The sequence below is a fragment of the Lagenorhynchus albirostris genome, chromosome 20 (assembly GCF_949774975.1).
Source record: "Lagenorhynchus albirostris chromosome 20, mLagAlb1.1, whole genome shotgun sequence".
In the NCBI taxonomy this organism is placed as follows: domain Eukaryota; kingdom Metazoa; phylum Chordata; class Mammalia; order Artiodactyla; family Delphinidae; genus Lagenorhynchus; species Lagenorhynchus albirostris.
This window is the reverse complement of record NC_083114.1, coordinates 52,058,403-52,196,683: the sequence shown is the minus strand read 5'-3', so window position 1 is coordinate 52,196,683 and position 138,281 is coordinate 52,058,403. Positions and strand designations below refer to the sequence as shown.

Here is a 138,281-nt window from a genome sequence, read left to right as displayed (position 1 = left end):
AGGACATCTTTTGTGAGGAGTTCTGACTCGCTTAGGTTCAGCTTTTTTAAACGCCATCGAGAATCAATACCTTAAGTTGGTTTCTGTTAGAATGAAGTGTGTTATCCGTATTTCTCTTTTAGATTAAAGATGTTGGCTGTGGACTTGGAAAAAAGTCACATGAAAACCATCGTTCAAAGATACTGAGTGTAAGGATCTTTGTGATGAAATTTCTATGAATGGTAAGATTTTTAGCTCTTTCACAGAATTGCATAGGTTATGATCCCTTTAAGTGTTGGTCAGTTAGATTCTGAGATGTGTGGGTCTTCCAGGATTATTAGTGGCTGGATAAGACAAGTGGTGTGGAACTCTTTGCTAGACCCCTGCCAAGCAGCCTCACAGTGTTTGTTACAACCCGACATGAGGTAGATATTTTCCCTGAGTTGCTACTGAGTAAGTAAACCGAGACAATGAGTTCACTCACCCATAGTACGCGGCTAGGTGTTTTTTTGTTTTGTTTTTGAAGAACCATAAAGATATAGCTAATTGATTTTGGGAGGTGGGGGGGTGTTATTATTACTATTAAGCTTTTTTTTTAATTTAGAAAATGTCACTGATGTAATATTGTCAGTTGTAAAGAGGTGTGTCTCGACCAGATTGTAACAAAATTACCACAGCTTATTCCAAAAGAAACTATTAAGCTTTATTGAGGTGTTAGTTGAACAACTAGTTACTGAGTTAGGCCAGTGGTTCTCAGCTTGGGGTCGGGGTGCGCTGGGACGCAGTAAGTACCCCGAAGTACCCTGCAGTGCGCAAGACAGCCCCCACGACAAAGAGCTACCCACCCAAAGGTTGAAATCCCGTGTTAGGTTGAAATCCCGTGTTAGACTAACTTGAGAGATCTAGACTCCAGTCTCAGCCTGTTACCAGGTTGACCGCACCAGAGCCTTATTTCTTCATTTTGTAAAAACAGGAATGGTGCTTCTCAAACCTGGCTGTGCACCTACAGAGGTTTGAAGTAGTATACATGTTCCTGGACCCCACCTCTGGCCATGATGAGACGGCTCTGGTTTAAGAGCGGGTACGGAGGAACAGTTAGATGATCTGATCTACTTTTAGCTCAGGGATTTTTATGACAGCAAGATTATAGTACTGGCTGTTTTTAAGTAGCTCTCAGGGCAGATCTATAATCCCTGTCTTAAAGCACTGAAAGCCACATGGTTGCTCTGCAGTATTGTTTTGCACACAGGTGAGTGAAGGAGAAGTGACCTTGTTTGATGTCGATTCCTCTTGGCATCAGGTACCCTTTGTGCAGCTGGCCTTCAGTGGTCTGGCTGAAAGGAGTAATCCGCACTGTCTCAGGCATTTTACTGACACCAGAAAGATGCTGGAATGTATATACCATACTCGGCTGCTAGACACTTTGTGCTAAGGGAGACCCTGGCTTTAAAAGGACAGGAACTGTCAGCGTGTCGGGTCTGGGATGCTGGGTACAGCTAGGCACAGTGCTGCGGGCTGGCTGAGGGGTGGGAGCTGAGTCCATGATGATGTGAAGTTATCCCTGTCTGAAGGCAAAGAAGGGCCTTTCTGTGTGGAATTTGTATATCTGAGACTCAGTTTCCCAAGTTTTTTTAATGCCTGATTTAAAAGTGAGCTACCTGAGAGAGATTGTGTATATCTTCTTGAATAGGTTTTTCTTTGCAATTTCTCCTCGCCAGGTACAGTCTCAGCCTCAGTTTGAGGCCGAAAAGGATGCTCCAGAACAAGACACTAACTAGCAGCAGTGCCGTTTCCGCTGCCCTGGACCCGAGGCGGAATTTCTCTCGTGTGTGTAATAGAGAAGATCTTTGGAACAGGCTTGGGGGGAGTGTTCTTTTTGCTTCCCGTGTCCTGGCCTTTGAGTTGTGCTGAGTGGCAGGGAGACTTTGACTTAGGTTTGTCGTCTTCGCCGGGTGTCTGCAGTGAGTGAGACAGAATTGAACTGCTTTGCCTGAAGCAGGTGAAACGATGATGATTCTCATGTTTGTAAGCTTTCTCTTTCTTCTTACGTGTCCCAAAGAAGCCCCACAAGCCTATGATGGTTAGTTATCCCCGTCTGAAAATCTCAACTGAGGGAAAACCATCTGTTCTGAGGCTTAAGGGGCTGGCCCTGTGCTCTTAAAAGAAGTTCAGGCTCTAAGGGATCGAACTGAATGGACTCCACAGGGAATTGTGCATACCTTGCCAAGACCCCAGTCCTAATGCATTCACCCCTTGAAAAGCAGTGGTGTGGCTGCCCTGTCACACTTTAGGCCCCTTGATTAATGGCTCTGAGGGCACAGGCTGTCAGAGGTCGCAGAAATGGGCAAGTGGCCCAGATTTGGTTTATACTCTTATTGTGGAATGAAAGAGTGCTTGTCATATATTTCAAGAAAATGAATGTGCTGTTTGAAACAGACGGGAATGGCAGTTGTATGGCAGCTGTGGCAGTGAGAACACTTCAGGACTATCTGACCTCTTCCCCTTGCACCGTATCCTGACATTCAGGAAAGACGGTACAGTGGCACTAGCAGAGCGATTTGGTTTCCAGGTGCTTTGTTAACACCAGGGAGCTCTCCTGGTGTTCGCTCAGCTCTGTCTGAATGGCATGGCTGGCATGTGAGCAAGAGAGTAGCAGAGTGGAGCTGGGCTTTGTTCCCATTTAAATGCCAGGCTTGAACTGGACACAGATTGCCTTTTTTTTCTGTTGAAGTTGGGAGGTGTGTGCAGCTCTTTATACGTAAGGTCACATATTTGTTCGGTCACCAAGGAAGCTATATTTGGAGTGAGATTTAAAGAGCCTGAAAACCGGTCCAAGCAGCTTATAGCTGGGAGTAAAACAAAGCAAAAGGACGTGTTAGCAAGTGAGAAAGTCTACCTCCTGGGTTATAGCCTGCTTCTGCGTGGACTTGACTGCTCTGTGGGACCCAAGTGAACCTGTAGGTTTGTTTCTGTTTCTGTTTTTTTTTTAAGCTGCGCCGCACAGCTTGTGGGATCTTAGTTCCTCAGCCAGGGGTTGACCCCTGGCCCTTGGCAGTGAGAGTGATGAGTCCTAACCGCTGGACTGCCAGGGAATTCCCGAACCTGTAGGTTTGACTCCAGAGGGGGTTGAATATAAATGTGGCCAGCACTTCATGGCCGCTCTTTACTGGTACTGGCCACTTGCCAGATTCTGCTTCCTCAGATCACAGTCTCCCAAAAAGGGGAGTCATCGGGAACCACCAGGCTGCACTGAATTGATCTGGTGGTGCCTTACACGCACACACACATGCACGCACGTGCGTAATGACTGATTGCTCAGAGTTCCTCTAGGATCACTTTTTTCCTCTAGTTTTTTCTTTAAATTTAACCTCAGTTTTGAGTCTCTTAGTTGGCTGCTGCATCAAATGATTCTTTGGTTTTTTTGTTTTTTGTTTTTTTGCGGTATGCAGGCCTCTCACTGTTGTGGCCTCTCCCGTTGCAGAGCACAGGCTCCGGATGCGTAGGCTCTGTGGCATGTGGGATCTTCCCATACCGGGGCACGAACCCGCGTCCCCTGCATCGGCAGGTGGACTCTCAACCACTGCGCCACCAGGGAAGCCCGATTCTCTGGTTTTATAGGTTGCCTCCCAGTGATGCCAGATGGGATGAGCACAGCCCCAGGTGCTAGTTGCTAACGCCTATAAAATACCACCACCCCCTTCAAAGGAGAATCATTTAAGAGTTCTTTGGACTTCATCTTCAAAAGTAGCCAAAGAATTCAAGTGACAGCGTATCCCAGAAGTGAAATCCCAGTTAGTGAAATTAGGGTATAACTAAGAACATTCAGAATACTGCACACAGTTTAGGTGATCTTGGTATAGTGGCGGGACAGCAGTGATTACAAAATGAAAGTAATTAACATGTGCATGCTCTGTTGGGGAGACTAAAAGGAAAGAGGTGTTCAGCCCAGAAAGACATTTCTCAGTGGATTTCCTATGAAGTCAATGTGTCTTGGGTATAACTTTGAAACAAATTTAAAAATTTTAAAACTGACTTACTAGCATTTGTGGATTTCAGATTGAGACCCGTGTAAAAGCAGTGTTTTATTCTGTGACTCAGCATATTCTTTTATAAGTGAAAGTTTCAGAATAGTTGCGGGTAACAGGATGCAATCAGATGTTTTGGTGTTTATAAGTTTCCCACTAAATTGTTCTTATACCCCTCTAACCGGTTGACAGGTTTTGGTAACTACAGATGTGATGGGAATAGGGGAAAATAAAGTATGGATAAAAATGGGTCCAGGCATCGGGAAGCTATGGTTTTTCAAGTAGCTGCTTTAGTCATTAAAGTCTAAATGTCCTTTCACTTAATCACATGTCTCAATTTCTGAAGTAGCATTTTGATTCATCCCTCTTGTTATGTGTGCTGATAGGATCGTCTCTTCAAAACCACAGACCCAAGGGCCAGGTTTTGGGCAGGGAGGCTCTTGCCTACCAGACCTGTGGAGACATCCCCCTGTCCCCTCCACTGCCTTGCGGCGTAGGGTGTAGCAACATCAGACTAGACATCAGGACAGTAAATCCCAGGGTTTGCTTAAGGGGTAGTATGGTGATAACTCAGTTGGTTTACACTTCTATAGAAGCCTATGTAATCTAAAATAAAACTGCCTATATCAAGTCAAATTATTGAAGCCATGATGTTTAGTGTCCGATAATGAGGGTTCATTACCCAGTAATGTCCTTTTGGTGACAAGGTGGTAATACATCTCCAACGGGACTTTAATCAGGGGCCAGTGACCTTCTGCATGGTTGACTCCCATCAAATTCCCGTGGTTCTTGGATTCTGAATTCTTTGTGCTAAACACCCTGCATGATATACTACTTTCCCCAACACACACAGACACAATGGTTATCCACCATTTATGCAATTATCTAGTTCCAAATCACATTTATCGGGGCAGAAGTGAGTCGGTCCTGTTCTCAGAAAGGCTGTTCCGACATGGCCTTGAGTTGAACTGCTTTGGAGTTTGCGTGAAGCTGGACATGCTAGTGGGAGGATTTGGGCTGAGAAGCGTGCGTTTGCTTCTACTGCTGCTTGATCTTTGTTAACTGAGAGACCCTGAGCCGCTCCACTGACCTCCTAGTCACCTTGTGCCACTACTGTCTTGGGAACGCTCAGCTATGAAGGATGCCTGCCTCACGCTGGTGAGGGGCAGTCTCACCTTGAGAGTGTTATCTTCGGTTTTAAAGACAAATCCAGCACAGAGCAGTCCGTTTTTTCTTGGCCAGGGTTGGGATGTCTGCCTCAGACCAGATGAGCTGAGGACAAGGTGGGGTGTCTCACAAAGAATAGGCTTCAGTGACAGTCACACATCCACTCGGTGTCCTCTGTAGGGAAGAAGCGGGGGGAGGGTCAAGGACAGTTGGAGCCCCTCTCAGGCTGAAAAGACCAGAAGGCAGCTTTGGCCACTTGAGGGGCCAAGGGCCTCAGCTCTGCAAAAACACAAAGGTCTTGGGTGCTTCAGGGTCAGCGCTGGTACAGCCAAAGGATGCCAGCCTTGTGCAGGTCCTTCCACAGGGTGGCTTCCAGGGACAGATCATGGTTCACGTAGAATATCAGTGGCTTCTTTATTCGTTCGAAATAGTGGTCAGAAAATTTCTGGTAGTTGCTTGTGATGAATCCATAGGCACTAACCTGGACGAGGACAGTCACTGAGTTAGCATTTACTGCGCTTCCACTATGTGTAAAGTGACGCGAATGTAGAAGCCACGTCCCCCCATAGCTGCCTTGTGTTGTGTGAAGGTGAGGATAAACGGTTCTCGCCCACACTTTAATACCCTGAACTGTGCTCTTTCTACACATTTTCTCACTCAGCCTTACAACCATCTTGGGTAGATATTGTCCCCATTTTACAAATGGGGAAACAGGCTTAGAAAGGTAACCAGACATGTGTCCCCCGTCACAAACTAGTAAGTAGCTGGGCTGGATTTTGAACTCGGGTCTGTGACACCAAAGCTGTGATCATCACTGCTCAAGATAGAGGCAAAAAGCCCCTTACCTCCTATTCTAGTGGTGACTGCAGACAAGAAGACTCCTGTTTAAAACGGGGAAAAGGTGACCAGAGTCCAGTGGTGCCTGGCCTCAGTTCTTGCGCTGGCTTCAGTGTGGGTCACTGCCTTTTCTTGAAAACCACTTCTCAACCTCTGTCTCTGCGCACATCATGTGGGCACCACCCCATTGAGAATGTCTCATACAGTGATTTCAGAGATTCCTTGTGTGGTTGGCTGCCCACCTTAGTTCTAGAATGTCTTCACAAAAAGATGTCTCTGCCCACTTTTGTTAAGAAGATTTTGCTTTCACAAGAGCAGTTGGATAAAATGTGCCTTAAATACCATATGGAGCAGCTGCCCTGGGGCAGAGGGGGTGAAAGAAGCCAGCCCAGGGGCAGGTGGCTGTGATTGGGAACTCAAGGCTGGCACAGGGGACTGTCCTATAAGGGACCCTGAAGACCACTTCTGCCATCCCGTTCCCGAGACCAAGATCACTCCTGCAGCTGGGGCATCCTTCCGCCACAGGATAGAGGCCCAGAGTCCCAGATCTGGGCTAGCAGGCCTCTCATGTAGGGGATATCATGGATCAAATTAGGTTCCATTCAAACCTACTTTGCTGCTGTGGGCTCCTGAGAGGGAAGACCTCTTACCTGGTCACAGGTATGCAGTGCTGTCAGCAACATGAGGGCTCCAGTACTAGGCATGTATAGGTCTCTGAATTTTGTGTTAATCCACTTGGATTTCAGAAACCTGGAATCAAAAAGAGCCATCAAAACTCAGGACTTCGGGTCCTGCAGGTCCTGCACACCAGCTAGCTTGATGGTTGCGCCATTACACCAATTTGGTTGGAAAACTGCAAAAATTTCCTGCCCCTCTACCCCAACCCACCCCCAAATGAACTATACACAAAAATCTTTGGTTGAGATAACAAAGAGGAACAGGTCCTCCCAAAGGACCGCAGGTGAGAGCCTTCCCCTTCCTCCCACTCTCTAGAAGCCTGAATCCAGTCTAACTCACCTTTCCTCTCTACAACACCCTCCTGCACCATAGTGTCTAGGGCAAAGGTGGCCTAGTTAGTTAGCCGGATATCTAAGCTTCTACCTCCAGACTTTGGCCAAGCAGGAGCCACGTATGAGGACAGAGCACACAGGTCCTGTGACTGGAGGCACCGGTGAGGTGATGAGGGCGGTGGGGTTTGAGATCTGCAGGCAGGTGTTCCCCAGGCTCCTCCCATGGTCTCCTGTGTTTGAGCTGTGATCAGGCCCGCAAGTGATGACAACTCGGCCTCTAGCAGTCCCAATACACCCCCACATCTATGGTCCCCCCATGCCTGACCTAAGGCTTTCTGAGCTTTCCTAGTAAGAAAACCTGATGAGTTCCCTCTCCATTTCCCATCTACCTTGACTGATAGAACACCACCTCCATCAAGGTATAATACTCAAAGTAGTAAGTGAGGCAGTATAAGTGCTTGCGGCGTCCTCGTACATGGCCCCCCTGTGGGTTTAGTCCTTGGGGGGATAAAGCCGGTGCTGCCGGTGGGTGTGGAGCCAGGGGCGGGGGTGAAGCAGTTCTTCCCAGCACCACCCCTGCCCCCACCTACCTCTCTGTCAGGTAGCTGATGAAGTCTGGATGGAGTAGCTTGAATTTGCTGGCAGAGGCTTCTGGTCCAAAATAGGTCTGAGGCCTAGGACCCACGATAGAAGTGGACAGAGGGGCCAGTGCCGTCTTACGGCCCGTTGGGGAATGAGGAGAGGGGAAGGGCGCTGGGACGGTGGCGGCGTGTGGACCGGTAGGGGCGGGGCTGGACGTAGTAGCGGGAAAAGGGGGTGTAGAAGGTGGCGGGCAGCACCGTCGGGACCACGTGCGGCTTCCCGCCCACCAGGACCTCCAAGGGCGGGGTGTACGTGAGAGAGGAGGGGGGTGTGAACAGAGCGGGAGGGGTCGGGTAGCAGCAGTGGACCGGGTGGTGGGGAGGGGGTGGGAGGAGAGGGAAGTAGAGAGACTCAGAGGGGGCGCTCTCTTGGTTCTCGGAAGGGCAGGGGAAGCACTGGTTTTGGGGGAGTGGTGAGGTGGGAGGCTGGAAGAAGGGGGGCTCCTTCAGGAAGTGGGGCACGTAGGGGGCGATGTAGGGCGGGATGCGCCGAATGGGCCCGATGTAGGAGGCCGAGGGTGCAGGGCTGTAGGATGGAGACAGAGCGCTGGGCACAGGGGGAGTTTGGGAAGAGTTTCGAGAGAGAGATTTTAAGCCAGATTGGGAGGGAGATTTGGAGGCGGGTGGAGTGATGTTTTGGGCAGACCCTCGAGGCTGGACATGAGGGCTAGGGTTCAGGGAGGAAGACCGGGAAGAGGGCTGTGAGGCATTTGGGGTGGCAGGGTGAGAGGGGAGACGGGAGGAAGACCCCCGGGTGGAGGACGGGGAAGGGGCTGAGCCACCGGCGCTGGTGTAGGGCTGCTGGTTGATGTGGTTGGATCGGGATTGAGAGGGGGACTGGGAGGGGGAAGGATTAGGGGTGTGGGAGGGGGAGCTCATTGGTGTTGGGGAGGCTTATGTCTGCTCGATGTCTTTGAGCCAGCCCCCCCAGAGCCAGTCCTGCCCCGCGTCACATAGCCCACCCTCATGACCAGCTGCAGCATTGTGAGCTCTTGCAACGGATTGTTAGGTAATCCCGAGGGGGGTGGGGCACAGGGCAGGGCTGGTGGAGCCCCCCAAGGAGGCCTCAGCAGCTGCTCTTTCATGGTGGGTGAGATGTCCTGGAGCCACCGAGATGGGAGGCTGGTCATTGTCACGGGGGTGGCACAGATTTCTGAGGACCTGACTCGGACAAGAAATTGTCTCAGCACAACAGGGAGGAGGTTTAGATGAGGACAGGACATGGTTCAAAAGAGCTGGACACAGGCCTGCTGCCCAGGAAGGTGGGGGAGAAAAGACAGAGGGCCCTTTGTTCCCACTTCGCCGGACACTGGACTCACGTCGCCTGCTCTCCCATTTCATGGGCAGTCTTGGGAGGGTGCCCGCCAAGAGGAATGGAATGGATACTGGCCCCCACTCTTGGTTTCCAGACACAATGTGCTGGACAGGTCCTGCGGCTGCCACTGGCTGGGTGGCTGGGTTGTTTGTGGGGACAGCAGCCCGAAGCTGAGGGGCCAGGCCTGCCTGCTCAGGAAGGAGCCCCTCGAACCTACAGCCCACCTTGTCAGGAGGGTCCCTGGGGACCAGCAGCGTTACCTAGGCTTTCCTGGGGGTAGGAAAAGAGCTTAATCTTCTAATGCTCTGTTGAACTCGGGGGTTTTCTTGCCGCCTTCACCCACCTTTCCCATCTGACAGTGGACCCTGGGAGCATTACCATGCCCTGCCCCCTGCCTGGCTGCTCACCTGTCCCCTTTATCGGGGCCCTCAGGGACAGGCACACCTAGAATGGCCGATCTTAGCATCATGTAGTCGCGGATGTCTGAGGGGATGAAGATATAGCGCAGGTCCTGTCGGAGGGACAGAGAAACAGCCGCAGTGGGAACGAGACCACGTCAAGATCCTGCTCAGAGTGGACCGCTCTCCGCCCAGTCTGTCTGCCCTGATGGGAGCATTTCCCTCTTATGCCTGTAATTCCCACTTTCAGGTACCCTGCTGGTTTCAGTACTCAAATCCTTCGATACTCTTCCCTTCAAGAAGTGATGCTTAATTGCCATCCCCTTGAGTGTGGGCTGGACTTAGTGACTAATGAACAAAATTTTTCTAACGCGTAGGAAAAAGTGGAAGTAAGGAAGGGTATGTGACCTTGGAAAGTGGGTCATAAAAGGCACTGGAGCTTCCTTGCTCTCTGGGATCGCTCACTCTGGGGGAGCAAGGGCTGTGAGGGAGCCATCTGAGCTCCGGCCAGAGGCAGGCCTGAGGACTGCAGCCCCTGCCCGTCCTGACCGCGACCGCTGGGGGACCCTGAGGAGACCCCGCTGAGCTGCTCCTGAGTTCCTGACCCGTGAAAACTGTGAGATAATCGGTGTGTGTTGCTTAAAGCTACTAGGTTTGGGGGTAGTTTGTCATGCAGTTATAGATAATGCCTACAGGTTCTGTGGCTACACCAGAAGTGGAGCTGTCCCGTGTTGTTCTGTCACGAGCTGAAAGAGGCCTCGGTGCACAGACACTGTGGCTAGGACACCCCTGAATTCCCTGGTCAGAGGAGGAAGCATCTAGAAACTCAAACCAGTCCTACTGAGCATCCCAGAACCCTTATCCTGGGACCTCCCCGCTGCATGTGGTAACCAGCCTGCTGTAGAAGCGAAGCACTGTGTTACAACAACCAGCTATGGTTGAAAGAAACTGGAAGCGGCAGACAGATTCAGATTCCAGTTCTCCTGCTCCGAAGCTGCGGCTCTGGGCGTGTTTTCCTCGATTGCTCAGCTGAGCCTCAGCTTCCTGCATGGTCTGCTGTGAGCCCTCAGGAGGGCACACATCATTCTTCTAGTGGGCAGCGTGAGAGATGGAAACAACCCTGCACTGCGGTCAGAGGGGCCTGGATTTTGATGATTCTGGCTGGGTGGTGGCCTTGGACACACCGCCCTCTGGAAAGGGGCTGCTGTGATGCCTGTATCCGGTGCTGGGAAGGAGGGAGGCACTCAGTAAATACTGTGTGTAGCCTGAGCTCTGGGTGCGGGGGAGTCTGGATTTGAATCCAGCCCCACCGCTGCTTTACTGACTGAAGGGGCCCTGAGCCTTAGTCTCCTCACCAGTAAGAGAGGGCTGGCGTGGCCTCTGTAAGTGCCTGGCATTCCATAAGCTTTCAGTCAATACTCATTCGTGTTCCACCCCAGAGTTGTCCTGAGCCACCTGAAACCACAGGGCGCCCCTGCCCAGATCCGCCCCTTCAGTGGCTCCATTGCGTGGGCCCAAGACCCTGGCACAGCCTCTCTATGCACTGGGCTGGGGCTTGGGAACCCTGTGGCCCACCCCTCAGACGCGGGTTGGGAAACAATGGCACCGACTGTCAGTGGCAGCCTCACCTGTCCCTGCGGCACAGAGGTGAAGCCCAGGTTTGAGTAGGAGATGAGGGAGTTCTTCATTGTGTTTACAGTGAAACCGTAGAAGGAGGTCTTGGTGCCCACGTCCTTCTCAAAGCCTTTGATCACAGCACCATTGAGTCTGGTCCAAACAGAGGCCCATCAGCCTGCTTGTGGCTACACGATGCTGCGTGTTTACTTCCATCCCCAGGGGGCCTCACCTGTCCCTGTTCCATCCCCAGGGTTCTGTCACTCCCTCTGCCCACAGCAGCCCCAGTGCCCGGTCACTAGCCCCATCCCCACAACTCGGGACCTGAAGGGATGCCTTGTGAAGTGGACAAAGCTGACCCTGGCAGCTCCTTCCTCCTGGGTCCCCTTAGCCGACCACACCCTCGCTTATCTTCAGGGCCTGTTTCCGTAATGCCTTTGTCCGCGCGCCTGTCTGCGCATTACAACTGCTGAGCTGCCTGAGGCCACTGCTGCCTTGGCCCATGCCCTCACCTATGATGCTCCCCCCCCCCCCCCGGGGGCTGGCTGGGGACCAGCTCTCCACCCAGCTCCTCTCCTGCTTCCTCCCTGGCCCCTGCCCCACATACCTGAACACGTAGTCATGGACATCGATGTTCTGACCCTGGCGGGAACCATTCAGAATGCCTCCGTTACCCACCACGGCACACCGGATGCAGCCCGGAAGCAGCTCCCTGGAGACGGCAAACAGCCTGGTGCTCTCAGAGCCATTCAGGAGGCTCAGGGTGGAGGCGATGGCTGTGGGTGTGGGACAGGGTGGGGCACCACGAGGGGTCACATGGGTCATTGGGGCCTTCCCAAGACTTCCTGGCTCCCCACCTGCCCGAGGCCTGACACCAGCCCCTCTCCAGAGGCACAGAGGGTGGAGGACAGTGAAATGCCAGTGGGAGGAGGGTGGTGGGGCAGGGGGTTTGGCTGTGCCCTCAATCATCTCAAGAACTCATACCAGTCCTCCCAGGACCGTGTGTATTCCCAAAGAAAATAATCGGAGGCATGGTGGGGCGGGGGGCAGATTTAACGCGGAGGGGGCTCTGGGTGGTTTCCCACAGAAGCAACCACCCGCAGGCTGTTTGAGGCCCCACAGCCGCTGTCCTCGGCCACCTTTGGGCACTGGCATCTTTCACACCAGGGAAGCCCCAGGATGGTGAGAGCCACTTGCAGGGGCAGCCAGGCCCCTCTTCTGGACACTGTGCTGCTTATAGAGATGAGGGGGGAGGGAGTCGCACAGCAGGGGTGTCGAGCCCTGAGGCCCGCCTGGGAGGAAGAGGCAGGGGGTCCACATCTTGGTGCTGTGAGGGAGGAGAGGCCCATTCTGCACCAAGGCCAAAAGCAGGAACAATGGACTAGTTGAAGCCAGAGGGCTGCAGGCTACCTTGGCCGGAGAGCCCCTGCCAGCCGTAGGGGGCTTTGTGCCGGCTCAGGCTGTCCCAGAGCTCCTGGGTGAAGAGGTTCCCTGACAGCAGCACTGGAATGGAGAGATCAAACAGATCCCGGAAGTGAGGGTGCCGTTGAATGGCGAGATAAAGTGGGTGTCGACAGGGCAGGTTCTGTGGGTGAGAAGAGAAGAGGGCTGTTTCTGGGGGTTGGGGTGGGTAGGAGCCACCAGGGGGCTGGAAGGGAAGTGCCGCCCGTCTCCCTCTAGACTTGGGCAACCCCCCGATCTGCAGGCCCAGGTGGCCTGTAGTGCAGCAGCCCAGTGGGGCTGGGAGCTTTCTGGATTTACCCTGCCCAGCCCTTCTCCTGGATGCCACATCTGGGGCCTGATGGCCTCCTACAACTTCACCTCACACTAGGGGGGAACTTTGAGGCATTTTCCCACAAATGGATAAGACCTGCCTGCCCTGTAGTGGAGGAGGAGGTCCAGCCTGGGCTTAGGAGTCCGTCAGCCTGGATCCAAATCCTAGCTCTGGCGGTCCCTGCCGTAGGATTCACGTGGAGCAGGCTGCTGGGAAGACTTATGACATGTTTCTGCCAGTCGGTGCCTATACTGAATTGAAGTGTCCCCTCCCCCAATTCATGTCTGCCCAGAACCTCAGAATGTGACCTTATTTGGAAATAGGGTCTTTGCAGGTGTAATTAGTAAGATGAGGTCATACTGTATTAAGGTGGGCCCTAAATTCAGTGACCGGTATCCTCATAAGAAGGCATGTGCTGATGGGGGCAGAGATTGAGTGATGCACCTACAAGCCAAGAAACACCTGGCGCCTCCAGACGCCGGAAGAGGCCAGGAGGGGTTCTTCCCTAGAGCCTTCAGAGGGAGGCTGGCGCTGCTGACACCTTGATTTCAGACATCTGCCCTCTAGAACTGTGAGAGAATCCATTTCTCTTGTTTTAAGCCACCCAGTTTGTGGTAATTTGTTCCAGCTGCCATAGAAAGCCCTCGAGGGCCTCTGCACACAGCGACCTTGAAGGAGGGCAGTGTACCAAAAAGGCCTCAGCTCCATCTGCCTGCAGCCCCCATGTCAGAATCCCGAACAGCCTCGGCTTGGGTGGAGCTGTTCTTCCCACTGAAGGGGGCTCTTTGTTAAGCCGTTGGTTTGATCAAAGGACAATGCAGGAAAGAGCTGTACAGTCATTTCTGCTCTTATGTGACATATGAGTGCCTAAAAACCATTATGCAGAATTGTGCAACCAAAACCACAGGGCTTTGGGGAAAAGGGATTAGCAGCGCAACACTCAAAAACTTGATCAGTGATGCATAAAATAACGTGGGTAAGATAGAAGCAGTTTTACATACATTCGCTGGTTAAGGAATATATAAGTACTACTAAGAATATGGCACTTGACCTTGGAAAAGACTTGACATTTGCTTGTGGATGTGGGTGTCGGAAGGGTGGCAGCTTGGGAGTTTCCGTGAAGTGGTGGAAAGCTGGTTATACCGTATGCGATGAAGCGGATGGCTATCTGAAGTGTGCGTGTGTGCCTTTTGTGTATTCCTACATGGCTCCCTTTGGTTGAGTGTGGTTTTCCGCATTTACCAGTGTTCTTGCTGACAGAATCACTGAAAACACACACGGAATTTGGATTATGCTCATATTGTTTACTAATATAGCAAATACTTATGGAACAAATTCATGTTTTCAAAGCAAGCATTAAGCCGAACTGACAGCGCTAATTTCACTACTATTCGGTTTATCATAGGGATGTTTTCCAGGGCCTTCTTTATGAGGCTCCAAGAGAAAAATCTTCAGGTCTCTGTATCTGGAAAGGCTGCACTTTCCTTGGGCAGCTGGCTTGCTTTTTACCTCATGGACAGGGTGGCAAACTTTCCTTCTTTGCCGTGGCCACTAGGAAGCTAAGAGCCGGATATATAGCCCATCTCTTACACCCTGTGGCACATTTTTCATGCATTTATCTGACGTTGTCTAATTTTCCTCCCTTTATTTTTCCTTTACCTGCTTCTTCATTTTATTCTTTTTTTTTTTTTTTTTTTGCCATGTCATATGTATCCGAAAGCCACCTCAAATCCTTTTTTTAAATGAGGTGGGGAAATATGTCAATTAGCACCAAGCAGCTCAAGGTGAAAAGGACTTTAGGAAAAGTAAAGGTGACCTGACCAAGCACTTATAAGACCCTCGACGCCTCTCTTCAGCCCGCTGGCCAAGTGTCCACCCGGCCTCTGTTATCAGGAAGGGGTCCCCATCACCTGCCCAGGGCTGCCTACTCTGTCTCTGACCGCTCAGCAGTCACTAAGTCTTGCATGGGGTGAAATCTTGCTCCCTGAGGCTTCAGTTAACAATTTCCAGTCTCTGGGGCATTAAAAACAACTCTTAAACCCGAATCAAGCCAGAATTACACAGTCATCACCCCTCCCAACCACAGCACGCAGAGGGGGTGAGGCCGTATTGCTCAGTGGTTCAGAGCCAGGCTCTGGGGTCGAATGAGAAGCTCGAACCCCTGTACCACCTCTTCTCCATGAGTGACCTTAGCCTTTCTGCGCCTCATTTTACTCATCTGTAAAACTGCCTCACAGGCTTGCAATGAGGCTTAAGTGAGAGAACTCACGTAAAACGCTTGAGACGGCCTTTCAGGCCACAGTCAGCGTGATCTGTTACAGAGCAGGGCCCGGAAGTGCTCAAAACCGTCTTCCCAGGGCTTGGTGTTTACTTCATGGTGAGCAGTTTAAATGTGACTTTTACAGTAAAAAGACATTTTGAGGAGTAGAATGTAAAGGTCACAGGACTTTTAAAGACAAATCAAGACTTCCCAGAACTTTTCAGCTGGCTACACCCCAAGGAGTAAATATGGAGTCACCCTTCTCTGCTGTTAGGGTTCAGGGAACCTCCGTGGTCAGGTCTGAGGAGCCCTGACTGGCTGGCTGCTCAGTTCTCTGCTTCCTTTGGGGGAATGGCGGGGCGGGGCCGGGGGGGGGTGGTTCCGGAGTGCTCCCGCCAGCAGGCTCCTGAGAATGTTCTCATTTGTGCTTCTCTTTCCCCTTTTCCCCCAATGCTAACTTGAGAATGTGAGAAACCGCCCCAGGGTAGCTGGCCCCAGTACCTTTCTCGTCGTAGAATTCGATGCCTTGGGTCCAAAGAAAGCTTGAGACGATGTGATGTTCCTGGGGGAGAAGGCAGAAGTAAAGCAGGGATCTCACCTGCCCCTGGAACCTGCTGTCTGGCTCTGTTAGCTCTGGGGGCTGACATTCCATCAGGGTCTGATTGTTTTTTCTGTGCTCCGATTCTTGCCCATCCCTCTCTCTTTGGGCACACAAAATACTGTCCTATTATTATGTTCTACCCAGAAACCAAGAAATAAAGAAGCCCCTTGGCAAGCGGCTGAAATGTGGAGTGTATAGGAACAGTGAGGTGGTGGTGAAGAGATGAAAAGATAAAACAGGAAAGATTGCCAGCCCCCTGGGATTGTGACCATCTGAGGGGTCTCCCTGCCAAAAGGCCCCAGAAACAGGTGTTAGATCCCAGGTGCCTTGGGCCCCCTTCACCTGGTGAAGGGCATGGGTCTGAAGCCTGACTCCGTGGATTTGTATCCCAGGATCTCTGGAAGCTACTGAACTTCTCGGAACCTCAGTCTCTGTGTCTGTTCAGCGGGGGTATTCATACAAGTGTGAAGATAATCACATAGAGACAGGCTGGGACCTGGGGGCCTTTGCTGCAGTGCTTGCACGTGGACAAACGACCCCTCGAGCCACAGAATGCAAAGAAACTTATAAGGGACTAAAAATAGCTGGGTGCGTGTGCAACTGGGGCAAATTATGAACAACAAGGTACAAAAAGACCAAAACCTCAGCAAAAGCAGGGTGTCGAGCAAAAGCAGGGTACTGCACAGGTACCCTGCACAGGTAGTACCACCAAGGGGGTGGGCACCTAAGCACCCCCTCTGGCCCAACGCCTGGACCCATTCCTGCTGTCACCCAGTGTAAGGAACCAACTCGCGCCCCCGCCCCGCCCCCCCCAGGGAGCAAGCAAGGGAACCTGTTACTTGTTTTCGCTTCCCCCTACTGCAGCAGGAGCCCCAGTAAAGCCTTGCCTGAACTGTTGGGAGGTGCAAACGCAGAATTTATGTTACCTTACATAAAAAGCCTGCCTTCAGGTTTGTGAAAGACCATGGAGGAGCAGGCCAGGAAAAGCAGGGTGATCCCTTCCCCCAGCTGTCCCTTGTGCCCCAGAGGGGCCACCCACATAATCCTGTAGTTCGTCTGTGAGGAACTGGGACTGTGGTGCTCAGCCTAGGTGGCCTTTGAGAATCCTAGGGAGCTTTTGCTCCCTCCCCAGTGATTCTAACACGCAACCAGGCTTGGAACCTGATGGAGGAACTGCTGAATCGGTGGAATAGAGACAGAAGGGACAGAGTTGTGGGGCGGGGCTGGGGAGCCCCCCAATCCAGTTTTGCTGCTCTGAATTGCCCCAGCCTCAGGGAGGCCTGCTCCTCTCTCCAGAGCACCCCTTACGCTCACAGACTTCCCCCAGCCCCTCCCACTCCGGAATCCATGGGCATTTACACACCAGCCTGGGAGCTGAGAAGGAGTGGGGAAGGGGCCAGCCCAGCTCACCCGCACCCCTATGGAAAATTTAACCAGCCCGAGGAGAAAGGAGGTCGATGTTGTGCAGTTTTTCATAAAACTAAATTTACTCAACTTAGATCATATTCTTAGGAATTCTTCGCCCTAAAATAGCCTTTTCTTTTACAAAATAATGTTCACGGTAGATGGTAACTGGCAGGTAACTGGCGTCCTGTAGTATCCTCACCCCCTCCTCCAGAAAAAAACAAGTCTAGAAATCCAAGCCCAGGAACTACTGATTCAGATTCTTCTGTGAGTAAATTCCTGAACCGATTCCACTCTCTAACCTGCAAGGAGAGCCCCGTCTCGGGTGTGGTAGGCCTGGTCCCAGGGCCTTGCTTCCCTGGACTCTCCACTGTAGCCAGCCAGGTAGGTCCGTTTTTGGTCCCCAGTTGGGGAGGTCGCACAGCCTGCTGTCCCCGCCCAGATTTCCATCCCACCTGCCACCCTGCTTACCCACCTCCTACCGAGACTGAGTCTGGACCTGGCCCCTGGGGTTTAATTACAGCACAGACGTCACCAAAACAACAAGGATATGGACAGGTTCTTGGGTTGTACTAGATTTTTGAAAGATGAAAGATCTTTAAAAAAAGCTTTGTTGAGGTGTAATGGATGTTCAGCAAACCTCATATTTTGAGTGGTATTAGTTACTTTCAACAGATGTTCAAGTGTTTCAAAACATCCTTACATAAAACTGACAAGGATCCCCTTTCTTGATACCCTCAATATTCTCAGTCCTCCTTATGCAATTTCTGACTCCAGGGAGATGAAATAACTTCAGGTATTGCCTGTTAGAGCACCTTTTGTTCTAAAGGGACCGGACTCATCATCAGTGGCAAGGGTGTTTCATATTGTTTGGAAATTTGGGTGGCTTCTGACCTTGTTTCCTGATAGCAGACACTAATTTTGATTTCATTTCCTTATTCCTGGAGCAAGGTTTAGTAAGGACTGTGCCGGTGGGAAAGCGCTGGGAAGGGAAAGACACGCCCCGCAGGCCTCAGAAATCCAGGCTCTGGGCACAGCTTGGCCCACCTTCCAGAAGTAAAGCTAAATCCTTTTGAGGCTTCTTCAGTAACTGGAATCATCACCTAGCAAAGGCAGGCTCTCAGATTTCTCCTCCTGGGGCACAAATGAAAGAAAGGTGCCCAGGGTCGGCGAAAGGGAGCGGAGCGCAGGAGGAGGCTCAGGGACGGGAACTTGGATGGAGCCCAGGATGGGCCCCAGTTCGCCGATCGCGCCCGATTGCGCCCAGACGGTGCTTATCAAAATAAACGGAGCAGAGAGCCGGGAGTTAAGGGAGCCCGGCGCGGGGAGGGCAGGGACCACAGCTAGAGGGAGAGGCGACCCGCCGCAGCCCGGCTGAGGAGCCCGGCCAAGTTGGAACCGGGAGACTTGGATTCCTGCTCCCAAGGAGAGCTTGAAAAAAACGTGACGTTAGCGAGGGACAATGGGTGGCAAAAACGGGGCTGTTTTTAAAAGATTCAGGTGTCCTAGCCAAATCTGGACAATAGAAAGGGTTTCTTCTCAGGGCCGGAGGGAAGTAAGCGTAAGGTTGTCGGGAGCCGATGGCCGGTGCGCAAGGGGCGAAGCTCCTCTCCGACCCCGGCGGAGGCTGTGGGGCCCCGGCAGCACGAGTTTAACGCTGGGGTGGAGGCTCTGGGGACAAAGGGCCGCAGCCCGAGTGCCCGCGGCAAGCCACCCCGGAGGGCGGCCCAGCCCTGAGCTGGGCGCCCCGCGCGTCCCCTGCGCCCTCCAGACAGGTCCCGCGCGGCAGCCCCTACCTGGCTCCGGTCAGGGGCCCCGGGTACGACTCCACCGCCGAGGAGTACAGGGCGACGAGGATCCCCAAGCAGACAATCGCGAACAGCAGCAGCAGCCAGAAGACAGGGACGCGCGGGAGCCCCATGCAGCCCCGGCCCGCGGGCGCCCCGTCGGCCGCAGTCCCGGGCGGAGGGGAGAGGCCTGGGTGGGCCGGGCCGGACTCCTGGACTCGGCCTCCCGGCCCCTGGGGCCCCTCCCCGCCTATCCCCGTTCTGCCCGTGCCGCACCCTCGGGGCCTGCGCTACGGGTCCCGGGGGCGGGGCCGGGGAGAATGTAGCGCCGGCGCCGGGAACTGCCGTCGCCCCGCCGGCGCCCAGCCCGGGGACACCGCGCGAGCCGTGGTTGGGCAGGGCGCTTCCCGGTACCTTCAAGGGCGGGCGTGCGCGGTCCGGGAGCTGCGGGACGCGGGGAGACGCCGCCACCTGCCGCGTGGGCTGCTCACTGCGCCCCGACGACGCCCGAGGCCCATTGGAGGGGCGGCGAGGATGGAGGAGCGAACGCTGACAGCCCAGACCCTGGCTAGAGCTGGAGGGGGTGAGGTAGGGGGCCTGCCCGGTTGGGATGGGTGGGGGAGCTGAGGCTGTTCATCCTCCTCATTTGGTGACTGGCTGGGGCCCTCAATCGCACTGCCTTCCTGTTACAAACCGAGGCCAACCTGGAGATCTCAGCAGTCCATTGACACCTGAAGGGTGTAGCAGGGGATCCGGTGTCAGCAGGAAGGGCTGGGGAAGCTCGGGCACTAGTGCTCTGGAAGCAGAGCCCTTCCAGGGAGTGAACAGTAGGTGACACAGTGTATTCTCCAGTGGGCCACGTCCTGGCCTCAGAAACCTGTGAAATACCCCAGACTCCCCCCCCCCCCCCGCCCAACTATCAGAGCCTGCAATGACAGGGACCTTGTCCGTTTCTACCGGCTTTCTGCTCTCCCCTGTTCTTCACGTATGGGAGCAGGTCTGGGTGCAGCAACAGGTATCGGTCCAACTGCAGAGCTTCCCAGAAAGCTTCCTGGAGCCTCTGCTCGTGGGCAGGAATGGGTCTTTCAGGCTCAGTTCTCACAATTTAAAAAAATGCACCTTGCCACCCTGCTGATGGACACTACTTAGAATTGATGGTTTCGAGTCTTTTCCTTTAATCTTTATGGTTTTCAATCGCCAAAATCCCTGTCCTTGTTACTTATCCCATGATCAGCACCTTCTCCCATTTCTTCAGTGATTGACAAAACATCAAACATCTCTCTAAGCCCCCCAATTGCAAACCTATCCTTCTCTCTCGTGACAGCCTCACCTACTTCATGAAGAAGGGGAATCACTGTTGCATAAATAAGAACGAGTCACCTACATACAAACAAGATCTGTTCGGAGAGTGTGTTCTAAGTCCAGTTTGTTTCGTAAGTCCAACGAAGTTAGCCTAGGTACCCAACGAACACAATCAGCTATATAGTACTGTACTGTAATAGGTTTATAATACTTTTCACACAAATAATACATAAAAAACAAACAAAAAATAAAACATTTTTAATCTTACAGTACAGTACCTTGAAAAGTACAGTAGCACCAGCTACATCACCGCTGCTTTTACACTTGCTCCCGGACATCCTGGGTTTGAAATAAAGATACTGTACTACTGTACTCTATACAGCACTGTACAGTAAGTAGACAAAAGCACAACCACTTGTAGAGGATGCACGCACGTGACAGTGTACGCCAGACACATAAATAACTTACGTGATTGGACATGCAAACGCATGTTCGCATCTTTGAAAGTTTGCAACTTGACGGTTTGTATGTAATGTCTTCAACTTTCCATCTTCAAACCTACAAACTTGGCCCCCACCACAGTCCAGCTTCCACCTGCCTGGACTCCAGCCTCAAGTTGGCGAGGGCTCTTCTCCTGTGTCGGGTTGACCCTCCACCATCTGTGTTAAGGATTTGGATCCACCTCCAGTGCCTAAAAAGCAGTACCCCGCTCAGAACAGAGTCTCCTATCCACCATGGGGGGTTCTCCTTCCTGTCTGCAGCTTGCAGTCTCTCCACCCCTCCTCTGTCTCCCAACAGATCAGCCCTCTCCCCGAAGCTTTCTTTCCTATCCAGCCAGGACCCGGGGAGTCATAATCTAAAAGCTACTCTCTCATGGTAACCCAGATTCTCTTGTCTTCCTGGCTTTCCGCCCAGCAGAACTCCAACCTGGATTCACACTCTGGTCTGCCTGTGCAGTGTCCCCTCCCCCATGCTGCCTACTCCCCGGCCTGGCTGACAGCTGCTAGCCAGTGTCTTATTCCAGAGTAGAACGGTGCACATCGTGCATCAGCTGGGCTCCCCACACCAGCCATTTCCTTGTCCTTGTCCAGCTTCCATCCTGCTCAATGGTGATTCCAGAGCGTCACCTCTTTCCTCAAGCCTCCTCTTCTCCCTGCCATACCTCTGAGAGAGGAGCTTCAACTTCCCATGCCCTCAACTACAAAGTCACCTCTGGCCAGAACTGTGAAGGGTCTGGGGTTTACCCTATGTTCAGGCTAACAGGTCAGCCTGCTACAGTTTTATGGACACTGGCAGAAGAAACGAGACTACAGGGTCAGAGACAAAGGACATGACTACTCATGACACAGCAAGCAACATAGACTTCATGAGAAGTCTTGCCCCTCCTTGCCCCTCAGACCCCACAAGGTGAGGCAGAGGGACCTAGGAGGTGCCACACAACGGGTTTGCTGCACACTCAATGGGTCTGCAGCACAGCTGAGGAACCCTGAACGAGGAAAAACAGAATCTTCTACAGTGGGCTGCAAGCAAACCTGCCCTTGCCCTAGAGGGAGGCATTAAAAATTATGCTGGGGGGCTTCCCTGGTGGCGCAGTGGTTGAGAGTCCGCCTGCCGATGCAGGGGACACGGGTTCATGCCCCGGTCCAGGAAGATCCCACATGCCGCAGAGCGGCTGGGCCCGGGAGCCAGGTCCAGGAAGATCCCACATGCCGCAGAGCGGCTGGGCCCGGGAGCCATGGCCGCTGAGCCTGCGCGTCCGGAGCCTGTGCTCCTCAACGGGAGAGGCCGCAACAGTGAGAGGCCCGGGTACAGCAAAAAAAAAAAAAAAAAAAAAAAAAAATGATGCTGGAAGTAAGAAAATCTGCCCTCTACTCCAGGTGGAGGCATTATCTTTATCTTCCAAGACCGGTTGCTGTCTACTAACGTTCTTGAAAGAGTCTGGGACAATAGGCAGTTAGAGCCTCTGCTATCTTGTGCAAGATATGCCCCACCCATTGAGGCCTCCCAACGTACTCATACCCATGCATCTTCACCTGCATCCCTGCAGGCTCTCCTCCAGGGAAAGCCGGCCTCCCTGCTGTGTGCTCCCGCCTCTTCTGGTCTTGCTTTTGCAGCCATCTCCTCCCTATCTACAGGGTCCTTATCCTGGCCTTTGAACATGCCCCCAAATATCTCATCCTGAAAAGCAAAGCAAAGCAAAACAAAGTCAAACAAAACCTCTGTTGAGCTGACCCTCTTAGCTACCCTTTCCTTTTCATCCTTGTCCTTGGTGGGAAGTCCATGCTGTCACCATTTCTTTCTGAATCTGGTTTCTTTACCTACTTCACCACTGAAACTGTCCCCAGTGAGGCTACCAGGGCCTTCATCATTCCCAGTGGGACAATGGAGCAGACATTTTCCAGTTCTAGTCTTGCTGTGTCTGCCTCTGACTCTGAATTTGAAAAAAAAAAAAAAAGAGTCCGCCTCAGGGCTACTTTTAGGCTTTGTTAAATCCAACATCCAGCCACTCCCACGAGGTGGTTCCTGCTTCCTGCCTTTTTCCAATGTGAGTTATGCTTTCTTGTGTGGACCTGAAACAAGCAGACGGACAGATATTTCTCCAGCAAAAATGGTTTTATCTGACCTACTGTATAGCACAGGGAACTATACTCAATATCTTGCAGTAACCGATAATGGAAAAGAATGTGAAAAAAAATGTATATATAGATATCAATATGTACAATATATAACTGAATCACTTTGCTGTACACCTGAACCTAACACAACATTGTAAATCAACTACACTTCAATTTAAAAAAAAAATTGGAATCAGCAGAGAATTGGAATTCAGGGTCTGCAACTATGGACCATGTGCAAGTCCCCCAGGGCAAGGGAAGGAGATGGCTTTTATAGAGGGGAAAAGGGAGTTGGGAGGGCTACTCCATGGCTTTTTCATTGGCTTAGTCCTTGCCAGGAAGGAAGAGGAGTCTTTCTTCTTCCTGTTGGGTTCTGCAGCCCTCGCAGGGCATGAGAGCTACCCTCTTCCATCTCCCGACTCTATTTAATTGAAGTTTCTGTTTATTAATTTTTTACGCCTGCTTCTTTGCTTGTCTCATATATTTTTGTTGGAAACTGGACATTTTAGATAATATATTGTAGCAACTCGGTGCTGGTTCCCACCCCCACCTCCTGGCCCCAGGCTTATTGTTACTTGCTTGTTTGTTCAGTGACTGGCTGGCTTATTTTAGTGACGCCTCCACCCTCACTCCCCTGAAGTGTTAAAGCTCTGTTGTTGCTCCGCAGGAGTGTGCAGTTCAGGGTCTGTCCACAGTCACCCTGGGACTGCACTGACTGGCTAGACTCTCTTCCCCTCTTTCCCTGACCACACCCAGCTGTCAAGATCCATTAATTGACAGGTGTTGATCTATCGCTTACAAAAATGCCCTGGGACATAAACTGGTCTACAGGCTCAGGCTCCTTTGAAGGAGTAGCTCCTGAGGTTGGTGTCTGCTGTTTCCCTCCCTGGTTCTCTCCTGCAAACTAGCTGGCTTACACTTTAGCCTGTATCTTCATGGACTCTACCAATCTCCTCCCAGTTGCCTTTCACCACAACCTCCTTTTTTGAGAGCATCCTTAGGCTTGAACTTCTTCACTCTCTGTTGCAAATGAAGTCAGTTCCTTTGGGAAGAGATTAGACCTGTCTGTTTTATAGCCTGCTTCTATCCCTAGGCAAAATCTCTGAGCCTGGACTCCAGCTGGGGGTGGGGACAGTGATGTGTTTCTCTCTGCCTGATACCCCTGTTTAGGAGTTGACCATGTGGCAGAAGAGAGGCAGTAGCCTCAGGTCTTCTCTGCTGGCCTCTCCTGGCATGGAACCACCACTTTATAGCCGGGGCAGGGATGACCAAGGGCCCAGTATCCTCAGTGACACAATGCCCGAGGTGGAGCCCCCGTTCCATGACTGGGGGCTGAGCAGAAGGGAGTCCCACCTCTGGGTCACACTTGCCCAGAACTTAGCATCAGCAACAGGTAGCTGGGGCAGGATGAGAAATGCTGATGTATTGCTCCTCCCAGAAAGCAAGCCCTCTGACCAGGAACTGATGGGAGAGGGAGCCCTGTGCGCTTGGCTGTGACAATCTAGAGTGGAGTTTTTGTCTCCACTGGGCTGGGAGTAGGGAAAGAGGGCGCAATTTTGGCTCAAAGACTCTTATCAACTTTTAGTAGATTTCCTTGAATAGATGTTTCTTCATTTGCTGTATATCCTTAAGACCGGTTCCAGATACTTCAAATGATCGTCTTTTTATACTTTTCACCAGTTTCACTGCATAGTGGGTCTGTAGAGTTCCTTCGGCTGTCATGCTGGAAGTTTATCCCCTGCAAAGGCTTTTCTGTTGATATGTTATCTTACAATTCTATTGTTTGAGTCAGGGAAATTTGAATACAAACTGGATATTTGGTGAATCTAAGGAACTGTTAAATTTTTTAGGTGTGATAACATTATTTTAAAGAGTTCTTACCTCTTAGTAATACATACTGAAATATCTACAGATGAAACAATATGATGCATGGGATTTGCTTAAAATAATCAAGTGTGGGCTATAAGTGGGGAGGGGATGGGGACTATAGATGAAACAAGATTGACTATGAGTTTATGTTATGTTGTATTAGTACTTATAGTAATTATTATTAATATGAGCTGCATAGTAGATCATAACACTATTCTTTCTACTTTTGTATATGTTTGAAATTTTCCATAATAAAAAGTTAATTTTTTTCTTTTGTCTACGTGTGAAATATACTTCATTAGATATCTTAGAAATATGTCATCAATTGAATTAAAATCTTGAGCATATATACATACGTTTCACCTAAGATTAAGTCTTACAGAACCGAGAGATCAAACTTCAAGTACTCTAGGTTCTGAAAGAATTTTTATAAGCATCTCTGTAAAAAAAATTTTTTTTACTAAAATCAATTATTTTTCAGTATCTGAAATGGCATGAATTTAAGCAAGTTCCTAATCAAAATTTATCAGATGTTCTAGTTATGCATCAGAAGCTAGTTTTGTCATTTCAATCAAATCCATTTTTAGACGATTAATTATTTTATGAAAAAAAGCCATGATGAAAATTGTTCCAGTTGTATTTCAAGAATTTATAAGAAGACAGATTTATGCACTGAATTGAAGCTGAGTAGAAACTGAGCTTACAAAAAGAAAATACAGCTGATGACAAAATTCTGAATATCAGCTGGGATGTTCTGGATCAGTCAGAACATGGATTCGCGTTTGTGATTCAAACAATTAGTGCCTAATGCTTTTCAGGATGTAAAACGTTTCTTTTTTTTCCATTCTTCTCTATAGACCTCTTAATGGGAAGTTTTTTTTTTTCAATCCCTTGAAAATGTCAGCTTCTTGAAAAAATAAATGTTATTTTGTCAGAAATGAGAAAATAGTTTTGACAATAGATAATTTGCCTATTTGTATGACAGTGCAGTTGATAAAATTTTGCACAATTATAATTGGTCTCGGTAACAATAGGAAACAAAAATGTTAAAATTATGAAACTTAAAGTCATTTCATCATTAATCTCAATTGTGCTTCCATAATATTGTATTTATTATAATGAATTAACTATTCCCAAAATAAATCACAGTGATTTATTATTTTTCTGTTTATGATGCTTAACACTGTTCACCGTGATTTTGTTTTTTATTAGTTTGGAATCCAAATTGAATCCATTTGCTATCTTTTTTTTAAATATATTTATTTATTTTATTTATTTATTTTTGGCTGCGTTGGGTCTTCGTTGCTGCATGCGGACTTTCTCTAGTTATGGCGAGCGAGGGCTACCCTTCGTTGCGGTGCGTGGACTTCTCATTGCGGTGGCTCCTCTTGTTGCAGAGCACGGGCTCTAGGCAAGCGGGCTTCAGTAGTTGTGTCTTGCAGGCTCAGTAGTTGCAGCACACAGGCTTAGTTGCTCCACAGCATGTGGGATCTTCTCGGCCCAGGGATCAAACCTGTGTCCCCTGCATTTGCAAGCGGGTTCTTAACCACTGTGCCACGAGGGAAGCCCTGAAATACATATATTTTAGTATACAGTTCAATGGATTCTGAAATTGCATCTGCTCATGTAACCCACACCCGATCAAAATGTAGACATTTCCATTATCCATCCAATCAATCTGCCATTGCCTCTAGACACAACCACTATGCTGCTTTCGTTCAGTATAAATTATGTTTAGATTGTTCTAAACACATGGTCAGAATCACACAGTCTGTATTCTTTGTGATTATGTGCATTAGCAGTTTGTTCCCTTATCTTGTAAGTATTTATAGTTCCATTGTATGAATATACCACACATTGTTTATCCATTCTCTTACTGATGGACATTGAGGTTGTTTCCAGTTTCTGGCTGATATGTACTATGAGTACATCCGCTATGAACATTGTTGTACCAACCTTTTTGTGTGCCAATTTTATTTCTCTTGGGTCAATATCTAGAGGTGGAATTGCTATGTCATATGGAAGTTATATGTTTAGCCTTAGAAGAAAGGGTCTGACTTATTTCCAAAACAGGTTTGAATTTGTCTATTTCTCTTTTCAGTTTTGTCAGTTCTTTTTTTTTAATATTTATTTATTTATTTGGTTGTGCTGGGTCTTAGTTGTGGTGGGCAGGCTCCTTAGTTGTGGCATGTGAACTCTTAGTTGCGGCATGCATGTGGGATCTAATTTCCTGACTAGGGATTGAACCCAGGCACCCTGCATTGGGAGCGCAGAGTCCTATCCACTGCGCCACCAGGGAAGTCCCCAGTTCTGTCAGTTCTTGTTTCACGTAGTTTGAAACTCTGTTATTTGACGCACTGTTTCTGATTATATTCCTTGTCCTGAGGTCTATTTTGTTTGGTATTAATATAGGCACTCCAGCTTTTTTATTATTAGTGCTTGCATGGTTAACTTTTTCCATTCTTTTAATATATCTTTGTTTTTATATTTAATGTGCATCTCTTATAAACACAAGACCACATATATGGTTGGTCTTGCTTTTTTGTCCAGCCTGTCAATCTCTGTCTTTTAGAGTATTTAGTACATTTATCTGTAATATAATTATTGATATGATTGTGTTTATGCCCACTGTATCATTGTATGTTTTCTATTAGTTTCATGTATTCTTCATTCTTTTTTTTTTCTTTCCTATTCTATTTTATCTCCTCTATTGCCTTATTGGCTGTATTTCTTTGGGCTATTTTGAAAATGGTTGTTCTAAGGTTTACAATATTCATCTTTAGTTTATCATAGTCTACTTTTAAATGACAGCATGCCATTTCACATATAATGTAGAAACCGTATACTTCCATTTCCCCTTCCCATCCTTTGTACCAATATTATTGTACATTTTGCTTCTACATGTGTTAAACACCCTATAGTTCATCACTGTTGTCTTTGCTTTAAATAATCATCTTTCAAAAACATTGAGCAATGAAATATTTACCCATGTGTTTATCATTTCCAGAATTCTTGCTGTCTTCTTGTAGATCCGAGTATCCATCTGGCGTCGCTGGCCATGACTTTTTGAGCTGTGTGAGCTCTGGTTCATTCAGCTCCCCGATTCTTAGTAGTTGTTCTTTCTTTGGTGGTTTTCCTTTGCTTGGCTTTGTGTACTCTTGCACTATACTGGCTCAAATTAGTATTCACCAATAGACTCAGATTTCTGTGAAGATTTCTGACTCCTTCTTGCGCAAATCCTTGTCTCCAGTACCCTGACCTTTTTTGTCATTTTGGCTTCCCAAGGTATACCCTATGAATGAGCAGCTTACAAGTCAGGAGAGTCTGAACTCTTAATCCCTCTGCTATACTGTTTCCATGGAAATTCTTTTTTTTTTTAATATATATTTATGCAACAAGATCTCTTTTTAAAAATTTATAATTTATTTATTTTATTTTATTTTTGGCTGTGTCGGGTCTTAGTTGTGGCACACAGGATCTTCGTTGCGGTGCAAGGGCTTCTCTCTAGTTGCAGCACGTGGGTTCCAGAGCATGTGGGCTCTGTAGTTTGCGGCACGCGGGCTCAGTAGTTGCGGTGCATGGGCTTAGTTGCCCCGTGGCATGTGGGATCTTAGTTTCCTGACCAGGGATCGAACCTGCATCCCCTGCATTGGAAGGTGGATTCTTAACCACTGGACCACCAGGGAAGTCCCATCTGTGGAAATTCTTTTTTTTTTTTTTTTTTCCGGTACACGGGCCTCTCACTGCTGTGGCCTCTCCCGTTGCGGAGCACAGGCTCCGGACGCACAGGCCCAGCGGCCATGGCTCACGGGCCCAGCCGCTCCGCGGCATGTGGGATCCTCCCGGACCGGGGCATGAACCTGTGTCCCCTGCATCGGCAGGCGGACTCTCAACCACTGCGCCACCAGGGAAGCCCTGTGGAAATTCTTAATGCTAGCTAATACCGTGGACTGAGGTATCCTTGAAATGGTGTATGATTATGGTGTGAATGTATGTCTGTTTTAGTGGATACACACCAAGCACATACTTCCTTTCCCTTTCTGTCTTATGATCTGTGTTTATTCTTTCCTATCTATCCAAATTTATATACAACTCAGAACAAAATATGTTCCCATTTATCTATACTCTAAATATCATAAAAGCTATCAAAATACCATAGAGAATTTACAGTAATAATTTATGATCGTAGTGGGGGACACTTCAAAGTCTTCATGTGCAGCCCGAGTTCCTGGAGAAATTTAAATTGTGTCAAAGTTGCTTTACTAGTCTGTAAACTTTGTGGTATTCAAATTTGCTAACCTACTGTGTAATGTTCAGCATAAAGCAATGCACTAGAAAATTCTCACTTGGGTTGTAGATGGACTTCAATTTTGTGTTTATATTTCTCAGTTGAAGAGATAAAGTGCCAGTTCCCACAGGAGCAGGGGTGGGAGCAGCCCCTCTTCTTCCCTTTGGTTTTCTTTTAACACTAGCCACCCCTTAGTATACTTGTATTTAGTTGAGCATTACTATGGCATGTACACAGGTCCAAATGCAGGAACTGGTCCTTTGCGAATTCACAATTGAAATCTGCTCATCTGTAGAAAATACAGTCATTGGTAAAAGTGTCCATTACGTTTTGAATCCGCAAATCTGAAACCAATTTTCTTTTTCTTTTTTTAAAAAATTATTTATTTATTTTTGGCTGTATTGGGTCTTCGTTTCTGCGTGCGGGCTTTCTCTAGTTGCGGCGAGCAGGGGCAACTCTTTGTTGCGGTGCGCAGGCTTCTCATTGCGGTGGCTTCTCTTGTTGCGAGTATGGGCTCTAGGCGTGCGGGCTTCAGTAGTTGTGGCACGTGGGCTCAGTAGTTGTGGCTCGCGGACTCTAGAGCGCAGGCTCCGTAGCTGTGGCGCACGGGCTTAGTTGCTCCGTGGCATGTGGGATCTTCCCGGGCCAGGGATCAAACCCATGTCCCCTGCATTGGCAGGCAGATTCTTAACCGCAGTGCCACCAGGGAAGTCCTGAAACCAATTTTCTTAATGTAAAAACGAATCTGTTTCATCAACAAATGTACTGCTCTTGTGGGGATGCTGGTAATGGTGGAGGCTGTGCATGTGTAGGGGCAGCAGATCTATGGAAAATCACTGTGCCTTCCTCCCAGTGTTGCTGTGAGCCTAAAACTGCTCTAAGAAAATAAAGTCTTGGGAATTCCCTGGCGGTTCAGTGGTTAGAACTCTGTGCTTTCACTGCCGTGGGCCCGGGTTCAATCCCTGGTCAGGGAATTAAGATCCCCCAAGGTGCATGGCATGGCCAAAAAAAAAAAAAGTCTTGAAAACAACCACACAAATCGATTCGACTAATACTGAGTGGAAAACAATAAAATTCATATGTAATGGAAATTTGCCTTATACTCAGCTATCTAGAATCCAAACACCTGATTGTTTTGCAGTTGTCAAGTAAACAGAGGGAAGGGTCTCCTTCCCACCATGGGAGCTGAAGGACAGTCAGTCCTCTCCCTGCCGGCCGGCAGCCAGAGCACAAGCTCAGGTGGAGAAGCTTCTGCCCCCTGGATGCTCCACCTGGGCCAATTGGGAGATGCAGGGATAAACATGGATTTCTTATAAGTGATGCAGAAATTTACAAGGATTTCTTGTACATGATCAAAGCCCATTGGAGTTCTGGCAGATACCTGGTGGGAGTGACACAGTGGTGTTGTCCCCAGTGGACAGTTTCAGTGGCAAGATCGAAGTTGGACACAGGCTCAGCTCATGTGACAAGTCACATGACCACCTATTTGGACTTGACTTTATACCTGAGAGCACTGAGAGCTGGGATCAAAAAAAGAGGACATAATTGAAATTGTATGTGTGTGTACACAGGGGTATATGGTGAGGGAAGTGTTAGCCAGTGGCCTTCAGTTGGTACCCAGAACTGCACAGACCTGCCCCACCCTCCTGTCTGCTCTGGCTGAGTCCTCGTGGGGAACCTCACGTACCTGCACTTTCCCCAGAGCACAAGATCAGGCAAGGTCTCCTCTTTGCTGCTGGTCCCTGTTGACAGTCGCCCACCTCATCAAAACAAATCAAGTCCTCACTGCCTCCTTCCCCAGTGAACCCTGGAGCTCAGATGTTCACGCCACGCCTTGTCTGCTGGCCTCCCTGGCTGCTGCAGTCGGGGAGAGAGAGGGGCAGGGATATGAGCTCCAGCCACCATCCCCCTCCAAATCACTGGACTTGACCCCCTCGGATTAGACAAGGAAGGAGAGAGGAATGCCAAGGCAGAAGATACCTCTAGATACCTCCAAGGCAGACCCTCAAAAGGCAGTAGAGTGGGATGCTCAAGAGGGGGGATTGCAAAGCCCACAATCTCAGCTCCACTGTTTACTGACTGTGAGCTGGGACAAGTTCCTTAAGTCACTATGCCTCAGGTTCCTCATCTGTAACATGGGAATGATCACAGTACCAACTTCATAAGAATTGCTACTCTCATTAAATGTGCCTTCAACAGTTCCGGAAATGTAGGAAGCACTGTATAGATGTTAGCTGTTTTAGTCCTGTGTAGACTGAAAAGTGACATGTCAGGGACAGACACTGGACCACGAGAAAGATGGGGCTCTTTTTGGTGAAATGCTGTATCTGCCCACGCTACCAGGCATCCGATGGTGTGATAGGAGTGCTACACATGAAAGCCTGGTGTCACCAGGTGTGTTGCTGGCGAATATGCTGCAACAAGTCCTCCCACCCTCAACTGCCTTGAGTGTACACACTCCTCCCAACAAGAGGTCAAGGCTGTTTCCCCACCCCTTAACTCTGGGCTGGCCTTGGACTTTCTTCAGCCACTAGAATGTGGCCAAAGTGAGAGTGTGTGCCTTCTGACAGTCGGCCTCAAGTGGCCTTGTAGCTTCTGCTCCTGTGTTCTTGGAACCGTCTGCCGCCACGTCCAGGAGCTCAGGCTAGGCCCCTGGAGAATGAGAGGCCTCACAGAGGAGGATGGAGGCTCCCAGCTGAGAACCAGCATGAACCAGACAGAAGTGTGAGGCCATCTTGGACCATCCAGCTCCAGTGCAGCCTCTGGAGGCTGACCCCAGACCACAGGAGAAGGGAGCTGAGCCCAGCCCCAGTTGTTGATCCATAAAATCATGAACAAATATGTGGTCATTTTTTTAAGCCTTCAGAATTTGGCAGACCTGGAGGACAGCTCCCCAGGGAGCTGGATTGTTCCTAGGCCCTGTCTTTGGGGTGAAGCTGCTGCTGACATCTGGGGGCCCCAGCAACAGTGGCACTTCCTCCCTCGGTTTCCATAGGGGGCTCATGCTGTGCCGTTTGTTCAGCCCTTGTCCACAAATGTGGAAGCAGTTTTCTTATCACATCTCAGATCCTAGACTCCTGGCCTGCTTGCTGAGGAAATGCTAAGTTCTCAGCAGCCCGAAGAGGACGGCCAGTTTAGGACGATTGCACACCAGAGAGCAAGCTGAACACCCGAGGCGTCATCACTGAAGTAGAAGGCGGGACGGGCGGGAGGGGAACTTTAACCAAATGGTTATGAGTCCTTTCATGGAGATTCTATTAGAACATTAAGAAAAATGTTCTGGGACCACCCGCCCCCCCAAAAAAAACACCTTTATATATATATTTGCAATTTATTATTTATTTTTAGCATTAAAAAAATTTAAGTACAGTTGATTTACAACGCTGTGTTAGTTTCAGGTGTACAGGACTTTTATTTTTATATTTCTAAAATTTTTATTTATTTATTTTTGGGTGTGTTGGGTCTTCATTGCTGCAGGCGGGCTTTCTCTAGGTGCGGCGAGTGGGGGCTACTCTTCATTGCGGTGTGCGCGGCCAGGCCGATTCCTCTTTGCTCGCCTTTCCCAGAGGCACATGCCGGAAACCCCGATTGCCCAGTATAAGGAGTGACTGGGCCAGGGAGAAGGCAGTAAAGCCGTAGAAGGACGTCCGAGTACCCACATCCTGTTTGTAGCCCTTAATGACAGCTCCACTCAGTCTAGATGGAAAGACAAAATCAGACAGAACACGTGAGTGCGGAAGGGGGATGCATGGAAAGGAAGGAGAAACCGGGAGACAGCGCTGATTTACAGAAACTCTCTGGAGAGCCCAGGAACCCCGCCTTCCAGATACAGGCACGGAACACCCTCTCAGATCTCTCAGAAGAGCCCAGCTCTGCAGGAGAGGGGGTGGGAGGGGGCCGGGGAGGGGAGCTCACCGGAACAATTAGTCATGGCCGTCTATCTCTGGGCCCACTTGGGAGTTGTTCAGGATGCCCCCGTTGCCCACCACGGCACAGGTGATGCACCGGGAGCTCCCAGCAGGGAGGCTGGCCAGGAGCAGCTGCTGCTGGGGCGCCGGGTGGGGGGAAGCAGGGCACGACCTTCTGCACCACTGCAAGGAGGCGACTCCATTCAGAGCCCTGGAAGGGCCAGGGATCCAGTGGCATTTCTCCCAGGGCCGGTGGCCCCCAGGGAAGAGGCGGACCAGACACAAAAAGCATGGCCCTCTGCTGGGGCCTAGCACACACCCCGGCCCCCGGGGCCGAGGACTCACAGAAATTGAGCTCCATGAAGCCGAAGGGTGGAGCGAAGTGCCCCAGGCGACCCCACTCGCTCTGGTCGAAGTGTCTGGAGTCCAGGAAGAGGGTGACGTTGGGCAGAAAGGGATTCTGGAGCCGGGGTGACTTGGAGGCTTTGATCTTCACTGAGTCAGGGCAGGTCTACATGCAGGAGGACGGGTCAGGCAGGGAGAGGCCCAGGAAGGCCATGGCCAAGGGCTGGCTGGGCGGGGGTGGGGGGGGCAGGGGCAGAAAGCAGGCCTCAAAGCTGGGAAGGCGTCGGTCTCTGCTACCCCTTTCATCCTGTTCCCAGGGCCTTCTGGCGCCCCCCTCGCCATCGATCGTCCCAGCCCACTGTGGTCAGGAGGGCTCCCAGGGAACCAGTGGTCCTCAGCCCTCAAGGCAAATGTACCTTCCTATGTGTGAGAGGAGTGGACCAGTCTGGGAACATGCTGCGGGTCCAAGGGCTGTGCGTGGTTGCAGTGATGTGTGTGAACATCCATGCTCTGAAGGCTCCCTTCCCAGCGCTGTGGGCCCCGGCTGTTTCTCTAAGGGCCGTAGAGTTATCTATGCAGGGAGGACAGGGCTGGCCTGGGTATTCTTGTCCCTTAGTCCCTGCTGGTTCCTGCCCCTCCCCCTGCTGCAGGACGGGATTCCAGTGCAGGTCATGCTCTCTCACTGAGATTGATGACGCTCTGGGCTCCTAGGGGCCCAGGACAGGGCCTTCTCGCTCACAGCCTGGGACCTGCCTTCCCTGCCCTGCTTCTGGCCATTATAACAAGGAAGGATGGGATGAGAGCAGTGTTGGGGGAGAGCATGGGTGGGCCGAGGCAGAGCTTAGGATGGGAGCCTGGGAGGGAAGGGAAGGTGGGGCCTCGGGGAGGTGGGGGGCAGGAAAAACTCCCCGTCTGGAGGCCGCTCACCTCCAGGCTGTATTTTCCTCAAAATCCCAGTGCGGCTCAGACTTGAAGTTGGCGGCCCGCAATCTCTGGCCTCTCTGGGTGGTGGGGCTCTGGAGAGGGGCTGAGGACGCGGGTGGCCTGGGCTCTTTTCTTGGGTGGGACAGCCTCTCTGGTGGTTCCTCTGACTCCTTTCCCATTGGCCCCGCTCCCGCAGGGGTCTGCACCCCAGCCTGATTTTCTGGAAGGGGTGTCCTTGCTGTGGCGGCTGCGTTGCCCTGCAGCTTCGTGGGCACCATCCTTTTGGCCGTCGGCCTCGCGCTCTGGTCCCGACCCTTTAGGTCGTCCTCGGGTCCTGACTGTTCAGCGACGGTGCCTCTGTCCAGCCAGAGGCCACCCCCTCGACTTGAGCTCTCGGGGGCAGTGTGTCCCCCACGGCGTCCTTGCTCGCCTGTGTCTCTGTTGCTGCCATCCTGGCTGTGCTGGGTGCTCTGCCTGGCTTCTTCGGCACTGGCCTTGCCAGCCTCCGCTCCTCTGCCCTCTCCAGCTGTGTTGGCTGTGGCCTCGGGCGGTGTGTCCCGCATGCTGGTCCCCTCACTGACTCCACGTGGGTGGTTGTCCTGCTTCCAGTAGGTGGGTGCCTGGGACGTAGCCTTTTGCAGCAACTCTGGAGACCTTTCCTTAATGTTCTCTCGATGCTGATTCCTAGAGACAGAGATGACTTTGGATGAAGGTTGAAGGCTGTAGGGACTTGAGAAGCATATCTAGTATCTATCTTTGTGTCTCAAGTGGACATCAAACCAGTCTCCAGGAGAGACGAGGGAAGGGCCCTCACCATCCACTACCCAAAACTAAGCTGCATTTGTTGGCCATGGGTCTGGAAACTTACTCTGACCAATAAAGAACCTTTAGTGGTGGCACGGAGTTTGGGGAGGTGGAACTGGTTGCCAGGGGCAGAAATGAACTGCTCACCCCCAGCTCTCCATGTTTGCACCTTTGTGGCTCCTAGCATCTGCTACATTCCCAACTGTGAGTCTAAGAATGAGTTTGTGTGAACTAGTCCTGTCACCTCATATCTGTATGATTCAGTGGACCTTTTTTTTAAAATAAATTTATTTATTTTATTATTTATTTATTATTTTTGGCTGTGTTGGGTCTTTGTTGCTGCGCGCGGGCTTTCTCTAGTTGCGACGAACGGGGGCTACTCTTCGTTGTGGTGCGCGGGCTTCTCATTGCGGTGGATTGTCTCGTTGTGGAGCACGGGCTCTAGGCACGTGGGCTTCAGTAGTTGTGGCTCGCGGGCTCTAGAGCGCAGGCTCAGTAGTTGTGGCTCGCGGGCTCTAGAGCGCAGGCTCAGTAGTCGTGGTGCATGGGCTTAGTTGCTCCGCGGCATGTGGGATCTTCCCGGACAAGGTCTTGAACCCGTGTCTCCTGCATTGGGGGGCGGATTCTCAACCACTGCGCCACCAGGGAAGCCCCAGCCCAGTGGACCTTTTTTTAAAAAAAATAAAGCATAGGTAACAAAGGTAACTTTGTCCACAGGGAAAGACGCATTCCTGTTAAGACCATAGCTGTCAACCTTGATTTTTTTTTTTTTTTCGGTACGCGGGCCTCTCACTGTTGTGGCCTCTCCCGTTGCGGAGCACAGGCTCCGGACGCGCAGGCCCGGACCGGGGCACGAACCCGCGTCCCCTGCATCGGCAGGCGGACCCCTAACCACTGCGCCACCAGGGAAGCCCCAACCTTGATTTTTGAAAGATTGATGCCTACCAGGGCCCTGTGGGGCTCCCAGGCATGGAGGCCTTTTTGTCCCCCATTTCTTGTAGGCAAGACTCCAGCCTCCATGAGCTTCGCTGAAAGGGCAGATTCGAACAGTTGCTAATCAAGGGAGGAGCAGCCAGGAAAGCACCTGAGGTGAGATTAAAGGGACAGAGAAGCTCATCAAGATTAGGAGAAAGACGACCACCTGAGGCCCTGCACACACCCTAATCTTGTCAGCAATCCCACCCTTTTTTTTTTTTTTTTTTCCTTGGGGTATGCAGGCCTCTCACTGTTGTGGCCTCTCCGGTTGCCGAGCACAGGCTCCGGACGCGCAGGCTCAGCGGCCATGGCTCACGGGCCCAGCCACTCCGCGGCATGTGGGATCTTCCCAGACTGGGGCACGACTGTGTCCCCTGCATCGGCAGGCGGACTCTCAACCACTGCGCCACCAGGGAAGCCCTTCCTTTGGTTATTAACGCATACTTATAACTGCTGCTTTGAAGTCTTTCTCAAATGTGTTCAACTTTTGGACCTCTTCAAAAGCAGTTTATATTGCCTCATTTTTTTCCATGTGTGTGAATCACACATTCCTGATTCTTTGCATGTCTTAAAGTTTTTTTGCTGTTGTTGAAAATTGGACATTTTAGATGATATATTGTGGCAACACTATATACTGAATCTCCTCCTGCTCTGAGCCTTATTGTTGTAACTGTTGTTTGTTTGGACACTGGTTTATTTTTATTTTATTTTGTTTTTTTTGCGGTACGCGGGCCTCTCACTGTTGTGGCCTCTCCCATTGCGGAGCACAGGCTCCGGACGCGCAGGCTCAGCGGCCATGGCTCACGGGCCCAGCCGCTCTGCAGCATGTGGGATCTTCCCGGACCGGGGCACGAACCCGTGTCCCCTGCATCGGCAGGCAGACTCTCAACCACTGCGCCACCAGGGAAGCCCCTGGACACTGGTTTACTTGTTTAATTCTTAACTAATTCTGTGAAGTCAGCTTCCCGGTTTGTGTGTAGAGATGCATCTGCTGATGTCTCTGCTCAGATTTTTCTTTTTCTTAAAAAATTAAAAAAAAAATCTTTTAACCTGATTTCCTACAGATCACCCCAGGTCAGCATAGCCACTTATTGGTCAAAGTTGTGCTTAAGCCCCCTTAACCAGTTATATTTTTATTTCTCAACTATTGGATGTAGGTGTGTAGCTAGGAGACAGCTTTCACAGTTTGGGAGTTCACAGTTTTGCCCCATGTCCATCCCCTCTGAGGGGGTGCAGCCTTGGGCATCTGCACAGTCTTCCAGACCACCGAGGACGAGTGTGATTTTATTTGGGTGCGAATCTCAGGAGTCACCCTGGGGCACAGCAGCTCACTGTTCAGCCGGCATTTGGTCAGAATTTGTGCTTCAGTCCCTTGATCCAGTAGGGCTCCTGCTCTTTGCTGATGGATCTGTGTGGTGCAGAGAGTGCTCTCAAATCTGCTCTGTATCCTGCTCTGACTGCTCCTGCATGGGTGCAGCCTAGCACACGCACCCACCTTCTGGACGCCCCAGGGGTGAGTGGGATCCTGGGAAGACTCTTCTTGGCTGTCTCTTTCCCTGGGTTCTCTCTGTTAAACTCCTGGCTGGTCTGCTACTGTGCTGGTTTCTACTACTGTCATGGGGCTACCACCCCTTTTAATTGCTTCCCCCAAATGTGCTTATATCTGAAGAACCCACAGATCTTCACAGCATCCAGCCGCTGTCGCCTTGGATTTTGAAGACATAGGGCAAAGGATGTAGGGAAGCCTCTCTGGGGCCTGACCAGTGTTAGTCATAAAAGTGTATGTTGGGGACTTCCCTGGTGGTCCAGGGGTTAAGAATTCGCCTTCCAACACAGGGGATGCGGGTTCAATCCTTGGTCAGGGAACTAAGATCCCACATGCCGCAGGACAGCTAAGCCCACTCACCACAACTACTGAGCACACAAGCTACAGCTAGAGAGCCCGCATGCCACAACTAGAGAGAGAAGCCCGTGTGCTGCAATGAAAGATCCCACGTGCCGCAACTACAACCCGATGCAGCCAAAAATAAATAAATAAATACATAAAATAAAAAATAAACTCATTGTTTAAAAAAAAAGTGTATGTTGATGGTTATGGGTCGTGGTCGTGCTGTGGCAGCTATGAGCACCAGATCCAAGTGACATCGGTGCTCGTTGGTCTTTAAGTTTGTACTAGTATGTTGGTGATGTGGGACCTCCTGAAGTGCAGGATCCAGGGAAGGGGCTCTTGTCTGTGTCTCAAGGTTATATTATTCTATAATCTCTTTTGGCCAAACTTTCCTTTTTTTCTAGCTAGAATGCCTCTGGTTTTTCTTTGTAACAGGCTCAACTGACATCCATTTTTTAGAGGTTTCTCACAGGAACACAAAGGCAAAAATAATATCGTTTGGTAAAAAATGAAAAACAATAGAACTTTAATTCATGGATCTTTGTTGTTTAATGAAGGAGTGGATGACTAAGGGTGCCCTAGGCAAGGATTCAATATTAAGTTGGCCTCTAGCCTTTCTCCCACACAGAATGTTCTGTTTCCTGGTTGGTCACACTCAGCAGCTGTGCTCGTCTTGGACACTGAATCTGGATCGGATGGCCTGTTGCGAGCCCTCTTGTCTTCTGAAGGGCCAGGCAGACCCTAAAGACACTTCTTCGGTCTCTGGACACAACTACGGAATTTCTTATTCTCTTAAGTCTCCAGTATCAACAATAGAACCCTAGCTCATTTTCTAAGATCACAGCTTACCGTTCCTCAGGGCCTGGGAGGTCATCTACCATCCCACTGCCTCTCCTTTTGGAGGAATTACTGTCTGAGGGAAAGGTAGATGTACACCTTGGCCCACCGTCATGGTGACAAATGCCAGCTAAAAGCAGCACGACACAAGATCAAAGTTTTTGCTGGTGAATTCATTTACTTGACATTTATTGAGAGATTACTATATGCTGGACTCCTGGGGTGGGAACTGTAAACTGGTGTGTGACCGTGTGTCAGAAGACACGGGGGTCCACTGGAGGCACACAGGATAGGGGGGTCTAACCAGCATGAGTGCAGAAAGGTTCCCCATGCCTTGTTCCCGTCATGGCCAGCGAGACCCACAGAATAACATGGGACACAGACCCACAAAAGGCAGCACCAGGAAGGTGGAGGATGAGACTCAGGCAGAAAAACTCTACCCTGGCCACATCTAGCACAGATTTCCACCAGTACCCAGAGAGGAAGGGTTGAAAATTAATGGCCAAATTGCAGGACACCTGCAATGTTAAAAATTGTTGTGTTGAAGGTGCCTTGCGGAGAGGTTTTCAGGGTTGGCAGGAGACTTTTTTTTTTTTTTTTGGCCGTACCGTGTGGCTTGTAGGACCTTAGTTCCCCGACCAGGGATCGAACTCGGGCCCCCTGCATTGGGAGCACGGAGTCTTAACCACTGGACCACCAGGCAATTCCCAGGAGACTTATTTTTAACTGTATTTCCTCTACATCAAGCACCTTCGATGCGGCAGGTACAGTGATGAGCAACACAGACCAAGTCCTGACCTCATGCAGGTTAACCTCCTACAGCAGAGACTAGAGTCAATGAGCAGATAGTGATCAGTGCTGTGAGGAAAAATGAAGGGCGTTGAGAGCTGTAATCAGGGACAGGCTCTCTGAGGAATGACCAGGTAAAAGAAGGAAGCAAGTCACGAGAAATCTGTGGGCAGAAACTGGGCCGAGCCAGAAGAACAAAAATACAGGGTCCTGAGTCAGAAGCACGCTCAGTGCTTTTTAAGATGCATAGCAAGGCCAGGGTGGCCGGAGCTGAGTACAAAGGGAAGGAGGGGGAAGGGCAGCTAAAACCAAAGTCTCCTCCCGACCCAGAAAATCTCTCCACAAAGGCAGAAGAGAAAGAAAACAATTTCATTGTTGAATAAGCATTAAACCAGAATTTGACGTGCATCATAGGCAATCCGCTAAGAGGGGGCAAAGACAGGAAGACATCCCGCCCTTTTCTAGAACCAAACGGATACAACTTATCGCAAACACGTTCGCGAGAGAAACAGTGACTGGTCCTCAAGTAAGAGGGCTACGCAGCCTCCTGTGTCACAGCACTCATCCTAACTTCCCTTGGTGGTTGGGGAGGCCATCAGTGTTCCCTAATTGGCTTTATCCAAAGGGAAATAGGCGTAGACTCCTGAGCTCCCGGAGAAGCTGGGAGGTGGGGTGCTCCCGTCCTTGATGGTGGCATTTCAAAGGGAGGCTTCCCAAGTCCTTGAGAAAGACATTCCCAGATCTGGCGAGAGGATTCTTTAGCTTAAACAGATTCACATACATTTCAAAGAGACAGGGAAAGAACGTTCAGGTTTTCTAAAGTAAATGCTCTAAGAAAAAGAAAGGGGGAAGGACATCTCTTCCCTTACTTTCAACAGGAGAATTAAGCCTCTTATTCTTTCCTTGTATTTGCCCTTACCCTAGAAAACCAGAGTATGCGCTTTATTCTAATTGTGATGAGAAGCCACAGGAGGTCTTGAGCTGGAGAGAGTTCTAAAGGTGCAGTGGGGTTGCTGGGTGGAGACTCAGCCCCCAGGTTTGGCTGGGCGGGGGTGGGGGGGGGATGGTGGGGGCTCCAGGAAGTTGAGGATGATTGAAGGAAGTTGAGGAAGTTGAATTCCTTCAGGTTTGTGCCATATAATCCGAGGGTCTGCTAAACACAGCACTTGTGGCGATAAGCATGTGTGTTTCTTTTCCTTGTTTGGCTGGAGCCCCCAACTGCGGTACGATGAGTGTCACGTGGTCATTAGAGAACACGTCCGTCCTTCTTCCACGGTTCTGATTTTTTCTCCAGGACAACCTCTCTCACACATCTCAAACTTCTCGTAAAAGGTGGAAGTGGGGAGTTCCCTGGTGGTCCAGTGGTTAAGACTCTGTGCCTTCACTGCTGAGGGCCTGGGTTCAATCCCTGGTCAGGGAACTAAGATCCTGCAAGCTGAGTGGCGTGGCCAAAAGAAAAAAAAAAGGTGGAAGTGAAGTAAAGCTTTGGGAAACAAATTCTGAGGAGCTATTTTTTCGATGTCAAAAAAATCACAAGCTCAGGGCCAGCAGAATAAGGAAATGCTAATAGGAATGTTGCGCAGCAACACCTGCTGCTGGCGACCAGGGGGCGGGGCTTTGACTGTGCCCAGCGCCTGACAAAGCAGGCAAACGGGTAGAGAGGACACTACCCAGATCAGAGGTTTTTTTTCCAGTTTCCCACCTGGGTCCTTTGTGCTGCATCGTCCTTTACATAACCGCTTCCCAGTAGAATACTCCATTTAAACAGCTCTCTGCAAAGAAGCAAACTAATTACACACAGTTTCTTTCATGCTTGTGGCATTGACTCACACATAGAATTAAAATTGACAGCACTTCCTTCCAGGCCAGGAGCTCATTCTTACCAGTTGAGATCCACCTGCTCCCGGAATTCAAGCTCCACCTGGATGTGTCATTTGCTCTTGCTTGTTTTTGGCCGTTTGGTAGGAGTGTTGGTGTTTATTTTAGAGCACTGCCCCTCTCTCTGAGCAGTAGGCTGTTCAGAAACAAGAAGTTAATGGAATCTTTTCTCCGCATCTAAAGGAAGATTTATTGTGTTTTGTTTTTAAGTTTTAGCCTGGCTTTGGTTCTCAGAAATGCACATTTAATTACACATTGTATGGGGGTGCTTTACAGTGCAGACCTTTATCACCTAATTGCACAGTTGCCACCAATAAAGGCAACTGTCGGCCAAGTCATACAATAAGAATGACCTTCAGGTGTCTTTGGAAATGAAAGTCCTTTGATTCTTGGGCTGTCCTCCCCCGCTTCTCAGGTTGGGAAAGCTGTTTTTCTGCAGCTCATGGCTCTAACAGGGCATCAGCGGTTTCGACAGGAAGCAGGCTTCTTCTGCGGTGCAGTTCATCCCCCTTCCCTTCTCCCTCATCACACCCTGCCACTATGTAGCTGTATAACTTTGGACAAATCACTCGTTATTGGTTGTGAAACCACACAACTCAGATAGGGACTTGAACCTACTGTCTTTTTTTAAAAAAATAAATTTATTTATTTATTATTTATTTATTTACTTTTGGCTGCATTGGGTCTTCGTTGCTGCATGTGAGCTTTTCTCTAGCTGTGGAGAGCAGGGGCTACCTACTCGCGCGCAGCAATGAAGACCCAACAATGAAGACCCAACGCAGCCAAAATTAAATAAATTTATTTTAAAAAAAATTCCCCAAACATCAGCAGTATACTTTGCAACCTCAGCGCAGATTTCTTTTCTTTTATAATTCAAAACCCTGCTGTTCATTTGTCAAATATATTAACAATATCTAGTTAATTTCTCAAGATTAATTACTGATGTCACCCTTCAGATACAGATTCATTTTCTTATAAATTTTTTTTCCAATGGACTTATTTTCAAGTAAGGATCCAATAAGTATCTTGAGTTTCTGGAATATTGGGCAGATATCTGGATGCCTATGTTAAGACAAGAAGTGATCCGAGTTCAGATTCCATCCGGGCTGAGATATGCATAAGTCACACTTCTTCACTGGCCTCCATTTCAGTGCTCTTGGCAATACCAACTCCGTTTTGATTTTCCTTTCACACAACCCCATGAAGTTGGTAGTTAAAGCCCCCATTTACAGATAAAGAAAATGAATACACAGTAATTTGCCCAAGATCATTCAGCTAGGAAGTAGCACAGCCAGGATTTGAACCCAGGGAGCCTGGGCACCTGCACCACCACACTGGATGGCCCCAGGGCTTAGCCGAACCTTAACGTCATCATCTGGAACATGAACTGGTTGACCAGATGCCTTCTGAGGTCCCAACTAGCTCTGCAAATATCTGTGATGTTCAGTGGCTCACTACTTTTTCGTTTTTCCAATTCACTTTTTATTCCCATTATCTCCCAATCTCTCAATCGTGTGTGCCCTGTCTTTCTCTCTGTCTCTTTTTTTTAATTAACGTATAGTTGATTTACAATGTTGTGTTAGTTTCTGCTGTACGGCAAAGTGATTCAGTTATATATATATATATATATATATATATATATATATATATATATACACATTCTTTTTTATATTCTTTTCCATTATGGTTTATCACAGGATATTGAATGTGGCTCCCTGAGCTATACAGTAGGACCTTGCTGTTTATCCATCCTATATACAGTGTAATACTTTGCATCTGCTAACCCCAAACTCCCAATCCATCCCTCCTCCACCCCCACGACCCCGCTGGCAACCACAAGTCTGTTCCCTATGTCTGTGAGTCTGTTTCTGTTTTGTAGATAGGTTCATTTGTGTCTTTTTTTTAGATTCCACACATAAGTGATCATATGGTATTTGTTTTTCATTTGTTTGTTTGTTTGTTTTTTGTTTTTCATTTCTGACTTACTTCACTTAGTATGATAATCTCTAAGTCCATCCATGTTGCTGCAAATGGCACTATTTCATTCTTTTTTATTGCTGCGTAGTATTCCATTGTGTATATATACACCACATCTTCTTTATCCATTCACCTGTTGATGGACATTGAGGTTGTTTCCATGTCTTGGCAGTTGAGTGGCTCACTACTTTTAAGCGTAGAAGAGGAATGTTCCATGTCAGCTCTGTTCATCTCCCAGAACTTTCACCAGCATACAAGTTCAGAAACCACTAAAGGCAGGAGAAACCAAGTGGGACTCATCTTCATGAATAAGTCATTCATACTGTGTCTGAAACAGTCTTGCCCTGTACCATCATTCATGTACTAGATGAAGCTCTTGTATCAGATAGGGCTCCTAAAGCTTCTGGAATCCACTGGTTCTTGGGTTGTTTATGAAACTAAAGCAGGTTAAGTCCCTCTACACCCCAATTAGAATTGACCTTTCTGTCCTCTGCACTCACACGTACCCTACCAAGATTTGATCAATAACACTTATTACATGTCTTATGTAATCTTTGCATCTATGCAGAGTCCACCCTATCATCAGAGACGAGGAGTAGTAGGTAGAACTAAACCCAGCCAGACCTGGGGCCCTCCCTGTCTTGGACACACAGCAGGTTAAATTAAGGGATCTGTTCCCCCTTAATTCCCCCTTAATTCCCACCCCAGCGGTTTCCATTTCCATTTGTTGCTCTCTACACCAGGGAAGCTAAGAAGTTAGGCCTTGAAAAGAGAGGGAGTGGGAGGTATCACAGAACCAGACCACACCCACCCGCAGTCTCCCGCATTCTCCCAGCAACCAGGGTCAGTGCCCCAGCTTGTTCGGGGAGAGGAGCTGTCGAAGCTGTGAGTCACATGTGCAAGTGAAGTTTGAAACAGAGCTGGCCTGAGTCTTAACAGCCTAAAGTGTCTGAACCTGCCCAAGACATTGCAAGGGACAGGAAAGGCAGTTAGCCTAGAATGGTGGGAGGTGGTGCTTAGAAAATAGAGAACTGAGTTGAGGCTCAATGAAATGGCTGCACTTAGATTCTCGTCTGGACCACAGTTTCTGCCCCCCAGCCTCCCCCCAGCCCACCCCCACCCCCTGCTCCTTTGATGCCCCCAATCTCCCTTCTCTCTGACACTTGCTGTTCTGTCCTGAGACAACCCTGGAGCATTTTCTGCTGCCCTTCATTATGGAAAACATATAAGGCAAACGTGCAGGCTCCTTCGCATCCCAAGGGTAGGCAGGTGACCTCTTCTTGTCCCTTTACTTCAGCCTTCCCGTTTACCTGGGAGCTGTGGCCCCTGGGACAGTGGAATGGTAGGAACCCAGGACCCAGGACTGCGTATCACTGAAGAAGTTTGTTCTTTTAGATAATTCATAAGAACAAGAGACAGGATTGCTGATAGTAGAACAGCCATATTCCCAATGAGTCAGGAGCCCGTCTAAGCACAACGGGAAGGACTCTGCTAAGAACAGTGGCCTCCAGAGATGCACAGGCGGGCTGGCCGGCCTGGGGCAAATCGACTCCTCTGTGCCTTTGTGTGTATTTATGGCTGCAGTTCTGCTTTGCTCAATCACCTAATGTTTATACAGGTGTTCTAACCCTTCCTTGACAGCCTCCTGATGTCCCAGTTCTGCGTTTGTACCTCCAATAAATCAATAATGTTAGCTAAGAAAAGACAAGTAGGGCTTCCCTGGTGGTGCAGTGATTAAGAGTCCGCCTGCCGATGCAGGGGACACGGGTTCGTGCCCCGGTCCGGGAAGATCCCACATGCTTGCGTACCGCAAAAAAAAAAAAAAAAGAAAAAGAAAAAGAAAAGACAAGTAAATCTCACAAGTCATAAAATGAAAAAGGAGTAGGAAAACAACTCAGGGATTATACTGGGTGGACCATACCCAAAGCCACGCCAGTGCAGAAGGGCCATACATTCCCCCTGATTTTCCCAGTCAGAAAAACTGGTCCACAAGGGCCAGCCTGAAAATGCTGTTCCCCGAGACGAGGGGTCTGGGGCACAGTTGGGGGGCCAGCCCTGCTTCAGCGGGCACTGCTCACCTACCCATTACCCTCACTCATGCCTCGTCCCCATTAACAGTGTCATCAGAATTCAGTTCCCATCTCTATGTCCCGTTTCCCACTGAAAGAATCCAGGGATCTTTAGAGAAATGGCCTTTAGGATAGGGAATAGGGAAGGTACAGATGAACTTGGGACATCTTGTTATGCCAGAAAGCAAGGAAGCTATCAAAGACTAATCGCGTTAGAAATTCACAGAATCTACTAAATAACTGGTCTGTACTCTTCAAAAATGTCAAGGTTACGAAAGACCAGGAGACTTAGAAGCCATTCCAGACTGGGGGAGACTAAAGAAAAAAGAGATGAAATGCAATGCTGAATCCTGGCCTTGATCCTGGAATAGAATTTTTTTTTTAAATAAAAGATTTGTTGGGACAACTGGCAAACCATGAATAAGGTCATAGATTAAATAATAGCATTGTATCAATGTTAATTTTCTGACATCAACCATTGTTCATGATTATTTAAGAGTATGTCCTTGTTCTTAGGAAATACACACTATTGTATTTGTAGGTAAAGGAGCATTATGTGTGCACTTCACTCTCCAATAGTTAAAAGTTGTATATATGAAAGAGAAAATGAGTCAGCAAAAGGGGTGAAATGCAAACAATTGGGGAATCTGGATGAAGGGTCTATGAGAGTTCTTTATCCTATTCTTGTAACAATTCTGTAAGTCAAACATTATTTCAAAATTTAAAAAATTACCAAAGGGAAAAAAGGCTCACAGGAGTCGAGGTAAAAAATTTTCTTTCCTATTCAAACTATTTTAGTGAAATCATAGAACTGGTAAAGGAAAGTTCTTTACAGAATTCCAGTAATAAGTGCAGGAGGAATAATAGAATTAGAAAACCACCATCTTAGCAAACCCTAAGGCAATGCTCATCAGTGAATGCTAAAACCATGAGGCGGGATCCTGGAGGGATCAGGCTGACACCACATGACTCCTCTGGCCAATCCTGGCACCACTAAACGTGGCACTGGGACTTCCCTGGTGGCGCAGTGGTTGAGAATCTGCCTACCAATGCAGGGGACACGGGTTCGAGCCCTGATCCGGGAAGATCCCACATGTCGCGGAGCAACTAAGCCCGAGCGCCACAACTACTGAGCCTGTGCGCTAGAGCTCGCGAGCCACAACTACTGAGGCTGCACAGGGAATGCACAAGCGTTCCAATTTCTCCAGTTCTCACCAACACTTGTTCTTTTCTGTTTATCTTTCTTTCTTTCTTTTTAAAATATTTATTTATTTATTTTTGGCTGCATCAGGTCTTAGTGCAGGATCTTAGTTCCGGTGCACAGGCCCTTCGTTGCAGCACTCGGGCTTCTCTCTAGTTGCAGCACACAGGCTCAGTAGCAGCGCACGGGCTTAGTTGCCCTGCGGTATGTGGGATCTTAGTTCCCCGTCCAAGGATCGAACCCACGTCTCCTGCATTGGAAGGTGGATTCTTAACCACTGGACCACCAGGGAAGTCCCTCATTTCTGTTTTTCTATGGGGGGTTTTTTGGATAATAGCCCTCCTTAAGGGGTGGGAGGTGGTAATACCCAACGTTTAAAAATGTCCTTATGTTTTCATTTTTGCTTCAGTGATATATGTATTTTGTAGAAACAGACAAACTTTATGGTGATTTAAGTTAAAATCCTCTTTGTCCCCCTTCCTAATTCCATTCTTCTCCATTCTTCCCTATCTGTCATGAATGTGGTCGTAACCAGGCCTTTTTTGGTACTTTTAGTACGTGTGTGTGTCTCAGCTTGTGCTCCCCAGAGAGCAGAGCCTGAGTCGGGACTTGAGTGCAGGGAGTTTATTTGGGAAGTGTCCCCAGGAAGCAGGAGTGAAGGAGTCGAGTGTGAGATGCTGAGACAGGGAAGGAGGAAAAGCTAGTGAAGGGAGCGTTGTTGAGCTGTTTCCTCTGTGAGCAACCAGGCTCACGCCTGCTGGGGACCATGCAGGAGGGCCCCAAGGATGGCAGCCTGGGGCATTTATCCAAGACGCCTGCATCCCACTGGTTGAGAGCTTCCCTGCACTTCCAGATTGCCCTAAGGGCTGAGTCCAAAGAGAAGAGACTGTGGAAGGTGCTTGAGGAGGTGTCTGAACACAACAGAGTTCCTGGGGCAGCCGGCAGGAGCTAACAGAGGGTCCTTGGCCAAGAGGGTCGGTGAAGCCAGCTGCAAGGTTTGGGTGCCAGAAGCATCACTGTCCTCGAGGGACCAGTTCTGGTTCTCCAGGCCTCCTGGTGATCTAAGCTCCAGTTTCTTTTAAATATATTCCTCTTCCTCTTGAATCCGCTGGAATTGGTTTCTATTACTAGGAGGAGCTCTGACTGATACCGCGTGTAAGTGAAAAACAATAATTCCAACGTTCGCAGAGATGATCTCCTTTGCCTGACCCCATCTTTGGTGTCTGATATCTATATTAATTACGGAAAACGGGCGATGGCAGTCTCATTCTAGCTTCCCGTTTACTCGGTTGCCTGCTCATCTCCCTGATATGAGACTCCCTGTTCATTTTTAATGTGGTCTCTGTTTGCATTATGGGCTGGGGGGTTGCCAGGCGGGTGGGAGGGAGGAGTCAGAAGCAGAAGGTGGCTCGATAGCATGTCTTCTTGGGGAGGGGAGCTTGGCGCTTTGGAGCTGGTCCAGAGGAGCATGGGGTGGAGAATCCTGCAGTTTTCTAACAAGCCACCTACTGGTGGCCCCAGAGGGGCCCTTGCTCCAGGAACCCACCACTCCTGGCTGCGCAGCGCCTCTGGAGGGAGCAGTCCTCTGCAGTACACGGCTGTGGTTCTCTTCTCCATCCTAGCTTCTCAAAGTTCCTCAGGGCAGAGGCAGTTTAGCTAAAAGCCCTCAGCTCTGCAGCCAGCCTCCTCCAAATCTCAGATTTGAATGCCTCCTGCGACATACTCACCTGTCACATTGGGCTAGTTACTTAGCCTCTCTAGGCTTCAATTTTCTTATCTGTAATATTCAGATAATAATCATGATGGATGCTTTGACGTGCCACCCAGATTCCCCATCAGGAATGAAGGCTGTTCCCCCCACTGTCAGCCCCTTTGGTGAGCTGCTTCACTGGGGAGAACAGCCAGCATCTTCCCCGGGGAGCAGCTAGCATCCACCGGCCGATGCACAAGGTTGTATTAAGGCCTGGTCCTCACACCCCATAGGCTCTGAAGGGCCATCCCATCTTCAAAACTCCCCACAGGGTCTGCTTCAGTCTCTATTGAGACTCTGTCGGATCCAACTTCTCCCTCGACCCAGTCCTGCCCCTTCCCTTCCTCCCACGGGTGCTGATCCCAGGAGAACTCCCTAACGAGCCTCTTCTGGGCAGATCTCCACTTCGGAGTTGGTTTCCCGGGGGCCCAAACTGCCACACAGCACTTTTCTCATAAGGACTATATCACACAGAACATCAAGTTCTCATCACAGAGCCAGGCACAAGCTCACAGTAAACATTAGTTGTGTTGTTACACACCCAAGGCATGTCTTTTTTTTCCCTCATGGTTACAGATTAAAAAAAAAAAATCAAAATATTACTGAGGCGTCCACAATACGTGCTCATGTTGCCACTTGGACTGGAATGCCACCAGACACAACCAAAAGCAAAACCTGTGTATATCAGAATCAAGAACTATATATATTTCAGGTTTGTTGAGGTATAATTCATATACCATAACATTCCTCTATTTGAAGCAGTCAATTCAATGGTTTTTAGTATATTCACAGAGTTGTGCAAACATCATCATGATCAGTTTTTTTCCGTTTTTCGGGGTTTTTTGGCCACACCATGTGGCATGTGGGATCTTAGTTCCCCGACCAGGGATTGAACCCGCGCCCCCTGCATTGGAAGCACAGAGTCTTAACCACTGGACCGCCAGGGAAGTCCATCATGATCAATTTTGAACGCTTTCATCCCTTCCCCTAAATACCCTGTACCCGTTAGCAGTCAATCCTCTTCCCTGCCACCCAACCCCCAGCCCTAGGCAACCACTAATCTACTTTCTGTGTCTATAAATTTCATATAAACGGACATTTCATATAAACGGAATGATACAATATGTGGTCTTTTGTATCTGGCTTTTTTTTTTTTTTTTTTGCCACACCATGCGGTATGCGGGATCTTCCCCGATCAGGGATCGAACCTGTGCCCCCTGCATTGGGAGCTCGGAGGCTTAACCACTGGACCGCCAGGGAGGTCCTGTATCTGGCTTTTTTCACTTAGTGTAATAGTTTCAGCATTCATCCATGTGGTAGCATGTAACTACTTCATTCCTTTTTCTTGCTCAGTAATATTCCGTTGTATCGATTTACCGCATTTTATTGGTCCATTCTTCAGCTGGTGGATGTTTGGCTTGTCTCCACCTTTTAGCTCTTATGAGTAATGTTGCCATGAACGTTCACTTGTAAGTTTTTCTGTGGACATGTTTTTTTGTTTTTCTTCAGTTTTATTGAGCTATAATTGACATATAACATTGTATAAGTTTAAGGTGTACAATGGATTAATTTCATACACATATATTGCAAAATGATTTCCGCCTCCATCACGTCACATAATCACCATTTCTTTTTGTGGTGAGCACGGGTGTATGTTTTCATTTCCTCAGGTTTATACCTAGAAGTAGAACTGTTGAGTCACATGGCAATTCTTTGTTTAATATTCGGAGGAACTGCCATTGTTTTCCAAAGCAGCTGCACCATTGTACATTCCCATCAAGAGTGTGTGACTCTTCCAATTTTCCCACATTCTCACCAACACTTGTTATTGTCTTTTTTATTATGGCCATTCTAGGGATCCTGAAGTGGTGTCTCCATGTGGTTTTTTTTTTGCGATACGTGGGCCTGTCACTGTTGTGGCCTCTCCCGTTGCGGAGCACAGGCTCCGGACCCACAGGCTCAGCGGCCATGGCTCACGGGCCTAGCCGCTCCGCGGCATGTGGGATCTTCCCGGACCGGGGCACGAACCCGTGTCCCCTGCATCGGCAGGTGGACTCTCAACCACTGCGCCACCAGGGAGGCCCTCCATGTGGTTTTGATTTACATTTCATTTGCCTGCTGAACATCTTTTCATGTGCTTATTGGCCATTTGTATGTCTTCTTTGCAGAAAAGTCTATTAAGATCCTTTGCTCGTTTTCTTTTAAATTGGATCATCAGTATTTTTTGAATCTTGTTTTCTTCTTCTGTAGAAGGAGAACGTTATGTCCTTCCCAGAGTTGTTGTGAAGATTCATGAGAGAGCGTTGGCAAGGCACACAGTTCTCTGCCTTTAGCACTTGCTCCAAAAAGTTAGTGAACCTTCCTCTCACCTAGGCATTTTGCATTACATCATCCAGCATAGCGTTTTTGCTTGAAGACAGACTCAATAAATGTCTGAAAGGGTAAATGTGCCAATTCACACCACTCAATATTCAAATCTGAATCCTATGTGTTTTGTCCCTTTGCTCCCATTTCCTTCATTAAACCTTTTCTTCCTGGAACAATTTTCTTAATTTCATTCCCCTTGCCAGCTGTCTCCTCTCCTGAAACTCAACTTGCAGTATCATTGAAGCTGATTACAAGGGAACCAAAGACACCGCCTAACACGGTTCTGAGGTGAATATGATCAACCTTTGAAGAAGCTAAATAACTGACAACCTGTCAATATAACCTGTCCCCTGCTGGAGCGCTCAACAGAAAGTAATTAAGGTACATAAAGAGATGAGAGAAATGAAATTTACCAAAAAAAACCTGATTGCAGATGGATTTTTAACAGTTCAGTAACCCCTGATGACCCAACCTACTCTGGGGCATGGCTCTCTTTTTCATTTGTAGAGGACCCAGGCCACCATCAGGCCCAAAGACTCGATGTTGGTGGGAAACCTCTAAGGCTGTGGAGCCTCCAGTGGGCCGGATTTGGGTGTCGGAATGGAAACAATTTGATCACTCAGGCCAGGTGGTGAGTCCAACTTGATCTTCACACTTATTCAGCAGCTGCTTTGGCAAACCTTAGCTTAAGCGCCTTGGGCATAACGTGAAAGGGTGAGCACAGGTGGGAAAGTGTGACTCATTTCTCCTTGCACCTTCTTGAAGGTCAGCCCAATGCCAAAGACACCTTGGTGAGAATATATGGGTGCGTGCAGTTGCCTGATCAGAAGGATCTCCTGGATTTTGCCTTGGGCGCGGGGATAACGGGAACGTGAATAACAGGGGGGTTTGGGGGTGTGTTGGATTCGGAGGTGGGACAGTGGTCTGGGAGTCTAGGGCGGGCTTGGGGAGTGCTGGGGGGAAGGTAGTGGTGGTGGTGGGCTCCTGGGGTGAAGGGACCGGCTCGAATTCGTCTTCATATCTTGGGTCTAGCTCGGTGCGCGGCTCAGGCTTTGCTGTTTGCTAACCTGTGGGAACCTGGCCTCGATAGGGAAGTAAGAGGTGGCCCCAGTCAAGACAGCTCAGGCCCAGTCAAGACAGCCAGGCCGCACCCCGACGCGGCCGGGAACTCGGTTCGAGGAGGGATCTTTTGACTTGAGCCCAGAGGGGCTGGCAGCCGGCAGTGGCTGGGCTCCCAGAAAGCCCTGGGGGCTCCCACCGACCGACACTCCCGCCCTAACCAGTCCCCAGCTGCCTCCGCCGCGGAGGATCTAAGCAAGACCGCGTGTGGGCGGGATGAGCCAGCCTGCACTCCTTATTGGACAAAGGCCCTTGTCAATCACTGAGGAAACCTGTCCGGAGGCGACCGGACATCCGGAATTCCCACCTCAGAGGGAAGAGGGCTCGGGTGGAGGCGGGGAGCGATGGGAGGATGCGGTACCCAATGGTAATCAAGAGTTCCGCCTTCGCAGTAGATTGGCAGATGCTTGAACCACTGAGGCGCCGCTAAGGATATTGGCCGTGGAGAATGATTGGTCCAATCTGCGGGTGCGTGGTTCTTCAGAGTATATAAAGTAGGCAATTAACACTTGGTTGAAATCGTACTGCAGACGGAGCTCTACTTTTGTTGGTGTTTTGACTTCCACTAAGGCTCCTGAATTTAGTGAGCTTTCCCTGGAATTATCTAGGTTCCCTTCTCAACTCAGGATCAGGGCTTGAGGATGACAGGTGCTGTACCCCAAATTATGGCCAGATAATCGGAAATGGGTGCTGTTCGGTGAATTAAACCTGAGATTAAATGTTTGGTGGTCAATAGAAAACAGGAAAAGACAGGAACGGGCACTTTACAGGGGGAAAAAAAATGCAAGGAGCACCTAAATATTTGAATGGTTGTGCAAACTTTTACATAGTAAGAAAAATGCAAATTGAAGTTTCACTGAGCTAACATTTTTGACCTACCAAATTGACAAAAATCCAAAATTTGACAAAGTTCTCTGTTAAGGACGATGCAGTGGCCCAGATGGTATCGATTTTTCGTCCTCCCGACACTTATGAACAAACAAATGTTTCCTCTTGCTTTCAGCTTGCAGGGTAGGCTGTTATCTTATGGTCATCTGTTAAGTTCTCGCATTGACTCCCAGGAACTTTTAAGAACAAATTCTGAGTCTGCAGGTACATTTTTTCGAAGGTGCTTAGATTTTCCTGACTAGTAGCAATACTGAGATCTGGTGGGACATATGGGTGTCAGTTGGAAATGGGTTTTGTTTTAAGAGAACTCTTCTGGCAACTGGTGTGCCAGTGAAGCAGATGAAGTGACAGAAATCATATAAACAGAAGATGGAGCTTATCTGGAAATGGCATCAGAGCCGCCCCAAAATTGTAGCAAGCCAGCAGTGCTTCCACAAAGCATCAGAGGCCCAGAACCTGGGCAACAGAACCACCACCCAGGAAGAGTGTCCCATATTCTGGGCACTCCAGACCCTGGCTTCCAAGTCCCCACCAGGTGACAGGTCCTGTCTACCTAGTACCCATCCCTCCCACCCCTTTCTCACAGAGCCCCAGTGAGGTCCAGTGGCCCCCTCCTCTGGATGGCTAAGTGTTCAGGGGATGCCGGCCCCAGCCCCAGGCATCTCAGCCAACCATGGTGGTCCCATCTCCTTGCTAGTGATTGGTGAAGGCATGGACACATGACATTCTGGCCAATTGGGACCCAGAAGGGGAGGGTGCACCTGAATTGGTTCCCTCACTCCTAGGACACAAAGAAGAGATGGCCCTTTTCCTGCTCCTCGATGTGATATCTGAACTCCTGCAGCCATCTTGCAACCATGAGGAGAGCTGGTCTGTGACAAAGCCCACAGTGCAAGGAAGACCAAGTTAAGAGAAATGTAGCTTGGGCCCTGACCCTAATGGACCTACAGGCATTCTGCCTTTGGACTCCTCCCGTGCCCTAATTCTCCTTTTGTTTAAGACAATTGAGTTGGAGTTTTCAGTTCTTTGCAGTTGGAACATCTTAGCTGAACCAAGTATAGAAAAGTTCCTTCAGTTTACTTTTCCCATAGCCATGAGAATTTTGACTCACGTACCCACAAGTCATTTCTGTTTGTTTGGTATAATCAGAGAAGAAGGACTGGAAGAAGGTGGTGAAGAAAGAGATAAAGTGGCTACAGGGCAGTGCAAGTTCTGCTGACATGCATTTAGGGGGCAGGGAGATAAAAAACAACCCAGGGGGGTCCTTGGGACCTGAGAGAGAGAACAAACAATACTTAAATCATAACATTTTTAAAAAGCAGTAACAAAAAAGATAAAAATATTTTTTAAAAAAAGAAAAAAGAGCTGACATTTGGATATAACAACAGACACACAGATCAGACCCTCCTGCTATGGATTGCCAGCAAAGAAGCAAAAGCAGTTACAGTGATGCGGGGGAGGCCTGGGAAAAACCCTAACAAGAGAGGATAAAAGAAGGTTCACTGTGATCCCGCGATAATTATTAAATTGTGGTACGTAAAACGCCACTGCTTCTTTTAATTTCGTGTTTAGTTTTATTTCAGCAAATAAAAAATATTTTCAAGAACCTTCTTAGGTTGTCCCTTTAGCGTACCCTCCTAAATTCAGATTGCTATGAATTTTTCTGCCAGTGGGGTGATCAGATACAGGACCTGGGCAGAACGGAAGAATCGCTGTTATTTCCGTCGTCATGCACTCACTGACTCACTGAACTTTACTGATGTGCTAAGGTGGCCCAGGCTCTCTCTGTGAGGTCATTTTGGCATTTTATTGAATGCTGACTTGTGAGGTTCTCTTTTCCTGCACACATGCCTGGCTTCTCCAAAGGACTTTATTTTTATGTATTTATTTATTTTTGGCTGCGCCACGGCTCGCAGCTTCTTAGTTTCCCGACCAGGGTCAGCAGTGAAAGCGCCGAGTCCTAGCCACTGGACCACCAGGGAACTCCCCTCTACACGACTTTAATCTCGCTAAAGGTAGGACTGTGTTGTGTATTTTATTTCCATTGACAGCGTCTAGCACAGGTCTAGGTGTGTGATGAGCACTCACAGAAGTCTTAATTATAAGAGAAACTTAGAGGGTCTTAACTCTGATACTGTTGCTTTGGTCCAGGATCGAAGGTGAGCCTTTGAATCAGACTTTTTGCTTTTTAGGGATGCTCCCCTACCGCTTGCTTCCATACAGTTACAGAAGTGTCCAGAAATCCTTCTAAGGAAGAAGAAGGTGTAGTGTTATTAGACTGGATGCTCAGGCAGTGGGACCTGATACCCATCCCACAGCACCCCTGAATCCTTTCAACACCACGTGCTGGGGCTGCTGAGGCTTCGAGCCAGCCCTTCTGGGCCGCTGCCTGCTCAGGGTCTGCACGGAAGGTCGAATTTGGATCAGAGGACAGCCTCGGAGGGGAGCCCATGTGACAGCTGGAAGCTCACCAGCAGGCAGAAGCCAAGCAAGTCAGGGATTTTTCTTCTCTGAAGACAACAGTCCTGATTCCTGTGACATGATACCTCAATTGCAAGAACTGAGCAACTCTGTATATGATCTACCTCTACATCTATGTATATGAGATAAACTGAAGCCTACAGAAGTCTGACAGTGGCACGGGCTCCGGTCCTGGGCTGGGGCAGAGTCACGGCCCCGCCGTGGCGGCGTCTTGACGGGTGGGGGCGCCTACATGTCGTAGAGCCGGAGCTGGTCCTGCACGTCGCTGTCCGACATCTCGCCAAACGTCTCCTTGTTGTCCTTCATGAGCTTGAAGATGGCAGCCAGCTGTTCTTTCTGAACTCTGTCAAGAAGAAAGGATAAAGAGGAAAAAGATGCTCCCAAACCAGGGGAGAGAGAGAGAGAGGCCATGCACATCCCGTGGAGTTGGGACACTCCTCACTCCGGTATTACTGCTTTGCTTTCCAGAATAAGAAGAAAATGAAACTAAAACAAAACCCACTCTTAACACAGGAGCTGATTTGGTCTAAAACAACTCAACTTGAGACTTCTACAAACTGGGCTTCCAAGTCTTGGGTTTACCCTGGAGATCTGGGGATCCCAAGTTATCATTCAGGTTCTCGGTGCTACAGTTTCCCCGTGGGCCTCCTTTTTTTTTCGGTCGTGCCGCATGGCCTGCAGGATCTTAGTTCTCGGACCAGAGATTGAACCCGGCTCCTCGGTAGTTGAGAGCTCGGAGTCCTAACCACTGGACCGCCGGGGAATTCCCAGGCCTCTCTTTAATGTTGACTATACACCTCCCCGGGCGGCCACGAGGAAGCAGAGGTGCTCCATTAGGCGGCTAGAGAGCCTATGAAGAGACATGTTAGAAACAGCCTTCGTTTAGAGGGATGAGCCAAAAGTGGAGGAAGAAGAAACACAGTTGGCTGGGAAACGGGAGCATACAGATGTGTGCACAGGGTGCTTGGCCCAGGGGCAAGGGTGGGTGTGGGGTCTCGCTGCCCAGAGGAAGGGGCGCCTCTTTCCAGTTTGCACAAAGACACCTTATAGCCAGCAGGGGCCCTGGCCCTTTTACCAGGGAACAGGCCTGGCTGGAGATCGGCCTTATGTTCACCACACACGGGCTGGGGGGCCGGGGGGATGCTGGGAGTGACGTTCTGTTCTCTCTCTGCAGCTGGGCCGCACCATCTGATCAGCACGGGACACCTCCCATGAGTGCAAACGCGAAAGGGTGGGCTGAGACTCTGCAGCCACGGTTTGCTTCTTGTTGGTTCTGTTGTGCTGTGCTCATCAGCGAGGCTGGGCGCTGTGTGCTGGCGTGGGCTCCCCGTTCGGTTTCAGGCTTCTGCGGTTCCCCCCCTCCACACCGCCCTACTGGCTCGGCACGGGCCACCTTCAGAGGACGTAAACCAAATGGCAGGGTCTGCTCTGGTCCCTGCAGACCCACCAGGAGGCAGAGCTTCAGCACAGCCTCTGACCCCTGGCCCTGCAGGGCACAGCACTGTCCAACCAGCACCCCAACCCTGTCTACAGGGGGATCCGATCGATGTCTGGTCTTACGCTTGTCCTAGCATATTCCTTCTGCAATAACCCCATATCTCCCAAACAGCTAACAGTTGGTTTTCTGACTACAGCAGCATCTAGAAGCTGAAATACCGAAGTCCCAAATCCAAGCCTCTCTTAGTCACGCCGGGAAAGTTATTTCTACAGTCTGCTTTCCTGTCCGGAGGAGAAGGAGCCTGTGAGAAGTACGCGATACCCCACCACCTGAAGAAAGGAGTACTGTGAACTGACAGGCTGTGTGTTTAGCTCTTTGGAAGGAATCACAATCCAGGTGTATGAGTGGGCATCCCCCCAAAGGAACACAAATCCTCTTGTGCGTCTCTTAATGGCCGTGGCGCTTGCATATTTTTAAGAGGGTGGGCCTAGGACTTCGCACTCTGCTGGAGAGTAACAGGCACAAATTGAGAGAGAGCTCAAATTTTAATGGGTTCAAAAAGATGATTTTTTAAAAATAAAGCAAAACTGAAATAAACACACAGTAATCAAGACCATCTACTCAAAGTTTATTGGACCGAACAAAGGCTGAATACACAGATCCCAGCCATCGCGAGTATGTGAGGCTTGGTGCCTACAAGCCACGTTCAGAAAGTGTCCAGACAAACTTAATAACCTGGAAGGAGTCACCTGTTTTTCAGTCAGACCCCGGCCTGGACAAGGACATTGCTGTTGCTACTGCTGTGTGGGTCAGGCTACATGGCTCTGTGTGGCTGTTGTTTTGTTGCCTGTTCCATCCTAAACCCGTGAACCTAAGGTATTAGACCCAGAGGAGAAGGTCCCTGGGAATGTACCATGCCCTAGGCTGACAGTGGGCATTTCCCGGCCTTCCACTAAATAGAGGAGAAAAAAAAATTTTTCTATCAACTTACTGCTTTCAAAAAATGTTTTAACCAACACATCTAAAAACTACAGATTAGTTTGGTATAGTATAAATATTGTCAAATATAAAATTCCAAGAAATGAATCTGGGACTGATCTGATTATCTGGAGAAGTTCTAGCTCATCTATGAAACCTAGGAAAAGGCAGAATCGAGACAGCTGTTTTAAGCGAACACTATCATTATTGCTTCTGCGAAAGCGAAGGTGGACATTCCGCTGAGCTGGTAGGAACATCAATGAAAAGGCCTCTTAGCAACAAGCGGGCTGGATCCGAGCCTGCTCTCAACGGAGGGTAAGGGCAAGAGGAAGTCAACAGCTGGTTCTGGTTCTTTGCTGCCCACTGATCAATCATCGGGCTCTCGCCCCCACAGCCGAGCCAGCCGAAGACAGGGGAGCGGGCCCCAAGGGGAAGGAGGGCAGTCGACCAGGCAGCGAGCACAGGCAGCGCTCCCTCATTTGTCCATCACACCTCAAAGTCTTTCCTGGTTTGGCTCTGGTGATGAAAAGCAGGAGGGCTGGAATGAAACTACACCGATTTAAAAATGATGGCATTGCTGACATTGGTGATATCTCAGGTGCAAAGCGTGTGTGGGCAGGAAGGTTGAGTGATAAGGAAAATAAATGTCCAGGAAAACCCTTCAGCTTAACAAAGCAATCCAGGCAAACAGGGAGGAACGCCTCTACAGGGGAGCGCCACGGGCATTCGGGATCCTCCCAGCCAAGGAAAGTCCTGGATGGGGGCCTAGTCCTGGCAGATTTATGTGGGAAAATGCGCCCCAGGAGCCTGCTGGCTCCTCTCTGGGGATTCCACTTTATCTCTCAAGTTTTAAGATGCCAAAAGGAAAAGCCTTTAGGAGGAGGCTAAGGATAACTTCATTATTCCTCGGTTCTGTAAAGAGAAATAAGGAGAAAAGATAATTTATTTCACTCATGCCATCTTACAAGTACTGCAGGAAAGGGGGAAACGGGGTGAGGAAGGGGAACGTCTGGAATTGCAGAAGCCAGCCCAGACGCTGGGATCCAGACCCAGGGGAGTTTGCCTCTCATCACCTGCTGCAGGAGAGCCCACTAACCGAAGCCAGCCCGAGACCCCGTTCCAAGTCTGCAAGGCCTACAGGGGCAGGTCAGGGCCCACCTGTAGGTGGTTTAGCAGGTAGGCTGCCCTTGCAGGTAGTTGAGCAGGTCAGGGCCCTCATTTAGGTGGTTGTACAGGTTGGGTCCCACCTGTAGGAGCGAGGCAGGTCAGGTCCCACTTGCAGGTAGCTGGTCGGGGAGCAACCTCAATAAGGTAGCTGGGCAGGTCAGGGCCCACCTGTACGTAGTTTAACAGGCAGGGTCCCCCTGGAGGTAGTTAGGCAGGGAGTGTCAGACTTTAGGTAGTTGGGCAGGTAGGGTCCCAGAGTAAATACTTGGGCAGGGCACGTCTCTCTCATTTAGGTATCTGGGCAGTTCGGGTGCCCATGCGGGTAGTTGAGCAGGTTGAAGCCCACTTGTAGGTGGTTGGCAGGGAGGGTCCCACTTACAGGTATTTGGGCAGTTCGAGTCTCACATGTGGGTGGTTAGGCAGGGAGGGTCCTCAATTAGGTAGTTGGGCAGGGAGGGTCCCACAGTAGGTAGCTGGGCAGGGAGGGTACCACATGTTGGTATATGGGCAGTTTGGGTCCCACATGTAGGTGGCTGAGCAAGTCGGGTCCCACACATGGGTAGTTAGACAGGGAGCATCCTCAGCTAGGTAGCTGGACAGCTTGGGGCCCACCTGTGCACAGTTTAACACGGAGGGTCCTCAATTAGGTAGTTGGGCAGGGAGGGTCCCACAGGTGTGTTGTTGGGCACGGGGTCCACATGTAGGTCGGTGGGCAGGTAGGGTGCCACAGATACTCAGGTAGGTCAGACTGCGGGGGTCAGACCCTCAGCTTTGTGGCCGCTCTGGGCTGGTCCTCTCTGGGCCAGTCCTCTCACCATAGATTATTTCTTATCCTTGCTGGGTAGGTTTTGTCCCTTCTGGGGACAGTGGCTTCCAAGGACATGTGCTCCCCAGATGACACAAATGGTGTGCCCACCTTTTGCAAGGGACATGCAGAAGCGCTGGTTTACCCAGGTGAGCGCTGAGGGAAACCGGTGCGATTCAGTTTTATCCCTCTGGCGCCCTCATGTGGAGGTGAGTCAGCACGTGTTCCTAGAAATTCACACTGGTGGATGGTTTGTGGACCCATCAGAGGGCAGAAAGCAGGAAGAATAGCCATTCACCCTTGCCACTCATGCATTTCAAAACACCATCCACTAGAGTGGTGTGCACTTCCAAAAACGGCAGGCCAGTCCTGGGGACCTTCAGAATGGAATGGGTGCTGGGGTCCTGGGTCCTCACTATCAGAACCAACCTAGTCTACCTCCTGGGTTCCACTTTTCCCCTGGACCAGAAGATGGGAAGAAGGGACGGTGTACAAGGAAAGGAGTAGCCGATGGTGCCTCTTCTTTTTGCTGCCGAGCTAGAAGTCAGCCAAGCTCGCCAGCTTCACTGGCCCTGGGGGTGAGGGGGTGGCATCTTGCCGCGGGGAGCAGTCATAACCTGCAAGCCCAGTGTCCCAGCCACGCTGAGGCTGGATACGGCACCTCCCAGAAAAGCTGCGGGGGGAACGCAGGGGCACCCCCATCCCGGCAGAGGCAGTGCTGAGGGAGCCTGTGAGCTCCAGCCCCACGGGAGACCCAGCAGGAGGTGGGCAGACGGTGAGGAAGCAGCGTCTTTCTTAAGCAGCACGTCTGGATTTACAAGCCTTACACTTTCTGCCCCTTGGGCAGAAGGAATCTCATCTGTGAGCTGCTCCAAGGACAGGAACGCCCAGTCATTAACCACGTGGAGGAACAAATTTGGGGTCTCTTTCTCTGGGTCCTGCGTACCAAGTGCTATGCCCTGAAAACCTGTGAACTGCAGCTTCTGAGGAACTCTGGGCCTTGTGACTACTAAAGATTTAGGGTCTAGATACTGCTGTGCGGGCCGAGGTAAAGAATTTAAAGTCAGGGGTTTGCAGCATGGGCTTTTAACCAGCTTGCAACTTGACGCGGACGCTGAATGCCAGGAAGGGAATTAGAAGCAAGCAGAGTTTGGTCCAGAAGAATCTGACAGGCAGGGAAGGGCACACACTTTTCACTGGCCTGTGGTTTTAGTGGTTTGACAATATTTTTCATACTGACAATCCCAAAGGCAGTTTCCTAGACGCAGCTGGGACCAGAGTTGTCTCACACCCGTCCGCTTTCCCGGTCCCCACTGGAACTACCGTGCTGCAGATGAAAACGCAAAGCCACGCTTGCCAGCCTCTGCAACCCCAAGCATCACCATGCGGGGAACATGCGAGAGGGGTGGGTGTCGGGGGCCCCATGCAGTGCTGAGTGGGCTGACCACGTGCAGGGGCAGGAGGGAGCAAGCGGACCTCACAGGCAGACGTGTCGGACAGCCACAGGAGCATGCTGGGAGGGGCAGTGATGAGAGTGAACATGAACTCCAGCCCCACCCTGGGAGGACTGTGTTCACCATGAAGTCCACCAGTCCCTCCTCAGCTCAAGCACGATTGTGATAACCAAGCCTGCAGGTGAGGAGGTGAGAAACCCTCACCCAAGAGCAGCGCTTGGGCAGTCTCGACCCCGCAGAATAGCTCAGCGGTGAACCACTCATCTAGAGACCCCCAAAGATCCAGTAGGGAAAGACCCCCCCTGGGCAACGCAGAGCCTGCTGTCTGAACACGACGGAGGAAGGACTTTCCCTCCCCGAGGTCCCAGCACTGAACCCAGGGACGGTGGCAGTCTGACCCCGGCCCGAGCCCTGCCACTGAGTCGGCTAACTGGCCTCTCCTACTCTAATGGCCCCTCATCTCCGCAGAGCACACAGAATAGGGCCAGGGTCCCGGTCACAGCCTCTGTCCACAGGGCCCTTCGAGGGGCCACAGGCACGTCAAGCCCCCTCCATCCTTAACTCTGGGGCTGCATACCTTTTCTGGAAGGGGCCACGTACTGACTCTTTTCAGCTTTGTGGGCCATGTGGTCCCTCTGCAACTACGCAACTCAGCCACTGCAGTGGAAAAGCTGCCACAGACCACAGAAAAGCAGTGACCGCAGCCCTGTTCCAGTCACACTGGATTTACAAAAACAGGGCTGCAGTCCACCAGCCCTTGCTCTGATCATAACACCCTGCCTCACCCACAACTTGGGGGCACAGGGTTTCTGCTGGGCACCGTTCTACCTTCTCAGGGAAAGATGAAAGCTGTGGGCGTGATACCACGCAGTCCAGCGGAAGACAGTTCCCCCCCAGCCTCACAAGGGGGCGCTGGCCCTCCAACCAGCTGGCCCATTAGGCCCAGGAGGGACATGCCGTTAACTGGGCCTCCAAGAACCCTGCAGCCCTGGGAAGGGAGCCTGTTCACCCAGGAGCCCTGCGCTGGAGAAGAATGAGCAGGCCCGGGTGCACAGAAATGAATTAATTGGTTATGAAGGCAGCGGAGGAGGAGAGGTTTGGACCACATTCAGTCGTGATGGGGACACAGTAACAGACAGGATGAGGGAGGCATCACTAATCTAAGAAGTCAGTCTCCTTACCAAAAGGATTTGCAAGGATATTTGTGGCTCAGGACCTAAGGAACTTGCTACAGGGAAGTGAGGTCAGAGGTCAGCTCAATCCTGAAATATAAAGGCAGCAAACCGGATCACACCCAGAGGCAGCAGCTGGGCACCGAGGAGCGGGGGGCTTCCCCAGGCTGGGCTCACCCTGCCACCCCTCCGCCCCCGGTGAAGAGCCTTCCAGGCCAGGTTTGGAAGGACCGGCGGCGGCTCCAGGAAGGGAAAGGGGGTTCTCGTGGGCACAGGGCCTTCTGACTTGAGGGGTACAGGGTGGGCTTGGTGATAATGAAAGGGTAGTTGAGATCTGCATCCTGGAATACTAAAGCCTCCATTCCTGACCCTAGAACCCAGCTTACACTAGCTAGGAAGTAGGGGGTGATCCCCCAGCCCCTCCGGGTTGCTGGGCTCAGAAAACACAGGCCCCCATTTAGCTCTGTGCTTAAACCAGAGGACCCCAGGCCACAGGCTGGCCCGTGTCAGACCACCGGTTCTCCCCCATGGCCTGTCCCCACCGCTCCTTAGGAGGGAAGCCCAGGGGGGTGCATGGGTGCCCGGCTGGGGGCTGGCGGGGCAAGAGCCCAACTCGAAAAATGAGGAGCTGCGTGGCTGCAACTGCCTCAGAGCTCCGTGGAGCAGAACAGATAACAAATGACTGCTGGCCCTGGGCTGGGGGGTTTGGGGGTGCTGAGGGGGGTTGGTGGCCGAGTGGATGAGCAGGAAGAATCATGCTGTGTCCTGCAGTGATGGATTGGTTTTGTCATGAACCCTCCATGTAAGTGAACAGGCGGATCTGCTCCAGGCTCTTCCCAGGCATCTGCTTTTTCCCTTTTGGCTGGAGAGGGGTGGGGTGCAAGAAGGGGCTCGGCCCCCCTCCCCCCCATCACCGTCACACGCTCCTCCCGAGGGCCCCAAGGGGACTGTCGGGGGAAATCGAGCCTGGCCGACTATTGCCAGGACAGGGGGGAGAAACCCCTAAAACGGAAATAGAAGAGTGCGGGGCTGGCGAAGCTTACAGGAGGCCCTCCTCCTCTCCCGCCTGCGACGAAGGGGGCTCACGGCGGTACCGGTACCGGAGAAAGCTGAGCGACCCCGAAGAAGGTGGGCGGCCTACCTCTGTTCCTCCTCCAGTTCCTCCTTGGTCATCATCTTCCTGTACTGGTTTCCCCTCAGCTTCCCGGGGCTGTATTTGAAGGAGAAGGCCTCTCCCCCTGTAGAGAGGACACACAGTAAGAGCCAGTTAGGGTGCTGGGCCCGCCTGCAACTTCAGGCCCCTTTCCCTTCCAAAGAAGGGTTTCCAGAGAACCACCTGGGCCGGAGAGGGCGCCCCCGCTTCAAATAGGGCAGATGGGCCCCACGCCCACCCCGGGCCAGCTCACCTAAGCCTCAGAGAGCGCTGGACGCCCACAACATCGGCTCACCCTCCCCTGGGCCTGGCAGGTCCTCCCCCCACACCACTTCCGCTTAGGAACTCTTTTGGGAACTTGAACCGGGGATGAGGCAGCTGGAGTGAAGCGAGCATCGCCGCCCCACCCCCACCCATGCTATTCAGTTCCATCCACCAAAGGCCGGTTCCCTTCCAAGACCAGGTTGAGCCGTCCACAGAGCTGCCTGTGGGCCCCTCTCCAGCAAGCGCTCTGGCCCAGCCGCCGCCCGCAAGGCTTTTCTCCCCCTCAGCCTGACCCCCCGCCCTTCCCCATGACTGCTGTGCTAATTACACAGTCGGAGGGCCCTTATCTCTGGGAAGCAGCCTGTGCTAAGGCGCTGGGTTCCCTGCCTCTCCTCGGGTCCCAGGTCCAGAAGGCCGAAGGGACTCCCGACCCTCCTGCCAAAGTCCTCGGGTCTCCCGGGCTTGGGGGTGCCCGCCCTGCCGTCCAGGGGCATCATGTCGGCAGGCCCCTTCTCTCTATGCCCCTCCCCGCAACCAGTTATTAAAAATCGGAAACGACGCATCCAGCCCACAATGGGACCTGGGAATGATGTGGCCTGTTCTCACGGTGTTCAAATCGGTCATTAAAACCAGCACTTAGGGAAGTGCCTGGCGGTCCAGTGGTTAGGACTCCGCGCTTTCACTGCCGAGGGCGGGGTTCAATCCCTGCTTGGGGAACTAAGATCCTGCAAGCCACGTGGCGTGGTCAAAAACCAAAAAACCGAAAAAACCAAACCAAAAAACCCCAGTACTTATTGCTGAACGGGTTTGCCAGTCCCAGAGCAGACCCCGTAGCTGCCTTGGAACAAATGAAAGGGCAGCTCTAGAGGTCTGAAGAAGGCACACCAGGGGGTGTGGACAGAGGAAAACAGGGACGTGTGATGTAGGGAAGCTAGGCCAGAGGAGGCAGCAGGTACAGGTGAAGGCTGCAAGGGCAGAAAAGGAAAGAGCTCTAGAGCATTCCCGTGGCTGAGTGTCCAGGTGAAGAGAGTTCCCTTAGGAAGCAATGCCCTTATGTGGTCCTTCAGCCCAGCAGGTGGAGGGTAGACGGCCTCCGGTCAGCCTCGGGGATAGAGGCTCAGTGCCTGTCTTATCCAATTTCAGTTAATGTATAAAGAATTGAGTATGGGAAATGCAAGACCAGCAAATCACCCTCCCACGTGGATGTATTCTTTTTCACTTCTGTTCTATAGACAAGCAAATCACCCTCCCACATGGATGTATTCTTTTTCACTTCTGTTCTATGTCACTCCAGTGTCAGGGATCTCAAACACCTCCACATCCTGCCCTGGGGCCACCCGGACCTCCTCCAGCTGGCAGCTGTCCCGAGTGATCAGACAGGCTGATGTGGGCTCCAGGGAGGAAAAGGCTGCAGCCTCTGAGATTCGAGTTCTCTCTGGGCTAAAAGAAGGTTCTGGATGCAAATTCAGAACCCAGGCATTGTAGCTGGGGTGGTGTTTGCTCTCACCACAGCCTGACTTTGCAGGAGAATCTGGCCGCCAGGGCTGAGCCCTTGCCTTAGGAAGCAGTTACCGTGTTTGTACCAGGATTAATTCGCTCTTCATTCATTCAGCAAATACTTAGCGAGCACTCTGCTCGGTGCTGGGGACTTAGCAGAGAAGAAAACATACAGCAAGCAAAGATGAGTAATTAAAATACAGAGTTTGGGACTTCCCTCGGGGTCCAGTAGTTAAGACTTCGCTTTCCATTGCAGGGGGTGCAGGTGTGATCCCTGGTCAGGGAGCTGAGATCCCACATGCCTCGTGGCCCCAAAAAAGACTTAAAAAAGGTCCATGTTAAAAAATCTTATAAAATAGATAAGTAAGTAAAATAAAATAAAATACAGAGTTTGCAGTAGGTCCTGAGAGCTCTTCAGAAAAGGACAGCAGGAGGGGAGAGAGAGACAGGGAGGGGGCTGCTTGGAAGTTTAAGCAGGGGGCGGGGGTGTCAGGAGGGGCTTTACAGGTGATGCTGCAGGTCTGGGGAGACAGAGCCAGCAAAGCAAGGAAGCCACTTGGGGGGGGGCAGGAAGCAAGGGGACAGGAGGACACGGGGTGAGAAGCCAGGCTGCCAGGGCAGGCCTTGGCTCTTCCTCCTGGCGAGCTGGGGCTCAGCGCAGACAGATCACTCCCCCCGACCCCCCAGCCCCGGAGACCCCGCTCCCATCAGCTTCTCTTCCCTCCAGGCTGAGCTCAGCTCAGGCTGCTGAGCAAAGGGCCCGCAGCATCAGGAGCTTCTAAAGGCTAAGGGCTTGGGCTGCGGTGTCCGGGCATCTGGGAACTCTGCTGAGTAATTTGGGGCCGCCGTTTGAGGGGCCTGGGTGTTTGGTTGTCAGGGAAGAACCTGCCATGGGGCAGAATCACACGGAGCTAGTCTCAGAGTGAGCTCACAACCATGCTGGCTTCTGGACCTCAGAAAGAGGCAACGGACAAAGAAGACGGATTAACTTCGACTTCAAGGTCATTGTGTTGCTACGTTTTAGAAAAATAAGACATAAAACATGCTGCCAGCTGGGTACTACTCAAGGTTTCAATCTGTGGGGCCGCTCTGACTATGCTGCTTCGAGCCAGAGGGAACGAACCACTTGAAAAGGCTTTCACTTAATCACGTATGGTGCGACGAGGGATCCACGGCAGCGTCCAATTTTGCTAGACCAGGAGGGTTCAGCGTGGGAGCCCCCTGGGAGGGGGGACTTCCTCGTGCAGCCTTCTGAGTCCACCCAGCCGCTTAGGGAAGGCACCTTAGCAGACACTGAGCGGCTCACTGCAGAGGGGCTGGGGGCCTCTCACGTTTTCTGCTCACAGCTGGGGCCCTAAATCTCTCCTGCCTCCGCCTTGTCAAGGCTGGGAGGAGGCGGCTGGTGGATGGGCAAGGTCCAGGAGCAGCAGTCAGATAAGGACGGAGGGCCCGGAGACACTGCCCACGGCTGGGTGTGGGGCTGCACATCTATGGGGTCTGACAGGGTTTCAGAAGAGGGGTCTGCTGAGCCTCCCCTTGTGCTGGCCCAGGGGCCTCCGGCAGCCTTGGCGCTTGCCTCCTGTGTCCCCAAATCACTACTGGGATCCAGTAACGTGGCAGGGACAGACCCCAGGCCCACGGTTCCTGCAGAGGATCTGGGGAGTCAACAGCTGGAGGGAGAGCCCCTGGCAAGGGGTTGATGTCCACCCCACCCAACCCCCCCCCCCCCGCCCCCCTGCAGCCTCCTGCCCCTCCCTCTTCCTCTAAGGCTCTATTGATAGAAACTGAAGGCCCATCCCTGCTGGGCCTCAGGGGAAGCTTCCCCACCCCCCATCCCCCCAGCCCAGCCCTGCCTGCCTGGCCCACACCAGCCTTGGTTACTGCATTCCTGCAACCTTCTCTTTCCAGGGCTCCTGCCAGCTGTTGGCTTAAAATCACAGCAACAGACTCCCTTTTTAAAAAAACATGAAATATTTCGAACGTACACAAAAGTACAGCAAGTAATAAGTCCTCCGTGTACTTGCCATACAGATTCGACAAATGTTGACATTTTGCTATTTTTGCTTCAGCTTTTTTTTTTTTTTTTCTTTAAAGAAATAAAACATGACAGAACCAGCAGAAGCCCCACACTGTGTCTGGTTCTGTCTGTCTGTCTGGGACACTGGTCCCCGTGGGTGGCCACAGCAAACACACTGTCTTCTACCCGGTCAAGTCAAAATTGCTCAATGCTCCCGGTCACTCCCTCTCTCTTCCCCTAGCTGCCTGGAACCTGATGGCCACGCTGGTCAGCTGGAGCTGCTTCGGAATCAGGCGTTTCCTCTCCGGGGGACTTTAACCTGCAGAACCCCGGGAGGCGGCCCAGTAAGTGGCTTTAGTCGCCATAAAATAGGTCTGAGATATTTGGAGAGAAATGTGAAATGTACAAATAGGGGATGAGAAAGGAGTTAAGAGGCACTGCAGGAAACAGAAGGTCAGTGACGGGCCACCTGTATTTGGAGACAACTCACATTGTATAAATGGAAAAGTAAAGGCCAAAAGAGCAAAGCAGGGACTTCCCTGGTGGTCCAGTGGTTAAGACTCCAGGCTTCCACTGCAGGGGGCACTGATTCAGGTTAGATCCCTGGTCAGGGAACTAAGATCCTGCCTGCCACATAGGTGGTCAGGGAGATGGGTGCAGGAAGGCAGGGGGTCAGAGAGGAGTGGGCTCCAGCCTGTGTCCTCTGGGTTGCGGCAGACACGGCTTCGCAGCCCCTCTCCTCTATCCTCTCCCCCTCCATCCTCTCCCCTCCCCCTGCCACTCAAATCCTCAGCTGGGGAATCCAAAGGGCTGTGGCACAGCCTAGCCTCCACAGCCAGACACGATCCGGGCGGCCTCAGCGGGCAGCGGTGCGCGGGTCCCACTCACCGTCGTCTTCCTCAGGCCCTGCCAGGGATGGGCCCTCCACGCCATCCAGCTCCTTTTCCTGCAAGACAAGGGGAGGGCTCAGTGCTTGCGCACCTGATTTACATGTTTGATACTGTCATTCAGGGTTTGACCCCTTGGTCAAAGCAACCTGACCCCTGGGTCTGCTCTTAGGATAGATGTGCTTGGGGACCGGAAGCGGGTGACCGCCTCGGGGAGAGGGGGCATTGGTGGACAGGACGTCGCGGGGAGAGGAAGGGACTGCCCAGGGCCAGCCTGACCACTCACAGCACCCGCGCTGTCCTTTGAGCGTGGCCAGGAGGTCCTGAGTGGGGGCCACGGTCAACAGCAGGTGGAAACAGGGACATCAGCGGGAACTCCCTGGTGGTCCAGTGGTTAGGACTCGGCGCTTTCACTGCCGTGGGCTCAGATTCAAGCCCTGGTCAGGGAACTAAGATCCCGCAAGCCATGCGGTGCGGACAAAACACACAAGCCAAAAAGGAAACAGGGACGTCAGTGCCTGAATTTTTGACCTTTGCACCTCGGTCCCTTTGCCTTTTCCAGGTGGGTGCTGGTCAAGTGGTGGGTGCCACTTCGGTAAGTGGACTGGGTGACTCCCACTCCTGGCTATAGTGAGTAGAACAAAAGGCACGAGAGGAAAGCTGGCGGGTGCTCTGGGGTCCGGGCTGGGCTGGGTGTCACAGAGAAGCTGCGTTTGTGGTCACAGGCTCCATCTCTGCTTCTTTTAACATTGTTTCCATCCCTGACCATTTCAGGCTCCATTTTCCCAAAATGGGAGCTCCACCTCCCTCAGCCTGGTTCTCTCCCACGCACACGGACAAAATAAACAGAAGGCTGGAAGGAATGTCCCGGGATGGCCTTGTGTAAGGCAGGAGTGACTTCAACTTGCAGGAATGTTGGAGGATGACAGGGAGGTGCGGGTGCCGGGGCTCTGAGGGACTGAAGGGCCAGGGGACCTGCGGCCCGAGGAAGCCCAGCGGCAGACAAGGCAGAGCCGGCAGGTTTAGGAGAGGCGAGCCCGGACGTGAATGAGCTGCCCCACGGGGGCCGGTGGACTAATCCAAACCCAGGCCTTCAGGCTCCCGGCCCGGGGGTCCAGCGGTTTGCAGCCTCAGCAAGCCGGGCAGGCAGGCGCCCCAACAAAGCAGAGAGAGCTCAGCTGGGAGGCAAAGTTTGCACAAAGCCCAAGAGCCAGTCGTAAGTGGCAAAAACCCAAAGGGCCTCTCGTGACTTTCTCTCTCGCTGGACCCCACAAGACGCGGCCGGGCGGAGCAGGGCCGGAGGCAGGAGCTGGCGCTTCTCCACTTAGCAGTTTGCATCAGGCTTGGCGCCATCTGATGCGAGGCACGCTGCCCTGAGCGCTGGCCAGCACCTGGGGCTCGGGTGTCCAGACGCCTCCGGGATTTCGCCCAGCAGAGCGTCTTTGTGGCTGCAGGGGAAGGCAGGCCTCTTTGGGGGACAACAGAGACACCCCTTTGACTCAGCAAACCCAGTTCTAGGGATCTGCTCTGGGCTGGAAAACCATCTATCTGGGTTTTTATACGAGGACTCTGGGTGCAGGGGAGAACAAGACAAAACTGGGAAAAACTAAATGTTCATCCATGGAGTTAAATACAGTATAGTTAAGTATATGATGGTTAAACAGTTTGGCCGGTATGTTCACCAAAATATTAACACCTTAAATATATTACAGTGCACGCATACACTGTGCAACACTGCCTTAAAAAGGAGGCGACTGGGGACTTCCCTGGTGGTCCAGTGGTTAGGACTCCACGCTTCCACTGCAGGGGGCACGGGTTCGATCCCCGGTCAGGGAACTAAGATCCCACATGCCGCACGGCACAGCCAGAAGAATAAAAATTTTAAAAATTAAAAAAAAAAAAAATTTAAAAGGGAGGCGACCCTACGTACCGATGTGAAAAGCGCATTGAGATACATGACCAAAGGGAGAAGCAAGAAGCAGCACAGGGTGGAGAGTGCAACATTCTTGGTGTGCACGTCGAAACAGAAGTGCACATACACGCTCATAAATGCGGAGAAAACGTTTTCTAGAAGGACACTCAAGACACCGATAACAGCGACCGCCTTTGGGGAGAGGAGCTGGTTGGGGGCGGCCTTTCCTCTCCATCTTACACATTTCAGTATAATTTGGATTTTCTAATAATAGGCATGAATTGCATTTTTAAAATGCTACACAGGGATCTCTGAACAGTGAGCTTAGGGCTACTATGTATATTTTTCTTTAAAAAAAGAAAGAGAAAAAACACAGAAAGAAAAACAGATTAATCTAATCAGGGCTGGAGCCCAGAAATAAGCCCAAGGTCAAGACTAGAGAGTAGGCCAGTTCTCCTACTATGTCGAGGGACGCAAAGGCTAAAGGAAAAACAACAAAAAAGTAAGCACAGCCCCTTCGTGAAGGAGCTCACAGTCCGGCAGGAAAGACATAGACCCAGGTAATTGCCACCCAGGATGGTAAATTCAAGGACCAAGGCAGACCTCTTTATCCCAAAGAGACACGGCGTCAGTTGACCTGCCAGCACCCCCCTGGGGAGAGGCTGGTCTACATTTGGATTTTGCACTTGACTTTTGAAGTGTGGTACTTTTAAAACTGGTTATGACCCATTGGTGAGTCACGAAAGCAATTTAGAGGTTGCTACTAGTATTTAAAAGTTGTGCAGCCAACGTCTTAGTGTGATTTTAAGATTTAATAACTTCAGAAGCATAAATGCTCCCAACATACCAAAAAATGTCATTTGAAAGGTTAGTTATCTACATTTTAAATATGTTGACGTTTCTTATCCAGATTCATATAATACCCCCGGCTAGGGGCTCTAGCTGATTTTCAGACTTTGGAAAACCGTTCATGGGCGGATGGTCCGTGACTAAAGGGATTGCCTTTGTGAGTCCAGCCTTGTGATCTTATGAGGATTGGAGGCACACGTGACAGTCTGGACATGACCTCAAGGGAGGTCGACCAGGTATCTGAGGTGCCCACAGGAGAGGACTCTAGCTGCTTGTCCGTCCAGATTCCAGCACTCACAAAGACTTAAAATGAAAAACACAGCATTCAAATGTCAGGAAACTAAGTATAAAAGGAATTTAAATAAGTAAATACTCAACTGATGTATTTTGTAGGTTTGTAGCATTTACACTTCTTCAGTTATTAAGACTTAAAACTACACTAAGACTTCGGGGGCGACCCTGTATCCCAATATGAAATTAAAGATAAATAGTGGTGTGTGTGTGGTTGATGTAGATACCGTTTTATAAAACTTCTGTGACTTTATAGACAGGGATGCAATTCAAATAAATACATTTCTTATTTGAGACTTAATGAAGTTTGGAAAACATTGCTGAATCGGCCATTTACTGTTTTCTGTCTGCACAGAAACCCCCTTCTTTCAGAAGATGCCCTTTGAAGCCTGTGGTCCTGGTGGGAACTGCCAGTCGGGCAGTCAGACCCCCCCCACACACCACGATGGGCAGGGCAGGCGGATGTGACCCTGGGCCCAACTTCTGCTTGGGCACAAGGGACCTCTCGTTCCAGAACTGGGAGCTTGGGAGCTGCCCAGGGTCGCCGGGGTCGGGAGTCCCTGGCTGTTCCACCCCTGCCTCCCCAGTATGTGAGCAACTCAAATCCTGGTTCTGCGAAAGCTCCCCTGAACCCAGTTTCTGTCACCGACAGCCAGAGTCCTGACCACAGCCACCGTCCACTCACATCCCACTCCACAAGCCCAGAACATCTCATGCTCTGCCAGGAGGCTCTTGCCTCTGTCAAATACCAGCTGCACAGCAGTGGGGGTGGGTAGGGGGGCCTGCTCCAGGGTGGTGCCCAAGGCCTCACATTTACCTGGGTTACTTACTGGTCTTCTAGACAACATCATAATAATGGGAAGCCTTCCATTATTTAAAAAAAGAAAAAGTTAAAAAATCACTCTTCATTGCATTTTGCCCTTATTTTATAAAAAATGCGTAAGAGCGACTGAGACCAGGATGGAAGCCCTTCTGGAGGCTGGGACTCTTTGGCCTCAGTCCAGTGCTCTTTGCTTCAAGATGGTGAGCTGCGTGCACGACAGCAAAGGAGAAGAATAAAGGGAGACCGACCGTGTGCAAAATGCTCTGTCGAAGCCTTTGTCTGGAAGAGCAGTCAGTAAGGACTTTACCGGAAATTCCCTGGCATTCCAGTGGTTAGGGCTTGGCGCTCTCACTGCTGGGGCCCAGGTTCCATCCCTGGTCGGGGAACTAAGATCCCGCAGGCTGCAGAGTGCAGCCAAAAGATAAAGGATTTTACCTGCGTACCTGCTCGTAACACATCCCATCTTTAAGTTCTGCTTTGGCAGGTACGTACCTTATGCATTCAAGCAACACGATGGTGGGGGGCCCTAAGGAGGGGAGCTCAGCTGAGCCTGAGGGGCGCAGGGGAGGCCTTGGAAGGGACGAGAATCCTGAGCTGGGTCTGAGAAGAGCTGGTCAGGCCTGGAACATCCCGGCTTTTCCAGTGACTCCTTGGAGTTTGGTGTGACTGCAGGGCGGGGTGGGAGGCCAGGAATGCAGGGCCCGGACTAGAGAGCTTATATAGAGGAGCCACCGGAAGCTTCAAAGTGCGGAGAAACAGGATGAGAGCTGCGTTTGGGAGCAGTTCGTGGGGATGCACTGGCAAGACAGGAGGCAGGAAGGTTCAAAGCACAGGTGAGAGATGTAAGGGCCTGAACCGAGAGGCTAAAGGAATTGGGCCCTCAGCTCTGTCTTTGCCGAATGAGTCTTGAAGGCCCAAGGCAACTCCTCAGGGCTCTCAGGGTCTGAGTCCCACTCTGGGGCTTGCTCTCCTGTGGCTGGTGGGGCAGCTGTGCCCCACAGCTCGGCCAGGACCAGGCCTGGAGGCAGGATGCACCCAGCAGCTGCTCAGAGCGCTGACTGCAGATCTCACGAGAGGCCACTGTTGATTTCTGGTCCATGCCCTTGGTCCTGAGAATGCTGCATGGTACCCGTGCCTTAAGGGCTGCATTGTGTCCTTCCCCAAATTCATATGTTGAGGTCTGAACCCTCAGTACTCCAGACTATGACCGTATCTGGAGAGAGGGTCTACAAAGAGGTAAGTTCAGTCAGGTTATTAGGGTGGGTCCTAATCCAATCTGACTGGTGTCCTTATAAGAGGAAATGTGGACACACGGAGAGACAGCAGGGAAGCTTGCACACAGAGGAAACACCACGTGAGGACCCAGCAAGAAGGCAGCATGTGCAACCGAGGAGAGAGGCCTCAGGAGTGACCAGACCCCCGACACCTCGACCTCACGGTTCTGGAGAAAATACATTTCTGTTGTTGAAGCCATCCAGTCTGTGGTACTTTGTTATGGCAGCCCCAAGTGCAAATGAAAGTAAATCAATGTAATGAAAACTGTGAATTGGTGACACCCTCTGAGACTGACAGCTGGTGTCATCCTGGCTGGTCCCCAGAGCAGGTGCGGGACTGAGACCCCTCCCCGGTCAGCTCAGTGACCAGCGTCTCAGCAGGTTAGAGACTCGTTCTAACTTCACACGTTCTGGGCTACTTTTCTAATTCAGCTTTTCCACCAACGGAGGCAGGTGGAGGGAGGGCCTCCTGACAGCCTCGCCAAGGCCAGGAGCCCAAGACCGGAGTCCCCCAGAGGCCAAGACGGGATGGGTGGCGGAGGGGATGGGAGGGGGCTGCAGGGCCCACAGGGGCTTGGAAGGAGGCTTCTCAGAGCCCCCAGGGGCCACATGCATAGCTGACAGGCAGCACATCACCATTTATGGCTGCCCTGGCTGATGCAGGCCCGATACACAGGCTGAAGTAGAGCAGAGATGGGGGGAGACAGAGACAGGGAGACAGCTCTCTGTCTGTCTGTCCGTCTGCCTAAGGAGATGCGTCTGCCCTGGAGTCCTGCAAATAGGGTCTGTTGGACCCTGTGACCAGCCACCTGTGGCTGCACCAACGCCCCTGCCCCCCCAGTCAGTCCGGACTGGTTTTAGATAGGGAGGACCACGGCTCCACCAGGCAGGCAGAGGGGGAGGCCGGCCTGTCCCTCCCTCCCCACGTAGGCTGCAACGACAGAGATAACAGATTTCTCTGGGGCCACCGCATCCCCCATGCGCCGCCCCACAGCCTGGGTCGGGCCCACTGACCCCTCCTTCTCCGGAGAGGGTTTCCTGGCGCAAGGGCTGCTTCCAGGCTCCCACTCCAGCGGGAGCGGGCGGGACACGGTTGGCACTCCTTCCAGAAGGATTCCATCAGGCAGTCAGGCTGTTCATCCTCCGCATTCAGAGGGGGACGTCGGCTGTGGGGCGAGCAGAGAGAGCAGAGCCGACGCCAGTCCCCGGGGCGCCGGCTCTGGGTGGGGAGGATGGGCCAGCAGAGGTCATGACCAGGCCGCTCTCTCTGCCCGCTCCATCAGAACAACTCAGCCACCCTCGCTGCAGGCTGAGGCCGCTCAGGCCAGCTCTCTAAATCCACGCGTGCAGCTGGACAGGGCACGTGCCCCGTGACGAGAAACTGAAGTCTTCTTGTCCCAAGCTGGCCTCCTCCACGTGTCCATTTTATCCCTGCCGTCACAGCATCTTGACGCTTTATCGCGGCTTGGGAATGTTGATTTTTTTTCTTTCGTTTGTCCATGCCACACGGCATGTGGGATCTTAGGTCCCTGACCAAGGAGTGAACCCGAGCCCCCTGCAGTGAAGTGTGGAGCCCTAACCACTGGACCGCCAGGGAATTTCCTGCTGTTTCCTTTCTATTCTGGCTTCTAGACTCTCCCCGCCTCTGAGAGCCGTCTGGGATCCACCCCCTCATTCTCCCCACTCCTGTCTCAGTCACTCAGTGCCTTCATAGGCACGGTGTCCTCGACTCCACTCTCCTCCAGTCATCTGCTCTGAGGACAGCTTAAAATGCCGACTTCATGACGCTCTTCCTGCCAAAGCCCCATCATGACGGTTGCCACGTTCAATCCAAACAACCCCTGGCTTTCGAAGCTCTCGCGCTTCCAGACTCAGGGAGGTCAGTCTCTAAGGGCTTTCTGGCAAGTGCCGTCCTCTCCCACCCACCACGCGTGCCATGGGGTGCGGGGGCGGGCTGGAACGTGGGGTCATCCTTGGGACCACAGCCTCGGGCACAGGATCTGTCCTCGGCTGTTCACCCCCGAGCCCCTCTCCTTCCTCTGTCTGCATGCGGTCCTCTGAGATCACAGGATCTGACCTGGACGGTCTTGAGCTCATGTTATTATTCTACCCGCGGTCGGCAGAGCCCTGGAGCCGAGTGGAGGGGCTGCGGGGACCACTGCGAGGAGGAGGGGGAAGGGCAGAGGGGCGGAGACCCTCACCCAGAGCAGCTCCTCTTTTCCTCTGTGCACTGGGCTTCCTCCCGTGTAGGATTAAAGAGGGAAAAAGGTATCCGGGGCATTAAAAAATGTTAGAAAGCCACTGATCTAATATGGCTTCTACCCAGTACCAAACTCCAGTTGATAAAACCTTTGATGAATTGCCGGTTATCCAGTCTGTTTGAACACGTCTCACGTTGGGGGGATGACTACCTTACAGAGCCGTCTGCCTCTCTGGGGCACAATACACAGCTCTAGGGATGCACTGCAGGCAGGCGACACGCAAGGCCCTGGGCTAGAGGCTGGGCGTGAAGAGAAATAAGACCCCTGCTGCCCAGGGCAGTCCTACGAGGAGGCAGCACCTGCCTTTCGGCAGGAACCCACAGAGTTTTCTTTCCTTTTTGTTGTCATTGCAGCTTATTCATTCAGCAAGTTCTTTCTGGGAGCCGCTTGTCCGCCAGGCCTGTTGTAGGAGCTGGGGACGTGGCCATGAACGTGGCATGCGAGGACCCTGTTCTCACGGGCTGACATTCCACTGCGGCAGACAATGCAGGCTAAAATAAAAGATGATCTCAGCCCGTACTGAGTGCTGAGAAGGAAGCCAGCCGGATGGGACGATGTACTGGGGGGAATTTATATCCGCCAAGGTGGCCAAGGACACAGAGACTTGAAAGGGGAGGATGAGCAATCTGTGAAGATCTAGGCTGGGGAGAGTCTGCCAGGCAAGGGAGGGGCAGCGCCAGGCCTGGCCTGTGTGTGTGTGTGTGTGTGTGTGTGTGTGTGTGTGTGTGCACTGGGCGGAGGGGGCGGGGCAGCTGGGAGAAGAGGCAGAGGGCCAGGGTCCTGCTGGGCCTCAGGGGCCCTGGTAAGAGCCCGGAGTTTATTCTGTGAGCGATGGAAGCCACTGGGGGCTGTAAGCAGAACAGGAGATGAGGTTTCTATGTTACGGACAGCGGACAGCACCAGCACGCTGGTTGCTGGTTGCGGGGTGGGGCTTGGGTGGGGTACACACTGGAGGCAGGGAGGCCGCTGGGGAGGTTACTGAACAGCCGGCTGAGCCCTGGGCCGGAGCAGCGGCCAGGAAGATGGGCAGACGTGGCAGCAGGCAGGAGGCCTTCTGGAGGCACGGGTGACAGGACTGGCTGAGGGAGTGACGGGGGGGGCGGGAGAGGGAAAGGAAGAAACCAGGAAGACACGTGGGCTCTTGGTCTGAGCAGCTGTGGGAGTGGTGCTAGACTCTCAGTGGGATGAATGTCACTGGGCTTGGGGAGGAGGCGCAGGGCATGCCAGGGGGACAGAAATGAGGCACCCTTACGAGACATGACTGTCTGCGGTGCTCATTAGACAACAGAGGGGAGGTGTCTGGGAGGCAGCTGGGACGGTGCTGGGCTGGGCATATACATTTGGGCACCATCAACCACAGACCAGGAGGCCGATCGTGGCCAGTGTGTTCTGGGAGATGGCGGTGGTGGTCCAGGCCCTGATGTAAATGCTCCACTTGATATTATGGGCAGGAGCTTCTCCAACAAAGAGCAAAGGAGAGGGAGGACCTGCTCAGCCACTGACTCAAGGGGCAGGGCTGGGGAGAGGGAGAGGGAGAGGTTTAGGAGCTGCACACTGCCCCAGGGCACGAGGAGCCAGCCCGTAGGGCGGTGTGTCCAAACGTCCAGACCAAAGGGACCATCCCAGACTCTGACCTCAGATCCCAATCAGGGCACGTTCCCAAGCCCCAAACACACTCTGTCTGGCTCAGACAGCAGCCTGCCAGATTCAATCCTATCAGATTAACAGTTTTTGGCACTGTTCCTATAAATCGGATTTAGAGGACATCAAAAGCTTCATTTAAAAAAAAATACCCTGAAGCAGCAATCAGGCATCTACCAGACCCTCAATCAGTGGTTGAATTCTAGTCTCTACATTTCGGGATTAATAGAGAAGGTCAAGGACAGGGAAGAAAACTAAGGGACTGACCAAATCAGATCTGAGAGGGTCAGAAGAAGTGAAATCATTGCGTTGGGGAAAGCCAGGACTTAAGAATTTTGACCATGACTAACTCCAAGGGCAATACAGAATGTAGGGGGCCAGCATTTAATATCTCCTTAAGATCTCGGCCTCCACCCGAGGAAGGGGAACCAGCTTTAGGTCATGAGGAATAAAGACAAAGAATGGTCTGACCCTGGAGTAGGTTTACAGACCTTCATAGGAGGCCACTGGGCCAGAGGTATTTTCTTGTCTTGAGATTGACCTCAGACTCTGAGCCTTCAGCAAGGAAGAATCTGGCCGGGAGAAAGAGTATTAATACCAAGGTCACAGAATTAGGCCCTTGCTGAGACCAAGCCCAGGGTTGTCTCAACCAGACTGCCCAGAGGGTTAGCGATGTCTGCCAGGATTTCTAACTTGGAAATATTAAACACGAGCACGGACCTCCCTGGCGGCACAGTGGTTAAGAATCCACCTGCTAGTGCAGGGGACACAGGTTCTATCCCTGGTCCGGGAAGATCCTACATGCCGCGGAGCAACTAAGCCCATGTGCCACAACTACCGAGCCTGCGTTCTAGGGCCCACGAGCCACAACTACTGAGCCCGCGTGCCACAACTACTGAAGCCCACAAGCCTAGAGCCCGTGCTCCGCAACCAGAGAAGCCACCACAATGATAAGCCCGTGCACCGAAACGAAGAGTAGCCCCCGCTCGCCGCAACCAGAGAAAGCCCGCGCAGCCAAAACAAACACACAAAGAAAAAAAACAAAAAAAAACGCGCGTGTGTGCACGCGCACACACACCCTCTACCCAGGCCGTGAAACAAGGGCTGATGACTAGAAAGCAGACAATCCCAGATTGTTCCAGATGTTCAGACATCATTTTAGTTCAACCCCTTCATTTTGTAGATGGGAAATCTACAAGGTTAGGTGACTTCCCCAAGTCCTAAGGCTATTCAGAGGCAAAAATACCAGATAAGCAAGTTCCAGGAATTCTTGCACTGGGTCTCCTTTAGGCTGGTTAATCTCATTAGCTGTTCTTTAGCCACCTTGGCCAGGAGAAGGTGACCCATGTGCCCACCTCCCCGGCAAGAGAGAAGGAATGATTGCTATTAGCATCCCAGGCTTCCGTCTTTGGTTCTTATCAGGCAGCAGGCAATCAGAATGGCAGCCAGCAGCTCTGTCTGTGCGTCAGGGCCCGACAGGAGGAGGGGTTTCTGGCCCCTCTTCCATTTATCTGTCCTTAACAGGGGCAAACCCAGGGCGCTCTGCCTCAGGTTGTTCCAGAAACGCTCTGGCTACCAGGGACTTGGCATTTCTCAAAAAGAACGTCCACCAAGGGTCTAAGTTGGTCTCACCCCTCCCACGCTGTGGTTTGGGCCGATGGTCTGGGAAGGAAAAGACTACAAAAAAGAAACTGTCTAAAAGTGAACACGCTCAGCGTTTTATTTCTAACTCTCTGAAGGCAGACAGCTTTCTTCTTAAACACGTTCTTTGGGAGTTTACGTCTTCCCACTAAGTAGAAAAATTCTGACAGCTACATTTTCTATTTGCAAACAAGACTCTATCTCTGAAAGGATGAACGAAATTTAGCTATTAGGAAAGCCCCAACTTCTTTCTTATATGAAAAAATAATTACGAGCTTAAAGAACTTTACAAAACATACCCTCTTGCAGCTCTAAACGCTGAACTCTGCCTCCAGCCCTCGGCGTCATCTTGTTTAGCTGATGTACATCATTGTGATGATGTGAAGACATAATTCCTGTTTTGTGTTCGGCTTTTTTCCTTACTTATTTCTACCAATTTGCTCACTAATCTAACGTCCTAATTAACGGACATTTGGATTATTTCTGTTTCCCACCCCCCTAGAAAACCACTAGATCTGATACAGACTGCTTGTATCCCCCAGAACCCATACGCTGAACCCCCAATGTGATGGTACTTGGAGGTGGGACCTAGGGGAGGCAATTAGGCTTAATGAGGTCATGACAGTGGGGGCCCCCATGATGAGGTTAGGGCCCTCATAAGAAGAGGAAGACACCAGAGTGTCCTCTGTGCTGTGTGAGGACACAGCAAAAAGGCAGCTGTCAGCTGGCTGGGAAGTGGGTTCTCACCAGGAACCGAATCCGCCAGTACCTTGATCTTGGACTCTCAGCCTCCAGAACTGGGAGAAATAAATGTCTGTTGTTTCAACCAGTCAATTTACAATACTTTGTTATAGCAGGCCGAGCGGACTCAAAGTGGTATGAACACCTGCCAGGTATCTGTTAGCCTCCACTAAACTGGCTTCTGTTAAGAGAACAGAAAAGTGGAGTCATGCTGACACCATGAAGGTCAGGACGTGAAAAAGAAAAAAATGAAAATAAAATACAATAAAGAAAAATAAACAAATGAAGCTCAAGACACATGATGGGGGATGGGATTTACCTGCTTCTTGATCATTCTGGGAGGGCTAGGGGCTCTGCAGCTCCCGGGGGGCAGGCCTGCGGTGACAAGGCTGGTGACAAGATGGACCTAACAGCAAGATAACTTCAGAAAAGGTGAACCAGGGCCCAGCTGCATGGCAAGGACAGACAGAGGAGGCTCTGCAGCTCAATCAGACCAGCACCCCTAGACTGCCCGAAAAACCAAGCCGTTTCCTGAGAAATTCCTCACTGGGTTCCTTTTTCCCGACATTGTATGTTGGAAAATTCCAAACCTACAGAGAAGTTGACAGAATATTACAATGAACACTCATATACCCTTTCACCTAGATTCACCAATCCTTAACATTTTTCCATCCATCTTTGTACTCTCTCTCCATACACACCCATGATCTGTGTGTGGGACTATGTGAATCATGACATGTTTATCCCTGAACGTTTCAGCATGCACCTTCCTAAGAACAAGGACATTTTCCTACATGATCACAACGCCGGCATCACACTCAAGAAAGTGAGCGTTGATACAATAAACTGATCTAATAAACCATTCATTTGACACATGATCCAGTTATCTCCAAAATATTCTTCTTTTTTTTTTTAAGTCTTACTAAGTTTGTTACAATATTGCTCCTGTTTTATGTTTTGGTGTTTTGGCCTCCAGGTATGTGGGATCTTAGCTCCCCGACAAGGGATGGAACCTGCACCCCCTTGCATTGGAAGGCGAAGTCTTAACCACTGGACCACCTGGGAAGTCCCCCAAATATTCTTTATAGCTCCCCACACCCCCGCTCCACCCCCCCACCCCAAATCCAGAATCCAATCAATGATCAGGCATTTCATTTGTCTTTCCTGTCTCTTTAGTCTCCTTCAATCTCGAACAGTCTCCCTGCCTGTGACATTGGCCAGCTGCCTTATAGGAAGTCCCTACTCCGTTTCTGAGTAGACTGAGGGCCCGAGCACCAGGATGCCTGAGTCCTGGCACAGACAGAGCGATTTGACTCTAGTACTATTGAATGACACTTGACCCTTTGCCCATGACCACTGTTTGGTATCCTACAATACAGCCTTGCTGGAATCCACATCTCCATTAGGTAAGAGGCCTGCAAATCCTAAAATCCTAACCTATACCTCAGCACCCAAAAAGCACCGTTTCCTGGGCTTAAAAGGGACCAGCTCCTGTTCTTGACGCTGTTCTCCATAATTCTTTGTGAGGGTGGGGCATGCCCACCCCCGCCCCTGCCCGCTCCCACACTAATCCCTCAGAGAGAAATGACAAGAGGTTTCACAATACAACTCTGCCCTCTGCTCGGCCTCCCTGCCCGGGCTGCTCTGCCCGCATTTCTTCAGTCCCAGTTCAGCCTCCCAGCCCACGGAGGCCCTTCATGCGACTTGGTTCTCCTGCGCCGAGGGGCCGCTTCCCCATGGCCCACGGCCGCAGCGGAAGGCTGCTTCCCCGGGCTCTGGGTCCTTCTCAATAATCAGCTTTGTGAGGGTGGGCAGCAGCTGCCCCAGGCCTCCCAGGCCTCGCCAAGAAGGGAGGCGATTGGATTAGAATGGAAAATGCAGGGGGGAGGGGAGAGGTGAGTTAAGTGCCACTCTCCCGGGGCTGGGGCTGTGCCTTCCCGCTCTCAGCAGCTGGGGCTGCCCCCCCTCCACTCCCACTGCTGCTGCTCACTTAGGGAGAGGCTGGCTGAGGGCGTCCCTGCTGCTTTCCCAAACCCAGACTTGAGTTATTTTTCCCCAGTGGGCCTTCCGGTCTGCTCTCCAGGATTGGGCAGTGTGATCATCAGAAGAAAGCAGTGGGACCTGCTCTCGAAAATGCCCAAGTCCATTTCCAGACAGTTGCTAGCAGCTCCTTTCGGGGTAATGCCACCACCGGGAAGGTGGGGGAGTGGGTAACAGTGGATATTTGTGTCCCCCAGCACCTGGCCCAGGGCCTTGTGCACAGCTGGAGTCGACGTGGGCTTGCTAGCTCAGAGAGGGCTGGAGACCTGAACCCAAAAGGGAAGGGCGAGACCTCCAAAGGAGGAAGTGGACTTAAACTTAATTCTCCCGTTGGGTGGATCACGTCAGGACAGGCCGTGGAGAGGAAGGAGGGACGCACAAGCCTCAACTGTCACGGTCATCTGCTCTGGCAGCACACCAGCTCCGAGGCTGTGTCCACCACACTAGCCTCCGTAAGGTGCCTTGTCCTTCGAAGCCCCCACTCGCCCTCACAGGACCTGCTTTCTCCCAGCCAGAGGCAAACCAGGGCTGCTTTTTAAAGAACCACTAAACCCCTTACATAGATATCATACTGCCGAGAGCCTAGAGGCCTTGTAGAAAGTTTTTTCAGAAGTGCTGTAACCCAGAGGATCGAGATGACTGAGCACCACTAAAGGACATTTTATTTATTCATTTATTTTTGGCCGCGACATGTGGCATGCGGGATCGCATTAGTTCCCCGACCAGGGATCGAACCTGGGCCCCCTGCAGTGGGAGCGTGGAGTCTTAACCACTGGACTGCCAGGGAATTCCCTACAGAACATTTTAAACTTCAGTCCAGAAGCTGCCTCTGGGTGAAAAGGGGCCACTGTGTTAACTCTAGGAGCAGGGCTGACTGAGAGCAAGTGGCAGCCTGGGAACAGCCCCTATACCTCCCCTGTTCCCAAGAGAATCCTAAATATGGGAGCAAACCTAACACATCAGCACACGTCCAAACCCCACCTGCCATCACCACAGGTGAGGTCAGCAAGAACCACAGGGCCTCGGTGCTCCCTGGGATGAATACAGAAGCTCTCCTCAGCCTGGTCAGAATACACTCTAATGACACAATTAGTCACCCTCTTGTCAAGCAAAGCGCCTGCTCACAGGGGGTCTGGAACAATTACTCAGCAAAGAGAAATGCCTCCGCCAAGCCTCGCTGCCTCCTCCTCCCTGCAAGGATTCTCTCCAGTATAAACCATTGTGTCCAGCAAAATTCAGAGTGGGCGCTGCAGACGTGCTCACAACGCACCAAAGCAGCTTGCTCACAGTTCTGACCGTCCTGGCCATCCTGCCTTCCAAGAAAGGGACCTCAGGAGTCAGAACAAGGCCTTCTGATCAGGCTCTGGACCCTTGCTGGTGGCCTGGAAGGACCAAGGGTGCTGAAGTCCTGGGAAGGCGCCTGGCAACTAGGCTTCCAATCTAAAGAGATACATTGGAAAAAGTGTATCGGGCTGGGCAGAGGAGTGCCCACAAGCCATCAGACGCCCATCTGGATATCCTGAAGCAAGACGGCGGCCGCGGGGTCAGGACAGAGCTGCTGGACTGCAGAAGCAGGAGGGCCGATTTGGGGGGCTCAGCTGTGCCGCAGGAGGGCCTTATCCTGCTTCCTCACTACACACTGGCCCGACTGATCTGCAGCCCCTGGGGGAGTGTGCAAAGCACCGTGCAGTTTGGAAACGGCAATAAAAAGGATTGCAATTGTCCGGTGCCTTTCTTTCAGTCCCACCCAATGGGTCTCACACATAAATGACTCAGGAATCTGGATTTCAAATTAGCCTAAAAAGAAAAGGCAGCTTTCCTTTTTTTCTTTCTTTTCTTTAAGTATTATATTTTCCACTATCAAGACAACTGTCATTGCAGCCCTTGAAACAAGCCACATGCACGTGGATTTGGGAACCCGTGGGCTGGAGGGTGAGGGGTGGGGAGTGGGGTATGACCCGTGCCGGGGGAGGAGAGGCCAAGAAGAGGAAAGCCAGCCAGGCGACAAAACACAACTCAGACAGGCTCGGCGACACTTCGCGGGGGAGGGCGTTGAATCTGCACGCCGGGACCTTCCCTTCCTGCCGTCCGCGGGCTCCTGCCCTCCCTGAGGCAGCCCAGCTCAAGACTGGGGGCCAGGTTCTCGGCTCTGCCGGGGGCGCCAGGGGGCGCCGAGCCGCGGAGGGTACCTGGCCCCAGAGTGGGAAGGGGAGCCCGGGAGGGCGGGTCCGTACCTGCCTCTCCTCGGCGGCCTGCTCCTCCGCCTCCGCCGGCGCCGCCGCGGACTCTTCCGGCGGCGCGGACTCGTCCGGCGGCGTGGGCTCGTCTGGCGGCTTGGGTTCCCCCGGCCCCTCGGGCGCGGCTGCCGGCTCCGCCGCGCAGGGGCCGAGCGGCGCGGGCGTCCCGCTGGCCTCGGCCGGGGTCGCGGACTCCGGGGGCGCGGGCTCCGGGGGGTCGGGGCTCGCGGCCGCCCCGCGCCTCACCAGCAGCCAGGCAAGCAGCAGCGCCAGCGCGGTGGCCAGCGCGGGCAGCGCGGCCAGCAGCTCCGCCGGCGCCTCCATCGCGCTGCGGCCGCCCAAGTGCTCGCCCGCTGGGACCCCAAGGGAGCGTGCCGCGCCGCGCCCCGCCTCGGGGCGGAGCCCCCGCCGCGCCCCGCCCCCTGCCCGCCCCCGACCTCCCAGGACCCGCGGTGGGGGGTGGGGGTGGGGTGGGGGTGACTCAAGCTGCTGGGGACCAGAGCCCTGGCCCCTTGGGAAGTGCTCCTGAGGCCCGAGAAGGGCCGAGCCCTCCCTGCCTGGGCAGGCCCGACGCTTTGGGCTTAGGATCCTTTTGAAAAGCAGTTTGAAATACCCAGTACTCCGGGGCCCTTTCGGCATCATTTTAGACCCGAGCAGGTCATCTTAGAGCACTTTGGAATTGCTAGCTGGGGGATGCTAAGGGCCAAGTAAAGACAGGAGGGTTCACTAGACGGTAGCTCAGGACTGCCTGTAAGACAATGAAAACACCAACTCTGCTTACTTTTAGCCACTTTACAGACACGTCACCAGCTGCTTTTACTCCTTGGGGTTGCTTTGATACGTTTTCACCAAGAGGACGTTTCTAGGTGCTGGCCGGTGAAGGCCCCTTCCCGGTCTGGACCCAGCGGCCTTCCACACAGGCCTCAGGGTATGGAGGCTGCCCCCAAAGACGGGCTTCAGGAATTCAGCACCAGGTGCCGTGGGTCAACTCTATTTCCCCTACTGTCTTTCTTCTTCTCATAACTCTGGAATGTAGGAGGGTGGAATGAGGGAAAAGAAGCCTACTGTTTTTGTTTCTCCAGACCTTTCCAGGGCTCTGTCACTGAACAGTGTATGCTGGAGACAAATGCAGTGTAACCGAAAACTTCATTTCCTACCACTCCCAAACCCTGCTCTAGTTATTTTTAAAAAACAAGGAGTGGACAAAGTTTGTAAGGTATCATGCCAAACACAGGCCTAACACTGAAAAACCAGGGTTCCGGTTTTTGTTTAGGATGCATTTAATACGTTTTTAGAAAACGTACAGTGATATCTGACGTAAGCCAAGATGCTGGAAGGAGTGAGTGCCTCTTTTTTTTTTTTTTGAAGAACTGCTTATTGCTTCTTTTTTCTTTGGCTGCGCCACACAGGGTGAGCTTAATCCTGCTGCATCACATAGTACTGGGGGGACACGCAAAAGGAATTTTAGTCGCAGTTGATGAAAAATGCCCCACAGCTATAAAATGTGGAGCGAGGTTTATCTCTTGGCTACTGGCTTTTGACCAGGGGGCACTTTCAGCCGAAGTGTTTGGGCCTTATTTTTGTCACCTGTCCACCTTGTTTTAAAATATACAGTTGACCCTTGAACAACATGGGTTTGAAGGGCATGGGTCCACTTAGATGCGGGTTATTTTCAATAAACGCATACTGTGGTACTACACAATCCGAGGCTGGCTGCAGAAACCAGAACCACAGATACAGAGGGCTGACTATATGTTTTTCTTGAATTTTCCACTGTGTGTAGGGAGGGTTGTTACCCCTAAACCCTGAGTTGTTCAAGATCAAGTGTATATCTAAGAGGTCCTATTGTGCAGACAAACTCAGTACAGTTTATTGACTTTCAGATGAGTAAGAATGAAAACAAGGACAAGACAATGCAAACAACCCAACCCCAAATCAAGTTGCTTTATTTAAAATGATGAACAAGTTTCATCCCAGTGAAAAGTTAAAAATGCCAATCCAGTTGCGGCCCCACCGGCATTTGGTGGCGGACCCCACGGGTAAGACCCAAGCAGAACTAGGAGGCGCTCAGGGTGCTCTACGTGACCCCGGAGGAGGCACCAGGCTCTCAGCAGACAGTCCCAGTTCCTCTGTAGTGTCCAGTCCCCGCGGAGAAAGCAGGCAGGCGGGGCCAGTTCTCCTGCTCCCGGGAGACCAGAGGATGGGGCCAGGTGCTCCAAGTTTTTGAATTTGAATCATGAGACAAAGTTGAGAGCCACCTCTGCAGTTTTGCTGCATACAATGTAACATCCGTGTAACATCACGACAGAAGCCGGGGAGGGGTGGAGTATGAGGAGAAACCAGACTCCACATGGAACCATCAGCGGGACCCAGTACACAGCAGGAACGACTTATTTGTGGAAATGCTACATACAACTCAAGAAACCTATAGCTGCGTGCTTATACGCCTACTTCCTAGACAGTGGTTTCTACAACATTTACTGCAAAACCCCGGTTCCACCCCACACTCTTTTCTGGAGTCCTAACGCATATCAAGGCGGAAACTCTAATAAATGTGTAAAGCACTTGCACCAGCAACCTTCTTGCTGATCCTTTGTTTAAATACCTTTAGCTGATTCACAAAGAAGCTGCGTCTTAAGTTAAAAATACAGCTATAATTATAATTATGTTCTTTTATGAAGATCTCATAAACTTGCATTTAGTAAGGACTGAACTTGCTTTTCTGGTCACGGAGATGGACATGCACGGCTCTACCCACTCCGACCCGTGGCCCTTGTGAACAACAGCCAACTTCACTGTCTGTGAAGCTCCACGAGGTCAGGGAGCTGTGTTTATCACTGTGGCGTCTACAGCACCTAGAATAGTGCCTGGTGCTGAAACATTTGTTGTGTGTTTTTTTTTTTTTTTTTTTTTTTTTTTTTGCGGTACGCGGGCCTCTCACTGTTGTGGCCTCTCCCGTTGCGGAGTACAGCCTCCGGACACGCAGGCTCAGCGGCCATGGCTCACGGGCCCAGCCGCTCCGCGGCATGTGGGATCTTCCCAGACTGGGGCACGAACCCGTGTCCCCTGCATCGGCAGGCGGACTGTCAACCACTGCGCCACCAGGGAAGCCCTGTTGTGTGTTTTAATAATTAACAAATGGGCATCTGCAAGCGAGAGCAAAACGTGAATAATGTCCCTGCTTTTGGTGGCTCTCCCCTCAAAGGCATCACCGTCAACACAACAGCACTACTGACCCCAGAGGCCCCTGTGTGCAGCACTGACCACCTTGGGCTGATGGTAAAGCCTTTGGCACCTCCCTCATCCCCAAAGACCCAGAGCCCTCCTGATGTCCTGCGTCCCCCGCTCTTGTCTCGCCCACCCCACTCCTCCTCTACAGTAGTTATTAGTCCGGATCCTTTCTTCCAGGACCCAGCTTGTCGGTTTTAAGATCTGCTGTCGTCTCAGAAAATAATCTCTAAAAATAGTTTAATGTTGTATCTTTCTTACTATCCTTGACACCACTCAAAGGAGTAGCTCACGCCAGGTGGGTAGAAAAGGTTAACTTTAGAACAGATGGACCCTTGGTTCCTGCTTCCTACCTCACCGTGATCACCCAGCCACACTCCACTGCTTTCTGTTTCCCCACCTCAGCCCTGCTTTGCTTCCACAGTGGTGTGTTTGCCTGGCCCACAGTGACAGTAAAAGGGGGGCTTCTGAATCTCTGGCCTGGTTAAGACAACGAAAGAGTGTCCCACAGTCATTCGTGTGGGGTGGCAAGACCCAAATGTAATCCGTGCTACCCAGGCACTTTCAGGAGAGGTGACTGCGGGCCTGTCAGACGGGCTGGATCCCTTATATCTGGGTATTGTTTTTCAAACAGGAATCACTTTTGGTATCTGGGGAAGTAAAACTGGGTGGCTAGTCTCTCAAACCAAACTTTCACTTTACCATCCCTGCTGCTGCAAATGCATCCCACCACGCCCCCTGGTGGCAAGAAGCCTGTTTGGTGGTTTCATCCTTTAAACTGAAGTGGAGGGAGGCACAGTTGGTATGGATTTTAGAGGAAAGGGAGTGAGTGTGACAGCCCGGTAGCAACACTGGGAAAAGGAAAAAAGCATTTTGAAGATGTCAAGAAAAGTTTTTTAAAAACGAGGAGGAATGCCATTCAAATATGAATAAAATCTCTCAGGGTTTGGATCTGCTCACAACCACAGACACTGGAGCCAGAGGGCCAGGAGGGGGAGTGGCAGGTAGAGCGACGTTAGGAAGTGAGCAGACGTTCCATCCAACCCAGACGCGTGTTCTGGTTGGCATTTCAGAATGCAGAAAACTGGACGAAGACAAAATAGGGGACCAGCCTTCTAGAGTAAAAGCCACACGACCAACCCAGAGAGTCAGGAAGTGATAACTGGTCTATCAAACGTGGAATATGTGGCGAAGAAGCGACCAGGAGTTCCCTGCTCACACCCGCTTGAAGGGAGGCTTTTGAGAGACAACACCATACAGCTCCAGCCACCTGCCCACACACCTCTGCACCAGTGAAGCTCCTCGGCCCCAAGCTACCGGTGCCCTTTCCCTTCCTCATTCCAGCCCAGAAAATGCTTTTCACAGGGGCACGCCCTCAACAACCCCCTCTTAGGGTGAATTTAGGGACAGATGAAGGCAAGCAGGTGAACTGACAGGGCAGGAGATGGAACCCGCTGGGCAGTCCCTACCAGAGTTAGTTAGAAGCCTAAACAGATCCCAAAGGCCAGAGGCACCACCTCTGCATTTATTCCCAGCACGTAACACGATCCCCACCTAATGTCTGCAGGTCCAAGAAGTGGGGACACTATCATGAACCCTCTTACAGAGTGAGAGCTTCTGACTTATGGATCACGTGGTGGGAATGATGGCGACAAATCTTTTAAGAACTTGGCCCTGTTTATAATTTAAGTTCTGTGATGACAAAATTATCCCTGGACTCTAACAGCCTCTCTCATTGTGGAGAAAAAGTAACGAATCCTAAGATAGCACTAGGCAGTGGTGAGTGGCCGGGTTACTGCCACCGAATGCGTTTCTGGACGGATGACGGCACACAGGAAGGCGGCACACTCGTGGTCCTTCTTACACGTAATCGCTTCACACAGAACTCACCGCTCACCACTCTCGGCGTCTCCGCTTGCGTGCAGCCGGCCACGTGGACGGCGGGAGTCCCTCACCAACACCAGCGAGGCAACAGATGCAACAAGGCATTCAAAGGATCACAACCCTCCAGCCTTGCGGTCGACCAGCTTGGTTTTAAAGGAGAAGCACAGCACCTTCTCACGCGACATCATGGAGGCCTTCGGTGCTTCACTAAGCATGCAGAGTTTTTTAACTTCTTGACAATCTAGTCTCAGTAAGCAGAAAAAAACAGCATTTGACCGGAGATGGGAGCTTGGGCCAGAGAGGATTATCCAAATTCAAAGAAGACAAAGGAGAAGGTAGGAGCAGAAGACAGGAAAACTGAGTTGGGTGGCCGCCAACAGCTCACGTGGGAGCCACTTCAGGGAGAGCTTCTGCTCAGGGGTGAGCACGGCCTCCACAAGTGTCCCTAATCCTGCCAAGGAAAGTACAACTGCCTGTAATCAGCATGTAGACAGCACAGCTGCGGCACAGCTGGAAGGATATGTTAAAAGCAGGACCCCCAGGACCCCAGGTTGATGTAATGGCAGGGCTTTCTCTAAAAACTTTTCTTACAAAGTCACACCCCAAGGGCAGATATAAGTCCACAATATAGAAAAAACTTAGAAAAGCAAGAAGAGAAATCTAAGTATGCCTGGGAAAAGGACAACTCGGGTTGAGAAATGCACCATCTAGTCTGATAAATCCACTTGATTAAGACACCCGAATTTCCCCCACGGAATTCCAGCCAGACCCCAGAGAATGAGGAAAAGACGACAGAAAGGAACGTAGGTCCTGTTCATCACATTTAAGCAAGCGCTAGGCTGCTTGGAGATACAAAGAACATAACAGGAATGTCAGCTGCAGCAGTCAGGGACTTTAGACAGAATCCCACAGGCTTCAATATTTCACTATCTTCCTTGAAACCTCACGTCTTTTTTCTTTTTTTTGGTGGGCCTTGTCGGGCGGCATGCGGAAGTTCCCCAACCAGGGATCGAACTCATGCCCCCTGCATTGGAAGCTCGGAGTCTTAACCACTGGACCGCCAGGGAAGTCCACAACCTCACCTCTTAATGCTACCTATAGTTGACACTTCAACTAGCAGCACATGGACAACAGGGTTCTGCGGTTTAAAGACCCTGGATGCACGCAGAGTCACCAAGCTTCAGTGGGAGCCTGTTGTGTGCCCAGCACCAGAGCAGGTGCTTGCAAAAAGATTAGCTTATGGATTTTTATCTCAAGTTTTAATTTATTTAGATCCTATAGGGTTTAGAACAAAAACCAAAACCCATTGGAGACATGATTAAGATTTTATAAGGAATCTGCAAGCGCTCAAAGCAGCAGTGGCAAACTGGGAGAAAAAGCAGGAGGCCACGCCTCAGGCTCTTCAGAAGATATGGGGTAACTTCTCAGCATTCTCTTCCTTTACTGCGGTAACTATCACTTCCCCATCAAGGGCACCCACCAGCGGAAACACTATCTTCTCCCAAGATCATGACAAGAAGAGCAACAAGGGGATATTCTGGTATTCTCCAGGAAAAAAGTTCCCAAGATATAAAATGAATTTAACTTTTATTATTAAATAATGTAAAGGGTTCCCTTGGCACCATCCACGTAGATTCTCGCCCTTATGCATAAAACAAGCCACGTTCACTTGCACAGGTAGCGGAGAAAAAAGCTACTGTAGCAAATGCTAAGTGACTGGACTCCCATTCCCAGAGCATCCTCATTCTCTGGCTTTCGCTGGCCCTCCCAGGTCTGCAGGATCCACAAGGCTGCCCCCCAGGGCCCTGCCGCAGGCTGCAAGCACGTCCTTGCACACAGACGACAGCCACGCGCGGTCACCTGGAGGAGCTGCGCTCTTTGCTCACACAGTCGTCCTGGGAGGTGGTGTCCCCGTTTCCCACTGCGCTGCACGTCCTCCTCTTCTTCCTGCGGTGCATCGTCCCCTCGCCTTCAGAGCCGGACTCACACTGGACACGGGAGGAGAAAAACAGGGGTTCGGTCGGATACAGCCCAGTTCTTCGCTAAACGAACCTCGGCCCTCAGGAGACAGCACGATACTGTCCACGCCTCCCTGAGGCAAAAGGGCCATTTAGGACACAGTCGGGATGTCCGTCTCCTCAGACCCCAAGGGTCCCTGCAGTGTTCTCTAACAGAAGGGGTGTTTGTTTGAAATCAAGATCCACCTCTAAGACTGTGTGAGAGCCAGCACTTTGCGATGGCATCGTGGAATTTCACTGCACAGCACTTAACACTCATAAAACACACGGCCTCCTCCAAAGAGGAGGCAGGATCAGTGGATCACACAGTCATGAGACAGGCATTTCATCTGCTAAAAGCACCGATGCTCTTACCCAGTGTTGTGTTAGCTTAAACAAGGTGACTGAATTTGCTGAGTTTCTAGGGTTATAGTTTACCATCCACGGGGGAGATTCCTAACGTGGGCTTTAAGTTTGGAGAATTCTTGGAGGTGGAATCCCGACACCAGTGTCCGCTAGCTGTGTGGTCCCGGGTCATTTACAGAATCCCCAGACACTCCTCTCACCTCTAGAGATGATTGTAACGATTCACTAGTACGTGCACAGCTGTAAAATGGGCAAAATTCACCCCACAGCGAGAACGTGGGCAGCTGCAGTTCTTGGAAGAAAGCGAAACACGTTCCCAGCGTCCTCCCTCCCGGGTAGGAGGTGCGAAGGTCACAGCTGGTTTTCAGGGCGACCAGCCCCGGAGGCCCAGGCCGCGAGCACGGACTCACCTCTGAGTCCGAGTCGGACGAGCTGGAGCTGGAGGAGCTGGACGAGTCGCTGGAGCTGTCGGAGGCGATCCCCGTGGACTCCTGCAGGTCGACGGAGTCAGCCAGCACCGCCAACTCAGGGTGCTCCTGCCTCAAGATCCTGAGAGACAAGACCCGGGTCCTCAGTGCTGGGACAGGCAGCGACGCCCACACGCAGTACCCCAGACTCAGAGCTGAGCCCTGTCTCTCCTAGACGCGCCTGTACGGTGCTGAGGACACGCGGATCCACAGGCTGGGGACGAAACCCCCCATGCTGCTCAGGCTTTCCTGAAAGGAAAACTAGCCACACACAACTCGCTACCCGCTGTGCAGACGAGACAGACGTGCTGCTGAGACGGAGGCAAATCTTCCTCGAGTTAGTCTTAGTTTTCCCCTCGGGAGAAACAATCTCTCTCGCTCGTCGTTTTTCCTGAACCTTTCCTAGCTGTTGTTTGTTAACCTCTCCTTTCCACAGCACAGTACTTAACGATGGGAGCTGGGCTTGGTTACATTGGTTTGTAAGAGACAAGAAGTATCAAGCAACAGAGAGGGTCCCCCCTCGCTGGAAGCTGAAGCTGAACGGGACTGTCGGGGCAGCAGGCAGCCCTCCCCTTGGAACCTATTCTGGCGGCCACTGCAGCCAGGGACAAAAGACCTGCTGTTCAGGACGGCCTTCAGCGTGACCAAACGGCAGCACGCGGCGGCCTGCGGGACAGAGTCAGTGGGCCTCAGATGCCTGAGAGTCTGGGGAGAACAAAGCCACCACCCTTGCTGGCCCTCTCAGCAGGGAGGTTGAGCGCTGAACAAGCCAGAATCCCTCTCTTACCCCGAGAGCTGGTCCCTCCAGGTCAGGGTTGGGACACAGTGGCACGGGGTGGCTGGGGGTGGCTTGCACTGCCGCTGCCCGTGCTGTATCTGTTCTGTGGATAAACAGAGGAGCTAAGTCTCCAGGGCAGTCACCTCGCTCACAAGAACTGAAGGTCATAAGTTTAAATGGGAATAATGCTTTGCGGTAAGAAAAAGAAATAACCAAAATAAAACCCAAACAAAACGGCTTCCTTTGCTAGCGCTAGCTTTGGGAAACCAAACCAAACCAAACCAAAAACAAAACAGAAAACGAGGAACAATCCCAACTGCGACCATGTTTTGACCGAGTGGCTTCAATCAAACATGCAGTCTTACCCTGTCACCTCAAGGCTGGCAAATACCCTGAGAACTAGCCCTGGCCTTGGACCCACTCTCCTCTCCCCGTGAGGTTTTGCGGCCCCGGCTTTTCCCAGGCCCGTCTAAGATCAGCACATGTTAAGACACCAGTGGACTCTTTCCATTTTATCTCTGGGGTAGAAGTTGGAACAAAGCAAAAATAAGGAAAAAAAAAGGCTCTCACCGATACCATTTCCTCGATAACTTTGGCCTCCCTCTTACCGTCTTGTGCCAGACAACAGGGAAGTTGGTGCTGCTGGCAAAATTCTGGGTAATGGCGATGGTGGCGTCAAGGTTGAGGACAACGTGCCACCAGCCTCCTGAAATCCAACAAGTAAACAGTTAAACAGGATTGGTTCTACACGCGATCGCGCCATGACATAAACTTCACATAACAAACACCACAAACTTCAGAACCTGGGGATTCCTGTCCACAAGGGACAGCTTGAGAGACACAGGACCCAGAGAGGCAAATGCTCCTCCTGAGGGCAGCGCTCACCAACGACCTGTTTGTGTAAAGTTTTCCTGGAGCGTGGCTGCACCTGTTCGTTTATGGATTGTACGTGGCTGCTTTCCTGCCACTTGGGCGGAGCTGAGCAGTTACAACAGAGACTACCCAGCCCGCAGTGCCTAAAATATCTGTTCTCTGGCCCTTTTACAGAATAAACGGGTCAAGCCCTATTAATCCAAAGCTGTGACCAGAACTGTAAAGAGAGCAAGTTCTTCAGTTTCTAGATGGAGAATGCCCATCTTGAACACCCTTACTTCCCACACTCAACCTATCAAAACAAAGTGTAGTTTTCAGGTGTAGGATTTCCTGCCTCTTGGCTCCTAAGTCACTCTTTCCTGACTCAATCCACCCAGTGCTACACTGATCAAAAACCCCATTTATAGAAATTAAGCACAAGTCACTGAACATATTCAATAAACAAAAACACTAAGTATCTACTAGGAATAAAAATGAATAGGCTCTCTACATACAGGAAGTTTATCAACAGTCATTATACATTCAGGTTACAAGAAACGTGGACAGCAGCCCCCCTGAGCATGTGACCACACAGCAACACATCACGGTCAGAGGCGGGAACCAGTCAGTTCACCCAGAGTCAGCGTGCAGAGGGATTTCTTTGACTCTCCCTATATAGTTGTGTTCCAAAATTACAAATTACTGAATTCAAAGAATGTACTTTCAGTTCATCTGTACCTGGTACAAAGACAGTCTCTCCTGGTTTTTGTAAGATTTCCAGGGGTTTGAATTCGGGAGGCCAGGTTGGAAGCTGTGTCCGGGGATAGATGATATTAAACCAAGTAATAGCTTCATCTTGCTGGTTCCCTCCTTCTTCTCGGGTCACCTTGATAAGTTCCCTGGGGGTGCTGGTAGGGAACAGGCACCAGCGCTTGTGGCCCTGGACTAAGGCATTCCAGGCACTGGTTCCCAGGGGGTCGATGTGAATTCCGGTTCCAGAGCGTGGTGGCCCCATCACAAACCACCTAAAGGATGGAAACATCCAAGATATGAAGTGCAATTTGACCACACGTACACACCACAAAAGAAGCTTTAATTTTACACCAACATGTTATCGTTATTTCAAAGACTACACACATTCTGGTACGCAGAAACGCTGAGGAAATTGTGCATGGACTGACCCCTAACAGAAAAAGGAAAAATCACCAACATGTCTTACTGCTGGACTTGAACTATTGAATCACCTGGGGAGCTTTCAGAAATCCTGATGCCCAGGCAGGAGGGCCTGGGCAGACACCAGAAGCCCTCTAAGTAAGTCCCAAGTGCAGCCAAGAGAGAACCACTCACTGTTTTGGAAACAGATTAGCTGACTGAGCTCAGCTGCTCCTGCTGTTGTAGACAAGATTATAACCACACCACTGCCCAGTATTTACCTGTAAGGGGGCCTGCGCTTCTCCCCCGCATACTGGAAAAGGTCATCGGTGAAGAACTTGGGCACCTTGTAGTCTTCCAAAAGTTTCCTTCTTTTGGGGTGTTCCCCATAGCTGCTGTCAAAGATGTAAAGGGGGCTGTCATCTCGGGTGCTCTCCATGTACTCGATGTAGTATTTCATCTTCATCTTCACGGAATAGCCGTCGTTATCCTCACCACACTTGAATTTCTGGTTCCGGTATTTCCTTTTGAGGCGCTCCAGAGTCCATTTCTCCTGCGCGGACCAGCCCTCTTGGGCATTCAGCAGAACCACGGGCTTGTACGGTCTTTCGTAACGTTCCACAAATTCACCCACCGACAACTGTAAGGCGTCTGCCCTTTCCACATTGTCCTGAGGGAATCAGAAAAGACCTATCGCATTAAAGAAAAAAAAAAAAGTCCGGCGGCAGTTAAGGGTGTCCCCCAAGGCCAATTAGCAATCACATACCCAAGGAGCCAGATTCTATTTCCGGCTCCTCTTAGGGAGGGAAAAGGACCTGCTTGTGTTCGGGCACTGCGCACCGAGCGCCACCGCATCAGGGAAGGGGGGCTTCGCGTCTTCCACTCGTGGCTTTTGACAGCCGGGGTCCCTAGGGCCCCGCCGCCCAAAGGGATGCAGGGGTGACAGGCCTCGTGAAGGGCGTCAGGGGCGTGGGACTCCAGCTGCCTCGGCAGGCGCGTTTGCGGCGCATAGAAGGAGGCCCACCCTGGGATCTGGGCCCCGATGACCTCGACCGCCGCGGGGTGCGGGCGAGCCCATCGTAACTCCAGGGGCCGTGCTGGTCGCGGACCCCGGCCCCGGTAGAGGTGCGCAGCTCCCGGGGATGCCCGTGCCCCGCCCGGCCCGCGATCGCGGCCCGCTCACCGCCACGGCCGCCGGGTTCAGCGAGAAGCTCTCGTAGTAGTTGTGCCGGATCCAGTCCAGCGAGTCCTTCAGCTCCGGCCGCGCACTCCGCTTGGCCTCGCGGATCCGCTTTTTGCTCTTGTGGTTCATCCTGCAGGGTCACCAGCTGGTTCCGCGACGACCCTGGCGCAGCTCGCTTCCTGCCACCAGTGCGTCCCCTCCCCGACCCGGGCGGCGGCGGCGGCACCAAAACGTCCTTCGCTCCAGCCCGGCGCCTTTAAAGTCGCCTTCCAGAAAATTCACTCCCTAACCACCTCCCGAGCCTCGGGTTGGGCCTGCGTCGGCCGTCTTCCCCGCCCGCTACGGCCTCTTGCGATAAGCCATTGGCCTCCGAGCCTCTGGGGTCCGCCCTCACACACGCCGGGTCTCCGCCATGTTGGGAAGGTCAAGACGCTCGAGGCACCACCTTGCTGCGGCCCCGCCTCTCCCGCACCTCCTTGCGGTTCGCGTCACTTCCGGCAGCCAGCAGTTCTTTCGTGGCTGGCTTCCGTCAACCTCAGAGTAGGGGCCTCCTGTCTTCTGTGTCTCGTTGGCCGGGTTTCGGGTCAGTTCTCGCCACGTGGCCATTTCGTCGCCCGAGGGGTGCTTACCCCCTTTTGCCGTCGGGTAGTAGCGACCCGACGTGGCGCCGGGGAGACGGCCCGAGCCGGTCTGAGAGCACCCGAGCGTGCAGCTTGGCAGCCTGGCGACCCGGCGCCCTCCCCTGCTCCCGGCCTGCCCGGGGGCCACCGACTCCCCTCCGACCGAGCGTGGTCTCCGAGGGCATGTGGTCCGGGCCAAGCGTTTTCGGTTCTCGGAGGAGCCGGGCCTGGGAGCTGAGGGGGCCGTGCTGGAGGTCCGCGTCCCGCAGGTGCGTGCGGAGGCACCCGCCGGGAAGCGCATTGGGGCTGGAGCGGTTCTCGGCCGACCAGGGGCTATAGGGAGGGGGGTCCGCGGCTTCCCGCCTTAGGCTGGACCACAGAGCGAAACGGTTTGCTACGAAGCCGTTTGGCAGATTAAATGTCCTTCAGTAAGAAATTTGAAGACCCTGCTAGGAAGGAGACCTTTCCATACCTAATATTTCTTGCCAGAAAAGTGGCATTCTTGACATCTAATATTTTTTTGATCTTGTTGAAGGGCTTCTTAATTCAGTTTCTGGGGGCGGGGGGAAGGGATTTCCACCCATCACTAACCAAATAAAGTTTCTCAGGCTGGCATTGCTTCCTTTCAGCTCATGGCTGACCCCGAACTCTCTCAAGAGCAATTATATTTTATATACCTCCAGTTTTTCAAAGCACTTTCACATTGCAGTGTTTCATTTTTTTAAACATCTTTGTTGGAGTTTACTTGCTTTACAATGTTGTGTTAGCTTCTGCTGTATAACAAAGTGAATCAGCTATGTGCATACGTATATCCCCATATCCCCTCCCTCTTGCGTCTCCCTCCCACCCTCCTTTTCCCACTCCTCTACGTGGTCGCAAAGCACAGAGCTGACCTTCGTGTGCTATGCGGCTGCTTACCACTAGCTATCTATTTTACATTTGGTAGTGTATCTATGACAATGCTATTCTCTCACTTCGTCCCAGCTTACGCTTACCCCTCCCCGTGTCCTCAAGTCCATTCTTTATATCTGTGGCTTTATTCCTGTCCTGTCCCTAGGTTCATCAGAACCTTTTTCTTTTTAGATTCCATATATATGTGTTAGCATAAGGTATTTGTTTTTCTCTTTCTGACTTACTTCACTCTGTATGACATACTCTAGGTCCATCCACCTCACTACAGATAACTCCATTTCTTTTTATGGCTGAGTAATATTCCATTGTATATATGTGCCACATCTTCTTTATCCATTCATCTGTTGATGGACACTTAGGTTGCTTCCATGTCCTGGCTATTGTAAATAGTGCTGCAGTGAACATTGTGGTACATGACTTTTTTTTTTAACATCTTTATTGGAGTATAATTGCTTTACAATGGTGTGTTAGTTTCTGCTTTATAACAAAGTGAATCAGTTATACATATACATATGTTCCCATATCTCTTCCCTCTTGCGTCTCCCTCCCTCCCACCCCTCTTGGTGGTCACAAAGCACTGAGCTGATCTCCCTGTGCTATGCGGCTGCTTCCCACTAGCTATCTATTTTACTTTTGGTAGTGAATATGTCCATGCCACTCTCTCACTTTGTCACAGCTTACCCTTCCCCCTCCCCATATCCTCAAGTACATTCTCTAGTAGGTCTGTATCTTTATTCCTGTCTTGCCCCTAGGTTCTTCATGACCTTTTTTCTTTTTTTTCTTAGATTCCATATATATGTGTTAGCATACGGTATTTGTTTTTCTCTTTCTGACTTACTTCACTCTATATGACAGACTCTAGGTCTATCCACCTCACTACAAATAACTCAATTTCATTTCTTTTTATGGCTGAGTAATATTCCATTGTATATATGTGCCACATCTTCTTTATCCATTTATCTGTTGATGGACACTTAGGTTGATTCCATGTCCTGGCTATTGTAAATAGTGCTGCAATGAACATTGTGGTACGTGACTCTTTTTGAATTATGGTTTTCTCAGGGTATGTATATGCCCAGTAGTGGGATTGCAGGGTCATATGGTAGTGTTCTGTTTTTAGTTTTTTAAGGAACCTCCTTAAGGAACCTCCTTTTTAAGGAACCTCCTTATACTGTTCTCCATAGTGGCTGTATCAATTTACATTCCCACCAACAGTGCAAGAGGGTTCCCTTTTGTTCATACCCTCTCCAGCATTTATTGTTTGTAGATTTTTTGATTATGGCCATTCTGACCAGTGTGAGGTGATACCTCATTGTAGTTTTGATTTGCATTTCTCTAATGATTAATGATGTTGAGCATCTTTTCATGTGTAACAGCAGCTGGTGGTGTAGGTATTGGCAGTAGCAGTTTAAATATGAGAAACAGCTTAAAAGGAGTTGAAGGCTGGAGTGGAACCCATTTCTGGCAGTTTCTAAATGCCTACACGTTGAAATACCCCTTTGGATTTTTTTTTGCTGCGCCACACGGTGTATGGGACCTTAGTTCCCCGACCAAGGATCCAACCCGTGCCCCTTGCAGTGGAAGTGTGGAGTCTTAACCACTGGACTGCCAGGAAAGCCCTCCCGACCTCCTTTGGATTTCTTCCCAAATTTAGGGAGTGGGTGAAGATAGGCCTTGTGAAAACAGATACACTTTTTTTTTTTTTTTTTAACACCTAAATCTGCATAACTCACTCCTCAGGTCAGAAATCCTTCATTGTACTCCTGGGTAGAATCCAGCAGGGCAGGCATTTTAATCATGCCTAGCATATTTTAGGCACCAATATTTTTGTTGAGTGTATTGAATGATTAGGTTCAGACCTTCAGTTCCTTCACCTTTGATATTTTTACCTCTTCAGTAATTGCTGTATAAATATTCTTTTTTAAAAAACAAATTTATTTTTGGCCGCATTGGGTCTTCATTGCTGCGCGCGGGCTTTCTCTAGTTGCGGCAAGTGGGGGCTACTCTTTGTTGTGGTGCTCGGGCTTCTCATTGCGGTGACTTCTTGTTGCGGAGCACGGGCTTCTCATTGCCGTGACTTCTTGTTGCGGAGCACGGGCTCTAGGCTTGTGGGCTTCAGTAGTTGCAGCACGCAGGCTCGGTAGCTGTGGTGCACAGGCTTAGTTGCTCCACAGCATGTGGGATCTTCCTGGACCAGGGCTCGAACCCGTGTCCCCTGACCTGGCAGGCGGATTCTTAACCACTGCGCCACCAGGGAAGCCCTGTATAAATATTCTGACTTCCAGCATGAGTTATTTATGGCATACAAAAAAATTCTTTTCAGGTCCTGCATCTTCAATATGGAATGTATGTTTGGCCCTGTGCTGTGGTCCTGGCCCAGTACCTGTGGTTTCACAGAGGATCTCTGCCAGGAAAGGCTGTCTTAGAGGTACAAGTGCCCTTGAGGTTTGCAAAAATCCTAGATTATTTTCCAATTTAAGTCTATATGCTGGTTATTGGGTTTTGTTAGGTATTTTTTAAGTCAGGGATGATCTGGCCAGCTTGTGAGGCAGGTGAGCCAAGAATGTTTTTAAAAGTGTTTAAAAAGAAAGTATGCACCAGAGACCATATGTGGTCCACAAACACTAATATTTACTGTCTAGCCTTTTAGTCTTAAAATGTATCCCATGCTTTCTCACCACTCCATCTGGCTCAACTGCTGAAGGGTTACATCAGAAATACTATGCTTAAACCCAAAGACTAAATACAGAAGCTTAAGAACATCTCTTAACTTTTGCAAAACCATGTAAATGAAATGAAGGCATTTGGTGCTTACTTCTGGCCCAAAGTAATGATTGTCAGCAATTCGGTAAAGGTCGGGAATCTCTATGCCCATCCTCAAACAGGAAGCATGTGTTTCAGCTGATGCAAATAGTGATATTTATGAAGGCACTCCTTGGTATTATTCCTTAGTATGTTTAAGCTCCTTGCTGCTCTCAAGACCCAACTGGAAAATCCCGTTAAGTATAAGAAAGTCATGTTGCAGACCTGTCAGGTTTTAGTCACATGAAGGCTATTTATAATTGGTAGTAACAACTGAATGGCTGGTTGTGTATCCACATCACCCACTGAGCTTTTAGAGAGCTGGTGTCCTTGATAATTAGCTCCTTATAGATCACAGACCCTCACAGTTCAAACCCCCGTTTAAGGGTTGTCAGAATTGAGGGCCCTTTAAAATGTTGAAATGGGCTATAACTCCTTTGACCCAATTAGAACTGCCATGACAAATCTGGAGGAAGCGCCACATAGTAAAGCAGTGTTAAATTATGGCATGTTTTATAGATATGGCAAACTATCTTTACACATTGACCAATGCAAGCATGAAATGAGAAATCATTTGCCAAGATCCATTAATTCTTTGCAGTTCTAAGCAAAACCTTTAACCTTGTCATTAGATTGGAGCTGGAGTGAGCCTTCCAGGAATTATGGCTGCAAAATGCGGTGCTGAAGTAATACTGTCAGACAGTTCAGAGCTGCCTCACTGTCTAGAGATCTGTCGGCAAAGCTGCCAAATGAATAACCTGCCTCAGGTGCATGTTGTGGGACTCACATGGGGTCATGTATCTCGGGATCTTCTGGCTCTACCACCGCAAGACATTATTCTTGCATCCGATGTGTTCTTTGAACCAGAAGGTAAACCTTTTTTGCTCTTCTCAGTAGTAAATTTAGTTAGAGATACAATGGAATTAAAGTCTATTAAGAAGTTTTTTCTTCCCAGACTTTGAAGACATTTTAACTACAGTTTACTTTTTGATGCAGAAGAACCCCAAGGTCCAATTGTGGTCTACTTACCAGGTAAGAAGGTAAGCCTGAACAATCCTGCTTTACTCCCAATTTTATTAAAAGTTAACCCAAGCCTTACTACTCTACTCATTCAGTGTGTAGTTTAAGGATATAATAAGAATATATCTAAAGCAAAACAGGAAAAGCTTGGTTTTTTAAAAATAATTTATTTTTTTCAGTGCTGACTGGTCACTTGAAGCTTTGCTCTACAAGTGGGACATGAAATGTGTCCACATTCCTCTGGAGTCTTTTGGTGCAGACAAAGAAGATATAGCAGAATCTGCCCTTCCAGGAAGACATACTGTTGAAATGCTGGTCATTTCCTTTGCAAAGGACAGTCTCTGAATTATACCTAAAAGCTGTTTTGGGACAATGTCAATACTGATTAGCAACCTGGCAAGCCAACTGTGTGACTCAGACCACTTCAGCTTGAGTACAGTGGATCTGAAGATGGTCAGATCGGTTGACTTTAGATTGTGATGGGTCACATAACCATTAAAAACAAAAATTAAAACTCCTATAAGAAAAAGAACTTCGATTGTTCCTAAGTCATTAAAATAGGGCATAAATTAGGTTATGAGAAGAGGGTTACTCAAAACCTTAACAAAGTGCTACCTTAGAGCATTGAGGATAGTAGGTACTTAACTGGCATTTCCACTTTATAACTTAGGGGGAAAAAAAATCAACTACTAAACATTTCATTTTAATTCTATACAGTCAGTAACATTCACAAGATAATTGCACAGGTCTTTCAAATAAACGGGGGAAAAAAGACCAAGACATATTCTGAGAAAATCTAACACCAAGAGAACGTTTTAATTAAACTACAGAAACAATGGTTATAGTACAGAATATTCATGAGCAAAAAGATACACCATGTTATAAGTACTTACAAAGTTACAAACCATTTGTTTCCTTAACATTTTCCACATTTTAAGTTCATACATGAAGATGGTCGGATTTACCATTTTTTGGGGGGGGGAGAGGAAGAAAAAAAAAAGGTGTATTTATCATCGCTAGATGTGCTCACTGTATGCTCCGTTATTTATATGCAAGGCCCGGGTGACTGGAAGTGCAGTTGTCAGGCATTTTAATAAACTGGACAGCCATTTGTTTCTGCACGACAAGGCATCTTTACACAGGAGCAATCAGGAGAAAACAGGAAACAGCCAAGCACTCTGCACTGCAACACGCCACCTTAACAGCTAACCAGCATTACTCAACTGCTACACAACTGCGCCTAGTGCACAAAAATACATAAGAGAAGAGATTAGAATTGTGTTTGGTAAACAATCCTTTTTAAAAAAAAAATCAAGTCTTTTCACCTGAAAAGTCTTTATACAAATTTGGGTTCAGTTTACCATTTAGACCTGAAGGTAAATAACATATACAAACAATTTACACCAACTTTCGTAGGTTTTTAATTTTAAGGTATGAAGGCAATGTTGAGTCAATCTCTTGACAGCTTTAGGCTGTGTGTAATGGCTGCACACGTTTCCTTAAAAGTCAGGAGGCCACAAATTAGGTTACCAATCTGTTTAATTTCAAACAAAAAAAGTCAGCACTATATAAACAAAAAGGAAATTTTACCTCAAATATCCAAGCCAATAATGAAATCTGAAGTCGTTCACCTCACTAAATTACAAGAAATTTGAATAACAGCAACAAAATGGCACATAAAATGAGTTTGCCACCTGAGGCAAAGCTTAAAACAAGTAAAAAGTTAGACAAAATGTTACAAAATAACCTTTTCAATAGCCAGTTGCTTGTTCCAAGGACTCTTCAGTGGACTGAGTACTACTGAGTACGTGGGTCCTTTCCCCCCAAGTCTTCCTTTATGTTGCTTGTCGACACATCTAGGTTTGAAAAAAAATAAGTTCAGTTTACCTTCCATTACTATGAAATCACCAAAGGTGCACATGGTTTTAATTTCAGTACTTACTAAGGGTCTGGTGAAACCAGTAGGTTACAGAAAGGTTCCAACCAGCCACTAATCAGTTTTTTAAAGGCCCAATTAGGAAAATTTCACAAAGGCTACCATCAGCATTAAAAGTTTGTGTTTACGTATTCTTGGCCAAATAACCCAGGTGAAAAATGGTAAGGGGGGAAAAAAGAAAAGAAAAAAAAAGAGGGCTGTATCCAAACAAAAGCAACTCGAGATCAGACAATTAGTCTACATTTTAAGTTTTTAGTGTTCAAATGAAACACATTTGGCATTTCAGAATGCTTTAACATCTGAGCTACTTAGGGCCCTTTCCTTTTAAAAAATAGGACCAAACAATTTGAGAGTTAAAGACACACTATCCTTTCCCCACCCAGTGCAATCAATACCTGTAAACTTTTGGTTCCAAAAGTTCATTGCTTCGTTTTTGCAATTCGTTTGCGCCACATCCATTAGAATATGAAGTCCCAGTCAGCACAACAATAGTTGAACTGATTGTTTTCTCTAAGAGGATAGTGCATCTTTAACATTTAAAGACAAACCTGCTCCAATACACGCCCACAGAAACTGGTCCCTGGAGGATCAGCCAAATCAGTTAAAATCTGCAATACTGGCCAATATTCTTTTATCAAACAGGAGACCGCAGCTTTAAAGGGGAAAATGCAGACGTTGGATAAAAACAGCAAGAAATAGTCATTTTCATTAGTAGGTCTCAAAACAGTTTACGAAACAGCCATTATTATCTAAGCTTCATACACATCCTTTCTGCAGACCCCTCTCTTCAGTTTTACTCCCAAAGCTGAGTTAGCTCAGAGCAGCACTCCTAATATGAGGAGTCACTTTTATATTAATCGGATCAAAACCACTACTCCAAACCCCATTTCTGAATTCGGGCCATGAGTCTCGGAGCCCCGCAGACATTACCATTTGCTTAAGAGGACACCGCTCCTTCCTCTTCAGGAGACTTGGGAGGACTCTTGGATCGCGACCTGGACTTGGATTCCCTCTTGGACACGGGCGGAGGACTCCTGGACCTAGACCTGGACCTGGACCGCGAGCGAGATCTGGAGACAGACGAGGACTTCGACTTGGACCTTCGCGCCGATCTGGACTTGGAGGTTGATCGCGATCTTGACCGAGTACGGGACCGGGACTTGGAGCGGCTGTAGCGAGATCGACTCCGGGACCTGGACCGGCTCCGACTCCGGGATCGGCTGCGGCGACGCCGCCTAGGGCTGCGGACAGGGACGGCGGCGCGTTAGGGTTCCGCGGCCCCGCCCGCCCAGACCGCCATTATCTCGCCGCCAGACGCCATTTCCCTGGTCGCGAGAAGAGGGCCCCCGCCCTCTCGCGGCTCGCCGGCTCTGCCCGGCCGCCACCACGTGTCCCCGGCGGGCCTTTGTGAGTCACCCAGGCCCTCCCGGAACCCCGGCCGCGACGCCCACCCGCTTACCTGCGGCTCCGACGTCCGTAGCCACCGCCCCCGTACCTGCGGGGCGGGGGTCCCCGGCGGCTATGGTGCGAGTCCGGGGGGCGGCCGTAGCGCGCCATCTGCACCCGCAACTCGCGGCCGTCCAGCACGGCCCCGTCCATGGCGTCCATGGCGTCCTCAGCGTCGCGCTTGTCGTGGAAGCGGACGAAGGCAAAGCCGCGGGACTCCTTGGTGTAGCGGTCCCGCGGGATGTACACGTCGCCGACGCGTCCGTACTTCTCGAACACGCGCCTCAGGGTGTCTGGCGAGGTGCGGTAGGTCAGGTTGTCCACCTTGAGGGAGGTCATGCCCTCCACATCGGGAGGCGGGCGGCCGTAACTCATGGCTCTGAAGAGTCGGGCCGGGGCCCGTGACTGCGCGCCGACGGACTAACGCCCCGGCGGGCTCGCGCGCTCGGCTGCGGCGGCGGTCTCGTCAGCCTAGCTCGGCTCGACGCCGCGCCTCTCCCCTGGCGGTTGGTTTCCGCGTGGAAACGTTTGGAAAGGCCTGACTAGGACCACTGATAAAGCGCTACGCACCTGGCTCCACCAGAGAAGCAACTGGGCCGGCGGCCGGCTCCAGTGCCCGTTTATAGCCCTCCTCACAAAATGGCGCCCGCGCCACCCGGAAATGAAACCTCTGATTGGCTCGTCTCGCCCCGCCCCGTAACGTCCCTGCCGCGCGCCCCGCCCTTGTCCGGCGCGCCTGCGCAGAGCCCCGCGGGCGGGTCGAAAAGCGCGCAGTCACTGCCGATGGGAGGGGGAGCGGGATTTGCCGGCAGTTGGAAAGCCCGCGAAACGCTCCTTCCGGCTGCGAAGCGCACTGTGACGGCAGGAAAGGGAGGTGCTCCCCTACTGGGCTCCGCCTTCTGTTCATGCCAATTTCTAAGCTCCACGCAGGTTTTCTGCTCGGACGTCCGCCCCGCCTCTGTCGGGGGGCGTACTCCTTCACCTTGCCCGTCTGTGTTTGCGGCCTCCTCAGACCGCGTCTCCAGGCCCCCTTCCGCAGTTCCTGTCTCCTTCGCTGCGTTCCGCTTTTTAGCAACCCCACCCTTGCCGGAGCCCACGAGGTCGGCCCCGCTCCCCCGGAGCGGGTGAGGGAGCCCTAGCGGCGCGCTTGCACGTCCCGGGTCGCCCAGGACTACATTCCCCAGCAGGCCCAGCGGCCGGCGCCGCGGCTGCGGTCAGGTGACCGGGTCGCCTGACCTGCGGTGAGTCAGGGCAGGGAGGGCGGGGCCGTGCTGGCCGCTGCCTCTGGCCCTTGGCCCTAATCCCCCTCTCGGGCCCCTTAAATTGCAGCTACAACGTTCTTGGCGTTTCTCCGGGTGTTGGGCTCTTCCCTACTCGGATCGTGTCCTAGGAATGTCCTAACTGTACCCGTGGGGAGAACTTCACCCTAAGCCCGGGATTCCACTCCAAGACCTGGAAGTTGACACCTTGGCTGCCCCGCTCCTGGATTTGCCGCCTCCTCTCACCATCTCATTTCTTCTCCCAGGATTGCAGTGGGTTCCCCCCGAGGAGAGCTGACTGCCCTCTGCTGCTGCCGACCTTTTGGCAGAGTTAAGCCAAAATGTCCCCGGAATCTAAAAAGCTTTTCAACATCATTATTTTAGGAATTGCCTTTATGTTTATGTTCACCGCCTTTCAAACTTGTGGAAATGTAGCGGTGAGTTGGAATTTGATCTCCTTCCTTTGAAGTGCTTATCATAATGCATTCTAAAAATGATAATCAACGTTATGTCTAATAATGCGCTTAAGTCGCACCTTTTATTTTGTCACCTACGCTTCCTCGTTTTCCATGATTCCTCGCACCTTTTATTTTGTCACCTACGCTTCCTCGTTTCCATGATTTCATGTGGCAGACGTTTCTTGTTGGGGTCGTTTATTTCTCTTACTTGATTTGGGGTTTGTATGCTGACCCATTTATATTTTTTATTTATATTAAGGACTACATTAGTACTTGGAGAGTTGAGGGACTAAACCTAAGGCCTAGTTTCAGATGGTCTTCACCCTTCCCCACCCCGCCCCCACACGCCCCTCAATGGTTTGCCTTCTGTTCTGTAGTCCGTTCTCTTCTCTCGTGTTAGAATTTCAGTATTAAGTATTCGGCATCTTGAATTTTTACTCTATTCCAAGTATTTGGAGAGCGACTTTCTGGGGTGAGGGCAATTACAAAAGGTTTTCATTGATTAGTTTTATCTTCCACACAGCAAACTGTCATCAGGAGCTTAAATAGCACAGATTTTCACGGCAGTGGCTATACCAGGTATTGTACTGTATGATTGGTTTTACTTTGTATATCACAGATGTTGCTTAATTTCATCAAAACCACAGACAACGTATTGTAATTAGATTATTACTGATTTTTTTTCTTTATCTAGACTACTTAGGAGAACATAATAGGATGAAGGTGATGAGTTTAGGTTTCATATAGAATTAGACACTGGGTTTGAAATACTGGCTTCAAAACTTAATTACTGCGATATCTTAGGAAGTTGCTTCTATGAGCCCAGTTTCCTTGCTCAGATCAATGCGTGGAAAGCGCTTGGCACAGTGGCTGGCATTTAATAAGCACTCAGGTATTGTCATAATTACATCTTCCAAATCCTAAACAGAGGATGTTTTATATGACTCTCGAAATATTTGGTCTTCCTGTTTTTGTGATTTCGTAATTACTAATATATTGTCATCAGGAGTTTTTAGCTTTTTGTTAAGGTGTTTAGGGCCAATTTTACAGGTGGAGAAAATGAAATGAAAAGATCTTCATAAGTCACTAGTACGTTGTGGTTGAAGTTGGGAATGTAATACATACCTGTATGTAAACACTTACAGATTTCTTACTTTCTCTATGGTTAAATACTAGATTGCGGCCAACCCCTTACCCGCTTCCTCCCCAACTGTTCTTATTTGGTTCTGTGTTACCTAACCTAAATCTGACCTTATATATGATAATTGAGAGTAAAAGAATGCTAATGTCCATTTTTTGAAGTGATTAATAATAATACCACAATTTTTTGTAATGTTTTGTCTTCATGTATACTGTAAAGAACAAATGAAAGAACATTTGATATTTGAGAGATTCATAAAAGCCAAAGAATAATTTACTTGGTTTTATAAATAGTGGCTTATAAATGACTCTTGAAATGATTTTAGTCACACTTTGCCACAAGACATATATACTGGGGCCAGGTCTACAGTAGCTGAATAATGTTCAAGTGAGACCGTTAGGTTGAGTTAAATAAATTCTGGTTTAAGCAAGTTTTAACTATGTGATTATTTATAGCAGTGAAATTTCATGCTGTTGCCAGGAGTTGTAGGCTAAATTTGTAGAGCAGATTGGTTGACTAGGGCCTCTGGAGTCAGATTACCAGGGATGGGATTCTGGCTCCACCACTGATCAGCTATGAGGCTGGACTTTTGACACGTTACTTACCCCTCTGTGTTTCAGTTCTCTTTTCTATAAAATGAGGATAATGATACGTTTTTCATAGAGCTGTGTTAGCTGCTATTATAATTTACTGGTACATTAAAAACCATATTGTCTAAGGCAGACTGATTCAAAGAAACATTTGACAAGACTTCAGTGTTTTGTACAAGTGAAAACTTTAATATGACATTCAGTGTAAGGATATAATTATAAATCCTGACTAAAGAATATGAGTGCTTATTGCAAAACAAACTATAGACTAAGTGGGTTTGAAGAAGTGATCTTTTGACAGTCTTTCAAGAGTTGTTTTTTCCTTTTGTGTGTTGTGTGTGCAGCATGGCAATTATTTATGGAGTGTTCTCTGCTTCAAATTTGATTACGCCGTCAGTGGTTGCCATTGTAGGACCTCAGCTCTCTATGTTTGCTAGTGGTTTATTTTACAGGTGAGTAGTCCAATTTTCTTTCATTTAATGAGAACACCTTCAGCTTCTTTCAAGCACACAGTAAACTTTTAACGAGAACTTGCTGACTCGGATTGAATAGATTATAGGAAGTATTTCAGGGATTTGGTTCTCTACTTGATGCTCAGGGACACCATTGTTTTAATGTGATGGAATTTGTGTATATTTGCTTTCATTTTACCACCAATAAAAATAGCATCCAAAAACCTTTCTCTACAAGAGTTGAAAAGAACTCATGAAGTAATCTTATTTTGTATCAAGTTGACTAATGGGAATTAAAACGAAATAACTGAACTTTTCTTCTGGGCTATAGAACTGCAGTCCCACTATGTACTGAGCTGTTGGCAGAGGCCAATTGCAGACCTTTATTCAATGTCTCAGTTCACAAATTTGAAATAGTACGTTAAGAAATGGATAGGTCACATTTGTCCCCTTTTTGCCAGTACCAGAGAAGCCCTTTACAGGTTGAATTTTTTTCTTTTCCTTTTTTTTTTTTTTTTTTGGCTGCATTGGGTCTTCCTTGCTGCACGCAGACTTTCTCTAGTTGTGGCGAGCAGAGGCTACTCTTCATTGTGGTGCACGGGCTTCGCATCACGGTGGCTTCTCTTGTTGCGGAGCACGGGCTCTAGGCGTGCAAGCTTCAGTAATTGCAGTGCATGGGCTCAGTAGTTGTGGCTCGCGGGCTTAGTTGCTGCGCGGCATGTGGGATCTTCCTGGACTAGGGCTTGAACCCGTGTCCCCGGCATTGGCAGGCAGATTCTTAACCACTGTGCCACCAAGGAAGTCCTACAGTCTGAATTTTAAAAGAAGAGATCCCTCAGAATTGATTCCTAGAAGGCATAATTGGCATTCTGTTTCAGGTATTGTTTGACTATAATACGTTGACCTGTTATATTTTAGCATGTACATTGCCGTTTTTATCCAGCCTTTCCCGTGGTCCTTCTACACAGCCTCTGTTTTCATTGGAATTGCAGCTGCTGGTAAGTATTTTGATGTTCATTTCCCCTATTTTCCAGGTCTTATCTAAGAATATTATTTATATGTTTAGTATATAAAGCTAAATGATTTCATTCCCTTGATAAACTTTTGATTTGAATTTTAGTACTTTGGACAGCACAAGGAAACTGCCTGACAATAAATTCAGATGAGCACACTATTGGGAGAAACAGTGGCATTTTCTGGGCACTCCTACAATCCAGGTAATAATTCTTTTTTTTTTTTTTTTTTTTTCAGGTAATAATTCTTATGGCTCAATCTTTCCTATAATTTTTTTTGTCACACCATTTTTTAGACCCTGGTTGTGTTGAAAACTCAGATCTTGTTTCATGAGTTAAGTTCCTAGGTACATGTGATGGAGATTTAAAATTTTATGGGATTACTTACAAATGCATGGACCTACCTCATTGGAATTTATGACTCGTAAATGGAAAATAATATTAACCATAATGTATTTAGCACCTGCTATACTTTAGGTACTACTGGGCTCTTGAATTTCAATAATCCTCACAACCCCCTGCAATAAGAAGGTATTAGCTCCATTCTACAGATGAGATAACAAAGGCTTAGTTAAAAGTTAACTGATCCAATCATCTGGATTCCAAAGGCCATGTCCTTCCCACCCAGCTATGCCACCTGGTAGCTGTTAACAGTTAAATTTCTAAAGTGAGACTAACTCTATAATGATACAGCATATTATATATTTCCTAAGTAAAAAGCAACAGCAGTCATTCTGTCATGGAATCTGTCCTGACGATTTACCCTCATGAATCCTAAACGCCTAAAATTTTGGCCATGATAAGACTTAACAAATGCAGATGTTGTTTTAAGAGATTGTATATTCTGAAACTGGAGCGTAAGTGAATGATTTCTTCCCTAGGAAAATACTAAATAAAGTATCTCATTAGATGCAGATAACTAAATCATGGATTTTTTTTTTCACCAATTCTTTAAAATATAGGATTTTAGAGGAAGGGTAAACTTGTTTCCAAGGAGTCATTTCCAGAGCTTCAATAAGTCGCATGTTTCACAGTGAGTCAGGTCTTTGGAGGACAGTCTGAATCAGGCTTCTCTCATGGGGAAGGAGACAGTTCCATCTGGCTCAGTTGAGTTTTTCAGAAAGAGGGTGAAGTTGATGTTTTCAATGACTTAGGGCAGGTAGATAACTTCTTTAATCATGTAGGCCTCTCTTTCTCTTCTTTTACAGGTAATGGAAAAATTATTTCAAAACCCATAAATATGAAAATAACTTCCCAACATCCTCTCCCTCCTTTTCTTCCCCCAGCTTGTTCTTTGGAAATCTCTACATATATTTTGCTTGGCAAGGGAAAACTCACATATCAGGTTTGTCTTATTCACTGTGCCTCATTCAGTAAGTTCAGCGCAAAATAACTGTTCCACGGAAATGCCCCATATTGCTTTGTTCACATTGTTCTAGTGAACCGTGGTACCCTCAGTCCTCTCACATTTTAGCTTTTAGTCATCTTTTCCCTTGGATTATGTTATTATACTAAGACTACAGTTTATGACTGCACTTCAGGCAGCATCTCAAAGTGTGGGAGAAGGTTATGCTCTGTGTGAGGAGACTAGTCAGTTGTCAGAAGACTTTTTTTTTTTTTTTTTTTTTTTTGGCAGTATACAGGCCTCTCACTGTTGTGGCCTCTCCTGTTGCGGAGCACAGGCTCCGGACGCGCAGGCTCAGCGGCCATGGCTCACGGGCCCAGCCGCTCCGCGGCATGTGGGATCTTCCCGGACCGGGGCACGAACTTGTGTCCCCTGCATCGGCAGGCGGACTCTCAACCACTGCGCCACCAGGGAAGCCCAGAAGACTTTTTAATTCAGTTGTTTTGTCTGTTCCCTTCTTTGATTAAAAGAATAAGATTAAGTTCTTGTGCTGTTTTTCTTTCGGCTTATTAGTATTTCTCTGACTGAAAGACAAAGGGGGATGTATCCTATTTTTCTCCTTATCCTAGGTTTTTACTGATGCAGTAAAGTAAGATTTAATGACAAAGTGTGTTGATGGTTATAAACAAACATAGTACTGAACATAATGCTAACTCTGGAATTGTTTGTATGGCCGGTACTATCTACTTTCGTCTTTGTTTTTCTCCCTAGAGAGTGACCGAAGAACAGTGTTTATCGCCCTGACAGTGATTAGCCTTGTGGGGACAGTTCTCTTCTTTCTCATTCGGAAACCAGATTCCGAAAATGTCCTGGGAGAAGATGAATCTTCTGATGACCAGGACCTGGATGTCAACGAGTAAGAAGTTGGAAACATTCCTTTCTATTTTAAACTATATTTTGAGTAGGTCTAGTCTAGGAATTACCAGCCTTTTATAGCCCTAACTGATAATCCAGTGCTGGGCAGAAATGAGGGAAAAGTTTTAAAGCAAATAAGCAGAGAGAGAAGATAAAGGGGAGCTGCCAGGGGGGAGGAAGGGAAAGGAAGGTAGACAGAGGCGGGGAAGGTAGTGAAAAGGTTTGTGGGGGATTTAAGTCTAATCCCAGGTCACCAGCTGTGTGACCGTGGACAGTAGCAATGTTCCCCTGAGTTTCTCTAGGCCTCAGTTTCCTCATTCAATTCAGCAGACATTTCCTATGTTTTAATGTGTGAGGATATAGGCTCATAAAGTTATATAGAAAACAGGGCTTCCCTGGTGGCGCAGTGGTTGAGGGTCCGCCTGCCGATGCAGGGGACGTGGGTTCGTGCCCCGGTCCGGGAAGATCCCACATGCTGCGGAGCAACTGGGCCCGTGAGCCATGGCCGCGGAGCCTGCGTGTCCGGAGCCTGTGCTCCGCAACGGGAGAGGCCACAACAGTGAGAGGCCCGCGTACCGCAAAAAAAAAAAAAAAAAAAAAAAAAAGTTATATAGCAAACAGTCCTCAGTTACTATTTCTTGGATCCAGCCCTAAAATTTTCCGATCATGTGGTACAAGTGAGTGGCAGGGCCATCAGCAGTCGTTACAGATGAGCTGTGGTTACACCCATGCTCTGGATTTTTTTTTTTTTTTTTTTTTTTGCGGCACGTGGACCTCTCAGTGTTGTGGCCTCTCCCGTTGTGGTGCTCCAGACGTGCAGGCTCAGCGGCCATGGGTCCCGGGCCCAGCCGCTCTGCGGAATGTGGGGTCTTCCCGGACCGGGGCACGATCCCGTGTCCCCTGCATCGGCAGGCGGACTCTCAACCACTGCGCCACCAGGGAAGCCCCATGCTCTGGATTTTGCAGTAACCTGTGCAGGTAGTTTTCCCTGATGTAGTCCCTACTGGGAAACAATTACACAGTCCTGTTTTTCTAAAAATTGTGAATTACCTTGAGCATATTTCTTTTCTTTTATTTCTTTTTTTTTTAACAAAACTTTTTGTTGTTGTTGTTGTTTTGTTTTGGCCGAGCTGCACGGCACACAGGATCTTAGTTCCCCGACTAGGGATGGAACCCGCGCCCCGTGCTGTGGAAGCACGGAGGCTTAACCACTGGACTGCCAGGGAAGTCCCAACAAAAGTTTATTTTTAAATGTACAATAGGCTCCCAAACAACACTTCATTCTAGCTGTAGGTGGCAACAGATGTTATGACTGGGAAATCCAGATGGTTAAACAGGAATGGAATTAAGGACCATCATTGCCTCAGGCACAAAGAACAGCTTACTTTTGGCCATATTTCTTAATTCCACCTCTGGCCAGGGGCCCTTCTCTGAGGCCTCCTCTCTCTGTTTCTGCTTAAATGTCTTATCTTCCTCATCCATCTCCTTGTCCTGGTCCTTGGGCTGCTTCAGGGGCTGCTTCTTGCCACGTTCGAGGCAAGACGTGGCTCCTTCCTCCCCTTCCCCAGACCCTGCCACCGGAAGCAGGGACCTATTTCAATTATAACTAAAACTGTTTGAAACATCACAGATGATTTCTCTGCAGGTTATCATCTAGATTTGAAGAAAGGGGAATGAGAAATCTTCGCCACTCTTGTTCTGCTTTGTGAATTGATAAAATTATGAAGCTTGCCTTATAAGCATTTTACCTATTGTTAAAAATGTTGCATCGAACTTTCTGTGCTGCCTTTTTAAAGCCCAAAAAGGGCATAAAATTCTCCAGTCATAGGATCTTTAAGCATTCAAAATTTGCACTGTTCAGAGCAAAAAAGACATGTTTATATAAGTATACAAACATTTATGTGTATATGTACCACATACATTTTTTTTAAGCACAAACCAATGGGTATTGGAGGAGGGGTCTATGAAGATGAATGCCACAAATTCAACAAAAATTAAACACCCATTCATTCAGCAAATGTTAGGTGTTGGTACTGTGAAGACAAATACAACCTGTCCCTGTTTTAAAGGAACTTTTCTGATAGACAAGGGATCATGTAACTGTCATAAGGTGCAATGCTGAGGGTACCACTTAGCCTTTTTTAGCATTCTCTGTTTCTGAATTGTCTTCCAAACTTGAAACTTGTGTCTTTATTCTGTAAATAGCACCATGTGCCAGCCATCTTCTAAAGGGGAGGGAAGGAGTAATGAACAAGACAGAGAATTTCCTGTTTTTATGTAACTTAATTGTAGAGGGGCTGGTAGACGATACCCCGTAAGAAAATAGCAGAGTAAGTGCTAGAAGGCAGTGAGAAAGGGGGAGGTGGTGGAGAGCTGGGAGGTGAAAAGGCGTGAAGATCTACTGATGGCCATTGCAGCAGATGCCAGGGGTGGAAAGGGGTGTGGTGGGCACCAGGAATGCCAGAGGCGCCTGGGCCTCTCACAGTGCAAGTAGGAGTGCACTGTGAGAGTAGTGCAGCAGACAGAGAGTTGATTACATAAGGATACAGCAGGAGTTTGGATTTTCTTCTTGGTGTGATTAGAAGCCGCTGAGGAAATAAGTAGGATCTGATTTTAAACACTGAAGAACCCCCGAGTAGTTTTTACATAGTTGGAGTGGTGGAAGATTGAGCCCTCACAAATTGTTTTTACAGTTTGGAAACAGCGTAGAGGAGATTTCTGTCCTGCCTGAAGTATCATTTGTGAAAAAGACATGCAGGACTCCGTGCCCTAAATTTAATGTGAGGGAATCGTGCTCCACGGTGGCGCTTTAACCACATTGTTCTCTGAAGCAAGGACCTGGGTCACGAAGGGACACCCTGGAGCAGGGAGCGTTGAGGCCACTGAAAGTGTTTGCCAGACCACGTAGAGGGCAGCGCTTTTACAGATTTAAGTGAAAATGTGATAGTATTTTTGTTCTCTTTCTCCATTTTCAGGGGAAAAACTTTCTTCTTTTTATCTTTTCAGGTCTGCCCAGAACAATATGACAAAGGCAGTAGATGCATTTAGTAAGTATTTTCTGTGTCTGAAATGCAGGAACTGTTCAGGAACAACTGCAGCATTTGCCTTTCCCCCTTTCCCTGGTAACTTTGGATTGACGATACCCCAGTATTTTCATGCTTCCAGGTATGCCGCTCTGAAATATGCTAGTCTTCTCAGTAAGTATCTCTGTAACGTGGGGGATGTGAGGGATGGAGGGTAATTCCGTGCCCTACCTGAGTACGTGTGTGAGGGGGGCCTGAGGTTAGGAGTTTACCCGAGGAAGTGAGGACACAGACCATTTCTTCATGCATCGCTTGTCACTTCTCAGAGCAATGCAGGAGCTTGGGTGACCCAGTAGCGTGTAAGGCCAATCACGCTCATCTGTTGAGGGTTCTTCCTGACTAAACCTCTCGATGTGCTTTATGTTGTTTTGTTCTCACGACAGTTCTGTGAGTATCATATAACACACACGTATTATTATCTCCATTTTATAGAAGAGAAAACTGAGGCTTAGAGAAATTGTTTACCCAAGGTCAAACAGGGCATTCCTTTCTTGTTATCAGAGGCCTAGAAAGCCACGTTGGCTTCTTTGGTGAACATGGAGTCAGGCAGAGGGAGGCTGGTGGCCTTCAGGCTTATGGGATGGTTCGTCCAGCCTCCTTGCTCTATTACTGAACCCCTCTCTGGATGTCTCTTGATATTAACCAGTTTCAGGATGTCCTTCCTAGGCAGTTGTACAAACTTTGCCTCAACTCCTCTGTGAAATGAGACACTAACACAGTTAGGGCCTCATGCCTTCTATCACGGAGCTGGTTGGTTACTTGGTATAGGGTTCAGTAGTAATAAGAAACTGGGCTGTCAGGTTTGAATGGAGAGAAAGAAGGCAGCGGCCAAAAAGGACAAGACATATGAGGTGCTATAGGGCAAGAACATTTAAATTTAGGTGACGATTCCTGGCAGCTAGGGAGCAGTGTGACGTTATGAGGCGGCAAGGAAGCCGAAGGCAAAGAGAGAAAGGAAAAAGAATGTCCAAGCTTTTCTGTCTGTGAGCCGGTGGTTCATTTATTATTTAATCGTGACTTTCCTTCAGTTGGTGCCGTGGTAGGTATTGTACAGAAAGGGTTCTCGCTTATCTAGAAGGCGCTTCATTCCTCAGTTGAATGTATATATGTAATGCGATTCTAGAAAATTGCAATAAAATTTTCTTAAATCTATTTTTTGGTCCTGATGAAAGGTTCCTAAAGTTCATCTGGAAGAATAAATGTCTGTCAATAGCCAATATAATTTTTAAAAAGAACTTTCCCTAATAAATATCAAAACCTGTTATGAATCCATTTGAAAACATTGGAATACAAAGAGCAGTGGAACTGAAGTCTAGACCCACAATGGAATTTGGAATACAGTAAAGTAGTCTTAGAAAAGCAAGGCCAGACAGCTGACTGCATGGGAAAAAATGGAGTCTTACACTAACATTCCAGGTAGATTAAATGTAAAAATGAAGCCATAATAGTAACCGTAAGAAATTAATTTGGTAGAGGAAAGCCCTTCACGCAGGTCTGTCAAACAGGGAAAAGAATGCTCTTTGGGGGACTTCCCTGGTGGCGCAGTGGTTAAGAATGCGCCTGTGAATGCAGGGGACATGGGTTCGAGCCCAGGTCCGGGAAGATCCCACATGCCATGGGAGCAACTAAGCCCATGCGCCACAACTACTGAGCCTGTGCTCTAGAGCCCGTGAGCCACAACTATTGAAGCTTGCACGCCTTGAGCCCGTGTTCTGCAACAAGAGAAGCCACTGCAATGAGAAGCCTGCGCACCACAACGAAGAGTAGACCTCGCTCGCCGCAAGTAGAGAAAGCCCGCGCACAGCAATGAAGACCCAGTGCAGCCAAAGAGAAATAAATTAATAAATAAATAAAATTTAAAAATAATATTAAATTAAAAAAAAGAATGCTCTTTGGTTACCTAAAATATAAAATTTCAGTCTCTCAAAATCTAATGAGTTAAAATGGCAGGGAGAATATTTACAGTATATGATAGTTATGAACCAATTAAGAAAAGCATAAACACTCCAGTAGAAAATATTTATTTTATAAACAAAGGAGAATTATTATAAGCTAAGAAATGCAAATTAAGTTTTCTATCAAATTTCAAAAGATAAAAAATAATTCTCAGTATATGGGGCATAGGTACATGTGTAAGACCACAACGCTAAAAATATACACTTGTATTACTTTCTGTGATTTGTCAGTAAGTATCAAAAGCCTTAAAAATGTTTATACCTTTACCCCAGCAATTCCACTAATAGGATTATCCTCAGGAAATAATTAAGAATTTTGGCCAAGATTTAACTACTGTTTATATTAGTGAGAAATGGAAATAATTTAAATATTCAACTACAAGCCATCTATCCAACAGATTACTGTAGCCATTAAAATGATCACTACGAATATTAGAAAATGTTTGTTATGTGAAAATAAATTATAAAATAGTATAAATAGTGGAATTTTTTTTTAATAAAAAAAAGCATAGGGAAAGTCTGGGAAGAGACCCATTACGGTGTTAGATTATTTTCCTTAATAGAATAACTTTATTGAGATGTGGTTCATAGTAGTATACAGTTCACCCATTGAAAGTATATAATTCAGTGGTGTTTAGTATATTCACAGAGTTGTGCAACTGTCACCACAATCAATAACCTATTCAGGGAGTTCCCTGGTGGTCTAGTGGTTAGGATTTGGTGCTTTCACTGCCATGGCCCAGGTTCAGCCCCTGTGCGTGCGGCCAAAATTAAGTTAAAAAAAAAAATTATTTTGGCCACGCCATGCTGCTCATGGGATCTTAGTTCCCCGACTCTGGGTTGATTTTTCATTTTCTTGATGGTATCTTTTGAATCACAGAAGTTTTAAATTTTTGATGAAGTCTGATTTAGCTATTTTATCTTTTGTTGTGTGTGCTTTTGGTGTCCTAGAAGGCTTTGCCTAACTCCAGGTCACAAAGATTTACTCCTGTATTTTTTTCTAAGACTTTTATAGTTTTAGCTTTTACATTTTGGTCTGTGATCCATTTTGAGTTAATTTTTTGTTTGTATGTTTGTTTTGTTTGTTTTTGCGGTACACGGGCCTCTCACTGTTGTGGCCTCTCCCGTTGCGGAGCACAGGCTGCGGACATGCAGGCTCAGTGGCCATGGCTCACGGGCCCAGCCGCTCTGCGGCATGTGGGATCTTCCCAGACCGGGGCACGAACCCGTGTCCCCTGCATCGGCAGGCGGCCTCTCAACCACTGCACCACCAGGGAAGCCCCATTTTGAGTTAATTTTTATGATGTTGGGATGTAGGAGTCCAGCTTCATTCTTTTGCACGTGGAGATCAGTTGTCCTAGCACCATTTGCTGGAAAGACTATTCTTTCTCCCATTGAATTGTGTTGGCACCCTTGTTGAAAATCAATTGACTGTGAATGTAAGAGTTTATTTCTAGATATATGTCTGTCCTTATGCCAGTACAATGCTGTGTTGATTATTGTAAATTCTGAAATTGGAAAGCATGAATTTTCAGCTTTGTTCTTTTTCAGGATTGTTTTGGCTATTATTGGTCCCTTGAATTTGCATATGAATTTTAGGATCAGTTTGTTGGTTTCTGCAAATAGATTATATTGGTTTTTTTTTTTTTTGATAAACAATTTTTTAGAGAAGTTTTAGGTTCACAGCAAAATTGAGAAGAAGATACAGAGATTTCCCATATATGCCCTGCCCTCACCCGCACATAACCTTCCCCATTATCATTGTCCCTCACCATAGTGGTACATTTATTACAATCAGTGGACCTACAGTGACACATCATTATCACCTAGAGTCCATAGATTACATACATTAGGGTTCACTCGTGGTGTTGTACATTTTATGGGTTTGGACAAATGTATAATGACGTGAATTCACCATTATAGGATCATACAAGATTATGTTTTAAAATTTCTTTTTGTTACCTAAATCTTCTGATTAGTCAAAAGCAGGTATGCTTTGCTAATGTAATGTTTTTAATTAAAAATATTGTTTTAAACTTTGTTGATCATGTGTTTTTTTCCTGGAAGTATGTGAAAATGATTGGTGAAAATATTGCGTTTAGTTTCACTTTATTTTCGTGAAATTGAAGAAGAAAAAAAAACTATCTTCTTTTGTATATGGAGAAATTCAGGACAGAGTGTTTGTGATTTATGTGCGTTTCCTGGTCATCCGTTGAATGGGAACTAACATCTGGATCCTCAGGCCAAGGATGAGCTGTAGGGGCCACACCACCGCCTCCAGGGCTGAACTGAGGCCTGAGCGCTCCTGCTGCAGAGCTGGCCGCACCAAATAATGTCTCTGTGAGACTGGAGAGCTTTCATTTATTTCCAGGCTGGTTCTGATTTGGGGTGGATTTTGGTTTTGTTTTCCCCCGCCACCTTTTAAAAAAATCTGGATCTGCTATTAGTAGGATCCTAGATAAGTGGCCTTAAATTATGAAATGTGAGCAGGTTCAAAAAAGTTAAAATGTGCAGTTTTTAGAAATGCATTTTCCATTGCAGATTTCAACTAAGTTGAACAACATAAAAATAAACATTAAGGGGATCAGAAACAAATAGGCAGAACTGAAGTTTCAGTCCTCAGATCCAGAGAGAGAATCTCAGGAAGCGGCATCCCAGCTTCTGGTGGTCAAAGAGCTCCGCTGCTGATTCTGACCTAGAGTCCAGTGTTAAAGCTGCCCTGTGACAGTTCCTTAGGGAAGTCAGCACTTTGCCAACTGCTGACTCTCTTAATAGCCTAGCCTTTAATCAAGTCTGTTGGAATAGTCTGTTGTTTTGTTTGGTTCTATTTCTTTTCTCTGTTTCATGTTTTGTTTTCATGAGAGCTGGAGAATGTGTTAGAGAAAGCACAACTCTAGACTATATTTACACAGTTGAAATCAACATTTTTTTTATAGGGCAGATTTAGTTCATACCTTAACCATTTGAATCTGAATCATTAACCTCTGTCCCAATGTATTTGTTTATTGGCATTATTGACAAGAGGTGTTTTGGTTGAATGAATGTTTTGTAAGTTTTGTTTGATTGATTAAAATGTAGTTAAGTACTCCTAAATTTTTTTTTCCTTTTTTATAGAAAAGTCTCTTAAGTTATGTGTCACCAAGGAGATGCTCCTTCTTAGCATTACAACTGCTTATACAGGTAATGGGATTAATTATGGTTTTGGTTTTCTGTGGCTGCATAATTACAGTAAGGGTTGAAAACAGCAACTGTGTTACTTTCTCACAATTCTGTGCATTGACTGGTCTCAGCTAAATGGTTTTTCTGATGGTCTCGGGGTCTCTTGTGGCTGCTGTTAAAGGGTGGCTGAGGCTAAAACTTCCAAGGAAGTTTCATTTGCATGTCTGAACGGGTCTGATGCTAGCTGGGTCTCAGATTTCTCCTTGTGTCTCAGCCAGCTATGTGACCCCCTCCCACACTGGTGAAAGCAAATCATAGGGCCAGCCCAAATTCAGTGTGGGAGGATTCTACACAAGAGTTTGAAAACTGGGAGGGCTGGTTCATCCCAACCAGTGATTTTAGGGCAAAATAGAACACTACAGAAAATAATCATGAGTAAATCTGTGTAACTTGGCGTGAATTAAGATAATTTTTAATGAAATGGAATGAGTTCTGTGGCTTACAGTGATAATGTGATGTGATAATAGGTGGAATACTCTTAGGTCTTAAGGAAATCAGTTTCCTTGTAAAAATTGCTCTAATGTGTCAATTATTACTTTTGCCGTTACAGTTGACCCTTGAACAGTGAAGGGATGGATTAGGGGTGCTGACCTCCCCCGCAGTTAAAATCTTCATATAACTTTAGTCCGCCCTTTGTGTCCGTGCTTCCTTATCTGCTGATTGAACTAGCTGTGGATCCTGTAGTCTATGTGGACCCACACAGTTCAAACCCGTGTTGTCCAAGGTTCAATTGTATGTGCCTCATCGGTATAAACGTCTTATTTTTAGGTCAAACAGAATAAATATTAAACATCCTCAGAACTCAGTTAAGGTTTTGTAGCGTTAAGGAATCAGGTCTTCTACTCATTTGCTCTAATTTTCTACCCGAATTTTTGGAATTTCTTTTCCTAGGACAGTGTGTTTAATTAAAACTTTTGACTTTAAGCAAAAGTGGATAGTAGGTATTGGTCTTACAAATGTATATCCCTGTTCCCTTGGGAAGCTATTAATAAGGATAATGAGCACTTTAGTTTCACTGTTACAAGTTTATGTTAATTATGTTCTCTGTTCATCCCCTGTCTGCGCACAGAGTGACCATTTTTAACATAAGGGTGTCTTCGCTTATTTGAGTTGTATGCTTTTATCTGAAATGTGTGACAACTGCCGTCTTGTGGCTAGTTCCATGTCATCAGTTAGGTCACGTAAAATTATGCTGTGCTTGGGGAGTAGCATTTCAGCCTGTGTGGATTTTGTTTTATGCGTGTATAGCTCAAATACTACTAGTCACGAAGAAAAACCAGGAAAGGGAGACTGTGCATTTTTTTCAATACTAAATCCAGCGCTTCCCAATCCATGGTTGGTTGAATCTGAGGCTGCAGAGTCTTGGATATGGAGGGCTGACTGCGGGACTTGAGCATCTATGGATTTTTATACCTAGGGACAACTGTAATTTAAATCTCATTTTTTTCTGAAGGTCTGGAATTGACTTTCTTCTCTGGTGTATATGGAACCTGTATCGGCGCTATAAATAAATTTGGAACAGAAGAGAAAAGCCTCATTGGACTTTCTGGCATTTTCATTGGCATTGGAGAAATTTTAGGTTGGTTTAAGAAAAAAAGTTTTTGCACTAAATCAGTTTGTTATAGAAATTTTAAATGTACTTCACCTCTCTATCCTTGAATTTCTGTTTCCTTGCTTTTATACAAATGGGTACGTCTTTGTTTTTTTTTGTTGTTATCACTGTTCTAAAACTAAATTACAAAACATTTGCCAAATAATTCAAGACAAAACCATAAGTAAGAAAACATATGGTCTGTCCCAGCTTTTCCTCTTAAAATACTTAGGGAAGTTGTATTAGAATTCCTGAATTTTTTTAAATTTATTTTTTATTTTTTAGTGTGTTAGTTTCTGCTTTATAGCAGAGTGAATCAGCTATACATATATCCCCATATCTCCTCCCTCTTGTGTCTCTCTCCCACCCTCCCTATCCCACCCCTCTAGGTGGTCACAAAGCACTGAGCTGATCTCCCTGTGCTATGCGGCTGCTTCCCACTAGCTATCTGTTTTACATTTGGTAGTGTATATATGTCCATGCCACTCTCTCACTTTGTCCCAGCTTACCCTTCCCACTCCCCATGTCCTCAAGTCCATTCTCTACATCTGCATCTTTAGAATTCCTGAATTTCTTATTCTCTGAATCTCTGACACCAGTTGGATGTGCGACAATACAGTTCAATTCTGACACTCCTAGAGTTAGCATCGGACTCCACAGGTTCAAGGGTGTAGTCCTGCAAGACCAGCCTCACTTGAGACATCAGTCATTAAGTCCTGGGTCCCAGGCTATCTTCCCTTCTGTCCAGCTTGGCTACACATTCAAGGGTTCCCACCACACCCGTGGAAAATGCTATACTTGCTGTTAAAGTTTATTATAAAGGATGCAAATGAACAGCCGGATGAAGAGGTACATAGGGCAAAGTCCAGAAGGGCCCCTAGTGTAGGAAGCTCTGTCCCGATGGAGGCTGGGTGTGGCACCCTCCCATCCTGTGGATGCAGTCATCACCAGGAAGCTTTCCCAAACCTGTTTTGTAGGGATTTAGGGAGATCTCATTATGTCACATGGTTGATTAAATCATCCGCCATTGGTGATTAGACTCGGTTTCTACCCCCTCTCCCCTCCCCTGAGATTGGGGGGTGGGGCTGAAAGTTCCAACCCTCTAATCAAGGCTGGGTCCTTCTGACAACCAGCCCCCATCCTGACTATCTAGGGCCACCTCCAGACCCCCTCAAGGATCACCTCATCATCATAAACTCTGGTGTCATTGGAAGGGATTAGTTAAGATAACTAGAGACATTCCTTTCACTGAGAAATTCCTAGGGTTTTAAGAGCTCCATGCCGGAAAGTGGAGAGGAGAAGAGGACAAGGCAAAGACCAAATCTCTTTTTATTATACCACCAGGTATTCCTTATTCAGCAATGATCCGTTCAGTACTTGCAGTATATTGGGTGTTGTGTCACATATGAGGAACTTACCAACTCAGCACATATTTGTTGGGAATCCATTGTATGAACAAAACATGGAGCTTATATTCTTGGGGAAGAACACAGACAATAAAAAACATTGGAAACTTAGAATGTCAGACAGTGATAAGCACTATGGAGAAAGCAGACTTTGGTGTATTTTTGTTCCCTAATTCAGCAGTCCCCAACCTTTTTGGCACCAAGAACAGTTTCATGGAAGACAGTTTTTCCATGGATGGGGGCGGGGGCATGGTTTCGGGATAACTCAAGCACATTACATTTACTGTGCACTTTATTTCTATTATTATTACATTGTAATATATAATGAAATAATTATACAACTCACCATAATGCAGAAGCAATGGGAGCCCTGAGCTTGTTTTCCTGCAACTCGATGGTCCCGTTGGGGGTGATGGGAGACAGTGGCACCTGACATGTGTTGCTTATGTCCAGTCTACTCCATAAGATGTGGCTTAATTGTCACGTGGCACTCACTGATAGGGTTTTTTTTTTTTTCAGCAATTGATATTGTCATATTTTTGGAGTTTAGCAATCCTAATAGGTGTGCTGTGGTATGATTTTAATTTGTAATTCCCTGATAGTATATGATATTTTTGTATGATTTTTACTATCTGTATATCTTTTTTGGCCAGGTGTCTTGTTCAAATCCTAACTCATTATTTATTTATTTTTGGCTGTGTTGGGTCTTCGTTTCTGTGCATGGGCTTTCTCTAGTTGCGGCGAGTGGGGGCCACTCTTCATCGCGGTGCGCGGGCCTCTCACTGTCGCGGCCTCTGTTGTCGCGGAACATAAGCTCCAGACGTGCAGGCTCAGTAGTTGTGGCTCATGGGCCTACTTGCTCCACGGCATGTGGGATCTTCCCAGACCAGGGCTCGAACCTATGTCCCCTGCATTGGTAGGTGGATTCTTAACCACTGTGCCACCAGGGAAGCCCCACTGATAGGGTTTTGATATGAGTCTTCAAGCAACTGGTTTATTATGGTCTCTGTGCAGACAAACCTCTCTGCTAATGATAACCTGTATTTGCAGCCACTCTCCAGCACTAGCATCACCGCCTCAGCTCCCCCTCAGATCATCAGGCATTAGATTCTCAAAAGGAGCGTGCAACCCAGATCCCTCGAATGCACAGTTCACAGTAGGGCTCATGCTCCTATGAGAATCTAATGCTGCTGCTGACCTGACAAGAGGCGGAGCTCAGGCAGTAACGCGAGCTATGGGGAGCGGCTGTAAATACAGAAGAAGCGGCTGGCCTGCTGCTCCCCTCCTGCTGTGGGGCCCGGTTCCTAGCAGGGCACCGGTACCCCTCCCCTAATTTATTGCCAACACCTGGCACGTGTGTGTGTGTGTGTGTGTGTGTGTGTGTGTGTGTGTGTGTGTGTGTGTGTAAACATGTTAATACAGTTACAGAACTTGTTTTAATGTCTTTGCTCATTCTAACATCTGCAACAGCTCTGGGGTAGTGTTGTTTTATCCTTTATAACTTTATCGAGACATAATTCACATGACGTGTAGTTCACCCGTTTAAAGTATACAGATGAGTGTTTTTTAGTATATTCACAGGGTTGTACCGCCATCACTGTAATCTAATTATAGAACATTGTCATCACCCTTCTCCAGGAAACTGCTAATCTACTTTATCTATAGATTTGATTATTCTGGACATCTTGTGTAAATGGAATCAGACAATATATATAATCTCTTGTGTCTGGCTTCTTTCACTTAGCACAATGTTTTCAAGATTTTCCCGTGGTGTAGCATGTATCAGTACTTCATTTCTTTTTCTTTCTTTATTTTTTGCTTCATTCCTTTTTATTATCAAATAATATTTAGTTGTATGGATCTACTACATTTTATTTATCCATTTATCGTGTCACAGACATCTGGGTTGTTTTTGCTTTTTTTTTTTTTTTTTTTTTTGCGGTACGCAGGCCTCTCACTGTTGTGGCCTCTCCTGTTGCGGAGCACAGGCTCCGGACACGCAGGCTCAGCAGCCATGGCTCACAGGTCCAGTCGCTCCGTGGCATGTGGGATCTTCCCGGACCGGGGCACGAACTCGCGTCCCCTGCATCGGCAGGCAGACTCTCAACCACTGCGCCACCAGGGAAGCCCTGTTTTCGCTTTTTGGCCATTATGAATAATGCTGCTGTGAACATTGGTGTATACTTTTTGTGTGAGCTTACGTTTTCATTTCTCTTGCATGTAAACCCAGCATTAGAATTGCTGGGTCATGTGCTAACTCTGTGTTTGACTGATTTGTCTGCTTACGATGGGTCCTGTCTTCCTTTGCATGCCTGGTAGTGTTGTGGATACGAGCCATTGTGAACTGTACCTTGTTGGGTGCAGGATGTTCTTTATATTCCCGTTAACGTTCTTGAGCTTTGTTCTTGGATGTGGTTCATTTACTTGGAAACAGTGTGATTTTTTTTAGGTCTTGCTTTTAAAATTTGTTGAACGGGATCAGAGCACTGCTCAGACTAGGGCTAATTATCCCTCACCCCTGATGGAAGACCCTTCTGTGTACACCCAGTGCCCGTGAATAATAAGATTTCCAGTCTGGCTGGTGGGGCCAGGCACTCTTCCCTGCCCAGGGCAGGGCACTGATACCTCTAATCCTCTTGGAAGTTTCTTTCCAGGCCTCTGCTCATTTACTCACATCCTGTGCTGATCAGCTGTCCTTTCTTATACTCTGTCTTGGGGACTCAGGCACCTTATCTCCCCAGACTCTCAGCTCTGTCTCCTCAACTCAGAGAGGCTGCGGGCCTCCACCTGCCTTCCCTCCTCTCCTCCCTCTCCCTCCCTGCAGCCCACAGCCTCTCAGTCAGCTGGGGCAGGTGTGGGCCTCACCTCGTTTGTTTCCTGACTCTCAAAGATCACTGCCCTTTGTCTGTCTTCAAAACCATTGTGTCATATTTCTGGTACTTTTTTTGGCGTGTGGGGGAGTGGGTCACCTGTGTGCATTTTGTGATCTGTTTTGTCTTGTTTATTTTTAGTCCATTTGCGCAGCCGTGGCATTTTTCTACAGTAACTACCTTCTTCATTGGCAACTCCTGGTCATGGTGATGTTTGGGTTTTTTGGAACTGTTTCCTTCTTCACTGTGGAGTGGGAAGCTGCTGCCATTGTAGCCCGGGGCTCTGTTAATAACTCTGTTTCAACAGTTATTTCTTATTTTCTATATTTGTGCCTTCTTTCTTTCTTTCTTTTTTGATTAAATTAGCTATTGTTTTGTCCATTTAATTTATTTTTTCAAAGAACTAAGATTTTGATATAGTAACTTGGCCTTGGGTTTTTCTGTTCTCTACTTCATTCATTTTATAGGTGGAAGCCTCTTTGGCCTGCTGAGCAAGAATAATCGTTTTGGTAGGAATCCAGTTGTGCTGTTGGGCATCCTGGTGCATTTTATAGCTTTTTATTTAATATTTCTCAACATGCCGGGGGATGCCCCTATTGCTCCTGTTGAAGGAACTGATAGCAGTGCTTACATCAAACCCAGGTACAGTGACTCTCCTTTTTCTAGTAATTTAAGGAAGAGTGGGAGGTAGAGGATAGCTAGGAATTTAGAATGGAGCAGTTAATCCTTTTCTGCAAGTCTGTTATCTTTATAAGGTCATCTGTCAAGTGTTAATGAAGCCAGAATGAGTTTAAATAGGAATCCATAGAGAATCCCAAGGTATTTTTCTAATTGCTGGTTTTAACCTTTCTCCCCACTAAATCTTTTTCTTGATCTGTGAAGGAGCACATAAGTATCTGATTTGAACTTTATATCTCTGCCTTTCAACCAGTGAAATCTCTAGAAATTTGGGCCCCGAGGAAGAGCAATGAGGAGCGAGGGGTGATCTGCCAGCTGAGCCGGCCACCCCGTTCTCTCACAGTGTCCACAGGAGCTTTGAGGGTGTCATTTTTTTGCACTCAACTCTCAAAGTCATTGTAGATGTGAGTGTTTATGTCTAGATCCACAGTCCAAGAGCAGCTCTGCCCCAAACACAGTGTTTGCTTCCCCAATAGTTAGTAGACCAGAGTTTGCTAGACTGCGAAGGTAGGTGCGTTTGAGCATAAATTCTGACTTTGTAAATTCCAGTATTTATTCATACTTGTTTCATAGTGTTTAAAACTTGAAAGTAAAATGCTTTTGTGGGTGAGTTGTTTCTACATTTTAATCAACTCTAACAAATATTGTTAATGCTCACTCTAAATTAATTTTGTTTTATTCAGCAAAGAAGTTGCCATCTTCTGCAGCTTTCTGTTGGGGCTTGGAGACAGCTGCTTCAACACCCAGCTGCTTAGTATTCTAGGTTTTCTCTATTCTGAAGACAGTGCACCGGCTTTTGCAGTCTTTAAATTTGTGCAGGTAACCTCTAATTCAGATTGTGTTTAAAGCAGGGTCTATTTTTTTTTTTAGCAAACTTTGTTTTCTTAATATTTCTTAAATGAAAGTCAAGGACAACCTTTAAAAGGATTTGTGGGACTTCCCTGGAGGTCCAGTGGTTAAGACTCTGCACTTCCACTGCAGGGGGCGCAGGTTTGATCCCTGGTCAAGGAACTAAGGTCCCACATGCTGCATGGTGCAGCCAAAAATAAAAAATAAAATAAAATAAATAATAGGGCTTCCCTGGTGGCGCAGTGGTTGAGAGTCCTCCTGCCGATGCAGGGGACATGGGTTCGTGCCCCGGTCCGGGAATATCCCACATGCCGCGGAGCGGCTGGGCCTGTGAGCCATGGCCGCTGAGCCTGCGCGTCCGGAGCCTGTGCTCCGCAACGGGAGAGGCCACAACAGTGAGAGGCCCGCGTACCGGAAAAAAAAAAAAAAAAAAAAAAGGATTTGTGATTAGAGTTAGGAAGCAATGAGTAGTGTGATCTTTTTTGCCGCATCACTTGTATAAGAGATTTTATGTTCTGGTCTCTCTGTGGCTCAGACTTCCTTAGATACCAGAACTCATAGTACACACATATAACAGGAGTGTTTCACACTGTTCATGCACATTGTTTTATAACTCCTGTTTTTTACAAAATACTATTTTAAACAGTAGCTTACTTGATTGTTCCCAGCTCTCAGCAGGAGTTTGTGGGACATGTTTGTGAGCTAGTGACCAAGGAAGTGCCGTGTAGATGCAGAAAGAGCAGGGAGCCGTGCAAGGCACAGGAAGCCTTGGGTCAGAGAGCGGTGGGGCTCTTTGTGGAGCAGCTGGGTCACCTGTGTGCATTTTGTGATCTGTTTTGTCTTGTTTATTTTTAGTCCATTTGCGCAGCCGTGGCATTTTTCTACAGTAACTACCTTCTCCTTCATTGGCAACTCCTGGTCATGGTGATGTTTGGGTTTTTTGGAACTGTTTCCTTCTTCACTGTGGAGTGGGAAGCTGCTGCCATTGTAGCCCGGGGCTCTGACTACCGAAGTATTTGATGAAGGGTGCGCACGAGAGGAGGCTGCCTCTTCAGACAGCTCGGCTGGGCGGTAGGGCTCGGTGGAGGAGGCCCGCTCTCATCTTCACAGTACATTGGAGGATGTTTAGGATGGAACATCAGAGATTTAAGACTGCTAAATCTGCCAGAGTTGGTATTCAAGTTTACAGATGTTAGTTGTTTAAAACTAGTGGAATAAGGGAGACTTGTACTGTCGATTATGATTGTTCAAAGATGATGTTTTTTCAGTTCATCTGTCTCGCGTTCCTTTTGATCATGTTATAAACGTGTAGGTGTTTTCTTCTCCCCCTGTTCTCTTTGAACGATCATGTTTTGATTGAAACTACTAGGCCATATGTCATATAAAGACTCCTGCTGGGTATGGCGTATGTGTTACTATGTAATAAAAGGGAGCATATGCCACCCCACACGTGTCTGGGAATGACATTTAAATAAATCATGTGATGCTGAAATGGAATCTTTGAAAAGATTTGCACATTCTTTCTCTTTAAATGTTTTTGTTTGATAAAGTTTTCTTACCTTGTAGTTCATAGCAAGTGGGGGGGCGCTAATCAAGTATTATGAAATGAGGTAAAAATTGTCTTAAGTTTTAAAAACAGGAATCTAACATTTGTAGATGAACAAAAACACATTTACTGGGGGAGGATTTTGCTAGTAATTTTCCTGGAGGATGCAACGCATTAAAAAAAAAAAAACCCAAAACATGTAGTGAGGTCTAAGCTATGGTGGCAGGCTGCCGTCACTTATATATCTTTTTACAGCAGACACCATTCCATAAGTGTGTCTGGGAATGGAATGTAACTATCTGGGGAGATGTTTAAATGGAAATGTTAACTTTTTTTTTTTTTTGCTGTATACGGGCCTCTCACTGCCGTGGCCTCTCCTGTTGCGGAGCACAGGCCCCGGATGCACAGGCTCAGCGGCCATGGCTCACGGGCCCAGCTGCTCTGCGGCATGTGGGATCTTCCCGGACCGGGGCACGAACCCGTGTCCCCTGCATCGGCAGGCGGACTCTCAACCACTGCGCCACCGGGGAAGCCCGGAAATGTTAACTTTAATCCATAAGAGCTTAAAACAGTTATTTTAATTGAGGTATAGTTCAGACACCATAAAATTCACCATTGTAAAGTATACAATTTAGTGTTTTTTTTAGTACATTTAGTACAACTGTCACCATTATCTTTTTTTTTTTTTTTTTTTGGTGGTACGCGGGCCTCTCACTGTTGTGGCCTCTCCCGTTGCGGAGCACAGGCTCCGGACGCGCAGGCTCAGCGGCCATGGCTCACGGGCCTAGCCACTCTGCGGCATGTGGGATCTTCCTGGACCGGGGCACGAACCCGTATCCCCTGCATCGGCAGGCGGACTCCCAACCACTGCGCCACCAGGGAAGCCCCTGTCACCATTATCTTTTCCGAACATTTTCATCATCCCAAAAAGAAGCCCCGTGCCTGTTAGTAGTCATTCCCCGTTCTCTGGCCTGGCACTGGCAGTTACTCATCTACTTTCTATCTCTGTGGATTTGCCTATCGTGGACATTTCATATAAATGGGAAAGCTCACTTTTGAAAGTCATGCTTAACTGTACAAATGAAGACTTTTATGGTAAAGTAAATTTAACCAAGAAGACAGACAATATTTTGTTTTCCATTGTTTTTAAAAGCCAGCTTAGAAATTTTATGGAGTGTGATGCTCAGACTTGATGACAATTGCAGGGGGTCGGAAAGCTCTGTAGTTAGCTGGGACCCTTAGAGAAGTTTCATTTGTATGCAACACTAAACTCTTTTGCCCCAAGTTGTAAAGTTTTGGTTTTCTTTCTTGAAGTTGAGATAAACTCAGTTGTTAGTTGATTTTATATAAATAATTTGTAAATGCTATTTCAGAATTAACAACAAATGATTTTATTATCTCCTTAAGCACATCATTGTTTACCCAGGTGTGTTAGTTTTCTATCATCACCATATGACAAATCACCCCAGAACTTAGCCACTTAAAACAGCGCCTATGTATTTTCTCACAGTTTCTGTGGGTCTGGAATCTGGGCGTGGCTGAGCCAAGTCCTCCAGCTCAGGGTCTGTCACGAGGCTGAGGTCAAGGAGTTGGCCGGGTGCCCCCCGGGGGGAGGACCTGCTTCTCAGCTCACTCGTGTGGTCCTGGACAGGAGGCAGTTCCTCGCAGCCTGTTGGACTAAGGGTCTTAGTTCCTCACGGTTGTCCTCAGGCAGCTGTCCTCAACAAAGAGAGCAAGTGAGGAAAGCCAAAGGCAGGTGCCAGCAGGCCAGAAGTCACTGTCTTTTATAACTTAATCTTGAAAGTGACATCTCCTCACTTCTGCTGTATTCTCTTTACTAGATGCAAGTCACTAGTTCCTGGCCACACTCAAGGGAGGGGGCGGGGGTTACACCAGGGAGTGAGTAGGACCCGTAGTGGATCCCCAGCACCATCTCACAAGGCTGCCTGTCTCACGTGTCAGCTGGGAACTGGGTCCTGCACTCCCGTGTCGCTCATTCTCCCAGGCTCGGGCTCCCTTTGCCCCTGATGGATCTGCAAAACTAGGCGGCAGAGGTTAAATAGCCTCTGTTAATGCCGCTGAGTACCTCCACCCAAGGCAGCTGTAGCCTCTCATCTCCACTGCTAGGATTCCTGGTAACTTGTCAAAAGGGAAATGAAACGGAGTGAGGTAAGTGGGTCAGAAACACAACTTCTGGGCTGCCTCCCTCCCATTGCTGTGTGTGATGGTATTCACGTTAAGTTCTGTACTCACATTTTGTGTTTTGAGGGTTTGGTTTTGTTTTTTACTCAGTTTTTGTGCCTATAAATAGTGTTGACCTTGGTGAGCTCTTTATTTGACTGGTAACAGTAAGCTCATCTTTTAAATTTGTATCATTATTTGAGTCTAAAATGAAATATGAAATAAAGAGTTTAATTTTTATGCTCATCTTATGGACTCTGTCAAATAATCTATCTTCATGCCTCTAGGTAAGTAAAAGTCTTCGCTTTGTCTCGCATGGGGGTGTGTGTGTGTGTGTAAATATGGGTGTGCCGCTCTTTTGCTACAAATTTCATACGGTGTGTATGGACATTTGGCTTAGCCCTTGAGCAGCCTTTACTGAGTCACAGATGTTTCTCTCTGTGTGAAGGGGTTCCCCTCCCACGCCCTATTTTCTTCCCATACCCAAAGGCTTGGAAACCTCAGAACCTAGGCTTTGGCTGTTGTATATACCGAGGGTTTCTTTCCTCTGAGAGTTTTGGCTGGTTGGTTGGTTGTTGATTTAATACAGAAAAATCCCTTGGAAATTTTTAAGGTCTCAAAATACAGAAAAGTTGCCAATTAAACAGAAAAAAAAGTGTTGGTGAGGATATAGAGAAATTGGAATTCTTGGGAGGTAGGAAGATAAAATGGTGCAGCCTTTATGGAAAAAAAAAGCTAACACTAGCATCACCATATGATCCATCAATTCCATGTTTGGGTGTGTACACCAGAGAATGAAAGCAGGGACTTGAAGAGAGATTTGTACAATCATGCTTGTAGCAGCATTATTCACAATGGCCCAAGTGTCCATCAGTGGATGAATGGGTAAACAAGGTGTGGTCCAAACATAAAATAGTATCCTGCATGGTATTTAATGGGGGCAGAGCCGCCGCACGCTTAGCATGCGGCAGTTAACGCGAGACCCTGAGTGCGAGACCAGGGTTAGAGGTCCCGCTCAGTCAGCCTCGTTGGGGTCCTCGAGCAGAGAGTACAATGAGAGCTGATGGAGGCCTTCTCCCTGGGGCCCTCCGGCCTTGGGATGGGCGGGTGAGGTGGGGGCCTGAGGACGGGCTGAGGGCTGTGTCCCACAGAGCTCCAGAGCCCTCCCCTCGGCTGCCCGCTGGCTGGGACCAGGCCTTGAAGTAGCAGCGAACCTCTCCCCATCCCTCCCTCGGCAACCTGACGGCGGCGGCAGTCTCCATGGGTCACAGACCATGGAGGCCTCAGCACCTGGAGTATGTGGACATTGCCATTAAGGTAACAGCTTCAGGGAATTCCCTGGTGGTCCAGTGGTTAGGACTTGGCGCTTTCACTGCAGTGGCCCAGGTTGGATCCCTGGTTGGGGAACTGAGATCCCGCAAGCTGCACCAGAAAAAAAAAAAAGGTAACAGCTTCAACCAGCTTCAGTCTCTCAGTTCAAGTTTCAAAAATTGGTCCAGCTTAGATCCGTTGTCTCCCGCTAGGAGGTGGCCAGAGGTCAGGGTTCAGTTGCAAGGACACTGCACATCATTACTTTAGGTCCACTTCTGTGGCTGGGGCTATTCTCAAGGGCAATTGTTTGTGACTGGGACTTCACCTGATGGGTATTTGCTACAACATGTATTCCTATCGATCCTATACAACGGATCCCCTCCAGTTTAAATGAGAAGCCTGAGTCCGGCTGGTCCTGGGCCCCTGGCTCCCTCAGTGATGACGGCTGGGCAGGGTCTGGGGACCTGGTCCCGAGGGCACTACCAGATTTGCCTTCTCAGCCGGGCCTGGGGACTGGCGGGAGGACCCAGACTGGGGTGCTGGATGAATGCTCCCAAGCAGGGTGACCGGCCTGTGCAGGGACCCCCTACTTTTAGCCAGGGCCTGGATCTCAGAGGGTGAAAGTTGAGCCATGGGACCTTGCCCTTTCTCGTCAGAACAGAGAATAACATTTGTTTTGGTGGAGGGTTACAGGAACCTGTGATCTGACCATGACCTGGCCTCAGGAACAAAGGGTCTGACACCAAGAAGTCTGCAACAACTAACCACGCCCCTCCCTCACCTTTCCTATAAAAGGGCTTTGCTGAAAGCTTTTTGGGAGTTGGGGTGGTGGTTTTCTTTGTTTGTTTGTTTTTGCCCGCCCCACACGTCTTGCAGCATCTTAGTTCCTTGACCAGGGATCCAACCTGGGCCACCGCAGTGAAAGCGCCGAGTCCTAACCACTGGACTGCCAGGGAACTCCCAAGTTGGGAGTGTTTTAAGGCATGATTCACCCGTCTCCTTTCTCTGCTCCAAACTCCAGCGTTTTGGTATTGTTTGGCTTCACCGTGCGTCGGGCACACGGACTTGGTTCGATAACACTACAATGTGGATGAGCCTTGAGGACATTATGCTAAGTGAAATCAGCCCGTCACAAAAGGACAAATACTGTATGATTTCACTTATGTGAGATCCCTAGAAGAGCCAAACTCATAGAGACAGAAAGTAGAATGGTGGTTGCCAGGGCCTGGGGGGCTGGGGGGAAACAGAGGTATTGTTTAGTGGGAGCAGAGTGTCAGTTTTGGAGGATGAAAGAGTTCTGGAGATGGTGGTGATGGTCGCACAACAATGTAAACGTACTTAATGCCACTGAACCGTACACTTAAAAATGGTTAAGGTGGTAAATTTTATGGATAAAATTTTCATGTATTTTACCACTTAAAAATAACAATAAAATTTTGTGGCGCTGCATTGTATGTCTCAGGGGACCCCAGGACTTCTCCTAAATTGAAAGATTTGCTAGCAGGAATCAGGGTACTCCCAGCTAGGGTTCACTACAGTGACATGGTGAGGATATACAACCAGGTCATCAGGGACAAAGACCCGGGGGAGTCTAGAGGAATCCAGGTGCAAGGCTACCCTATGCTCCCTCCCTTCCCTGAGGGGTCACCTGGAGCTTCCTCTTCCCCCAGCACTGAAGATGCAGCAGCACGTGTGGGATGTTTCTATCCAGGAAAGCCCACTAAAGACACAGCACCCAAGGGTTTTACAGGGGCTGGTGGCAGGCACCCTCTGCCTGGCATTTACCAAGATTCTAGACTTGCAGAGAGAAAGCAGGCAATTATTCAGCACAAACCGCATTTTTTTGCACAGTCTAGACACAGTGAGATACCCTTGCCCGTTAACTGTTGGCTAGAACCGATGATCAACCCTGCCTCCTGTGTTTACCCTTTCATGCACAAGGCCAAGGCAGTGTTAAAGGAGCATCTTACAAACAAGATTAAAATATTTCTTCTGCATCACCAATGACACAGAAAATCCTATAGAGGGAAAGGCCTTGAAGTGAACTAGCCCTGGGTTTATCGTTGTCAGGCTTTTCCTTCAGGGCCACAATCCTTGGAATTGTTCTGGCTTGTTCTTGTGAGCTAGATGTATGTGACTTTCACAGATGGGAATCTCCAGTTTCGCCCATTCTGAGGCTTCCCTGGGGTGCTTTGTATCAGGGAATCTTAGAATTGCTCTCAAGGATGATGGTATTTCCGAAACCCCTGTTGTTAGGTGTGACTCCTGTACCAGTGTCAAAGACCAGGATAGCAAGTGATTCTAGAAACTGTCATTGCTGTTCTTGGAACGAATTTTTTGAAATTTTAGGTGAATTTAGTCATCTAAATAGAATATGTGTATATCCTTATTTTCTCAAATTGAGAGACTAATTGAAAGCAAACATTCTTTACAATATGGCCTAAGTGTCCACTTCTGTTACTTTTTTAAAAAATAAATACTTAATTATTTGGTTGCTCTGGATCTTAGTTGTGGCAGGAGGGCTCCTTAGTCGTGGCATGTGAACTCTTTAGTTGCGGCATGCATGTAGGATCTAGTTCCCTGACCAGGGATTGAACCTGGGCCCCCTGCGTGGGGAGCGTGGAGTCTTAACCACTGCGCCACCAGGGAAGTCCCCCACTTCTGTTACTTCTGGTCTTTCAAGAAAATAGAAGTCTTGGGAAGACTGGATCAAATTCCAGCCATATAAGGGGATAAATGTGATACTGTGAGCCTTTGTTTTATAATCAGCAGTGAAATTATTATGAATATGGATTATGGATATTGATTAGGAGACAGATTTGATAAAGAAAAGCTGGAGAGGGCCTGGAGAAAAGGAAACCCTCCTACACTGTTGGTGGGAGTGTAAATTGGTGCAGCCACTATGGAGAACAGTATGGAGTTTCCTTAAAAAAAACTAAAAATAGAGTTGCTGTATGATCCAGCAATCCCACTCCTGGGCATATATCTGGAGAAAACTTTAATTCGAAAAGATTACATGCACCCCAGTGTTCATAGCCGCACCACTTACTACAGCTAAGACACGGAAGCAACCTAAATGTCCATCAACAGATGACTGGGTAAAGAAGATATGGTATATATACATATAAATACACACACACACACACACACACACACACACACACACACACACAGTGGATTACTACTCAGCCATAAAAAAGAATGAAATAAAGCCATTTGCAGCAACATAGATGGACCTAGAGATTATCATACTAAGTGAAGTAAGTCAGAGAAAGACAAATACCATATGATATCACTTATATGTGGAATCTAAAATATGACACAAAGGACTTCCCTGGTGGCGCAGTGGTTAAGAATCCGCCTGCCAATGCAGAGGACAAGGGTTCGAGCCCTGGTCTGGGAAGATCCCACATGCCGCGGAGCAGCAAAGCCCGTGTGCCGCAATTCCTGAGCCTATACTCTAGAGCCCACGAGCCACAACTACTGAGCCCACGAGCCACAACTACTGAAGCCCGTGTGCCTAGAGCCCGTGCTCTGCAACAAGAGAAGCCACCGCAATGAGAAGCCCACGCACGACAATAAAGAGTAACCCCCGCTCGCTGCAACTAGAGAAGACCCAATGCAGCCAAAAATAATTTAAAAAAATATATATATATGACACAAGTGAACTTATTTACAAACCAGAAACAGACTCACAGACATAGAAAACAAATTTATGGTTACCAAAGGGGAAAGGGGGTGAGGGAGGGATAAATTAGGAGTTTGGGATTAGCAGATACAAATTACTATATATAAAATAGATAAACATGGGAATTCCCTGGTGGTCCAGTGGTTAGGACTTGGCAGTTTCACTGCAGGGGACCAGGTTCGATCCCTGGCTGGGGAACCAAGATCCTGCAAGCTGCACCAGCCAAAAAAAAAAAAAAAGATTAACAACAAGGTCCTACTGTATAGCATAGGGAACTATATGCAATATCTTGTAATAAACCACAATGGAAAAGAATATAAAAAAGAATTATATATGTATAACTGAATCACTTTGCTGTACACCAGAAACTAACATAACATTGTAGGGACTTCCCTTGTGGCGCAGTGGTTAAGAATCCACCTGCCAATGCAGGGGACACGGGTTTGAGCCCTGGTCTGGGAAGATCCCACATGTCTTGGAGCACCCGTGCGCCACAACTACTGAGCCTACGCTTTAGAGCCCGTGAGCTACAACTACTGAGCCCATGTGCCACAACTACTGAAGCCCACGCACCTAGAGCCCGTGCTCTGCAACAAGAGAAGCCACCACAATGAGAAGCCCACGCACCGCAATGAAGACTAGACCCTGCTCGCCGCAACTAGAGAAAGCCCGTGCGCAGCAATGAAGACCCAATGCAGCCAAAACTAAAAAAAAAAAAAAAAAAAAAATACATTGTAAATCAACTATACTTCAAAAAATTTTAATTAAAAAAAGATAATTAGATTTGAAAAGTTAATGTCTCATTAAAATGTAATGTCTCATTACATAATTAGTCAAAATGTCTTATTAACATAACTACTTTGGCTTGTTTGGTTGGCTTCTTTTGGTTTGGTTTCCAGCAAGTAAAACACAGTTAAACAACTTATAACTCATACTTCTTAAGAAAAGAATTGTCTATATTTTCTTAAGAAATAAGGAAATGAAAAAAAATAATAAAAAATTAAAAAAAATTATAAAAAAGAAATAAGGAAATGTCCGTGGAAATAGTCTGACTCTTGAAATTTTGTGTGATTTATTTTTTTGTTTGTTTCTTTAGAAACTTTTTATTTTATTGAATTTTTTAAAAGCAGACTTTTTTTGGCCATGCCACATGGCTTGTGGGATCTTAGTTCCCCAACCAGGGATTGAACCTGAACCCTCAGCAGTGAAAGTGCCTAGTCCTAACCACTGGACCACCAGGGAATTCCCAAGTCTTTCATTTTGTACAGCTCCTCAGACCTCCTTTCTATCTGCTAGATTGGATGCTGCCTGATTCGAATCGATGTTTGCCCAAACGTTTAAAAATTTTAATATGCCTTAGTTTACCTTTTAACAGGATGTACACAGTTTATCCATTCACCAGTTGAAGGACATCTTGGTTGCCTCCAGGTTTTGACAATTATGAATAAAGGTGCTATAAACATCTGTGTGCAAGGTTTTGTGTGGACATAAGTTTCATCTCCCTCGGATAATTACCAAAGAGCACAATTGCTGCATCGTATGGTAAGAGTATGCTTAGTTTTGCAAGAAGCTGCCAAACCATCTTCCACAGCAGCCCTGCCATTTGCCTTCCCGCCAGCAATGAATGAGAGAGCTCCTCTTCTCCACGTCCTAGCCAGCATTTGGTGTTGTCAGTGTTCCAGATTCGGGTCATTTTAATAGGTGTGTATTGCTATCTCATTGTTTTAAGTTATGTCAACAAAAAATTAGTCAATCTAAGAAAGAAAATGGAAAATTTTATTCAAGCCAAATTTGAAGATTTTATAAAACCCGGGAAGAGCATCTCAGAAAGCTCTGAGAAAAATTGCCTGTTAGAAGTCAAGGCACAGGTATATGAGTTTTTTGAGACAAGAGAGCTGTACATTTAATGACGTATTGTTGACAGTTTACACAATCCAGATCTGAGCGTCATCATGGCGGTGGGTCATGTGGCCTCTTACAAGATAAAGACAGAATGTTATCTTTTAAGGAATTGCCTTGTTGATGCTAGGAGAATGCTGCTTTTTTTTTTTTATCGAGCAGGTATTTCTGCTGCTGGGGGAGGTTTGCTCGATGCCTAATGCAGATACACAATGCAAAGTAGTGGGGAGAGAGGAGGCCCAAGGGCAGAGGAAAATTTTTATGTTTAAATTTTTCTTGTCTTGCCATAAAATATAAATTTTATTTCACAGTTGCATTTCCTTGATGACATATGATGTGGAGTATCTCTTTATGTGCTTATTTGCCATCTGTATACCTTCATTGGTGAGGTGTCTATTAAATTCCTTATTCTTTTTATATTTTGGATAACAGTCCTTTATCAGATGTACCTTTTGCAAATATTTTCTCCCAGCCCATGGCTTATCTTGTCACTCTCTTGAGTGTGATTTCTTTTTGTTGATCCATAATATACTAAATTTTAATTACTAAGTACATTACGAA

At 48.9% G+C, this 138,281-nt stretch overlaps 8 protein-coding genes, 1 long non-coding RNA gene and 1 other non-coding gene across 29 annotated transcripts in view; 5 read left to right on the top strand and 5 right to left on the bottom strand.

The window, feature by feature from the left end:
* Positions 1–4,640, top strand: part of PRCD (photoreceptor disc component) — a 21,137-nt gene extending 16,497 nt beyond the window's left edge. For both annotated transcript variants that reach the window (XR_009537498.1, XM_060133716.1), the window contains 2 exons: positions 123–221; positions 1,698–4,640. The gene's annotated coding sequence lies outside the window, so the exon portion shown is untranslated. The remainder of the gene's footprint in view (positions 1–122; positions 222–1,697) is intronic.
* On the top strand, positions 1,513–1,596 carry LOC132512426 (small nucleolar RNA R38). The gene has a single exon (XR_009538155.1). It is a non-coding gene; the product is annotated as a small nucleolar RNA R38 (small nucleolar RNA).
* A 223-nt stretch (positions 4,641–4,863) lies between the features above and the next one.
* On the bottom strand, positions 4,864–19,156 carry LOC132511027 (alpha-N-acetylgalactosaminide alpha-2,6-sialyltransferase 2-like). Of its 6 annotated transcripts, XM_060133711.1 has the most exons (10): positions 18,822–18,959; positions 18,073–18,159; positions 15,522–15,582; positions 12,397–12,571; positions 11,594–11,762; positions 11,001–11,139; positions 9,382–9,485; positions 7,609–7,809; positions 6,659–6,758; positions 4,864–5,652 (listed from the first exon to the last, which is right to left on the bottom strand). In XM_060133711.1, exons 2-10 carry the CDS (start codon positions 18,123–18,125, stop codon positions 5,485–5,487), a joined length of 1,170 nt encoding a protein of 389 aa, XP_059989694.1. In that variant the 5' UTR covers positions 18,126–18,159; positions 18,822–18,959; the 3' UTR covers positions 4,864–5,484. The 6 variants fall into 6 exon arrangements, with proteins under 6 accessions (XP_059989694.1, XP_059989696.1, XP_059989692.1 ...); XM_060133713.1 differs by lacking the exon at positions 18,073–18,159 and having other exon boundaries at positions 4,864–5,345; positions 18,822–19,142; XM_060133709.1 differs by lacking the exon at positions 18,073–18,159 and having other exon boundaries at positions 18,822–19,135.
* A 609-nt stretch (positions 19,157–19,765) lies between these two features.
* ST6GALNAC1 (ST6 N-acetylgalactosaminide alpha-2,6-sialyltransferase 1) lies at positions 19,766–35,028 on the bottom strand. The gene is given in 10 exon segments (XM_060135757.1): positions 19,766–19,872; positions 32,440–32,582; positions 32,802–32,947; positions 32,949–32,977; positions 33,140–33,306; positions 34,050–34,083; positions 34,086–34,380; positions 34,383–34,550; positions 34,552–34,747; positions 35,015–35,028. Coding segments are annotated over 10 exon segments (1,299 nt in total).
* A 15,786-nt stretch (positions 35,029–50,814) lies between these two features.
* Positions 50,815–54,135, top strand: LOC132511031 (uncharacterized). The gene is made up of 3 exons (XR_009537499.1): positions 50,815–50,979; positions 51,106–51,229; positions 53,391–54,135. It is a non-coding gene; the product is annotated as an uncharacterized LOC132511031 (long non-coding RNA).
* Positions 54,136–54,156: 21 nt separating this feature from the next.
* MXRA7 (matrix remodeling associated 7) lies at positions 54,157–83,985 on the bottom strand. The gene is made up of 4 exons (XM_060133715.1): positions 83,626–83,985; positions 67,920–67,977; positions 63,242–63,338; positions 54,157–55,429 (listed from the first exon to the last, which is right to left on the bottom strand). The coding sequence occupies exons 1-4, from the start codon at positions 83,950–83,952 to the stop codon at positions 55,315–55,317; spliced, it is 597 nt and encodes a 198-aa protein (XP_059989698.1). The 5' UTR covers positions 83,953–83,985; the 3' UTR covers positions 54,157–55,314.
* A 955-nt stretch (positions 83,986–84,940) lies between these two features.
* Positions 84,941–95,946, bottom strand: JMJD6 (jumonji domain containing 6, arginine demethylase and lysine hydroxylase). Of its 6 annotated transcripts, XR_009537660.1 has the most exons (8): positions 95,536–95,944; positions 94,634–95,022; positions 93,939–94,225; positions 92,919–93,054; positions 91,514–91,652; positions 90,601–90,728; positions 88,747–88,981; positions 84,941–85,068 (listed from the first exon to the last, which is right to left on the bottom strand). XR_009537660.1 is itself a non-coding variant. In XM_060134888.1 (7 exons), the coding sequence occupies exons 1-7, from the start codon at positions 95,662–95,664 to the stop codon at positions 88,966–88,968; spliced, it is 1,224 nt and encodes a 407-aa protein (XP_059990871.1). In that variant the 5' UTR covers positions 95,665–95,944; the 3' UTR covers positions 88,354–88,965. The 6 variants fall into 6 exon arrangements, 4 of the variants coding, with proteins under 4 accessions (XP_059990871.1, XP_059990870.1, XP_059990872.1 ...); XM_060134888.1 differs by lacking the exon at positions 84,941–85,068 and having other exon boundaries at positions 88,354–88,981; XM_060134887.1 differs by lacking the exons at positions 84,941–85,068; positions 88,747–88,981 and adding an exon at positions 88,988–89,191.
* Positions 95,947–95,968: 22 nt separating this feature from the next.
* METTL23 (methyltransferase 23, arginine) lies at positions 95,969–101,421 on the top strand. 2 transcript variants are annotated; one of them, XM_060134894.1, is made up of 5 exons: positions 95,969–96,424; positions 99,391–99,495; positions 100,502–100,739; positions 100,825–100,909; positions 101,069–101,421. In XM_060134894.1, the coding sequence occupies exons 2-5, from the start codon at positions 99,412–99,414 to the stop codon at positions 101,232–101,234; spliced, it is 573 nt and encodes a 190-aa protein (XP_059990877.1). In that variant the 5' UTR covers positions 95,969–96,424; positions 99,391–99,411; the 3' UTR covers positions 101,235–101,421. The 2 variants fall into 2 exon arrangements, with proteins under 2 accessions (XP_059990877.1, XP_059990878.1); XM_060134895.1 differs by lacking the exon at positions 95,969–96,424 and having other exon boundaries at positions 99,407–99,476; positions 100,500–100,739.
* Positions 101,037–105,097, bottom strand: SRSF2 (serine and arginine rich splicing factor 2). Of its 6 annotated transcripts, none has more exons than XR_009537663.1 (4): positions 104,285–105,097; positions 103,756–104,066; positions 103,374–103,477; positions 101,037–102,745 (listed from the first exon to the last, which is right to left on the bottom strand). XR_009537663.1 is itself a non-coding variant. In XM_060134892.1 (3 exons), the coding sequence occupies exons 1-2, from the start codon at positions 104,644–104,646 to the stop codon at positions 103,763–103,765; spliced, it is 666 nt and encodes a 221-aa protein (XP_059990875.1). In that variant the 5' UTR covers positions 104,647–105,097; the 3' UTR covers positions 101,037–103,477; positions 103,756–103,762. The 6 variants fall into 6 exon arrangements, 2 of the variants coding, with proteins under 2 accessions (XP_059990875.1, XP_059990874.1); XR_009537665.1 differs by having other exon boundaries at positions 101,037–102,129; positions 102,637–102,745; positions 103,374–104,066; positions 104,285–105,092; XR_009537664.1 differs by lacking the exon at positions 103,374–103,477 and having other exon boundaries at positions 101,037–102,129; positions 102,637–102,745; positions 104,285–105,087.
* A 434-nt stretch (positions 105,098–105,531) lies between these two features.
* On the top strand, positions 105,532–128,592 carry MFSD11 (major facilitator superfamily domain containing 11). 3 transcript variants are annotated; one of them, XM_060134252.1, is made up of 13 exons: positions 105,532–105,967; positions 106,512–106,567; positions 108,064–108,171; positions 109,090–109,169; positions 109,292–109,388; positions 110,471–110,529; positions 111,301–111,445; positions 114,451–114,491; positions 119,597–119,662; positions 121,155–121,280; positions 126,036–126,210; positions 126,930–127,065; positions 127,951–128,592. In XM_060134252.1, exons 1-13 carry the CDS (start codon positions 105,872–105,874, stop codon positions 128,113–128,115), a joined length of 1,350 nt encoding a protein of 449 aa, XP_059990235.1. In that variant the 5' UTR covers positions 105,532–105,871; the 3' UTR covers positions 128,116–128,592. The 3 variants fall into 3 exon arrangements, with proteins under 3 accessions (XP_059990235.1, XP_059990237.1, XP_059990236.1); XM_060134254.1 differs by lacking the exon at positions 106,512–106,567; XM_060134253.1 differs by lacking the exon at positions 108,064–108,171.
* Positions 128,593–138,281: the final 9,689 nt, after the last annotated feature.

Bases quoted from the DNA above. Each gene is read 5' to 3' on its own strand.
- SRSF2 (XM_060134892.1), bottom strand. From the start codon at position 104,646: ATGAGTTACGGCCGCCCGCCTCCCGATGTGGAGGGCATGACCTCCCTC. The intron at 104,067-104,284 runs GTAAGCGGGTGG...CCCTGTCCGCAG, and splicing joins TACGGACGTCGGAGCCGCAG to CCCTAGGCGGCGTCGCCGCA.
- JMJD6 (XM_060134887.1), bottom strand. From the start codon at position 95,664: ATGAACCACAAGAGCAAAAAGCGGATCCGCGAGGCCAAGCGGAGTGCG. The intron at 94,226-94,633 runs GTAAATACTGGG...TCCATCCTTTAG, and splicing joins AAGCGCAGGCCCCCTTACAG to GTGGTTTGTGATGGGGCCAC. The intron at 89,192-90,600 runs GTGACCGCGCGT...TTTCCTTGGCAG, and splicing joins AAAGAGCGCAGCTCCTCCAG to GATTAGGGACACTTGTGGAG.
- METTL23 (XM_060134894.1), top strand. From the start codon at position 99,412: ATGTATGTTTGGCCCTGTGCTGTGGTCCTGGCCCAGTACCTGTGGTTT. The intron at 100,740-100,824 runs GTAAACCTTTTT...TTTTCTTCCCAG, and splicing joins TGTGTTCTTTGAACCAGAAG to ACTTTGAAGACATTTTAACT. The intron at 100,910-101,068 runs GTAAGCCTGAAC...TATTTTTTTCAG, and splicing joins TCTACTTACCAGGTAAGAAG to TGCTGACTGGTCACTTGAAG.
- LOC132511027 (XM_060133709.1), bottom strand. From the start codon at position 18,946: ATGGGGCTCCCGCGCGTCCCTGTCTTCTGGCTGCTGCTGCTGTTCGCG. The intron at 6,759-7,608 runs GTAGGTGGGGGC...TTTTGATTCCAG, and splicing joins ATCAGCTACCTGACAGAGAG to GTTTCTGAAATCCAAGTGGA. The intron at 5,653-6,658 runs GTAAGAGGTCTT...GTCCTCGTCCAG, and splicing joins CACTGCATACCTGTGACCAG to GTTAGTGCCTATGGATTCAT.
- MFSD11 (XM_060134252.1), top strand. From the start codon at position 105,872: ATGTCCCCGGAATCTAAAAAGCTTTTCAACATCATTATTTTAGGAATT. The intron at 106,568-108,063 runs GTATTGTACTGT...TTGTGTGTGCAG, and splicing joins CACGGCAGTGGCTATACCAG to CATGGCAATTATTTATGGAG. The intron at 114,492-119,596 runs GTAAGTATTTTC...CCTTTTTTATAG, and splicing joins AAAGGCAGTAGATGCATTTA to AAAAGTCTCTTAAGTTATGT.
- MXRA7 (XM_060133715.1), bottom strand. From the start codon at position 83,952: ATGGAGGCGCCGGCGGAGCTGCTGGCCGCGCTGCCCGCGCTGGCCACC. The intron at 67,978-83,625 runs GTACGGACCCGC...CTTGTCTTGCAG, and splicing joins AGGCCGCCGAGGAGAGGCAG to GAAAAGGAGCTGGATGGCGT. The intron at 63,339-67,919 runs GTGAGTGGGACC...TCCTCTCTACAG, and splicing joins AGGGCCTGAGGAAGACGACG to GGGGAGAGGCCTTCTCCTTC.